The sequence below is a fragment of the Piliocolobus tephrosceles genome, chromosome 9 (genome assembly GCF_002776525.5).
Source record: "Piliocolobus tephrosceles isolate RC106 chromosome 9, ASM277652v3, whole genome shotgun sequence".
NCBI classification, from domain to species: domain Eukaryota; kingdom Metazoa; phylum Chordata; class Mammalia; order Primates; family Cercopithecidae; genus Piliocolobus; species Piliocolobus tephrosceles.
The window spans coordinates 108,899,267-109,041,888 of record NC_045442.1 but is presented as its reverse complement, the minus strand read 5'-3'; the positions used below and the strand labels follow the sequence as shown (position 1 = coordinate 109,041,888).

The 142,622-nt window shown below is 39.4% G+C and overlaps 3 protein-coding genes across 10 annotated transcripts; 2 read left to right on the top strand and 1 right to left on the bottom strand.

The window, feature by feature from the left end:
• The first annotated feature begins 28 nt into the window (after positions 1-28).
• On the top strand, positions 29-9,696 carry BMI1 (BMI1 proto-oncogene, polycomb ring finger). 5 transcript variants are annotated; one of them, XM_023223132.2, is made up of 10 exons: positions 29-118; positions 4,344-4,474; positions 4,803-4,899; positions 5,515-5,570; positions 5,663-5,713; positions 5,871-5,979; positions 6,055-6,100; positions 6,818-6,916; positions 7,269-7,349; positions 7,434-9,472. In XM_023223132.2, exons 2-10 carry the CDS (start codon positions 4,363-4,365, stop codon positions 7,761-7,763), a joined length of 981 nt encoding a protein of 326 aa, XP_023078900.1. In that variant the 5' UTR covers positions 29-118; positions 4,344-4,362; the 3' UTR covers positions 7,764-9,472. The 5 variants fall into 5 exon arrangements, with proteins under 5 accessions (XP_023078900.1, XP_023078897.1, XP_023078898.1 ...); XM_023223129.1 differs by lacking the exon at positions 29-118 and adding an exon at positions 3,491-3,632 and having other exon boundaries at positions 7,434-9,696; XM_023223130.2 differs by lacking the exon at positions 29-118 and adding an exon at positions 3,534-3,638.
• A 13,941-nt stretch (positions 9,697-23,637) lies between these two features.
• Positions 23,638-86,488, top strand: SPAG6 (sperm associated antigen 6). 4 transcript variants are annotated; one of them, XM_023223137.2, is made up of 14 exons: positions 23,663-23,829; positions 23,916-24,011; positions 26,119-26,235; positions 34,396-34,521; positions 35,757-35,868; positions 40,016-40,182; positions 43,638-43,821; positions 62,874-63,079; positions 63,927-64,100; positions 65,265-65,417; positions 67,857-68,048; positions 76,772-76,888; positions 80,605-80,750; positions 85,528-86,488. In XM_023223137.2, the coding sequence occupies exons 4-14, from the start codon at positions 34,396-34,398 to the stop codon at positions 85,595-85,597; spliced, it is 1,647 nt and encodes a 548-aa protein (XP_023078905.1). In that variant the 5' UTR covers positions 23,663-23,829; positions 23,916-24,011; positions 26,119-26,235; the 3' UTR covers positions 85,598-86,488. The 4 variants fall into 4 exon arrangements, with proteins under 4 accessions (XP_023078904.1, XP_023078905.1, XP_023078903.1 ...); XM_023223136.1 differs by lacking the exons at positions 26,119-26,235; positions 34,396-34,521; positions 35,757-35,868 and adding an exon at positions 81,652-81,729 and having other exon boundaries at positions 23,638-24,011; XM_023223135.2 differs by lacking the exons at positions 26,119-26,235; positions 34,396-34,521; positions 35,757-35,868.
• Positions 86,489-104,086: 17,598 nt separating this feature from the next.
• On the bottom strand, positions 104,087-106,585 carry LOC111550031. Its single transcript, XM_023223265.3, has one exon. It carries the CDS (start codon positions 106,391-106,393, stop codon positions 105,947-105,949), a length of 447 nt encoding a protein of 148 aa, XP_023079033.1. The 5' UTR covers positions 106,394-106,585; the 3' UTR covers positions 104,087-105,946.
• Between the last annotated feature and the right edge of the window lie 36,037 nt (positions 106,586-142,622).

Genomic DNA, 142,622 nt, shown 5'->3' with positions numbered 1-142,622 from the left:
TAGTTCCCCGCTACCCCGGGCGCCCCTCCGCACCCTCGCGACGCACATGGCCCCAAAGAGGAGCAGTCGTATTTCCAGCCTCGGCGGCTCTCCCGGCCGCAGCACCCTTTGTTGAGAGGTAGATTTGGATGAAACGGGGACGGGTTCCTGAAATCGGGAGCTGCTTGGGTCAAGTGGCTTCCCTCCTCTCCCGAAGAAAGGGCTCTGGAGGGGCTCCAGCCCCTAGAGAACGCCCCCATTTTATAGGGACGGGTTGCGTGGGAGGCGGCCAACCCGCCAAGGTGGGTGTTAGGCTGGAGAGAGCCCCGACAAAAATGTTATTAACTTAAGTTGGGGGGACACTTGTGTGAGATTGGATGGCTGGTAAGATGGCGGTTCCCAGTTGTTTCCAAGGTCTCCTGCATTTGTGTTTAAAATGCTAAAGTTTTCAAGGTGGTGTGTGTTGGGAGTCTTGGATGAGTGCTCTAAACATCACTTGGGAGGTGCTCCCTGGGAAGTGGGCATTTCAAATTTGGAGCTTTTTGTGGAGTGAAGATGGTGACTGGACGTTAGCCTTGCTGGAGGCTTCCTTTCTCACTACTTCTTTCTCTCCTTTTTCTTTTTTCCCCTTTTGGAGACTGCAACTTTTCTCTCGACTTCTACGTAGAAGGGATGCACTCAGCATCATGACTCCAGTCCACTACCTTTTATAGGTTTTGCTAAATGTCAGCATAGGTCATTTGGCAAAGGGATGCTTTAGAAAGGAGCACTAAAAAGTTGATTGCATATGTTTACGCAGTCACTTGGGCTTGACAGCGATATGGCATGATCTTTTTCCTAGAGATTTACAGTTAATAATTGCAAGTAAACAAGTAGAGAGACTTTGATCATTACCAATTGCAGTAAAAGGATTTAGTGGGCTTAGTGGTCACGGTTCAATATATGAAAGAGAAGCATGTATTAACCCCTTCCCTTAATGTGGGCAAAATTCCGAGCATATTTATCCAAATGCAAGTGTAGGTTGGTGGTGTGTACAACATTATGAGTAGTTCAACGTATATTTTATAGGAACCTTAACTCCCATGTTCTGGAAACACATTATAAGCTCCACGAAAGAGTTGATACTTAAGGATGCAAATTATTGACAGTATATAACAAGTTATGAGACTCTGTATGTTAACATTTGAGTTTTAAGTAGACTGATCAGAAATCCCTGGGGTTGATTTTGTAAACAAAATTATAATTTTTTAGATTTGAGTTAATTCCATACATCTACCCCAGAGTGTAGTCAGAAGTGTTTGAAATAACCTACTTGTGTGAGTCTTACGCCTAGTAAATGTTACAAGTCAGTGTGTGTGCATGTATACACTTAAAGCTTTTGTAAGAAAATTAAGCATTTAACTGTACATAAGTCGATTAATACTCTATCATTAATTTCTTGGATGTATGTTAAGTGTGCAGATAGGCAAATTTCTCCCCAGGAGTCAACCCCAACTTTACCCATGCTTATATTGGGCTGTGAACCCCACCTGGGGCTATGGAGTTCATTTGCATTTCTTAGGTTGCAATAGGCAAGTTGATGGTTAACACAAGAACTTGCTTCTGTTTTCCTTCATTTTGACATTCCTGGTATTAGGCCTCCACCTAAAAACTGACAGCCCCAACTGAGTGTGTTACAATGGCAAGTTTTAACGGTTGAGTATTTTTACCATAATATGTTTGGTGCATTTTTCCTTGCTTAACTGGCACTTTCTGGGTTGGAACCTGGAAGGTTTTCACTTCTGTGGTGGAAGAGATTGTTTCTCAAATCTTATCAAGCACGTCAAACACTTTGGAAGTCTTCCTTAGGTTGCCACTACTTTCAAATGGTATAAAAACATAAAGGACTGACTTTTATATAAGTAATAGTGATATTTATTAGCATTATAAATGGTCACAGGATTGTGGCCAAATTTTTCTGAACTGAGGTAGAGGAATTGTGTGAATTAAGACTTAAGATGAATTTGAAAGACTTTTGGTCAAGTACATGTGACTTAAATGCTCAAAGCAGACCGGTAGATAACCCTCCATTGAGGTTTGATTGTTCTCCTTGTTAATACTTGTGTTTGTGTGGCGCTGGTTTTCTGCAAGGTAGAGGAGAAATAAAGGCAGCTATTTTTATTGGAGCCCCTTCATGAACTTTGTGATCAGTGGTTTTTTAGTGCAGTATGCTTTCATAGGCAAACAGAAGTATTACCTCACTATCTTTCTAGGAAAGATCCTGTGGTTTCAAAAGGAGAATTTTCTTTAAGCACCAAGAAGGCTGTTCTTTAATTTACCAAGTACAGTTTGATTTAAATATTGCTACTCTTTAGGGACATTGCTCTACCTGCAACTCCTCTATGCCGCGCTTAGATTTATGTTAACATGTTGACAGTATTCTCCAAAACAAGTAATCCAAAGATAACTGAGGAGTCACACCAGAAGTTTTCTGGTAGAGGTCGCCAGTTGCCACTGTGGTCACTTTCATAAGAGAGGCTTTGTTTTGTTTTTTCACCATTTTCTTGAGGTTAGCTCTTAATTTCAGCCATTGAGCTGTGTTGATTGGTGTTTCCCTTTACTGCATTAATACACCTTAGGAATTAAAAACGCAGGTACATCTTACTGCAAGTTTCAAAAGGTCCTGGATTTCCATTCAGGGAAGATTTAAGAGTGTACTTCAGTGAGGTCTGAAAGCTTAGTCTTATATCAGGTTCTGAAATGAATGAAGGAGGGCTCGGGTTGAAGTTTATTTTTTAAGAATACTACACGAAGTAATTGACTTCCCTGACTGTCGGCTGGTGTATTGTTGCTGACAGGTCCCCATTGTGACTTTCCTGTAATAGAGATACCTGTTGGGAGTATCATTTCATCGTATGGGGGGTTTTACATTTGTTTTTCTCTTCTGTCGCTGCTCTGGGTTGACAAGCTGTTGATTTAGCGTTGGGAATGGGCTGGTCACATGGTTCTGTACACGTTGTCACTATCGTACTGATTAAAGTACTTTTTCTTGCCCCCAGCATAGTTTGTTCAAATAAAACACTGGGCTTTGCCCCCTCCTCTTCTTGTAAAACAGATTTCAGTTTTCAGCCTTTCCAAAACTTTGTATCGCTCATTTGATCTACATGAGAGCGTCACATTAGAGAAAGAAGTTTTAAAGAGGTTCGGTTCAATAAACATCTCTGCAATTTGAGCCCTGACGGTTTCGGGCTAAGTGCACAGTTGGCAATTCTCAAAAAATCCCTTCGTGAAATTTCTGACTTAGTGATTGCAGACAGGACAGACCGAGGGAGTCGAGATCTGAAACCAGCTCTGCGCACCAAGTCGACGTGGAAAGAGGCTCCCGGAGTGTCCGAAATGGCCGGGAGTGCGGTTTGCATTTTCCTTTCGCGGGCGCTGCCGCAGGTTCCCGGGTCCCCGCCGCCCAGGACTTGGTCCCTAGTCCCCGCTCCCCAGCGCAGTGGCCTCGTGGGGCCGCCCCGCCCCCCCAGCGTCGCCGCACCCACCCCGCCTCCGCGCCGGCCCCGCCCCCGCGGCGCGCCGCCCCTCCCCCGCCCGCCGCCCCGCACGCCCGCCGAGGCTCGGGGCTCGGGCCGGGCTCCGCGCGGAGTTGCAGCGGTGGCCGGATGCCAAGTGTAAGTGTAAGTTGCTATGGAAACCCCGACCGAGGCGAGTTCCGAATCCGGAGCGAGACGGAGCCCGGGGCGCCGCCGGATCCGCCCCTCGCATCCCGGCCCCCGGGCGTCCGCCGCGCTCAGGCCCCGGCCCAGGCCGACTGGAGGTGCTCCTCCTGCGGCCCCGGCACCAGGCTCCGGAAATGCCAGGGATGCAGGGAGGGCAGAATTGTTTTCCCTGCGCGTCGCGTAAAAACGTGCCAGGTTCTGCTTGCTGGAACCGTCTAAAACAACCGGAACCCCGGGATTTTCGCTTGCAGATTCTTGAGGAAGTTTTATAATAAATTTGGAGAGCTGGAACAAGCCCTAGTGGTTGGTAAATATCCGCGGGGATTGTGTGGCGTCTGCAGCAGCCTTGGGGCTGCTGGGCTGGAGGACAAATGGAAGAAAGAGACCCTAATACGCTCAGCTCCCAGCCCCCACTCCAGACCTTTTCTTCTTCCTACAGGATTGATCTCAAAGACCAGAAGTAACGTTAGTTGGATCCTTTTTCATCAGTTTGGTAGAAGTGATTCCGATTTGATGTGTAAATTCCTTCTGTAGAAACGTTGGGACAGCCCAGCTGTACAGTGTTAAATGGGTTTTCTGAATTCAGTGTTTCAGGGTGTGTGATTACTAAATGATCTCCATTCTTGTTCTGTGAATTATGGCTATTATTTCTGTGTCTTGCAGGATTTTTTATCAAGCAGAAATGCATCGAACAACGAGAATCAAGATCACTGAACTAAATCCCCACCTGATGTGTGTGCTTTGTGGAGGGTACTTCATTGATGCCACAACCATAATAGAATGTCTACATTCCTGTAAGTACCGAGCTTTAGTTCTCTTTTGTATCATGTGTATTTTATAGTTCGACCTGAAATTTGAAAACTGTTAATGATTCCTGCAATCTGTGGGAATGTTGGTACAAAGTGAAGTCATTTTCTTCTTTTGCATGTAATGACTTTTTGTTAATATGTATTGTATTACAAGCATGCAGTGTATGTGTTCTCAGGGTATGAATTAGTTTATTTAGTTGGAAATGCTTTTCGGCATTTACCACCTTGTTTCTACTAGTTCTCGGTTTCTGACACCAATGCTTTATCCACTCATTTCTAAACATAAAAAAAACTTTACATGTTCTACTTCTAGTCTGTAAAACGTGTATTGTTCGTTACCTGGAGACCAGCAAGTATTGTCCTATTTGTGATGTCCAAGTTCACAAAACCAGACCACTACTGAATATAAGGTAGGAAACTGTTTAAATTCCTTGTTTGTAGTTGTTATTGAAGTTGTATAATTTACTGAAGGCTACCCTCTTTATTTCTTCACAGAAAATTTACTCTTGAATACATACCTAATATGTGTGTGCTTTGTGGAGGGTAGCCATTTAATTTCTTGCCATGTTAATGATGACCAAGTTTAGACAAAGTTTAGTAGTAGTTAAGTGATTTTAAGATTTTTTTTCCTAACTGTCCTTTAAAAACTGAATTAGTTAACCTTTTTTGCATTGCTTTATGGACTTCATGACAGGCAAGAATAAATATTTAAAAGGGCTTCCAGTCTTTCCTCTTCATTCTCTATTCATATTAGCTTAATTTAGTAACTTGAAAGGCACACTTCTCTTGTTTTAGCAAATGTGAAGAATTTATTAGTGAATATAAAATATTTTTCTACTGATTTAAAAAGTGCTGTATACAGAGAACTTTTATTCTCTCAGTTAATTTTTATCTTATCAATGTAGTTATAGACAGCATCACAATAAAGTAAAATACTATAGCATAAAAAAAGACTGCAGAAACATAAGAACATTTTTAGTTCTTGCCATCTTAATTCATAGTTTTCTATTTTAATTCTTTTTCAGGTCAGATAAAACTCTTCAAGATATTGTATACAAATTAGTTCCAGGGCTTTTCAAAAGTGAGTAACTTGCTTAGAAAATGAATTTAAAGAGATTATTCATTAGTTCTTTGTGTTATGCCAAAGGTTTACATCTTTTTTTCCCCATTCAGATGAAATGAAGAGAAGAAGGGATTTTTATGCAGCTCATCCTTCTGCTGATGGTAAACCTTTTAGGGGAGGGAAGACATTTTATTTGGGGGGAGAGCTTATCTAGGAATTAAAATGTATTGAAATTGACTTAACCACTTCCATCCTCTTATATATAAAATATATGAGGTATCTAATTTTTAAAAATTACATTTCACTATATCATTATAGCTGCCAATGGCTCTAATGAAGATAGAGGAGAGGTTGCAGATGAAGATAAGAGAATTATAACTGATGATGAGATAATAAGCTTATCCATTGAATTCTTTGACCAGAACAGGTAAAATCTTTAGGCAATCTATTTTATGGTAATGTTTCATTAGATTATATCACTAATAAATTTTCTGTTTCTTAGATTGGATCGGAAAGTAAACAAAGACAAAGAGAAATCTAAGGAGGAGGTATGTTTCATGTTACAAAAACATAGAAGAAACATTGTTTGGATTCCAGATTTTATCAGGGATTGTGTTGCCCTTTAGAATATTTGGCTGTTAAATAGAAGAAAATGGTCATGTTTAATGTTTAAGAAAATTAGGCCGGGCGCGGTGGCTCAAGCCTGTAATCCCAGCACTTTGGGAGGCCGAGACGGGCGGATCACGAGGTCAGGAGATCGAGACCATCCTGGCTAACACGGTGAAACCCCGTCTCTACTAAAAATACAAAAAAACTAGCCGGGCGAGGTGGCGGGCCCCTGTAGTCCCAGCTACTCCGGAGGCTGAGCCAGGAGAATGGCATAAACCCGGGAGGTGGAGCTTGCAGTGAGCTGAGATCCGGCCATTGCACTGCAGCCTGGGCAACAGAGCAAGACTCTGTCTCAAAAAAAAAAAAAAAAAAAAAGTCTACATGTGATACTTAATAATTAGAATTTATTTTATGTATGATTGTTAGTCTCACAAAATAAATAGTTCACAGTTAATACTTTGGTATATTTGAAGTTTGCTTATTATATTAGGAATCTGTTCATTTAGTATTTATAATGATAGTAAACTCAAATTAGTTGAGAGGTTGGTCACCTCCAATTGTGTTTGATACTAGTATCTTTTATATTAAAGCAATCAAATTGAAACTTCATATCTGAAAGTAACTGAAAAAAGTTACTTTTCTAAATGTACTTTTAGGTGAATGATAAAAGATATTTACGATGCCCAGCAGCAATGACTGTGATGCACTTAAGAAAGTTTCTCAGAAGTAAAATGGACATACCTAATACTTTCCAGGTACCTACTTTTATATTCTTCTTGCATTTTATATAGATTTTACAGTTTTAATTACATTTTTCACTTTGAATTTTGAACCCAAAAAAGCAACGGGAAAAAATGTTAAGTTAGTGCTAAAGTTGAAATTTATCTTAAAACATTTGGTATGTGTTCTCTTTTATGCTATGAAAACAAATCCCTTAACACTCTCTAGAAATATTTTTTTCCTCATTTGAAGTTTCAGAAGGAGTCTTTCTTTGTTAAAATGTTTGGAGAATATGTTTTTTAAAGCACTTTTGGATTATATTTAAATGACAAAAAATGTAGATTTACCTTTGTTCTTTTGTTACTTAATAAAAATATTTTTCACTAGATTGATGTCATGTATGAGGAGGAACCTTTAAAAGATTATTATACACTAATGGATATTGCCTACATTTATACCTGGAGAAGGGTAAGTAGCATGTCTGTTGTTAGATTATGATGGTAAATTATATTTAAATAATTAAGAGTAATTTTTTTCCTTTTAACTTTGTAGAATGGTCCACTTCCTTTGAAATACAGAGTTCGACCTACTTGTAAAAGAATGAAGATCAGTCATCAGAGAGATGGACTGACAAATGCTGGAGAACTGGAAAGTGACTCTGGGAGTGACAAGGCCAACAGCCCAGCAGGAGGTATTCCCTCCACCTCTTCTTGTTTGCCTAGCCCCAGTACTCCAGTGCAGTCTCCTCATCCACAGTTTCCTCACATTTCCAGTACTATGAATGGAACCAGCAACAGCCCCAGCGGTAACCACCAATCTTCTTTTGCCAATAGACCTCGAAAATCATCAGTAAATGGGTCATCAGCAACTTCTTCTGGTTGATACCTGAGACTGTTAAGGAAAAAAATTTTAAGCCCCTGATTTATATAGATATCTTCATGCCATTACAGCTTTATAGATGCTAATACATGTGACTATCGTCCAATTTGCTTTCTTTTGTAGTGACATTAAATTTGGCTATAAAAGATGGACTACATGTGATACTCCTATGGACGTTAATTGAAAAGAAAGATTGTTGTTACAAAGAATTGGTTTCTTGGAAAGCAGGCAAGACTTTTTCTCTGTGTTAGGAAAGATGGGAAATGGTTTCTGTAACCATTGTTTGGATTTGGAAATACTCTTCAGTGGACATAAGCATTGGGCCATAGTTTGTTAATCTCAACTAACGCTTACATTACATTCTCCTTGATTGTTCTTGTTATTATGCTGTTTTGTGAACCTGTAGAAAACAAGTGCTTTTTATCTTGAAATTCAACCAACGGAAAGAATATGCATAGAATAATGCATTCTATGTAGCCATGTCACTGTGAATAACGATTTCTTGCATATTTAGCCATTTTGATTCCTGTTTGATTTATACTTCTCTGTTGCTACGCAAAACCGATCAAAGAAAAGTGAACTTCAGTTTTACAATCTGTATGCCTAAAAGCGGGTACTACCGTTTATTTTACTGACTTGTTTAAATGATTCGCTTTTGTAAGAATCAGATGGCATTATGCTTGTTGTACAATGCCATATTGGTATATGACATAACAGGAAACAGTATTGTATGATATATTTATAAATGCTATAAAGAAATATTGTGTTTCATGCATTCAGAAATGATTGTTAAAATTCTCCCAACTGGTTCGACCTTTGCAGATACCCATAACCTATGTTTAGCCTTGCTTACCAGCAAAGAATATTTTTAATGTGGATATCTAATTCTAAAGTCTGTTCCATTAGAAGCAATTGGCACATCTTTCTATACTTTTCTTTATATACTTTTCTCCAATAATACATGTTTACTTTAAAAATTGCAGTAAAGAAAAACCTTTAACTTTAGCGTGTTAATTTTCCATTGGCTATGATGGAATTAATATTGTATTTTAAAAATGCATATTGATCACTGTAATTCTAAAACAATTTTTTAAATAAACCAGCAAGTTGCTGAAAGAAGGCTTTTTATCTTAAAGTTATTTTAATATGTGGTATAGCAGTAATTTCAAATTTAAGAGTTGCTTTTACAGTTAACAATGGAATATGCCTTCTCTGCTATGTCTGGAAATAGAAGCTATTTATTATAAGCTTCTACAGGTATTTTTAAATAGAGCAAGCATGTTGAATTTAAAATACGAATAACCCCACCCAACAATTTTCAATTTGTTTTTTGCTTTGGTCGAACTTGGTGTGTGTTCATCACCCATCAGTTATTTGTGAGGGTGTTTATTCTATATGAATATTGTTTCATGTTTGTATGGGAAAATTGTAGCTAAACATTTCATTGTCCCCAGTCTGCAAAAGAAGCACAATTCTATTGCTTTGTCTTGCTTATAGTCATTAAATCATTACTTTTACATATATTACTGTTATTTCTGCTTTCTTTAAAGATATAGTAAAGGATGTTTTATGAAGTCACAAAATACATATATTTTTATTTTGACCTAAATTTGTACAGTCCCATTGTAAGTGTTGTTTCTAATTATAGATGTAAAATGAAATTTCATTTGTAATTGGAAAAAATCCAATAAAAAGGATATTCATTTAGAAAATAGCTAAGATCTTTAATAAAAATTTGATATGAAAAGCACAATGTGCAGAAGTTTTGGAACCCTATAGAGGATTACAACAGGTAAACGTTAAAGAGAATACATTGCTGTCTTATAGTGATGTTGCTAAGAAGTACGTGCTTTGTTGTAAAACTGCTTGAAAGCCCATTGAAAGATGTATCTGTTTATTTACAATCTTTGAAGTAAAAGTTACCAATGTTTGCCAATTTTGGTGAATTTAACTCATTTTCTAGGCTTTAAGTTTTTCATGATGTTTAAAACAAAAGTTAATGGAAGTGTCAAGTGATATTTTTACTTTGGATGATCATTTGTATAAAGAATGAAAAAATATTTTTAAAAGGCTAAAAACTTTAAATGCTAGTGGACTGTCATTTGATTTACATAAAACCAAGTTATAAGATCAACATGGAATTCAAACTTTACATCTCAATCTCTTTATGATGGATTTATTTTTGAAATTGCTTATTAATCAGATACTGCAGTTATGGCTTACTTAGCACCATTTAACCATATGTGAAAATGTTATTTAGTTCAAAAGATTTTTTTCTCCTACTCAATTAGAAAATGGCATAAGCTTAAAAGTACATTTCAGCCAAAATTTTTTCTATGAATGGAAGATGTTTTGTATTCTTAAATAAGCAGCTATTACAGTTTGACAATTAAGATTAAAAACGTTTGCTAGGTTACCATGTTAGAAAATTTCAACCTTATGAAAACCCATATCAAAAGCTGCTAACTTTGTAACTTTTAGTAGCCAAAGCAGGGTACAGGAAAAGTCAGCTTTAAGTTTGACTTTTGCTTCTGAAAATATTCTAGAACACAAAGTTAGTGCTAACAAAATATTTCAGAGAAAATGCCTAAATTGATTTTACAGATTTTTAGCTTAAATGCAAAGAGAAAAATGAGGCTGGTTGCTGTTGTGTAAATAGTGATCTATCTTGCTTTACACATGCATACCACTTTACAAGTACGTTTTGCTTTTAAAATTGCCGGCCGTTAATTGCACTGCATTGAAAAAACAACTGCCCTTCAGTTGTCTTAACCTGCCAACCATATTGCTATTTCCATATCCATACCTGATACTATTTGGACCTCTGGAGGGAAAATGCAACTGGCAGAATAAGCTGCTAGGGACTTTCCTTCATCCTTTCCTCTTTTCTGAATATTTTGAAGGTGCAGTTAATTTGTGAAATCTTGTTACACTCATTGTATGGGCCTATTAAGGTTTTGTTATGAAAACAATAGGAACTTACATACCCATGTGAAATGCGCCTTGCATTGACCAACACGAAAGGAGGACGTTTGGTATTTTAAAATAGTTTATTTTATGGTATCTTTTGAGGGGATAGGATTTACTTTTAGAAACAATCTGCACATGGAATCCAGTCTCTTAAAATCCTGGGGTGAAGCAATTGTTAATTTTTCCATTTCTCTTTGTATTTTAAAGGTTTGATAAATGTTTGAGATCTTTTTCTTCCTAATGCACGAGGAATGATAGTTGGAAATTCTGATTTAATTTAACTTAGTTGGAATGGAGGCTCCATAAGATTTTTAAACTACTTTGGCTGTTTTCCCCACACAGTCTTCATTGCGTTTATCCAAAACAAAAGGGTCTCGATCAAATTATATGAAAAACGCCTAGACACCATTTTAGATCTGTGCTGCGTCTAACAGTATACTAATTAAACCCTTTTCAAAAACCATATATGCCTTTAAGACACTAATGTGGTGCAAAAATCACTGAACCCAGCTCCAACTTAAAGCTCTTGAGATACAGCATTTCACTTGAGGATGTTTCTTCATGTACAAAATGAACACTAACACAGGTAATACTTTGGAAGGTTGCTCTAAAAAAAATTCTGACTCCTCAAAAAAAAAAAAGCCCTTGAGGTAAATTAGCACTACAGAATTCAGAGCGAGGAGACGTCTCCAGTTCTTTACAAGGAATAGAAGGAGATACCCACATATTACAGCCTTGCAGCGAATCAGATTTGGAAATACCCACTGCGAAGACCTTGAGCCAGCCGATCTCCCTGCAAATCTCAAGATCGCCCAGTTTTGATTATGAAAGTCTCCGAAAATGTTTACACAGTTGAGTGTTTCCTGTTTCCGCAGTTAATTTTTTTTTTAACGTTTTTTCTTCTTTTGGTTCTTGAAACGGATTTCCTTTATTTGCACCAGTTTCTTTTTCTTAGTGTGCAATTTCTAGAGGTCTCACATGAAGAACTTCACTATCAACTCTGTCTTCATCAAGTCGACGACATCAGAAGTCATGTCATATTTATTACTGGAAAGGCTCCTCTGTAGGAATCTTGTGAGAAGTGTTCTGGAGAAGTTCAAGTGGAAAACTCATTCGGAAGTCGCTTTAGCCCTCCAAATAAATAGTAAGAGCTTCATAAAAACTTTCAACAAAGGAGTTAAAACTACTCTCATTTTTCAGCCCCTAGCCTTTAACAATGTTCCTTCCGAGACAATTGGAAGTTACTTTCAAAAGTAGCAGGTGTTGTTCCCTACCCTTCAGTAAAATGCTACTTCTTGCTCTAATTGTCGGGTCATCATGGAATGCAAACTTCACCGTGAACGTGATTTCAACGTTGGTGCGGATTTGGAGATCTCCAACTGTCTGTCCTAAATTAGCCAGAACTCAAGTTGAGAGAAGAGGCTGCAGACCCTGGTGATAGGGAAGCGCGTCGGAAAGTGGAATGCCAGGAATGGGATGGTGGCCGAGACGGACACCGAGGTTAGTGCAGGTGGAGAAGTCTGTCCAGGAGCCCAAGGAGCCCAAGCCACAGGTCCGAAGTCCTTAGGAGTGGAAGATCTTTCAACTAAGCCAGAGAGAGGGGCGCACCGCACGGCGTGGACCATAAAGCCCGGGTGAGGGTGATTAGGGTGGGAAACCCCCACGGCATTCCAAAAAAACAGGTTTCTTAGGTTCTAGTGCCCGGTGGAAAGGGCACAGTACACTGGCCTGGAGGAAATTACCTGACTTCTTCTCACAGCGCTGCATCCCTGGTAAGGGGGACCTTTATCAAAAAGACACCTTAAAGAAGCAACCGCCCCTCTCTTTTTCCTTATTTTCTAATTAGCATCTCACAGAGTAGGGGAAAGAGCTACAACCCAGTCCCCTGCTCGGAACTGCGCCACCCCTGTTCGGCCCTGCTGGGCGCGCGAGCCAAGGCCGCGGGGCACCGGGAGGCCATTTTGCGCGTGCGCTGCTCGCCTCGCGCCGCCCTCGGCTCTGCGGACTCGGATCCCGCCAAATTTGAAAGCGAGATTGTCAGGCTCTAAGGGGCTTGAGGGGCGGGGGAACGACGTCGTTCTCCAAAGTTGGACCCCGTGGCGAGCGGCGGCGACAGCGGGGTACGCGCCGCCTCCGGAGGTGCTCCCCCTTCCCGCCGAAGCCCTCCACAGCGGCGGGCCGAGGCACAGCGACGGGTCCCTGTCCCTCGAGCTCAGCGCGGGCAGGAAAACGACCCGCACTCGGGGAGGCAGCGGCTTCGCGGACAGAGCCCACGGGAGCGCGCCCTACCAGGAGCCAGGCCCGATAATCACCTTTCTTTGCCCTCCTCCCTCTTCGAGTCCAATCAATGCCCTTTCTCCTTAAGGAACGAGGTGTCCTTGGAGTTTGGGGTTTTGTTGGATGATTTTAAATAAAATCATTAAGTTATAAAGTGGCCACCCTGAAGGTTCCCGAAAGCGACTTCATTTCTGTGAGTGGAAAGGCCTAGGGGAGAGGGTCCCCCCGCTGGGCTCGTTTAATAGAACGCACTCGAATCCCCTGGGAAAGAGCCTTGACCGGGTGACAGGGCTGAGGAGGGGTGGCTGCGCGGCGGAATCTCAAGATCTGGGCAAAGGCTCTTATCTCAGGACGCGAAGGCGACGCCAAAATGGGTCCCCGGACAAGGCGACCCTGGGAGTGCCGGCTCCCCCGGCCGGGCAGAGGAGCGGGTGGGCCGAGGCTGGGACATCGCCTCCGAAAGCTGCCGGGACGCGGCGGCTTCCTGCAGAGCCAGCGCCTGCCGGATCCCCAGAGCACAGAGGCTTCTCGGATAAGAGAGCTCCCCGTGCGCCCTAAAACCGGGAGAGGAAGGGACGACTTGGGGAAAGGGATTCGGGAATCTGGGGCATCAGCGGAGAAGTGAAAGCGGCCTAAAATGGGCGACGGCGGGCGAGTCCTCTTTATCAGTGCAGCAGGCTGCCGGAGCCGCCATTTGGTGGCGGATCTCGGTAGTTCAGTAGCACGTTGTGCTGAACGTCACAACTGGCTTGTCTACGTGGCATCGTCATTTCTTAACCGCGGTTCTACGAAATGCAAATTTCCCCCTGGCCTTCCTCCTCCGCGGGCGTCGACCCCCCCTCGGCGCTCCGGGTGGACGGCTCCGGGGCGCGGGTCGTCCCTCGGGTGGTGCAGCCGCCGCGGCCCGAGACCCGGGGAGCGCCGGGGGTCCTTTCGGTGAGGCGCCCTCCCCCGGCTTCTGCCCGCGCCAAAGCCTGATGGAGTCCAGCGCAGACCTAAAGGCGCGCTTGGCACCCCGATTTTTCGAGACTGGGACGACTCTGAGCCAGCAGCTTTTCTCTCCCCCGTGGGGAGAATCTCATATCCTTGGGGTGGTGGGTGTGATAGGCATTGTCTTTTGGCCCCGCGTGTCCCTTCCCCGGTCTCCGGCCTCACCCCCTCTCCGAGGTGAGGAGGGGAAACGGCGAGTTCAGGCCTGGCGGGAAGGAACCGACCCGACGAGAGGCGGCTCCGCAGGGAGGGTCGGTTGGGATCCCGCCCCAGCGCCTCCTGCTCTGCCCGGTCCCCCGGGGGACGGGGAATGCCAGGCATTTCTGTTGAGTGGTAGCAGGGCTGGTGTCACCATCTCGGGTGGCTGAGGCTTCGAGGTTTTCATGAAAAGCCCCCGAAGAGTGAGGCGCCCGCCCAGTTGAGAACAAAGGGCCGAGGGGCGAAGGCGAGGCGAGGCCACGCGCGCGGCTCCCTTGGCTCGGCCTGGCTGGGAGTTGGGGGCGCGGGCAGGGCTCACTCCCGGCCTAGAGATGGGAGCCCGCCACCCCGGCCCCGCAGGCGACCGCAGGGATCCGATTCTTGGACCCCGAGCTGCCATGTTGCCTTCGCGAAGGGCGCCAGCCACTTGACGCTTACAAGACAGCGACGCCCCGAACCCTAGAGCCCTTCGGCCCTCGTTGCCGCACAGCTGCGGTCAAGGCCCGGAGGGGCTGTGGGACGCGGGCGGGAGCGAGAGCCCTGGGGTGGGGGGGGGGGGGGGCAAGCTGGCGCGGCCGCGGCGCCGCAGCCGTTTCCCTCGCCGCCTTGGTTCCAGGGGCTGCGGGGCTGCGCGCTCGGCAGAGGCTCGGTTGCCAGTAGCAACCACACGACGGCGATTTGCAGCCAGGGCCGCCGCCGCAGCCGCTGGTACCTCTGCCTCCTCCTACACCTCGGGCTCGAGCATTTGAAACCCTGGGGGTTGCCTTCGGTGACATCTCTCGCCCCCACCTCCGGTCCTCAGCCTCCAAAATCCTCAGCTCTGCTCAAAAGCCAGCGCCCCCGGCTGGGCCCTGCCCCCACCGCAGACAATAGGGGCGGCTGGGAGCGCACAGTGCGGCGCGCGCCGCGAGCAGCGGGCACCTGAGGCCCCTAAATACGGGCGCGTCGCTGAGTCCCAGCCCCAGGTGCTCTCTTCGCGGAGTTGATCAGAAATTCTTTTTCAGTGGCCAATTAGAGAGCTTTTCTTGACATCAGAAATAAGGGTGGTGCCAAAGAAGTCAAACGCCCACTCCCTTTCTAATAACATCGACACAAAGAAGAGCTCATGGTTGCGTCTGCGCTTGGTAACAGTGGCTTTCCTCTGGGTTAGAGCCACAGGCACAAGCACCCGCTGCAATCTTTCTTCTTCGTCTACCATGAATATTTTGCATGAAATCCAGAATGTAACCATTTGCGTTGGCTTAACTGTTGCATCTGGATACTAGTTATTACTAGTGGATGGAACACTTTTTTTTTTTTTTCCATTTCGTTGGATGATCCGCATCAACCCTTGGCAGTGTGGACTGCGTGGTTTGAAACATAAAGAAAACGACTGGCATTAACCCTTGAGGGATCTACTTTTTCTGTGGCTCTAGGACACCAATTTAACATTTTATAACAAGAGAACTCTTGGTAATGTTTTAAGCAGGTTTTATTGAAGAAAAGTCCTTAAAGTATCTAGCTAAGTCTTTTATTTAGCTACTAGGATAACTCGGGAAATATGTGCATTGCCAAGTTTCTTTGCTCTTAATAATTGTCCCGGCTTTGAATAGCCGTTGTTAGCTGAGTGGTCTTAATGGGTTAAAATTTCTTGTAAATCACAAATGTGCTGAAATTTCCAAGTTTAAAGCTCCCTGAGGATAAGCACCTGCCTTATTCATCTTTGTAAGCTTCAGAGTCCTTTGAACATAACAAATATTTGTTGGACTTCCAGGGAATTTCAGAAGTCTCAACAACTCTTATTAGGAAAAAACCCCAGCTTACTGATAACTAGCACAAAGCTTGGATATCTTTAATGAACTCAATGAAAAGCTAAACAATTTCCAAGCTGGTAGCATTATCAGATACTCTCATTAATGAGTATTTTACTTCATTATATTTCAAATACCATATACTGTATGTTAAAATATCTGACAGATGTTTCCAGGATTCTAAGGAGAATGATAAATTGTACATAAGAACTTGAAACTGCTAATTTCTCATCTAGTGTCTGAAAATTTGGTTGAATACCCACAAGTAAGGTGCAATTTTAAAGTGCTTTCATACTTTCTTATAGCACAGACATGGCATTAACTGTCTTTACAGCTGGACAGGAATGCTTAAGGATCTAGCGTTGGATATTGCAAATCTACAAGACCTTGAAATATCCTCTTTAATTTAAATAAGCTTTAAAGCATACTGAAAATAGTATGTCTCAATCACAAGTGATGGTAAACTCAAATTATTGCCTCCTGAAATGACTCTTAGATATATTATTAAAAGAGGTTCACCTTTAAGCTTCACGAAATATCAAGTTCATTAAATAAGACAGTTTACCTAAAAGAAGAAAGCACTGCTTGGTTCCTAGAGGGAGCATAACGACCTGTAGCTTGCCAAACCACCCCCATCACCATCTTAAAAATAGGAAAGCAAGGCTTTAGTGAAAAGTTCCTTTCTACGGTCTTTCAAGAAAGAAAAGCTCCAACAACTTGCTTTGGACCAAGTTAAAGAGATTATCTCCCTTTTTCATTACGACTGTCTTTCAATGAATTGAAGGATAAGATCAAAGTGCATTCATATTCATGTGAATTATCGCTATTGACTTGAATAATGATGGATTTCATTGTTTTATTTAAACTGAAACCAGGAACGCTGCTGCTTTTGAGGCTACACCCCTAAGGCTGTAGAATTTCTTCTCTGAGGACTCAAAAGCCAAGCAATTAGGTCTGACAACCACGTCATTTCCATAATGTACTTCCGTACAGAGGACTTTTTATTGGAATCGGTTACATTTCTATAGAATCTTATTACCACTCAATTTTTGACTTCTTTCCAGCCTTCTCAACAAAACTCCTAAGTTCGGCAAGTACATTTCCAAAAAACTTATGAGTAAATTGTACTGAGAAGATACAGTGATATTTCAGAAGCTTTTATTAATAGCTGTTCATGAATCAGACAAATTAGTGTTATCAGTAATTACCTCAGGAGAGTGTTTTTGTTTTGAACATGATACATTACAGTTTTTCTAGAGTGACTGAAGAACTCAGTTACAGTAAGCTTGGGAAAATGTGTTTACCGGCTGTTTCTTTCTAAATATGCCTCATGACAATTTTCTTAAGACATTTTCATTTGGGTTTTCCTCAAACTGTCCCATCATTTTCTAAGGAGATGGAAGTTACTAGATTCAGTGGAACTCCCCTCACTTTCACCAAGTGATCATTCTGCTCAAATAATTCTTATTGAAATGCTTATCAGTTTGGATAACACTTTTTAGGAAATTCATGACAATAAAGTAAGCTTGTCATTCAATTCTGCAAGCAACCTTTAAAATAGACTTAGGAAACTGCATTTTCCTGAACTTTAATATACACAATTTATATAGCCTCTCTAAACCTAAAAAGAGACTCTAGTGCAACAGAAGTCTATTATCATGGTCTGTAGTGGGTTCTGGGAATATCCTTTCCCAGGAAGAGAACTGATTCAGTTACTTGGTTTCTTTCTTAAACTTTTGCCATACATTTAAGGCATTATACATAGACCACATTTTTAAAAAATTCAATGTTTTTCTATTCAATTGGGCTACAAGAGATCTCTATTTTCATTTACGCATTGTGTGTTTTTAGTATTGCAAGACACTCTTTAAGCCAGGAATTTATTAGTAAATTGTTTCTCTTTGGGAAATGATCATATATATATTGAAATTACTTGCATACGTCCAGCTTTGCTTGTAAATTTACAAGACTGTTACCCTTGACTTATAAGTAAAATAAGCAATTGCATATTATTTCACCAGGGCAAAAAAAAAAAAAAAAAAAAAAAAAAAGCATTCCTTGAATAAAAAGCATTTCTTTATAATTCAATTCCTTAAGACCAGATTTGTCTTAGTTTTGGGAAAATTATTAGTATTTTCTTCATATAGGTAGTTAATCTTTTATATTGTTCATATAGGAACTTTTATTTTTCACTGTAAAAAAATTAGGTAATATTGGAGTAGGAGGTAAAGTAATCCAGCTTTAGCAATATTTAGATGTTTTCTCTGAAATGTCAAAAAGCAAGGGTTCAAACTGTAGTGCAAGCATCTCTGAAAGAATGAGAGATGTAGTGCCGCCGTGTTCTCGAATTTAGCCTACGTTTTAGCGGAGCTTACTCTCCGCTCAGATCATCTCTGGGGGAGAAACGGACAGAGTGGTTAAACTGGAGACACTTTTTTTTTTTCAAAGGTTTCAGAAACCTTGAAAACCATCCCTCGGTACTTTTGCAGTTATTTCCAGGAGTCAGAACATACAGTCCATTATTCTTCAGAGTAACCAATGCACAAGACATTTTGGCTTGGGACTTAATATCGCGAAATGACGTCAAAAAATTAAAAAAAAAAAAAAATCGAGGCTCGCACATGCGCAATGAGGTGCAGCTGCTTTTTATTTTTTGTCTATATCAGCTATTGGTTCCTATCCCCGCCTCTGGGATCCGGCCTCCGCCGCGGGGTCCTAGGGGACGGGCCGGTGTAAGGCGGTGCGGGGTGCTGCACCCCACTCCAGCAAGAGAGAGTCCGAAGCCCTTCCCCACCTTTCCCTGCCAGGGCGCTCTTCTAAGTCCCGGGCGCGGACAGCCGGGGCGAAGTAGGCCGACCGGTGCGGCCGCAGCGAGTTTTCTGGCAGCGCCAGCGCCGCGGGGCCTGGGTTCCTGGGTTCAGGTCTCCGCCAGCTCCGCGCTCGCCCCCGCGAGTTGGCCGCATCGTTCCCCAGCCCGCGGGGCAGCCGCCCCTCCGGGAGGCTCCAGCACGGACCTCCGCCCCGGCCCCCGCGCGGCAGTGCGGCTCCAGCTGGAGGCCCGGCCTGGGAAGCAAAGCGAAAGGACAGAGGCCTCCTTCCTCGCCAGCCGCCCGCCGCGCCTTTCCCAGCCCATGCCGGGAGAATCGGTGCCTGCCCCCTCTACCGCCCGCACCTCGGCCGCCGCGACTGGGTCCGCGCCGGGAGGCCCCGCGGGAGGGAACCCCCCACCCGGCCCGCTAGGCGCTTCCGCACTCGCGCCCTGGGGCCGCGCGCCTCCGCCCCTTCCTCCCGCGACACCCACGAGGCCCCCGCCCGCGCTCCCAGCCCGCTCCCAGCGCCGCCTCCCCGGTTAGAAACTTCGCAGACACAGCGAAGCTGCTCGTTGGAGTTGGAGAAACTTGGGAAGAATGCAAACAGCCAAGGAAGCCGGGAAGGACCACGTTTTTCCCTAGCCCTCGGCCCGACACTCCTGTCCACATTGGACGCGGCTGCCTGCCGCGCCGGGGAGCGCGGACCCGGTGGACACTCCGCTTGGGGACCCGCCGGCATCCGGCTTAGGCTTGCGGCGGGCGGCCAGCCGCGGCGCAATCCTCGCGGGACCCGCGTCTAGGGGATGCGTGGCCCGGACGCGGGCTTGATGGGCTCTCTAGAGTCGTTTCTTATGTGGCACTTTCCGTCTTTGTCTGCTGTGTCTTGCACTGATTGAAGGGTGGAGAGGATAGTACGGACCTTCTGTGACACAAGTCCAACAACGCCAACATTTTAAAGGGGTGGGAGGTATTGAGAGGGAGGGCTGACCGGCACCTGGAGCAGGGCGCTTAGTGTTTTCCAGCTCGTGATGCAGGCTTTGGTCAGTTTTGAATTACTTAACACGCACGAAAGTCTAAATGGAAGATATTTATATCACACATCAAGCTCCAATAATTTGTTTTTATGCATGTCACTACTGCCTTAGAAAACGGCATGCTGCATTTCGGACTTAACATTGAAAGCACCCATTTTTAGTATCAATCACTTTGCACTACATGGTGCCTTTTGGGGAAGCAAAATTATTCGTGTGTGGAATCCCCCTAGTCACGGGTTTCTTTGGAAGTGGAAAAGATTAGTTCCATCTCTTCATCCTCTGAATTACTGGAAAGGAAGACAGGTACAGGTATATATTTAGGAATTTGGGACCAGTTAAACCACTGTCATCTTGACATTGACCTTAACGCTAAAAAGAAAAACTTTAAAATGCAAAGAGTTGACTTTAAAGGTTTGAAAAGCCAAGAATAGGGAGTAAGGCATCAACACAAAACATGCATAGAAATGTTAATCTTCCCTTCCCGGATGCAAGTGTACAAGTCTCTTCTGCTCTGCTGACAAACTTGATGAAATAACTGGATGGTCGGCTCAGACCTAAAATCCTGACATTATTTCCCAAAATAGGCGGGGTGCACCATTTAAGACAGTCATATTTACTTTCATCATTATAGGTAATATTTCTGTTCCACTAACTTGGTTATGGACTAAGTAATGCCTTTATTTTTAATTCCTGTATGTAACTATGGAGTTATTTTAGTTATTTTAAGTTTAGTGTTTGCAAAATGATTAATGTAGTCTCATAACTTCAGTAATTACATGCAATTGCCAGTTGAATGCCTTCTTAAATGCTAACAATGATTTTGGGGAAAATATTTTAGGGGAGGGAAATTTCATAGCTGCACAGAACTCAGCTAATTTTTATTAAAAACAAGAAGCCTTTTATTATTTAAATGATGTTTTAGGTATGCTCACTTCTTCGCCTGCTTTACTATAAGTCCCTCATCTTTGCCCCCAAAACACTAATAGCAGTTAGAGCAATTACAGTCCTTAAAATAGTGTCAGACTGCAGTTCATGCCCATTGAATGAATGCAGGCTGCGGTATATGCTGGTAGAATGAAGTGATGTCTATCTCCTGCTAGACTTCATGTCCTGGAAGAAAGGCACATTCTTTTATTAGCAAGGTGTTTGACACACATTGATAATGAATACATGTTAGGCTTGATGAAGAATATATATAACACTTGATTCAACTCAATGACAGTTTTAAAATGCTGATGTTAATATCTAATTAGCATATATAAATGTTTGTTTAAATTTTAAAATTTAGCTAGGAACTGAAGAAAAAATACATGGATGTTAAAATTAGCAAAGCTTTTAGGCATGTATAGCATATATTCCCATGATAGTGGGATTTTCTGAATTCTCAAAGGAGATATGCAAAGAGAAACAACAGGATTTTAAAACTGGCTTTATTTTGTCATTTTCAGTCTCATTTTCATAAAGGAAGAATTATTTGAAAAAGTGATTTTGAAGTTACATATTATGATGAGCTTTTTACAAAAGTAGCCAAAGGCTTCCAAACAAACCTATCATGGAAACAGTTTTTTGCAAGTTGTTCAGCTAATAGTTCATTCTCAATCAAACGTATATTCTTATGTGCCAGTTGCATTGTATATCTCTAAAGTCAGCTGGTACTTTAAGAACAGTAATCTTCCTGTAATACTTTTTAAAATACCGAAGTATCCCTTTGAATTGTTTTCTTCTTCATTGCTTAACTGTTAGTTTAGAAGTGTGTATGTGTCATGGGACATTCATTTAACTTTAGAAAACAGAATAGTGTTTTGTTTTAGAGTCAGTACATTGAAAAATAGGTCAGAAAATACAGATTGGTTTTCTTGTCAGTAAAAGTAATCTGCCATATTTTATGTTTGAATTACTGATAATTTCACTTATATGCATATTATAAACACTCTGTGTTACATACATTTTTCCATTTAGTTTTTAAGATTTTTTTAAGAAGGAAACTAGAATAAAGAGCAAAGATCTAGCTTCTTTAATATGTCCAATTTCAGATATGAAGTGGGCATCCTATTTTATGTTTTATCAGGAACAATACAATTAAAGGTATTGTTAATAACAGATACTCAGACTCTAAAGCAATTTACATAGCTTTTGAACGTATGTTTTCAAAGAACTTAGTAGCATCCCATACTGTGTTGTGTTTATAGGTTTAGACTTCTCCCTCTATTGAGCTCTTAACACTTTTAAAATAGAAAGCAAAGAGTAAAGCAATTGCTAAAAATGGCAGTTGGCGTAGCTTAAGAGTTTGAATTGTTTGTTTAAGGACTGAAACCAAATATAAAAACTTTTAGTTTTAAGGGGTTTTTTTTTTTCATCATTCAACAAGGAACTGAAAATTACAAGGCTTATTTGCAATCTTAATTATTTACTCAATCTGTTTCCTCCCGTGTCTCTAAATGGGAACACACAACTTTAATTTTAAAGGACATATTCCCATAGGGAAATATAGATATCACTGTAAAACTTATGACTTTGAGTTAAGTAAAAAGATTATGGCCATCACTGGCTTGTGAGCTGCAGAAGCAGAAGACATGTACCTGCTCTTTGCGGGTATTAGGGACCCGACTAAACACACTTGTTCTTCTCTCTGATTGCTGGTCAATTCCCCAACTATTTGGAGCTCCACAAAATATCAGGACTTCATCAAAGAGCTCAGGTCCGGGTGAGATCTCAAAGATTATTATAGAGGACTCATTCCAAATATAGAACCAGCTAAGTTTGCATGCTCCCTTCTGTTGAAGAAGTATCAAGGGGTTTCCTGTCTTGGCACTACTTAGCAGCATCTGTGGCTATGTATCCACTTGACATCTGGTGAAATTGTAGTTTCTGATGGAGGAACATTTAAAGTTGACAACTGTCATTGAAACAACTGGTATATAGTTTTCAGAGACAAGCTAGAAACCAGTGATAGACTAAGTACTTCAATTTTGTTAAAAGACACTGGGTAGAGGGTTCAAGTTATGTAAGATAGGGAAGTCTGGTTTTCCAGGTAAAGGTTCTCTCTCCTTTTCTATTGGAGATGTCATTCATCAACATAACGAAGCCTAAATTTAAAAGACTAAGACAAAATGTTTACAAATCACATAAAAGTGAGGAAACAGCAAAATTAGTAGTCATAAGGAGAAAGCCAGGGAAGACAGGACATTTATCACATCCTTTCCTCATCTGCTTTCTTCATTGAGTCTCTGAGTGCTCTTTAAATGCTTTTGTATTGTGTAATTAAGTGTATGAACATAGTTGTCCTGCTCCTCCAGGAATCTTGAAACCAGGAATGCCAGGTATATAACAGCGGGTTACAAAGGAAAACACGGATTCTTAAATCAGTGTTTTACTGTCAGTGCAGTGTTAAATGTCAATGCATCTTAAGTTTTGCATTAACATTCTTGTGTTGATCGGATTCTACAATGTCACATGTGAGATTTCTCGGGACCGTCGAAGCTCAGACAACTCCAGGGCTGCAGTTTTCTCGTCTGGCCGCACTCGAACCAGGCTCCCTTGGCACGTGGGGCCCTCCCGGCGCTCGGTCTCGACCCACGCCGCAGTCAGGACACCACGCCGATCTGGGGTCGCTTTGTAAGGAGCTCCGACCTCCAGGCGGTGGAGGGACACTCGACGGCGCGCGACGTCCCAGCGGCTCCGCGAGACAGGCGCGCTGAGAGTCCTTGCAGTCCCAGTCCTCGAGCTCGGGGGTCTTCGCGCTGCCGCCCCGCGCAGTGAGCACAGGCACCGCGGCCATGACGTCACGCCCGGGACTGGCCGTTGCCACAAGACGGCCGCGTTCCGGTTCCGGTAGGTTGCCCGGGAGACGCTAATACACAGAGAAGAGGCTCCCGTCGGAGGCCGAGTCGTCGCCACGATTGCCCTCCGGGCTGACTCGCAGGCCGAGCCGCTTCCCCGCAGAGCTCAAGGAGGGGAGACCGTGGCGGGGGCGTCATGAGTCAGAGGCAGGTGCTGCAAGGTAGGGCCGGGGCGGGCAGGCGCCTTGACGGGCTGGCGGCTAGGAGACCCGGTTGCGGCGGGGTCCACCGACTCTCTCTCCCGCAGTGTTTGAGCAATATCAGAAGGCCAGGACCCAGTTCGTGCAGATGGTGGCGGAGCTGGCGACCAGACCCCAAAACATCGAGACGCTGCAGAAAGCGGGTGAGCCCGGAGCCCGAACCCGCGTCGCCCCCTATCACCGGCCTCGCCCCGTGCACTGAGTCCCCGACGCCTCTGCCCCGCTCCCCTGCCCATGGAGCTCTTGGGGAGCCGCAGGGTGGGGACGGGAGTTCGCAAAAGCATCCATTCTTTTCAGCGGGTCTTTGGGGTTCAGGCCGAGAGGGTGAAGCTTCCAGATGGGTGTGGGAGGTACCCGATGTCCCTATTTCCATCTTCATTGCACACAGGCAAGTGTCAGGTTCAAAGTCGAGGCCCTAGGAATTGCCTGGAGGTCATTTTACGTGAATGGGACTCTACCGTAATGAGACCCATTATATCCAAGTGCCATTTTGCGTGTCACCCTGCCTTTGATCACCTTCGACTTCCTCACCGCAAAGCAATTCCAGTGGTTTATACGTGATTTCTCGTCTTGCTTTAGTGAAAAAGGAATGATATGCTTAAATTTTTTCTAAGAAATTCAAAGTAGACAGAGACCAGACTTTGTGCAATCTTTGTGGCTAGTTCATTGTAGTCCTCAGTCCGAACTCTTGCAGATGTGAGAGGGGGAGAGAGGGAGAGATCTTCTTATCTCATAACATAAACTGGTAAGAGAAAGATGGTTCTTCTTCTTCTTCATTTTTTTTTTTGGATGATTCTACCATCATCTGAACTGTAAGGTAGCATTTTATCACTACTGTGTCATGAGAAATCTTCAGTTTATAGGATGTGATCTTTAAAACTAACACATAATTTAAAAAAATTGAGAACATACTGATATTAAGAATACTTAAGGTGTAATGATTACTCTGGGTTTCTTTGAGGGGAATTACTACTGCACCTATGTGATACTTCGTTTTGTCACTAGGATTTTTGATATTCATTCCTTGTGTGTTTTTATTGGGGGGCATGTATTTACAATAAAGTGTATTTTATAATCTAAAAGCATTTTAGTTTGAGATAATTGTAGATTCACAACTGTAAGGGATAATACAGAGTGATCCCGTGTACCCTTTACTCAGTTGCCCACAATGGTAACATTTTTCAAAACTGTAGTGCAATATCACAAGGAGGACATTGACACTGATAAAAATTCATTGATCTTATTTAGGTTTTCTCCTTTTAATTGTTCGTGTGTGTGTGTGTTTTGTCCTATAGAATTTTATTCCATATGTATCCACCACCAGCACAGTCAAGATACAGAACACTTTCATAATCACAAGGATCCTCTCTGTTGCCCTTTTATAGCCACACACACCTCCTGCTGTCCCTAACCCTGGGCAACCACTAATCTGTTCTCCATTTCTAAAATTTTGTCATTTCAGAATTGATAATCCTTTGTTCTATAGTTGTTTTATATGGGTTAATTTTCTGTATTCTGTGTGTATGTGTGTGCACTCGTACTCCTCAAGTTACCCAGAACAATACTGGGCACATAGTATTTCATATACACAGACCAACACAGACTAAGGTATTAGAACATGTTACATTTTAGAAGTGCATTTAAAAGTACATTTTAAAGTGTAAACTTTTAAAGTTTTTTCTCTCAGTCACTCTCAATGACCTTTGTGAATGGACACTTACTACTTAACAAAGATTTACTTTCTGGACAATATGAATAGGGCCAAACTAAAACTTTTAAAATAGGAAAATAATTGATATTATTTTTAAATTTTAATACTGAGATGTTAAAGTATACATTTAAGATACGGAGTATCATGTTTTAGTTAGTAGTGACAGGTTAGCTCCTCCCATAAGAGTGCAATGTAGAGTTCACAATGGAATTTAATCCAAACTGACAGTATAAGTGGCTTAGATATAAGATTCTACACTTATGGTCTGGCTTAGGAAAGACAAATATGAAAGGAATATAACTTTATGTTTTGAAATTCTCTGCACTTCACTAATATCTGGGTAGCATGCTAAAATGTTTCTTTCCCTGAGGAACTTACCTTTAACGTATTTCATGTTATCTAGATTCAATTCAAGCATTCTTTTAGCAATTTTAAACAGAGACATAATGAATATTTCAATGTATTTATTCTTTTGATTAAAAAATAACCTGTAAGCTTTGTTATGAAAACTTTTCTTTCTTTTTTTTTCTTTGAGACAGAGTCTTGCTCTGTTGCCAGGCTGGAGTGCAGTGGCATGATCTGGGCTCACTACAACCTCCACCTCCCAGGTTCAAGCGATTTTCCTGCCTCAGCCTCCTGAGTAGCTGGGACTACAGGTGCACACCGCTACACTCAGCTAATTTTTGTATCTTTAGTAGAGACAGGGTTTCACCATGTTGGCCAGGATGGTCTCGATCTCTTGACCTCGTGATCCACCCGCCTTGGTCTCCCAAAGTGCTGGGATTACAGGCGTGAGCCACCTTGCCCGGCCGGGCCAGTTTTCTTTCTTAATAGTCAATTAACCATTCAAATGATTTTGTTCTTTTAAAAAATTACAATGGATTTAAAACTGCTTTAGAATGAGCCTCAGTATGTATAAATCAATTCTACATTATGATCAACCATTTTTTCAGTCAAATGCCTTCATTTTGGTAGCTTAAGATACCAATGCATTTTACTCCTGACTTTGACATACTGTCTACATATCTAGGAAGATTTTGTTTGTTTTCTCACTTTTCCCTCCAATATGCTAAGTAAATATATATCATGGATCCAAGATAATATAAAAAATATTTTCCATATAGGGATCATGATCAAACCAGTAATTCCCTCATAAAGAATATTTCAAATTATTCTATGTGAAAGGAATATTAAAGGTGAAAATTGTCAGTGGAGTATTTATTTCAAGTCTCTGATCTTTTTTATTGTGTTTTTGATATGCTAATAAGAGAATTTGCCTTATTAAATATGTCCAAAGTAATTGCCAAAGCAGATAAAGTATGTTGCAAGATCTTTTCTTCAGAGTTATTTGGAAAACAGTAAGTTTGATTTCTTTCTTTTTTTGTTTTTTGTTTGTTTGTTTTTGAGACAGGGTTTCACTCTGTTGCCCAGACTGGAGTGCAGTGGCGCTATCACGGCTCAGCGCAACCTCTGCCTCTCAGGCTCAAGCGATTCTCCTGCCTCAGCCTCCCGAGTAGCTGGGATTATGGGTGTGTGCCACCACACCTGGCTAATTTTTGTATTTTTTTTTTTTTTTTTTTTTCAGTAGAGAAGGGGTTTCACCATGTTGGCTAGGCTGGTCTTGAACTCCTGACCTCAAATGACCCACCCGCCTCAGCCTCCCAAAGTGCTGGGATTACAGGCATGAGCCACCATGCCTGGGCAGTAAGTTTGATTTCTAAGCAAAATTATTACTAGAAAGAACTGTGTACAAAGCATCTATAACCTTGAGGTGTTTTTTCTTTTTTTTCTCACTGAGGTTTTATTCCTTCTAAATTAAAAGAACACATATGAACAATTAAAAAGTTTAATGTCTGTTATAAAATTTCTTTATGTACTCTCAAATTCTATATTCGAACCATTACCTCTTGCAGCTATTTAAAAATAAATTTTGATACTTCCCCTGTCTGAATAATTAGTAACACATGACTGTAATAGTAGAGACAATACATTGTTGCTTCTACCAAATGTAAAATTTCAGCAATTGGAGGTGTTTTGTTAGTTATAAAATATAAAAAAACATGTTTTGTGGCTTATTGGAATACCAGGCCACTTTTAGTTCTGTTTAGGAGGTCTTTCGAAATACACTAATAAAAGCTCCAAGAAAATGACTTTTAAACTTAGCTATATAAAATAAACTTTTCCTGAACCAGCTATTTATATAAGTGGGGTAAAGTTTAAAATATTACTCAAAATTTCACATATTACAACCTATAGTAAAACATAGCAAATCAGTAGTTAGGAACATTTTCAGAAGAGTAGGAATAAATAAGTTTGTATAACACTTTACATGTGCACCTGTATGAAGCTAATTTTCAGATTGAGTCAATTTAATGGGTTCAGAATTCAAGAAAATAAGTCAAATATGTTGTTGACATAAAGTAATTTTAGATTACATGTATCTGGAGCAGGATAAAAGCTCCAGATTAACTATCTAGTACCTCTTAATATGCTATGAGAAGGAAAAACCCTGAGTAAGCATTTATCATGTATTTAAGACATACTTTGATATGTACATGTGTTATGATCCTCTTACAAACCTGCTGTTTCAAAGAATATTGAAACAAAAGAAAATTAACAAAGCAACTACAAAAAATTAAACCAATCATGCTATTTAAGTTTGACTTTTTTTTTTTTTTGGTATAAAAGGAGTCTTAGCAGTTGTGAATGTGAACGATAATTAACTCAAAACACTAACTTCTTTTTAAAAGATAGGGATAGAGAGGTTTGTTACATATGCTTACGTGGAAAATATGCCAGGGAACTATACACATTCTGATTTTGTATGCACCAAACAATATGTTCTAAAAACAAAAGCTTAAGTCAGAGTTTTATTCAGTGTTCCAAACCACTGTTCCTACATGGGCATTGATCTGTTTTGTTAGCTAAGCATTGGTACATGGTAGAAAATAATAGAGTCAGGGTTAGGCTCTCATTGTTTCCTTAGGAAAAAAAATGGACAATTAAAAAAAATCCAAACTGTAGATGAGCCTATAAGAAAGATGAGGCTTACAAATAGCAAATTTCGTAGGTTAAATTTTATAGATTAAAGTTTTGATATTTTCAAAAGTTTTTGAAAAGTTATTTAGGTATGCCATAATCCTATTTTACATTTGAATGAGATTTCAGGACCTTTGCACTTCTGCCTGGAATCTTTCCCTATACTTATTTGACTAACTAATTTCTACTCAGTCTTTATGGCTCTGTTTTGGTGCTGATTCCTCAAGGAAATCTTGCCTGAACCCTCACAGTAAATTAAATCTCTCAATTTACGCTACCCTTGCTCCCAGTATTTCTGTTTTCCCCACTAACTCCACTAACCCCATTATGCTATGCATAAATTCCATGCATAGCATAATCAGAATGATTTAGGATGAAGGAAGGAGTAACTGAATGAGGAAGAAAAGTTTTTTGAAGTAGTAATTGTTTTCACATCCACAGGTTGGATAATTGTTCTCTTCACAAAGTGAGTTAGGACCCAAACTGGAACTAGAACTCATTTTTAATACTGCCTCATTCTGTGCTCTTTCTACCTTAACTTGTACGTATTAGTAAACTATTTTATGTGATTCTAGGAATTCCTAATAAACCTCGGTTTTAACTGTTGAAACAAGTGCTGTCTTTAGGTATTTGAGTACCAGTGGCTGTCCAATAACTGGGAAATTTGGTGGCTTTGGAGGTCTCCTTGAGGACTATTGTGGGAGTTTGAGTGGAGGCCAGATGCAGAAGGCTAACTTTAATTGATAAATGCCTGCAGGTTTCAGGGAGTGGGAGTAGTATTTAGTGTTTAAGCTGGCCTCAGATCTCCAGAGGGCCTTTAGGCTTCCTTGGGCTTCTAATTAGAATCTTACCAAACCAGGAGCTCTTTAAATGCACCCAGAGGAAAGTTTGTAATCCACTGGAAGTTGGGAACCAAGGTAGTCCTGCAGAGACTACCTTGGACTGAGACCCTGTCTGCATGAAGTGCAGGCTAGAGGAGAATTTTTCAGAGCCCTGGGCCGTCAGCTGCCTGTGACTCACTGACTGCTCTCCTGGAATACCCAGGGGTAGAATACAGTGAAGTGGGAGGCACTTGGTGTTTGTTGATTGATTGATGTGAGTATATACTTAACATTTCTTGCTTTTTAATCATGCTTTGTGTGAAGTACTTTTTGTTCTTGGGGGCAGAACTTTGGGATTTCTATTGAGTGGTTGTACTGGCCTTAGGAGAAATGCAGGGCTATATCCTCAGAAAAAATTTGGCCTTGTCTTGTAGTGGGTGGAATGGCCTGTGCGAATACAAGTCAGGCCTCCCTAATTTTCCAAGTGAAATCTTGATTTTCCCATATATTCCATGCTTTCTTTCATAAGGATGGCTCAATTTAAAATTTATTGTTTATTCAGTTTGTGTTAAAATTCTTGCTGAAAACAAGTGATATTTGTGTGCGCGCGTGTGTGTGTCTAAATGAAATGATCTCTATTCACTTTTCTAAATATTCTGTGTTCTATACCTGTGTCAAGTTAGAATCACTATTAAAGTATATTCATAGGCTAGATTATATTAGTTTCCCATATAAATGTCTTTGTAGACTTAGTTTAATAATATATCCCCCTTTTTTTAAAAAAAATTGAGGGATTATTTTAAAAAATAGATGCTTAGATTTTCCAGTAGCTGCTATAAATCTGTGAAGACATTGTCTATCTTGTTAAATTTGTAATATGAAGATATAATTGTATATTCAACAAATATTTATTTATTTATTTATTTATTTATTTATTTATGTTTTTGAAACGGAGTTTCACTCTTGTCACCCAGGCTGGAGTGCAATGGTGCGGTCTCTGCTCACTCGCCCGGGTTCAAGTGATTCTCCTGCCTCAGCCTTCCTAGTAGCTTGGATTACAGGCATGTGCCACCACACCCGGCTAATTTTTGTATTTTTAGTAGAGACGGGGTTTCACCAGGATGGTCTTGAACTCCTGACCTCAGGTGATCTGCCCACCTGGGCCTCCCAAAGTGCTGGGATTACAGGTGTGAGCCACCACACCCAGCAACAAAATATTTATTAACTATTACATGATATAGGTATAATATATAATATATAGGTGCTAGATATGAAATCTCAGGAAAAACATGTTCCTGCTTATTTTTATTCACAAAACGTTTTCCTTTTTACTTTTGCTGTCAGGAAACAGTGCTCTGTTCAGAACTCAGTTACAGCAGCTATCTTTAACCTACATTTCTGATAAAATATCAGTTCTTCTCCCCACTACGTAGGGGAGATGGTACTGTGTACGTACCTTTGTGTACATATATTAATATTTTGGAGTAAACTATTTCAAATATTTTAGAGTAGTGAAGTGTGAATAAAATAAAACATTAATTCTATCTAAAGATAGATTTTTCAAACTGATTGCCTTCCATACATTTTCTCTTGACATGTTACCCTTGAAAACTCTTGGAGCAGATAATCCTGTTAGTACTGTCCTGTTTATTCTCTGTGCTGCCCCATTCCTGATTTCAGTCTTCTGCAAACAGATGGATGTAATTAGGTATTTACTGTAAAAGAGAAAACACATTAGTAAAAGAAGACAGGACTAATTCAACATTGGCAGCTTTCTAAAAAGACTTTCAAATTAAAATAGAGTTTTGTCTACACAGTATGGGGTGATTTTAGGTGAGGAAACAGTTTGAATGACCCATTTGAGTTCCTTAAAGCTTTATGAATTTATGTTAATAGTGCTATGCATGTACCTGACTTCTTGTACCTAAAAAGAAAATAACTGTGAGCACAATATTACTGATTTTGCTTTTATTTTAACTAAAATTTACCGGAAAAGAGATAAAATTGCACATTAATTTTCACAGCTGGTTTATTCATTATTCAATTAACATTTATTGAGTGTCCAAGTGCCAGATGGATGTTTAGATGCTGACCCTACAAAAATAGGAGGCATATTCCCTGTGCTGAAGTGGTTTATTTGCTAATGGAGAGACATATAAATAAATTATTGTTTATTCGAAGGGCACCTTACTCAAGATTTGGGAATGAGGGGTATCGTTCAAGGGAGACATCTAGGAGGAGGTATATAATTGCACAGATACTGTGCTGAATTTCCTGGGAGTTAGCCAGGTGAAATGGCATTCAGGTAGAGGGAACATTATGTGTAAAGGCACGAAGACAAGAGAAAAGGTTGTGCTGATGGAAAAGGCCAATGTTTATTTAGTATGACTGGAGCTCAGGATAATAGGGCAAGAAGAGGAGAGTCAGTCGTGGTTGGAGAAGAAACAAGCCTAATTATGAAGGGCCTCATATGAAGTTTAGATTTCTCCTGAAATTGATGGAAAGCCATTGAAGTGTTTTAATTGGGAGAATCATGGGATCCACTTTGTGTTTTAGAAAGGCAATTTTAGCAGTTTTGGAGAGTAGATAGGAGGGGGTTAAATCAGGATCAGGAGAGTGGGTGCTCATTTTTGCTATAGCAGTCATGTTGGATAAGAAATATTAAAGAGGTAACATCTGCAGGACTCGGTGACTTAGGAGTGAGTAGGGGTTGGGGCAGGTAAGGTGAGAGATTACTTCAAGATGACTCCTGGACTTCTGGTTGCTTGGACACATTAGCACCATTCATCTGTAGAGAAAGAATGCAAAGAGCAGAGAGAAATGGTGATTTTACTCTTCAGTGGTTGAAGCGTGTCTGGGATATCCATACATCAGTGACTATGGTGATGTACAGTGCTAGGGCTCAGGAGAGAGATAGCTGGAAAGAAAGATTTGGATATGTGGAACTAACGTGTTCATTTGAAAAGTATATTAAAAGCCCATTTTATATTTCCTCATGTAATTGTAAATATGTTAAGTTCTAGTCATTTTATCTAGAGTATAATGCAAATCCAACTTTACATAGCTTTCATGTTCTAAATCTTACTCAGTTGAGAATCTCACAGACAGACAGTGATGGCTGGGACCTAATCAAGAGACAGCTGGCCAGGCATGGTGGCTCATGCCTGTAATCCCAGCATTTTGGGAGGCCAAGGTGAGTGGATCACCTGAGGTTAGGAGTTCGAGACCAGCCTGGCCAACATGGTAAAACCCCATCTCTACTAAAAATACAAAAATTAGCCAGGTGTGGTTGGCGCCTGTAATCCCAGCTACTTGGGAGGCTGAGGCACCTGGGAGGCGGAGGTTGCAGTGAGTTGAGATCGCGCCACTGCACTCCAGCCTGGGTGACAGAGTAAGACTCCATCTCAAAAAAAAAAAAAAAAAGAAAAGAAAAGAGTCAGACGGTTGCACTGAAAAAATGAATTAAATTTTGGTTTCATATAGTACCAATGGAAGACAGTTATGATTAATGCTAATGGTAGAAATAATATGAATTCAACAGACTATACCCTTTGGTATACATTCCAAACCTGGGTCATAGGCCAGTTTTTCTTGGCAAATGGGCTGTGATAGACAGCAGGGAGGAGAAACGGGAGAGCATAGACTCGAGCCATGAAGAGCATCTACCTCACTGGATTGTAATGAAGGTTACATGGGTTACTATTTGTCAATTTCTTAGAGAGGTACCTGGCACATAGGAAATGCTATATAAGTGTTTGCTACATAAGTGAATGAATTTATGATGTGCTGGTCCCCATCCCATCTTCCTCTCAGCCCTTCCCACTCAAAAATGTTATATCAGGTATGGTAGTCCTTTACTCACAAACAACTGAATCAACACTGAATCACCAAACAAAACTTGGAAGATACTATAGCTAATGAGAATAAATTTCAAAGGAGAAAATAGATTATTCTTGCTCATAATAGTTTCTTGAATTATTTACTATTACAATTGAATTCTATGTAAAAAGGCCATAGTTTTTGTGATTCATTCTGACACTTTAAATAAATTACAGGACTTTTTGTGTGTTATAAGGGATAAGGCCCTAAATCACAATTGACTTTATGTCTGAAGAAGTATTTCAAGAAAACAAGGCAAATAGATATGTGATACTAAAATCTGTGATTTCTTAATCAAATGCAGGAACAATGGCCAGAGGTATATAATCAATAAAGGCTGGAAGAAACCAAATCAACCAATTCAAGAATTCCCCAGGGGCCATTGAACTTTTAATAGTTCTTCATTACAATGGATGGTATTAATTAATGAGTCATTCACTAATAATAAAATCATGTTGATGAAAATATAGTAAATTTAGGGAACTGATTTCTTTAGCTTTTTTATTTATCAAGCACTTGATGGTGTTTATTTTGTTCTAATCTTCCTAGCACCTTAGAAACTTTATCTAATTCTCACAATAACTGTGTGAGTAGTCCTAGAATTTGAGGGAACTGAGGCACAGAGATGTTAAGTAGTCTTGCCAAGGTCCCTCAGCTAAGAAGTGGCAGACTCCAGATTTGAATCTAATTAGTTTTCCTCTAGATTAATGCTTTTAACCACCTTACTCTGTTGTCTGTCAACATGGGCAGTCATGTAAGCTTCCTTCTGTTTGTAAAGCACGAAGTTTCTATTATATTCTTTCTTATTGGACCCCAGAAAGAATGCCTGAGTCAGATGGTAATATTGACAGTGAAAGGTGAATCCTTTACTGTGTAATTGGTTAATTTTGTGCATAAATCACTTGTTGTAAAACTTTAATGAACTGTAGTAGCAGTTTCATAGTAAGTGGTTGCATAGAATGTAGCTTTAGATTAAAATGAAGCATATTGTTGGAATTTGAATGTTTAAAGCTTTGTAAAATTTATAGTAACAAATATTTAACATATTTTATAACTTTATGATTGATTTTTTTTGAGATGGAGTCTCATTCACTCTGTCACCCAGGCTGGAGTGCAGTGGCACTGTCTCTGCCCACTGCAACCTCCACCTCCCCGGTTCAAGTGATTCTCCTGCCTCAGCCTCCCAAAGTGCTGGGATTAAAGGTATGAGCCACAGCACACAGCTGGGTGTGGAGTTTCTGTTAGGGATAATGAAAAAGTTCGGGACATCGATAGTGGTGGTGGTTGCACAACACTGTAAATGTACTCAGTGCCACTTAATTGTACACTTAAAATGGTTTAATTGATAAATTTTGTTATGTATATTTTGCCATGATAAAAAAAATTAACAAAGCAGGTTAGAGGTAACCAGGGCAACAAGATAACTTTACTATGACATAAGTGGACTGAAGGCCCAGTTTGCAGATACTGTTTGTTTTATTTTTCATTTACCTTTTATTTTGAGTTCAGGGGTACACGTGCAGGTTTGTTACATAGGTAAACTTGTTGGGGGCGGTACTTGTTTTTAAAGGAACAAAGTTGCAATGTTAAATGTCTTTGTAAAATAGCAGACTGAGGTAATATGTATATAAATTATATGCTTGAAATATAAGAATGAATGAGGTGTTTTTTGTCATTGGAAAAACTTGACATTTTCTTCCTGATGATTTCTATATGTCACTGGCATGCAAAATAAAATAATTTGCCCTACATTGTGTTATAACAAATTAAATGAAAAAGTTGTGATTGTTTTGAGGGTATTTTATAATCTCCTTCACTAGACTATTAGTTTCTTGACAGTAGATGTCAAGAAACCTTAAGTCATATATTATTCCTATTGCTTGCTGCATGGTTAGCCCTGATACCTGTTTTGAATGAATGACTGTGGACAGGATCAGTGTGGCTATTTGTTTATTTGTTTGTTTTTGAGTGGCTTCTTGTTTTTGTCTTTTTCATAACTGGATTGCAATGTGGGAATTAAAAGCAGTGTTTTCAGGCCAGGTATGGTGGCTCACACCTGTAATCCCAATACTTTGGGAGTCCAGGAGTTCAAGACCAGCCAGGGCAACATGGCAAAACCATGTCTCAAACAAAACAAAACAAAGCAAAACAAAACAAAAACAAAAGTAGTGTTTTCAGTATAGCACTAGAATAAGAAAAATAGACAAGAACTCAAAGCTATAAATTATGTGTATAGGAGCATTGTAAAGATTTATCTTTAAGTTAAATTTCAAAAATATTTTCACATAATTTCATCAGTTTTCATAGAGCAGACAATTGTTTTTATAGATAATTGAGTTTAATATGTGAATTGTTATTTTTAGTATTGAATATAATATTACATAGTATATGTTGAGTCCTTCAGCTGAACCCCAGTGATGTCATTTGCTCCTTACTAGAGGCCTTGTTTATCAGATATTGTGGCAACTATTCAGACTACTTTAATTTGTGAACTGTACATTTCCTTGCATTCACGCACCATGGATTTCTGGCTACCTAATGGACAGGAAGGTAAGAAAAATTTCTTTTTATCTTCCTTCCTTCCTTCCTTCCTTCCTTCCTTTCATTGTCACCATTTTTTTTGCAGTTTCCTTGAATATTTATCTGTATTTTTAAGAGGAACTTGTAGTTAGAATAACAAAGTCTCCATGTTTAATATATGTAAGAGGTAAAAACATGTCTCTTTAGAGGAAGAGAAGCACATGGGGACTGATAATTATGAAACACTAAGAGGCAATTTAAGGACTAGAAATTTGGGGTACTATTTTTGAGAATTTATTTTCTTCTCCAATAAAAATGACCTTATGGAAGGTCATTTATTGAATAAGGTTATTCCAACAGATATTTCAGATGGACACTTTAGCTTTTATTTATATAAATTTGTAGATTAAAAAATTTTTCAGAATTCTCACTGTGCTACTGTCTAAACTAAACAATATAGGAAAATTATAATAGAGCAGAAACATTTCACATATAAGCCTAACTTTGACATTGGATATAGAAATAGAAGGAAGAGAATTATGAGTCATTTTATTGGCCTTATATTAATATTTAATGAGCCAGATGCAATATAAACATGGAGAAAATATATAAAAAAGAGAATTCCAGCCAGGTGTGGGGACTCAGGCCCGTAATCCCAGCACTTTGGGAGGCCAAGGTGGGTATATCACTTGAGCTCAGGAGTTTTGAGACCAGCTTGGCCAACATGGGGAAGCCCCGTCTCTACTAAAAATACAAAAATTGGCTGGGCATGGTGGTGCATGCCTGTAATCTCAGCTACTTAAAAGGCTGAGGCAGAAGAATCACTGGAACCTGGGAGGCAGAGATTGCAGTGGGCCAAGATGGTACCAGCCTGGGTGACAGAGTAAGTGAGACTCCATCTCAAAAGAAAAAACAAATACTCCCTTGGGTATATGGAATTGTTAATACCTTTTTGAGCGGGCAAAATATTTTACTTCTAAATTATAAACTAAAATTTTTTAAAATTGGGAGATTTGTGGTAGATTAAATACTATAACAAACACTTGTAATTAAATATTAGAATGCCAGGTAAATTAATTCATTCTTAAATCCTTAATATGTGTTCACAGTTCTTTAGATTTAATTCAAAATATAATTCAATATGAAAAATTTCAAAAGATGATAAACCACTGCCTTTACATAAAAATATCAAGTGGGCAAATATATATATATATATATATATATATATATCCCCAAAAACAAAATAAAAAGCCCAGAATAATCAGGAAAAAATAACATGAAACTTAATTGTGATTCTTTAAAGCTATTCTAAGCATACTTTTTTTTTTTACCTCATTCATGCATTTATTATGAAACTTTATATGTTAACAAATTTAGATTTTCGTTTTTAGAGTATTGATTTATTTTAATTATAATAGTGCATATTTGTTATAAAAAATATGAAGTAAGGCCAAGCACAGTGGCTCATGCCTGTAATTCCAGCACTGTGGGAGGCCAAGATGGGAGGTTCTCTTGAGCCCAGGAGTTTGAGACCAACTTGGGCAACATAGTAAGACCTCCATCTCTACAAAAAATAAGAAAAATTAGCCAGGTACAGTGCACTCAGTTATTTGTAAGGCTGAGTGGGAGGACTGCTTGAACCTGAGAGGTTGAGGCTGCAGTGAGCCATGATTGCACCACTGCACTACAGCCTAGGCAACACAGCAAAGCTATGATTCAAAAAAAAAAAACCAAAAAACCAAAAAACAAAAAATGAAAACATGTAATGCTCGACGGTAATGACAACACAATGTCAGGCCAAACCCTGTGCCCAATTCAAAAATGGTCACAGGGCTTGGCCTGACATTTCTTCAAAGAAGATGTACAAATGGCCAATGAGCAGATAAGATGCTCAACATTATCAGTGCTATGGAAATGCAAATCAAAATCACAGTGAGACACTACCTCATCCACATTCGGATGACTGTTATTTATTTATTTATTTATTTATTTTTTGAGATGGAGCTTAGCTCTGTCACCCAGGCTGGAGTGCAGTGGCACGATCTCGGCTTACTGCAAGCTCCACCTCCTGGGTTCACGCCATTCTCCTGCCTCAGCCTCTCGAGTAGCTGGGACTGCAGGCGCCCGCCACCATGCCCGCCACCATGCTAATTATTTTTGTATTTTTGGTAGAGACGGGGTTTCACTGTGTTAGCCAGGATGGTCTCGATCTCCTGACCTCGTGATCCGCCCGCCTCGGCCTCCCAAAGTGCTGGGATTACAGGCGTGAGCCATCGCGCCCAGCCTGCTGTTATTTTTTTTTAAATGGAAAGTTACAAGTGCTGGTAAGGATGTAGAGAAATTGGAACCTTGGTACTTTACTGATGGGAATGTAAAGTGGTTGAGCTGCTGGGGAAAACAGTTTGGCAGTTAGTGTTGATGGTCACACATTGTGGATGTACTTAACTCCACTAAACTGTAAACCTAAAAATGGTTAAAATGGTAATTTTTGTTTTATTTGTATTTTACCCAGTAAAAAACCAACAACAACAATGAATGAAGTAATAAAGCAAACTACAAAGAGATGGACAATTGTTTTAAATCCACCTTTCCTGAAATAACCCATGTTAACATTGAGTAGTCATGCTAATACCTTGTTCTGTGCTTTAAACTTTTGTTGTGAGATATTTCAGAAATTATCTCTAGCAAACAGTATAGATAATAATATATAAGCAACACCCATGAACACTGGATTTGTTGAACATGAGCTATGACCCAAGTGTGGGCAGGGGGCTCTGTGTGTCTGCAGTGCTAACCAGCCTTCGTGGTATTCACACCTGCAAAGGTGATAGAAGATGATCTAACCTAGTCAACTTAGGCACAAAACTAATGACTAAGTAAAACCGGAAACTAGGAAAATCCATAGGTCACATCATTAAATGTGTCTGTGATAAGCATCACTGCTCTCTGCTTACGTTATTTGCTAGTACTCTTTTATTTTAGTCTAATCCTAAGTATTACTATAATGGCTTCTCAGCCTTTGGCTAAGATCAAGTGTTTAGATGTTATTGTAAATGTTTTCTTTTTGTTCTATTTCAAATGTTTCTGCATATAATACTATAAAAGAATACTGGTAATATTTGCTTTTGTGTATAACTGGGATACGTTTTTAAAGAAAAGATTTAATGATATCTAATTGACTAGACTGGTGTAAATTAAAGTGTAGAAAGTCAAGGGGTACTTTGTTATAGTTTGAATTCTGTCATTACCTTTCTTGTAATCTTAGACTAAAACAGCATCATTAAAACAGAAATAGCAGTTGACTCTTTTGCAGATTTTACAGTAAGGGAAAGTTAATAGAAAGAGCTGGAATATCCAGTATGATGACCACAATACGAATACTATTGGTATCTCTCTTCCCACCTCCTCAGTTTTCAATATGTGTTATTTAACAATTATCAATGAAAAATGTATGAAGTATATAACCTTGCTTCACCATTCATTAGTTGTGTGACAACCTTTCTCAGCCTCAATTTTCTCATCTGTAAAATAGACATAATAGTAGGGCCTGCTTCATAGTTTTGTTATAAAAGTTAAATGAATTATTATGGAAAAAAGTCCTTAGAACAGTGCTTATATATAATAAGTCCTTGATAAATATAAGCTACTTTTACTTTGTTGCTGTTGTGGTGGTGATGATGATATACCTACTATGCATTCAACCCTTGGATGAATATGATGAGCACTAGTAATACGCTTCCTCATCTCCAAGACATTTATTTGGAGATAATATGCAGGCGAGGCCTTGAAATAAGCCTTGAAAGATAAGATTTGCAAAGTCTGGGGGGAGCCCTATCTTTTTTGTGCTAGACATCATAGCATAGTCTACAACCTTTCTCTGCAGGCCTCATGATAACCCTATCAGGTAATATAGACAGGACTTGCTGAATCAGGGATTGTTACCTAAATCCAAAGCCTTTCTTATTTCCATGCTGTACTGCATGTTTGATAATTATAGCTTGTATTATTCTGTGTCTTGGCCAGTTAGGTACTTCTAAATTTCCATTAGTTTTTAGTGAATAGTTTTGTTTTTACTGATTTTTTCCCTTTATTTTTACTGTCTGCATATATGCCAAATTGTATTTTTGCTTTTTAATTTTAATTTTTCTGATTTCTATTCTTTCATAATTTAACTCAGGTGTAATGTCTTTGCTGAGAACTCTTCTTCTGGATGTGGTCCCAACAATTCAACAGACTGCTGCTTTGGCTCTTGGGAGACTGGCCAATTATAATGATGACCTAGCAGAAGCTGTTGTGAAGTGCGACATTCTTCCACAGCTTGTTTATTCATTGGCAGAACAGAATGTAAGAATTTTAAAAAACTAGTTATATGTTTTTTGTTTTAGATCTTCAAAAATGTGACAGTTTGGATACAGTTGCAAGCCTGTAGGCATCAGAATTATTAGGGGGTTAACACAATCTCCAATTCTCTGAGCTGCATGTAATAGTATTTTTAGGGTATTTTGCTTTGGTGCCGATAACCACCATTTATCTATTATTGATAATATAAGGAGAAAACAGATTTTTTAGGGGATAATTATACATAAAGCAGTATTTCTATATATGGGAGTTTTAAACAATGCTATCGGATCTGTCTTAGGGAAGTATGTAGACTCTAGGCAAATAGTTGATCTCAGTAATCCTTATATGCTGGTGAAACCAAGTTAAAGGAAATAGTGAGAGACAGCCTTGAGGCAAGGGCTAGAGAAGCAACCAAAAAGAGGAAGAGAATAAGTATGTGTAATGGAAGGTTTGAGAAATCTTTTTTTACCAAGTTATAGGCATGTCAACTCTGTTAAGCACTACCTAAAAGTGCCCCATTTTTCCCCCTCCTATCTGGTACCACTTCCTATTTCTATACAGTGCCAGCTATTTGGTTTTCACAGTAGTTAAGGACCACCTGTAGGTAGGTTTTGGACTGTTCATTCTATTCTGTTAGTTTATCGTAACCTAGGGATAGAGCTTTCTTGACATATCTTTGGGATTAAATTCCTATTTGTGTAACAAAAAGACAAGCCAATTGAAAAATGGGCGAAGGAATTGAATAGACATTTCTCCAAAGAATATGTACAAGCTAATGCTCCACAGCATTAGTCATTAAGAAATGCAAATCAAAACCACAATGAGGTATCACTTCATACTTTCTGGGGTGGCCATAATAAAAAATAAAAAGAAAATAACAAGTGTTGGTGAAGACATGGAGAAATTGGAACTTTCATACATTGCTGGTAGGAATGTAAAATGGGGGCAACCATTGTGAAAACACTTTGGCAGGTCTGCAGTCAGTGAAACATTTGTTACCATGTGGCTCAGCAATTCTATTCCTAGTTATATATCCAAAGAATTGAAAACAGATGCTTCAGCAAAGCCTGCACACAAATGTTCATAGCAGCAGCATCCACAATAGCCAAAAGGTGAAAGCAACCTAAATCGATCAACAGATGAATGGGTAAACGAAATGTTGTGTAACCATACGATGGATTATTAGTCACAAAAGGAATAAAGTACTGATAAATGCTACACCACAGATGACCCATAAAAACATTATGCTAAGTGCAAGAAGCCAGACACAAAAGGCCACAGATTGTATGGTTCCATTTATATGAACTATCCAGAATATGCAAATCCATAGAGACAGAAGCAGATTAGTGGTTGCCAGGGGCTGGAAGGAGAAGGGAATGGGAAGTGACTGCTTTATTGGTAAGAAGTTTCTTGTTGGGGTGATGATAATAGTCTAGAACTAGACAGTGGTGATGGTTGCACAACATTGTGAATGCACTAAATGCCACTAAATTGTATACTTTAAAATGGTTAAAATGGTAAATTTTATGTTGTGTGTATTTTGCCAGAATAAAAATAAATCCTAATGGTGCAGAAATTTGCCTTATGTTTATAGATCAGAGAGTCACTTACTAATGCCTGTTATAGCTCTACAGGGAGTCACAGAAATTTTATTTTTCTTGTGGATATTCCTTCTATCATCAAATACTGTTGGACTTTCTTCCTCTTGGACTCTTAGCTCTTTCTTTTGAGAGCAGAGTCTGTATTCTGGTATCCCACGTAGAAGATTTTCAGTAGAAGTTTTCTAAGTTGAATGAATGTTAATTAGTTGTAGAGAGACAAAACACTAGAGCAGAAAAGTGAGGAGGCAGTGAAAACATGAAGCCTTTGCACCAGCTTCTGTCTCCCTCACCTTCCAGCCTTTAAGTCATTTCTCACAGGAGATTTAATCTCCTCTTTATGAGGTACAAAGTCCTGTGGTTTTGCTGTTTTTTTTTTTTTTTTGGCCTTTCTTTTGATGAGGAATGGAAGAGAAGAGTGTTAGGAATTTTGGAGAAGTGAAAATTAGGAGAAAGAGGGAATGAGATCAGAAAGTGTGAGTTATAGGCACTGTAATTAATAGTGACTATTGATACCCATAAATGGTCTGTAAATTTGATAATTCTGCACTATAAAAAGTCAAATTAGCTAAGGTAATAAAAATAAATGTATCACCATTTTTTCCCCACATTTGTAAGAAAATAATCTATGGGAATCTACTTCAAAGCTCTACAGTAATATTTAGAGTAAATTAGTAGAAATTTGGTTACTTATATAATTTAAGAAACTAAAGAAAATATGTCAAATCAAAAACATCAGTACTAACATAGCATGTTTCTTATATTAGCAACATATGCTGATTTTTAAGGTATACTATGTTTAAGATATACTCGATGTGTTTTTTTCTCCTGTAATTTTCATTGTATCAATATTATAGTCTAAGTGAATAGAATGCTTTCAAAACAGGTGCTGTAGTCAACTAGTCACTTTTTAGTAGTCACTGTGAAGAAATAGAAACTTAGAATGTAAAATAGGGGATTAAGTGGGTTTTATTAATAACAGAAAGAGGAGACCATCACTGTGTCATTATGCTAAGCATAAAACCATAGTGAGTGTCACAGCCACATATTTCATATATATTTAATTTTTTTAGCAATGTGAAGAGAAACATGTTAGTCTTGTGTTTTAGTTTCATTTACTCATTTCTTAGTCAGACACAATGTATCTATAGGAAATATAAATACGAAGCAGTATTTAAAATTTACAAAATGGTAAGTAATTTGCTTTTATCTTAAAAAAAAAGCATTTCTAGAGAAAATAACTTATATCCCATTGTTTGGTTGATTTATTTGACAGGAAAAGTTTTAAAATATGTCATGAATGTTTTGCCTTTATGTTTATTTGATGATTGTAAGCACATTTTGGAACATGGTTGTTACTTCAGAATAATTGGGGACACCAGAAAGATTAGTTGAGGTCATGAAAAGCCTACCATGCTTAAAGACTGAGGTCAAGTAAAGGAAATGAATTGGTCAGTTGACAGTGAGCTTAGTTGCACATGCTAACAATCTAAGAGTTCCCAAGGGTCAAACAATGCATTTTGGTATTGTATTGTATAGATACATAAAATCTCATGATTTTATGAATTTGTGGAAAGTATGTTTATAATTTTATACAATTTCCAAATGCACGCTTCAGGATAAAACATTTGAAATACAATGTAAAACCTACCTTGTTTTCAGTTTAGTTACTGAACAGAAGCAATGAGGGCACATCAAATAATCAAAATTATTTTGCAGGATGTTTTTCATCTTTTATATTCAAAAGCTGTTGAGCTTTATTTACATTAATGTTATTTTTATGTTAGTTTTGGTCTATTTTAGATTTTGGTTTTCTAAGTACTCAATTCATTTTGAGTTTTGTCTATTTGACCCTTGTAGCGCTTCTACAAGAAAGCAGCTGCCTTTGTGTTACGAGCGGTTGGTAAACATTCTCCCCAGCTAGCTCAGGCAATAGTTGATTGTGGAGCACTGGATACACTGGTCATATGCTTGGAAGATTTTGACCCTGGAGTCAAGGAGGCTGCAGCCTGGGCACTTAGATATATTGCAAGACATAATGCAGGTAATTTAAAATATGCACGAGTGTATTTTAAAATAGGATTATTACAATTCAGATTTATTAGGTAAATCCAGTTTTGCTTAGTAAACCATAGATGGGGTTTTAATGATGTTTCTGTATGTGATGAGAAGTACATTTTGAATGACGGCCAAGTTGTTTGGAACATATATTCACAAACAAACAGAAAAACCCTATATATTTCAGTCTTTATCTTACAGAAGGGAAATTTGAAGAGGTGGAGAAAAGGAGAGAGGGGTGGCAGGGGATGGGAGAGTGGGCTTGAGTCTCAAAGGCCTTAGTAAATTGGTTCAGTTATTAGGTTGGTGCAAAAGTGGTTTTACCATTAATGGCAAAAACCCCAATTACTTTTGCACCAACCTAATAAAAAATTGTTTTAGTTAGTCACCCTCTTGGGGTCATTTGGTCTTCCTGCCCATTCATGATAGGGAGTTCCAAACCAACCAGGAGACGTATTATGAGTGAATGATGTTGAGGAGATACAGACATAACTTTCTGGAAAATATTGGTATTCAACTCATACTGGGCAGGAAGAAGAGAAGGAGCATGTTCTCCTATGAACTGATAGCTCAGTGGGGTCATCAAGAAGGGACCTGGGCCTCTTGTGAGAGGATTGTGTCGATGCACCCAATTGGTAAAAAGTACATGAGGAACATAATTTTCCCCATCACTTTACAGAAGTTGCTTATGAACAAATAACATAAGACGAAAATACAGTTTTAAAATAAACATATGTAAAAATGATCAACTTTGCTAGTAATCAACAAATTGTATATGAAAACATCAATGAAGATCTTTTTAACCTGTTATATGAGTGGAGGGTGGTGGCAGAAGAGTAAAGCAGCAATATAGCCAGGTGATTAAGAGTACCGTGGCATTAGACAGGGTCTGAGTTTAGTTTAGATACTACCATTTAGTTGCTGTGTGACCTTGGACATGGCTTATAAACTTTCTGAGCCTTAGCTTCCTCATCTGTGGAAGAAGATGACTAATAGTGGTTACACTGGAGATTTGTTGTGAGGATGATGATGTGATACATGTAAAGCACTTAGATCAGTGCTTGGCATATGGAAATACCCAGTAAATGTAACATATTAGTATTAATACTGAAGGTTAGAGTGGACAATATGACGTGTGCACATTGGTGGAGGAACTACAAATTGTATAAACTGGTGGAGAGCAGTTTGACAAAACTATTAAAGTTGTGAAATAGATCATGGCTACCCTAAAGAAGCCTGTTTTGAGAATTCGTTCTAAGGAAAGAATTCCACAGGGTGGAGAAGCTATAGATTCATGAAAATGTTATTATAGCATGATTTGTAAACACCTCAAATATTTGACAGAAATTTAGTGGATAAATTATGGAACTTAATGAAATCTCAGGCAATAAATTTAAAAGGTAATTATGAACCTGCATGGTAACATGGAAAAGTGATTATAATGTTAAAAAAGATATAAAATTGTGTATTACAATTATAATAATGTAAAAATAAGTTTTTATGTGGCTATAATTACAAAAAAATCATGTTTGTTTTCCTAAGGTGGTAAAATTAAGGAATTTTTTCTTCATGTTCCAGATTTTCAGTGTGTGTCTATGTCTAAAATATTAGCTGCTATGTATTGAGTAATTAGTATATGCCTGGCTCTGTGCTGTGTGCTTCAGACTCATTATCTCATTTTGATTGCAGTTACCCTTGGGTAGGTATTACTCTCCCTGTTAAATGGAGAAATAAAGTGGACTTTAGAAAGGATATCCAAAATTATATTAATGGTGGAACTGGAATTTGAGTCTGTCTGACTCCAAAGCCTATGTTAATTACTATACCATACAGCTTCACTAAATACTTCCTGAAACAGTATTGAAGAAAAACTTCAAAACAGAAACAGGAAGAGGCTCTCCTATGGTTATATTTAATTTGGTTCTTAAAATGGTGACATTATTACAGACAAAATAGAAATAAAACAGTATAAAGGCAAGTTGAAAAAGACAACTGTTGTCATGCTTAGAATTATTAAAAATTAAATTACAAATTATTAAATTATTTTCTTAAATCTAGATTTTGATTTTCCAAATATGTTTACCTTGAGACTATTGTTTAGTACATGTTGATTGAGAAAACTACAGCAGGGTTTTAAATCAAAAGCTGGTTATCATGGGAAACTACAAGAGTATATTTAGTAAGTTTTTTTTATGCCAGAGGGACACATTACAGATTGTAACATGAGCTTTGGAAAAGAGCTTTGAGGGACAACTGTATAGATACTCTCTGAAGCAGGTGCCCCATAGATAACATTTCCACCCCTTCATTTTGTTGAGTCTGGGGCAAAATGATTATAGTTCATAAACAGGACCTGTCTTAGGGGTCCCATTCCAAATTCTTGCTATATTCTGGCTCCCACATGGAATTTCCACTGTAATTTCAATATTTCACGGTAGTTAGGGGCCTGGGACCCAGAAGCTCCCAGAAGACATTATTGCATAGATTTCTCAGAAAGAAAGGGAATTGTTACCTAGTAAACAATAAAAGTCATCACTCACATCCATATCAATGAAAATGGAGGATTTACCTCCAAATAACCTGATTTTTTTTTTTTTTTTTTTGAGACAGTGTCTTGCTCTGTCACCCAGGCTGGAGTGCAGTGGTGCGATCTCGGCTTACTGCAACCTCTGTCTCCCAGGTGCAAGGGATTCTCCTGTTTCAGCTTCCTGAGTAGCTGGGATTACAGGGGCGCCCCACCATGCCCGGCTAATTTTTGTATTTTTAGTAGAGACGGGGTTTCACCATGTTGGTCAGGCGGGTCTCGAACTCCTGACCTCATAATCCGCCTGCCTCGGCCTCCTAAAGTGCTGGATTACAGGTATGAGCCACCACATCCAGCTTTTGTTTTGTTTGTTTTTTGAAAATAACCTAATTTCTGTATGATTTCCTAAAAGCAAAATACGTTGAGATTAATGAATATTAGTGGAAAACTGTTTGTTAGACAGTTTAAGAAATATAAACCTTAAATTGAGATGCAAAAGAAATAATGTGTACCTTTAAGGGCAATAGAAGGAAAAAGTTCTGTGTATAGGAAACACAAACTAAAATAATTATAGAGAGAAGCCAATGGGCATTACCTGACTTTTCCTTATTTGAAAAATACAACTTCTAAAACTTATTTCTATGTATAGATTTTGAAGCATTTTACAGACAAACAAAGGGAACTTTGGGCTGACAACCAGAATGGTGGTTTTTTTTTTTTTTTTCCCAACTGTGTACAAATCATATCATTACATTTTATGATTGAATCACCAGTTATTGAATACACATGGGAATGTTTACCTCTGACTGCAGATAAATAAGTGATTTCTTTCTAGTTTTTCCTGCTCCTTACTGACAGCTGAGGTAAAATTCTTCTCAGATTGGCTTTCTCTTTTCTTACTTTTTGTAACCCTTTCCCACTCTGCAGAATTCTCCTTTTGTTTCCTCATTCACACAACTTTTTTTAGTCTATTGTTATAATTGTTCTCTTTTATTATTAGCTATTGTTGTTAATCTCTTACCATGCCCACTTTATAAATTAAACTTTAAAAAGTTTGTATAAATGTAAGGGGCACAAGTGCAGTTTTGTACATAGATATATTGTATAGTTATTCTATTAACATATTTATTTATTTAACCAATATGAAATCTGTCACTGTTTCCAAGGAATAGTCTTGCTTTTGGAAAGGGTGCCTCGAGAGCCTGTGCCAGCTGGAAGCGTGATGGGCAAGGAAGGAGGGATGGTGGGATTCCCCAGCCACTGGGCTTTCTCAGCTGATGGCTCAGCTGCCTCAGGTGGGTGAGGGAGTCTGCTGCAGGAGGTCCCAGGCCTTCCTCCCCTGGTCCCCAGCAGCCTCCCTCAGGCCTTGTGACTGAAGTCCTGCGGCTCTGTGGAGAGTGCTTCCAATGAATGGCCTTCTGTGGAGACAGGGGCCACAATGACAGCACTTGGGACTGAGGTGAGAGCAGCAGCCTGGCTGCAAGTGTGCGGAAGTGTTTTGTGTGAATGGTCTTCCACATTTGGGCTCAAAAATGATTTTTAAGTGTTTATTTTGGGAGCTTTAGCTAAAAAAAAAAAAAAAAAAAGTGTTTCTTTGCGGTAAACTTTAGCTTATCTCAAGCCTGGCAAAGAGGAATACATTTGATTAGACATTCTACAACTTTTAAATTATTGATATGATTGTCATGTAGATGATGAGATTGAAGTAGAGAGGTTAAAGGATTTATTCTGGTCACACAACAGTTTATGCTGGAACTGCTTGGCAACTGCTCAGCACTTTCAGAGATTCTTGCATTTTACACTGTGAGGGAGGAAAGTGTACAAGATCTCATCATTCTTTTTTGGCTCCTTGTAATATCTGAAAGTCTTGCCAGATACCTCTGTTTCTAATCTCTGTTGGCTGCTTTCTACCTGGTTGACTCTTCCTTCTCTTGTGGACCTGATTTCTGTCCAGCTCTGTGGCAGTTGGGAGATGAACTTACTGTGCCAGAGATGTGCAGTGCTTGCAGGGGCTGGCTGATGTGGACATGACGGAAACATTGAGTCGATTGTGTCCTCTTTACTAGACAGATAATGTAAGCAAGGTCTCAAGATGAGCTGGCAGCCCGATTGTTTTCTATCTTATATCAAATGATTAAATGATAAAATGAAAAGTTTAAAATTCAGAATTTTTGTGAATATTCTTCTTATGCCACCCATGTACAAATATCAATAGCTTAAATGTGCGGAACAGGCTTAGGAAGCAGTAATTAATTTAAAAATCTCACCTACTTATTTATGGTGAGAACACAAAATCTAGTCTTAGCAATTTTCAAAGTAATTAACTTTTAAAAAACCCAAATATTCATGACAAATATCAGAGATAACAGCTAAGGACTTTGGTTTTTCTTAGAGGGAGAATGGATGGGGAGAAGGGACTAGAGCCTGGTAATTAAAAATTGTTTTAAAGGCCTGCAGACAGCCATCTTTACTGACGCCTTTAGATTTCGGTTGGTTCTAGTAACATATTTTGCTTCTTTATCTTTCTTTTCATATCTTTTCTTTTTCTATTGTGGGGGTTGAGGAACACAAACATAGAGGCAAATGAGGTATGTGGGATAACATATATTATATATTTCATTAATTTTGATCCTAACACTTATTTTCACAAATATATTTGTATTTTTTTAGGTGCTAGTGAAAAAGGTATAAAGTGAAAATAAATATCCCTCTATGTTCTTTGGGCATAGAGACCAAATGTGCTAAACAAAAGAACATTTTAATTAATTATAACCTTGTTTTACTTGGTAGTTACCTAATTGGTTGGTTATTTTTAGGGTTCAGTTTGTGTGCTGGTAAAAAAGTTGTGATTCTTTTGTATTTTTGTTTCTTGTAATTTTTTTTTTTTTTTTTTTTTTTGAGATGGAGTCTTGCTCTGTCGTCCAGGCTGGAGTGCAGTGGCATGATCTCGGCTCACTGTAAGCTCCACCTCCTGGGTTCACACCATTCTCCTGCCTCAGCCTCCCGAGTAGCTGGGACTACAGGTGTCCGCCACCATGCCTGGCTAATTTTTTGTATTTTCAGTAGAGATGGGGTTTCACCGTTAGCCAGGATGGTCTTGATCTCCTGACCTCATGATCCGCCCGCCTCGGCCTCCCGAAGTGCTGGGATTACAGGCTTGAGCCACTGTGCCCGGCCCCTCTTGTAATATTTTTAGTTGGAAACTCTTGGCTAATATAATCTTCTAATTTTTTTTTAACTTAGAATCTGGAGCAACAAAACGTAATATATAAGCTCAGATTCCTAAGTTACTCATGCCTCTAACTTTTTATATGAGGCTAGCAATCAATTTATTTAACAATGTCATCATCATGGTAATCATCAAAATGTACTTGAGGCATTTATGTCTGTGTTCCCATATCTTTCCAACTGTATAAAGTAAAATAAATTGACTAAGACCTCATGTGTGGGACTTTATAATCTAAGGCAGAAAAATTAATACAGATGAGCATGAAGGTCATGTAGACAAACATTGACACAATGTACAATACTATATTAAAAAGCATATATAATGCATTGGGTGACTATACATTAGAGTAAATGAAAGATGAATTATAACTGGGCACAGTGGCACGTGCCTGTAATCCTAGTACTTTGGGAGGCTGAGGTGGGAGGATCACTTGAGCCCAGGAATTCAAGACCGGTCTGTGAAACACAGTGAAACCCTGTCTGTAAAAATAAAATAAAATAAAAAAAATTCGCCAGATGTTGTGGTGTGCACCTGTGGTCGCCACTATTTGGGAGGCTGAAGTGGGAGGATCACTTGAGCCCAGGATGTTGAGGCTGCAGTGAGCTATGATTGTGCCACTGAACTCCAACCTGGGCAACAGAGCAAGACCCTGTCTCAAAAGAAGAAAAAAAGAAAAAGATGAATTACGAGTTACATTTTTTGTACAATGGCAAAAAGAGGAATCTTTACTTTCTCAAGAACTTTGTTACATCCAGATAACAACTGAACAGTCCTTGGCTTAGAAATACAGGAGGAAGTGATACATGCAGTAGTAAGAGGAAGGAAAGTGCTTTGTCCTACAAAACACCTCCTCTACCTGATAACACCTACAATTCTTGTAGTTTAAATCTTTGTTTTTGGCTTTATGCAAATACCTGTGGGAGAAATGTCAAGTGTATGTGTGCTGAGTGGATAAAGAGAAGGATATTTTGTATACTGGTGGTTTGGAAATAAACCAAGTTTGAACAATGCACCATAACATGTTTCTCTATTGTTTCTTGAACTTATTTGTTTTCCAGTCACTGGCCTGTAAATCTGCCTAATACATTTTTGATATTGGGGAGAGGAACCCACTTTTATTTACATTTGAATTTCTAGAAATACATGAAGCAAAATGTATTTGATTGAAATTTGAGAGTACTCCAATTGAGCATTTTACAAATATCTACAAGAGAGTTTGCTATTAGAAGCTCAGGACTTGGTTAGCATAAGAATTGTACCTTGAGATAAGACATGTTCATCATCTTATTTTCCCATAGATTTTTAAATCCACAGTCTACAGGAAAATAGGAGTTGTATTTTCATCATGTTAGCTGACTGATTTTGCACAGTTAATTTTTGGAGCTTGGTTTGCTCTTATCAGGGTTTTAGATGAATGAACCAGTTTGCTCTAAAAGTGTGGAATAAGTTAATTGCCTCAAAGGATTTTCCTTTTCCTTTTTCTTTTTTTTTTTTTTTTGAGACGGAGTTTTGCTCTTGTTGCCCAGGCTGGAGTGCAATGGCGCCATCTCAGCAACTTCCGCCCCCCTGGGTTCAAGCGATTCGCCTGCTTCAGCCTACCGAGTAGCTGGGATTACAGGCGCCCACCACTACGCCTGGCTAATTTTTGCATTTTTAGTAGAGACGGGTTTTCACCATGTTTTCCAGGCTCGTCTTGAACTCCTGACATTGTGATCTGCCCTCCTCGGCCTCCCAAAGTCCTGGGATTATAGGTGTGAGCCACCATGCCCCGCCACCTCAAAGGATTTTCAAAGATAGGACCTCTAGCGTTTTTGGTGTCACTGTGCTATAACTAGCCATAGATCATTTCTCTAGATCCCCTTTGATCTCACACTACAGTGTTAGCAGTATGGTAGCCTCTATTCACCTGGGACTTTTGCACACTTGAACTGAGGCTAGTGCACATTGAGGAGCTACATTTTTGATTTTATTGCCATTTAATTAATGTAAAATTAAAAAATGATACTCATTTAAAAATTTGTAGGTATAATTGGAGCAACTTGGATATGTGAATCTACCTTTTCAACTGTAAACTTTTTGAAATCTAAATACTTACTGAGCATTTCTGATGAAAATGTAGTGGCTGAATTGAGAAATGCTGTAAGTGCAACATACACCCTAGATTCCAAGGCTTAGTGTGAAAAAATGTAAAATATCTCACTAAAGGTTTAAAACGTTGATTGCATGTTGACATTATATTTCAGATATATTGTGTTAAAGTCTATTAAAATTATTTTCACTTATTTCTTTTTACCTTTAAAGTGTTGCTAATTTCGAGTTTTAAATTACATTATGTGGATAATATTTCTATTGGATAGCACATGAAATTACTGTGTCTGTGCTTTGTAGATATTTGTTAAAAGACAATGTGCTGGTAATCCTGTGGTCTTAAAAAGACGTGTTATATTTGTTTATACATACGTGTATACAAACATACATGTATACAAGTCTGCATACACGTGTGTATTATTGTGGACATGTGTGTATGTGTGTGTATGACTGTAGTAGCCAGCCTCCCAGATCATGTGTCCTGGTTTTCAGACCCTTGTTTAGACTTCTCCTGCATTATACCAGGGCTGGTCTGTGTGACCAGCAGAAGTCATGGTATGTCACTTCCTGAGAGCAGGTTATAAAAGATAAGAGGCCAGGCACAGTGGCTTATGCCTATAGTCCCAGCACTTTGAGAGGCCAAGGTGGGAGGATTGCCTAAGGCTGGGAGTTTGAGACCAGCCTGGGCAACATAGCGAGATCTCATCTCTAAAAAAAAAAATAAAAAAAAATAAAAAAATAAAAAAAAATTAACTGAGTATAGTGGTGTGCAAGCTACTTGGGAGGATAAGGAGGGTCACTTGAGCCCAGGAGTTTCCGGCTGCAGTGAGCTATGATGGTGCCACTGCACTCTGTCCTGAGTGAGATCCTGCCTCTGGATAAAAAAAAGAAAAAAAAAAAAATCAGTGCTTCTGTCTTGGGCACTGTATCTTTCTTGGGCCACTTGCTCTAGGGGAAGCTGGCTACCATGTTATGTGGACACATGGTGAAGAACTGAGGTTTCCAGCAGCCAGCAAGGAACGGAGGCTTCCCAGCAATGATGGGATTGAGCTGGAAGCAGATCCTCCCCAAGGTGGGCCTTCAGGTGACTGCCCCAGCTGACAATTGGACAGCAACTTTGTGATTCTGAGCCACAACCACCTAGCTAAGCTGCTCCTGAGTTCCTGACCCACAGAAACTCTGAAATAATAAGTGATGTTGTTTTAAGCTGCTCAGTTTGGGGTTGTGTGTTACATGACAATAGATAACTAATATGTAATCTGAATGCAAAACAGGTTCATTATACTATATAATAGCAAACAACAAAACCAAACCAAAAATTAATTAAATGTCCTCAAGTGGGAAACTGGTTAAGTAAATGATGGCATATTTGTTCAGTGGGATATTAGGCAATTGTTAAAAATGTTGGGTTAGCTGAATCCTCAGGAATAAAAGTAGCCAGTGGAAACCCATGAGGGTGTGAGAACCACTCAGGGGAGTCACATCAAGCACTGCTGATCAGGGACCACATTTATAAAAACATGACATCAACATATTACCCTCCCAATGTTTTATTTTTATTTCCTCTTTCTGTTTTCTCTCTCCTTTACCTGTTCTGGAGAATCCCATCAGAGTACCTGTGGCCTTTTGCTGTCTAGCCTTCTTTATCAGATTGTGCTCCTTGAAGACAGGGACTTCTTACCTAGCACTGGGCTGGAGCAAAGAGTGAATACCATTGAAGTTTGAATAATAACATATGCATTTTCCATGGTTTTAAAACTGTTTTTCTATTATTTATTTTTAAAATTATTTTTGTATATTAATTAAAAGTTGTTATATATTTACAGGGTACAAGTACAGATCTTTGTTTTTTGTTTTTGTTTTTTTTTTTTTTTGAGACAGAGTCTGACTGTCGCCCAGGCTGGAGTGCAGTGGTGCAATCTCAGCTCACTGCAACCTCCGCCTCCTGGGTTCAAGTGATTCACCCACCTCAGCCTCTTGAGTAGCTGAGATTGCAGGTGCATGCCACCACGCCTGGCTAATTTTTGTATTTTTAGTAGAGATGGGGTTTCACCATGTTGCCCAAGTTAGTCTTGAACTCCTCACCTCAGGTGATCTGCCCACTTCAGCCTCCCTAAATTCTGGGATTACAGGCATGAGGCAGTGCACCTGGTCATGAGTACAGATTTTTTACATGCATACATTGCATAGTGATAAAGTCTGGGCAGGTTTTTTTTTTTTTTTTTTTTTTTTTTTTTTTTAAGCAAAATGCAAAATTACAGGTAGAGTGAAACCACAACTATGGTTGCAAATGCTATATAAAGCGGGTGGAAAACAAATAAAATAACTTCTAGATTCAAAAAGCATTACTTTGTAAAGATGTAATTCCAATTATTTTAGTTATTTTCTACTTTACCAGGACACTCCAGACCCTCTCTGTAGTTTTGAGTTACTCCATTCAGCTTGGTCTCAGCTGTTAAAAGTCTAATGCTAAATTAGTGGTGGGGGTGGGAGCTAAAATGACTTCAAATTTCCTCAGCCTATTGTTGTTCAAGGCTATAACCAAGTCTTTTTTTTTTTTTTTCCTCACTTTCCTTTTGTCTGGTCTCCACTTCTTGACTTTTTCTTACCATGTTTTGAAGCTGCTTTTTACTTGAGTCCTTTGAGAGCCGCCTTCCCTCCCAGCTGATTGTAATTTCTTACTAAAGCCCTGTTAACTCCAGATCAATGACTTGTTTGACTCACTTGACTTTTTAAAGGAGCCAGAATTATTTCGCCTTTAAAGCAAATGTATGTAGTTATGTTAACCCTTAAGCGCTCAAACACTCAACCCATGTGTTAGGGTTAAACTAATTGCTCCAACGACTGGGTGGAGGGAAGCGAGATGGAAATGGTGAGAGTAGGAAAAATGACATTTGTTTGTGTGTGAAAATAAAAATCACTCGAGACTTTTACATAGTAATATGCAAATTCTCCCTTTATGCTTTTCTCACTTCCACCTGCAATTGGAGATGTCAATCTCTCAGCTGAGAATAATAGCTCTAGTGAGTCACTGTTGCCTATGGAGGGATGTTGTCTCGCAGATGTGTCGGTGTAGAACAAAGCTTTTTGTGGTAGTGGCCTCCATGATACCTGCCTCCTCTTATTCACATCCTTGTGTAGTCCCCTCCCCCATTGCACCAATGCACTATAGTAGAGGCAATGCTATGCCACGTCCAGGCTTAGATTATAAAAGACATTTCAGTCTTCTCTTTTGAATCACTCACTTTGGGGGAAGCCTCATCAAGAGCAGCCTATGTAGAGGCCCATAGGGTGCGGAACTGAAGATTCCCTTTAACCCTCCCACGAGTGTGCCTGGACACACATCCTCAATTGACTGCGGCCCCAGTTGACTTCTTGATTGTAGCCTAGTGATAGGTCTTGAGCCTGAACCCGGCAGCTAAGCCACTCCTAGATTCTTGACCTACAGAAACTATGAGATAATAAATGTTTGCTGTTTTAAGCTGCTAAATTTGGTGTGATGTTACATAGCAGTAGATAACTAAACCAGTTGTAAACAGCTGGGTTAGACCAAAACCTAAAGAGATTTTTCTTTTTTTTTTGAGACAGGGTCTTGCTCTGTTGCGTAGGCTGAGTACAGTGGCATGATCACACATCACTGCAGCCTCGACCTCCTGGGCTCAAGCAATCCTCCCACTTCAGCCTCCTGAGTAGCTGAGACTACAGGCGTATGCCACCATGTCCAGCTAATTTTTGATTTTTTTTTTTTGAGACAGGGTCTCTATATGTTTCCCATGCTGGTCTTGAACCTCTGGATGCAAGCAGTCCTCCCACCTTGGCCTCCCAAAGTGCTGGGACTATAGGAGTGAGGCACTGTGCCTGGCCAACAGCTTTCTTTTACTTTGGAAGTGCTATTGCCAGAATCATACTGGAGTTACCAGTAAGTAACCAGCTGTGGTAACTGCAGCAACATATTTGTTATTATAATTTCACCCAATCATGAAAAATTTGGTTGAATGGGATGAGGAATTATTATTAACATAACATTAATATCATATAAGTGGCAGCCAATTTTAAATGTAGGGTTTTGTTTTGTTTTGTTTTGTTTTGAGACAGGGTCTTGCTCTTTTGCCCAGGCTGAAGTGAAGTGATATGATCTTGGCTCACAGAAACTTCTGCCTCCTGGATTCAAGCCTCCCAAATAGCTGGAACTACAGGTGCTTTCCACCACGCCTGGCTAATTTTTGTATTTTTTGTAGAGATGGGTTTTTGCTGTTGCCCAACCTGGTTTTGAACTCCTGGCTTCAAGCAATCTGCCTGCCTCAGGTTCCCAAAGTGATAGGATCCCAAAGTGGCGTGAGTCACTGTACCCAGGCAAAATGTAGGTTTTTTTTTTTTAACCTGCTTTATTTCAAAAAGCTTTTGAAGTGATATAGCTGTATATTTTTATGGCAAAACCCAGCCCATCTTCAAACTGATAAATAGGGCCACCTAACTGCAAATAAATGATTAATTTATAACTTTCTTGTATTTTTTAATGAAACAAAATATAACTTTTGTAGGGCTTAGAAACAGTTAAAAGCAGTGTTTGAAAAAAATTAAAAAGCAATAAAGTTTAAAGAGATTAGAGTTCCAGAGGAGTTTTTTAATTAGTGTGCTGGATACTTATTTTTTTCTTTTTTCTTTTTGGAGAACCTCTTCATTTTGAATTCTTTTTATGAGTCCTCATGATCACTTGTTTGCTCAAATTCTGTCTCACATCTCCATTATGAGCTGAAAAATTATTCGAGTATCATGTTTAGAGTAATCCTTTCTTATGAGTCAACTTTTAGGTTTTTATTAATTTCTCAGAATTCTCTGAATTTTCATATGTAACCACAATAGTGGTTTTTCCTCTGTGACCCCAAACATGACTTCAAAAATTAGAAGTAGAAAGAACATCACCTTTCCATGCCCAGAAAGCCCTGCACAGGCTGTTTTAGAGGGTGTAAGATTTAAGCCTGTGGTTGTAAAATGGGGTGGTTCAGGCTGCAGCAGGCCCACAGAGGGATGTGTTTTATGTGGCCAGCACTATGTTGTCTCACACAGTGTTCTAAAAACAAAACAAAACAAAAAGGCCTGACAACAGTAGGCCTATATCTATATTCCTACATGGCAACATTGGGCTGAAACTCAGAAACTGCTGCCCCTTGTAGATGGTACCTAGACTTTTGCACTTCACTACTGCTCTGCCGCTCCCTGACCTTATTTTTATTTTTATTTTTAAGCATCCTCTGGCTTCATTTATTTATTATAGTTACTTTCCCAGGCCCTGTGGGCATTTGCATTGACCACTTCTGATCTAAACAGACAACTAGCCATGACATAATTGAGAGAGGTTGAAGGCACTGGGGCACTGTTAAAGCAAGATTACTTTTGTCTGATTTACCTAGTAACAACCATACTTATGCTATGCTAAGGGACATTCCTGTCTGCTCTCTTCCCTTCCAGTCAACATGGAGTCATTTCTAATGTTCCACTCACGCAGCTTTAGATTGTACTAATCTTATGAATGTTGTTGATCTTAAAAGTCCTCCTTTTAATTTACGTTCTCTTTTTGTTTTAAACTTAAACCTAAAGTCATACTGAGGTTTTTGATTATTCTAAGTTGAAGATTTTGATCCACTTAAATTGTAACACTTCTCATGCCTGTTACTGACAGATCACTGCAAGCTTAGCTCTTAAGAAAACAAACAAACCAAAAACCCAGATTCCAAGAACAGCACAGAATGAAATTCTTAAGAAAATGCAACTGTGTGAGAAGCAAAGTCTTGTCACCCCAAGTTTTTATATGTTATTACTGATCAAAAAATTGTATGCACATAACCCTCATAAATGTTATTGGAAATAATTATGGAAAAACAGAGAGAGGCAGAGAAGTGTGAAAAGATGACACTTCCCTCTCCCTTGTCACAGTACCACAGAGGAGGCTGCCTCAGTTTCTTCACTCAAAATGAGCTATTCCTCAGCCAAATAAAACTAGTTATTCCTTTATTAAAAACAACTGATCATCAAGTTTGGCGACTGTACATTTTTGTCTACATATATGCAATAAACAACTTTAATTATTATTTGTGAATAATGAAGGTGCTATTGGATAGTTTCCTCTGACAGTTTGCAGTAAAAAAAAAAAAAAAAAAAAAAGGTTTAGTTCAACCATTGTGGAAAACAGTGTGGTGATTCCTCAAGGATCTAGAACTAGAAATACCATTTGACCTAGCCATCCCATTACTGGGGATATATCCAAAGGATTATAAGGCATGCTGCTATAAAAACATATGCACACGTATGTTTATTGCGACACTATTCACAGTAGCAAAGACTTGGAATCAACCCAAATTCCATCAGTGACAGACTGGATTAAGAAAATGTGGCACATATATACCGTGGACTACTATGCAGCCATAAAAAAGGATGAGTTCATGTCCTTTGTAGGGACATGGATACAGCTGGAAACCATCATTCTCAGCAAACTATCGCAAGAACAGAAAACCAAATACCACATGTTCTCACTCATAGGTGGGAATTGAACAATGAGAACACTTGGACACAGGAAGGGGAACATCACACACTGGGTCCTATTGTGGGGAGGGGGGAGGGGGGAGGGATAGCATTAGGAGATACACCTAATGTAAATAACCAGTTAATGGGTGCAGCACACCAACATGGCACGTGTATACATATGTAACAAACCTGCACGTTGTGCACATGTACCCTAGAACGTAATGTATAAAAAATAAAAAAGGTTAAAAGTAAATAACCCCTAATGTTTAAAAAATGTAATATTTTAACTTTAATAAGGGTATGAATTAAGGCAGCAGGGTAAGGGTGAAAAAGTAAATGAATATTATTTCTAGTATATACTATAAATTTTTTCAAGAAGAAGAATTATACACTCTTTTCATATAATTTATTTAAAAAAATAGTGATAGAGGCAGGATGAACTAGCCTGTTGGATGTGTAATATGTATGATGTGTGTTATTTAGGTGTGCCTTATTAAAGAGGACATACATTCTACCATCTTTTAAAATAAGAAACTTTCAACTATATTAAAAAATAAGCTAAACATTTTATATTTGTTTTTTCTTTGTAATAATAATGCTAGTATAGTTAGGCCCAGCAGTAGCTATATGTATGGGTGAGAAACATGCTTATATTTATTTTTTAAAAAATCACATTGAAGAAAATTTGGCAAACAGAGAAAAAATATACCACCCATAGTACTATCAACCCAGTATAAATGCTGTTAGCATGTTGGTATAACATGTAGCCTTTTCTCTTTGCATTTTTAGACATAGTTATAACCACTTTTTAATCTTGTTATGTAACGGTATAGGATATGTCACATGTTATTGTATAATGGAAGATATATTATAAAATTTTTTTGAAGATTTACTTAAAATTTGAAATGAGGCAATGATATTTTCAGGGACTGAAGATAAATTTCTTGGCTCACTGCTTTTTTTGGTCGACGTTTTATGAGCATCTAAGTCAGTACATATCAATCTTTGATTTCATAAGTGTGACAATTGAACATCTAAAAACTTATTTCCATGTTTGAGTTTAAAATGAACTTCATGAGGTTTCTCCCATGGGAAGTGATTTTTAGGTGTGTGAAGTTTTGTATGTGTTTTGGTTGCTGCTGGTTTTTTTCGAGTAGAAAATACAGAAAAAACTGGGCACAGTGGCTCACGCCTGTAATCCCAGCACTTTAGGAGACCGAGGCGGGTGGATCACAAGGTCAGGAGTTCAAGCCCAGCCTGGCCAAGATGGCAAAACCCTGTCTCCAGTAAAAATACAAAAAATTAGCTGGACATGGTGGCAGGTGCCTGTAATCCCAGCTACTGGAGAGGCTGAGGCAGAGAATTGCTTGAACCCAGGAAGTGGAGGGTGCAGTGAGCCAAGATCACACCACTGCATTCCAGCCTGGGCAACAGAGCAAGACTGCGGTGAAAGAAAGAAAGAAAGAGAGAGAGAGAGAGAGGGAGGGAGGAAGGAAGGAAAGGGAGAAAGGGAGGAAGGGAGGGAAGGGAAGGGAGGGAAGGAGGGAGAGAGGGAAGGAAGGAAGGAAGGAAGGAAGGAAGGAAGGAAGGAAATACAGAAAAAAAGAAAAGAGGAGAAGGAAGAAAGGTTGGAAGCACTTCCTGAAATGATACTTTTGTATACATTTTCCCTGAACACTCCACAGACCTGATTCCTGGCTGTGTTCTATACTTGTAGTGGCCTGTTCATGTATTCACTCTGAGCAGGGTTTTCTAGAACAGAACAATGTTTTTATTCCCCTTCCGCAAGATCTAGCCAAGTGTGCAGCACATAGTAAGCACTTAATGAGCACTCAGTGAGTGAAAGAGGAGAGAAAACCATGTACAGACACCAAGCATAAGAGAGGAAGGAATTATATCAGGATGTTTTTAGCTGTAAGTTGTAGAATGTAAACTACAAGTGGCTTAAGCAATAAGGACATTTTTAAAATTCACATGACACTAAGTTTAGAGTAAGGGCAGTTCCAAAGATGGTTTTGGGGCTGAACAGTGTCATGGAGTACCTGGATGCTTTTCATTTTTGTAGTCAGCCATCCTCAGCATATTGGTGATTTCTTCCATTATAGTTGCAAGATGGATGTAGGAGTTCCACATGTTATTTGCAGACATGACCATATCCAACAAAGAAGAGAGGGTATTTTCTTCTGTGTATCTCAGTTTTTACAGAGCTTTCACAGTTGCTTCCAGCTGACTTCTGCTTAGGACTAGGATTTGCTCACAAGCCTGTGCCCTAGCTGACGATGGCTATTGGGTAGACGCCAACAGTGGCTGGCATAGAAACACCAGAGGAAACAATAATGGGAAAAAGAGTAGTGACAGAGGCAGAGTGAAATAGCTCTGTTGAATGTGTAATATGTAGAGTCTACATTATTTAGGCCTATTGTATTCTTACTTGTATATACATTCACTGTCTGATACTTAATATTAACATATGTTTGAAGCTAGGAGAACAATACTTCTAAGTAAAAAGTGTGCTACTCAAGAGCAATAGAACCATATACATTTGGGGATGTAAACTATATGAAATTGCAAGTACAAAATTGCTAGGCCCACTTTAGGTCCTTGGAAACTTCATTACCTTCATGGCAAATCTTTTTCCACTGCCATCCTCAGCCATCCCCACATTTAACATTGCTACTCCGGAGAGAATAGAAAACTTGGGTAACAAGTTAGAAGAACAGAATTTGCTTTTTTATTAACATGTTATTCTAAGGAAGGAAGATATTGCACTCAAGAATTACTCAAGGAGCAAGTCAAATGAATGGGAATTATAAAGGTAGATAATAGATGTTTTTAAAAAGCATGTTGAGTTTTTAATAGTACTTTTAAACAGTTGTAGTTTGCTACATATTCTGTAGTCCTAGAAACTGCATATAAAAGTGAAAATACATCAAAACAAAATATTCAGCCCATTATATATATATTCCAGGTGTTCTTAAATAGGAACATATAAATTATTACTACATGACACCTGTATAATTTGGATTGAGTTGAATTCTTAAGCAGAATGTTAATTATCAGAAAATGAGTATTTTATTTAGAAATTATATGTAATATAACATTTTATATTTTTTCCCCATTTCCTTTGGATGGGTGTGGGGGTGTGGTGTGGGAAGAGAAATAGTGATCACCTATGTCACCTGCTGTCTTCATGGTCTTCAGTCTATTGCAGTAGCATCCCAGAGGCTGTTTCTGAGGAACCTGTTATATTGCTAGATTGATACTGCAGTCTGTTGGCTATTGTCTTCTTTTTTAAAAACAAAGCAAAACAAAACATATTCCTCTCATCTACCTCTCGTTCTTGAGATTACTTAAGAACTTCCCATAGTATACTAGCTTTTACACCAAATTTTAAAAATCAATACCTTTGCCAATGAATGTAGTGTTAATTTGCAGAAGTGTGTCATTGGTGCCGAGTTGAATGAGCCTGTCACTTAATAGCCTTCCATTAATACTTGTTTAATGAAGGAATGAAGGAACTGTTTATACAATATTGGGACTTCTAAGATAATTATGATAATTTAAGGGAAGCAAATACTGGACACTAACCTGTATTTGCTAACATTTTCTTTTAGAAGATGTGATATTACCAATACTTTGAAAAATCAAACACTGTATTATCTTCAAATTAAATACTTTAAATGATACGCTAAATAGAGCTCTTAGCTTGACAGTTAAGACATTTATATATAACTAAAGCACTACACATCTGGGAAAATAAGAACATATTTTTAAAGGAAGAGATTCCAGAAATGGGTGTCTGTGATTCAGTAAGAGGGGCCGTGAATACAATGTGAGTAGTATCTGTAACTGCATGTGGTGCTTTATGCTTCTCAAAAGGCAGGTTTTCCATGATATTATATGGGTCTGCTTGCCTGTCTCCCATTATCTGTAATTTAAAATGTGCTATTTTTGTAAGCTATTATTCTTGGACATACAAGTAAATCAACATGTATATTCAAAAGATGTGTACTTGATTTCTGACAAGAGTAAGATAAATTTATTCTTGTATCTAAACATTAACATTTATATACAAAAGTTTATTGATTAGTAGTAGGTCTCATTTTTGAAAGTATTTTTACATGTACAATGAAAAGGCAGCTTTCTATTTTGTATGAAAGTTTTTAAAAATCTTTTAAAAGTACTACAAGATAAAAGGAATCTAAAAATTGACATTATTGGCACAAGATTCGTGTTAATGTTTACTCATGTAAATAGCACAAAATATTGCCTAATTAGTGTGGTTGGTAAATTTTTGGTGCTTAAATTTTCTCTGTTCTTGTAAACCATGCATAAAATGCTTGTCTATTGAGAAGTGCAGAATTGTCAGAGCTTAAACAGCTGACATCTGCTTACTCTCTTAAAAAAAAAAAAAAAAAGAATAACAAGCCATTTCAGCCTAATCTACCTCAAATGTGTTCATGTAAATGGAGGTCCATCTATTGACCTGTATTCTTTTCAGCTCAGGATTGGTCCGCATGGTTTATGAAACCAGGAAGCCTGATTTGAAATGCAGATGTCGAGAGAGTGAAGTACACCCTCCTCTTTTTTCTTTGCTGTATCTGTCAGGGTGAAAAATGGCTTGCACAAGGGTCAGTCACCCATACTCACTTAATTACTTTTCTTGGACCCACAGAACTGTCACAAGCTGTGGTGGATGCGGGAGCTGTTCCTCTTTTAGTATTCTGTATCCAGGAACCAGAAATTGCTTTGAAAAGGATTGCTGCTTCAGCCCTCAGTGATATTGCAAAGCATTCTCCAGAGTTAGCACAGACAGTAGTGGATGCAGGAGCTGTTGCTTACTTAGCCCAGATGCTCCTGAACCCTGATGCTAAATTGAAGGTATTTCAAAATAAGGTTGAAAAACACATCAGCCTTTTTATAATGTAAGAAAATGGAAATGTGTACACGTGAATATTTTGCATCTAAAAATAATTAGTAAATTATCATTGAAAACAGATATGAATATATTATGTATTTGGTCTCTTAATATGTGAAAATAATACTGTAAAGATTAGATAACAAAAATGTGATTGGGGAAACTATGTACAAGATCAGAAGTAACAACAGTGTTAACATTAATAATTAAAATACAGAATCACATAATGATTAAATCTTTGGTTTTGAAAAGACCTAAAGATTTTTTAACCCTCCACCATAATATTGTTTCTTATGGAAATTGCCATATTTATCTTAGCCTTTTTTATAGCTTTCTAAAATCTGATTTTTAGTTAACAGTCACCAATTATACTTTTATATTCTAATAGTTACATCCTATAATGTTTTAAAATTGTTAATGTTAACTAAGCAATGGAACATTCTTTGAAATGGTATCAGCATCATGTCAAAGATATTGTTCTGCTTGATGATTTTTGTACTAAATGATCACATTTCTCATAAATTAGCAATTTCAGTATTGCATAATTAAGAAATGGTATTCATCCAGAGGTCATGTTATTTAATCATCTGTAATAGAGTTTCAAAATATTGAGAACTAATTTGGAAATTAGGAATTTTTAAAACTTGGATATAAGACTAGAATGTGAATGTCTCAAGACTAAGAAATCTTAGGTTGTTTAGGCATGTACATTTTTTTTCCTTTTATAAAAGAATTTGAATATATATAAAACTGTTTAAATCTGAACTCTGTAGTGGATGCTATATAGTGTTTTGTTTTTTTGCTTCACAGCATCAGATCCTTTCAGCTCTCAGTCAGGTTTCGAAACATTCCGTGGATCTGGCAGAAATGGTTGTTGAAGCAGAGATTTTTCCAGTTGTACTTACCTGTCTGAAGGACAAGGATGAATACGTGAAGAAAAATGCTTCTACTTTAATTAGAGAGATTGCAAAACATACACCCGAGGTGAAAAGAAACTTCAAGACACAATAATATGTAATAGTTTTAGTTTTTAAATAAAACATCAATTTGTTTATAGGGCCTAGGGGGGGTGGCACATGATCTAGATGGGTCGGGATTTCTCGTCTTCTGCACTGCTGATGTTTTGGACTGGGTAGTTCCTTGTTGTGGGGGGCTGGTCCTGCACATTGTAGGACGGATGTTTAGCAGGATCCCTGGCCTCTGCCCACTAGATGCCAAAAGTACCCTTCCCCCACAAGTGGTGACAATAAAAAATGTCTCCATACTTTGCCATATGTTCCTCAGGGAGCAAAATTGCCACCAGTTGAGAACACTGGGTTATATTAGCTGAGTTTGAGCTTGAAATCTGTTTTTAGTCATTTCAAACTTTCCATTTCTAGATTGTGAGGACTATGGAACTTTGCCATCCTTACCATTTTATGTCAGCTGGGAGTAGTGAGAACACTATTATAGCTGCAGGTTGGGAGAAATCACAAAGGTCCCCTGGCCTACTGTTACCACTCCAGTAGCTGCTCTTATGTGGTGATTTTCTGCTCTGAGTTCTAGATGGGAAAGAAAGAGAGAAAGCAAGCCTGTATTGGTTGTGAAGTATCTTTTTTCTGTGTATATTTTGACTAACCAATTTTTATTTCATTAAACTTTAAGTCCTCATTATTTCATCTAAAATCTTTATTTGATTGAGATTTTTCAAAATTAAAATGCACTCAGCTAGTAATCATTACTAGCAAGAGGGAAATAATTAGGTTAGAATATTTCAAGTCTGACATTGTCTTTCAGCATTCAGTGATTAATCTGCTTCATACTCACCCATTGTGATTGGGGGTTTCAGTAGTTAGTTATGAACTAGCCCTAGGCTTAAAGTCTAGGTGAGGAATTTTGACATCCATTATAATTGGGATAAAAGTTGTGCCACTGATGCATGAAAAATTGAACCACAGAATAAAGCTCCTCACAGTGAGTGTACGTGTGCATTTGAACTAGCAGGATTAGTGTACTTGTATATTTCTTTAATAAATATAATAATTTCACTAAAGGATAATTCAATGTCACCAGTTGTTTTTAGGTTCTAAATAGAGCGTGGCAATATTGAACTGTATTTAAAGACCACTGTAGGGTCCTGGTGATCAAACTCTTGTTCCTATCTCTTAGCTTTCACAGCTGGTAGTTAACACAGGAGGGGTTGCTGCCGTGATTGACTGCATTGGGTCCTGCAAAGGGAACACGCGGTTGCCTGGCATCATGATGCTTGGTTACGTAGCAGCTCATTCTGAGAACCTAGCAATGGCGGTCATCATTTCTAAGGTTTGTTCTTGCTTCATTTTTCTCTAGTTGCAGTAAGAAATTCTAAGAGAGAACCACAGATTAATGTTCTCCCACAGAATACAAGATATAACTGACTGGAGCAAAAAAAATTACCTGAAAAAAATTTTGATTGTTTCAATGCTTATTAGCAAGTTTTATTAGCAAGGTTATGGGAAGTTTAAAGTTTTACTCAGTGTTTCTGAGTAAACAGAATATCAACTTTTTTGAGCATTAATATTTAAATATTATCTATATTTAAATATTATTTGTGTCTTGAAGGATTAATTGTACATATCTACAAACATGTAAATCTTACCTTGGTTAGAAACACCTATTTGTAAATGCCATGCCCAATAGTCATTTTCAGTATTCTGGGAGGTCTATATACCCCTCCATTTCCTGCCACCTGAGTGAGAGATGACAATGGCTTGGACATCCCTTTTTATCCACTTTCTCTTCTTCAGCTTTTATGAACTATTTCTCTTCTTAGATTTAGGCAATTCAGAGCACGTGTCAGATAGCAGTGTTTTTGTTTCCTTGCTCTAGGGATTTTGCTTTATCTCAATTCACAACTTTGTAAGAACCCCTCATCTAGTGCAGCCCTGGCACATAGTAGGTGCTTATGAGATGTGTGCTAATGAATAAATATTGATCTCTGGACAAATGCTTCAAAGCCTGTGTGCTTACAGTGTGTGTGGTGATCCTCTGGGGTGTGGGTTTCTTATCAGCATAGAAAACCTGCTGCTGTATGTTAAACAGAAATGTGGATTTTTTTTTTTTTATCCCTTACTAATCCTCAGAATAAAAAGGAGCCTCAGATCTTTATTTTCTACCTATTTCATGATAATTCTTTGTTTTACTCCCTTTTATCCTGCTCTTTTCCTTTTGTTCTTCTATTACCACAGACTGTGATAGTGACTAGAGCAATGGTGGTGCTTTCTGAAGGGTCACGGTAAGGATGTTACCAGGATTTTGATCCTTGGTTCTTTTGTGGATAGTCATGAAGCTTATGCATGGGAAGAATGATGAAAGAAGAAGCAATTGCCATTGCTTCCCATTTGTCTTCCCGAAACTAACCAGGAAGCTCTTCCCTTCTTTGGTTTAAGGTTAATGCTGGCCTTTCCCACCTGGTTTGTTTTTCAGATAGAGATCAAGGTGTTGCTTGCTGAAACTCCAGCAGTTTCAGGCAAGCCACATAGTATGGTAGCACTCTCTCCTTTTCCTATGTGATACTATAAAGACTAGCAATAATATCTTACGTTTAAATAGTAATTTTAAAGCAAATTTTCATTCCTTATCTTATTTGTTATTCATTACAACTGAGGCCAAAAAGTCAGAGCTTTGGGGATGGAGTAGAGGCACTGTCTCCTTTTCCTCCTGCTGCTTCAGTCTTGTTACATCCTGGACATGTGGACTTTCTGGAAAGTTGCTTCATTCTGGAGACAGGTCTGACCTTTAATATTGGCAGACATACATTTTTAGGTGTAGGAAAGAAGCCAGTGAAAAAATATAGCTGATCTCTTCAGGAAATTGGTCTTAATAACCAAATTAAAAAGCGAAGAATAAAAGTATATATGATGATTCTGGCCTTTGCTATGGTAGTACAACCATGTGATCTTTTTTCGTGGTACTAAATTTAAGGTGATTACCATAATCTCAAATTAGCCAGCAAATCACACCTATACAGAATTTGGAATTAGAATTTGATTTTTTAAAATTGTTCCTTGGGTATACAAAATGTAATGTATTTGAGGCTCTTTAGTTAATTCTGTTTTTATTATTTAGATACAATTGAAGCCTAAGATGCAAAATGTAAGCATGTGCTGTGTAACAAAAGTAATCATTGTTGTTTTGACATTCAATCATGTTAAAGTGGAAAGAACTATAATTTAAAATTGACCATAATTGATGAAAAATTATTTATGTACTGTTTCAGGAAAGGTGTTAGTGAATATATTCCATTGACAAGGTACTTAGATAGGAATCTTACTGATTTATTTTATTCTCAGGCTTATTATATCAGGTTTATTATATTTGGTGAAAAGAATTTCTTTGAAGATTCTAAATTAAATTTTTAACAAAGGAAAATAAAGATTTTAAAATTCTAAACATTTTTAGTTTGCCACAGTAAAATCTGGCTTTGCGTATTTCCTAGTCTGTGATATCTGTTGTTTGGTTAAATACCTCTCTATTTGGGGGATAAAAGCTAGTAGAGAAATTCTTGGTTTAGTTGAATCGTTACAGATAATTAAGGTAATTTAGTTCTAGTCATTTTATTGACTTAAGAAATGACAGCCCCTGTGATGTGCTCATTTATTGAACCGTTTAAGAAAAAAAGGATCAAGGCCAAAATGATTTCTTCTCATGTTTGAGAGACATGGAAGACTCTTTAATCCTGCTCTAGATTCATAACACTTGCTCTTTTGATCCACGCTGCAGGGTGTACCCCAGTTGTCAGTCTGCTTGTCAGAAGAACCAGAAGATCATATTAAGGCTGCAGCTGCTTGGGCCTTAGGACAGATTGGAAGACACACTCCTGAACACGCACGGGCTGTTGCAGTCACAAATACTTTGCCAGTTCTGCTTTCTTTGTACATGTCAACAGAAAGTTCTGAGGATCTCCAAGTAAAAGTAAGTGCTTAATTCTGTTTTATGAAGATTTTGGCTCATTTGAAAAGTATGTCATTTAAAATCTCTTTGTTTTCATCATGGACAATATTGTTTTATGAGTCAAGAAATACAAATTTATCAGAATCGACTTCACTCTTCTTTGAAAATGAGTTACCCTGTCTCTAAAAATCAGTGATATATTTTAGAGAAAGTTCTCTATGGGTGCAAAGTTGTTTGTAAAATGAATGGTTATTGCGTTCTACATTCCTTTTGACTTATGAAGTAGAAATTGAAGAATAATAGAATTTTTTAGTTTGAATTTGCAAGAGAGACTTCTAGTTCATTTTACTTTTAAAAGTAGAATCCAAAAGAATTTAAGGTACCTTTCAAATGTATCATATAACTAGTCAGCAGGTATCTTTGAACCCGTAATTTGCCTCTTTAATCCCAAGGCCACCTGACCTTTTAAGTATATGTCTTGTATTTGTTTCTTTAAAAAATTTTCTGTAAGACTTACTAAATTAAATATTTTTAAATCATGCATTTTAAAAGGCAGATTTTCTGAAATATTACTAACTACTAAAATGATTCACAAAACACGAATATGAAGAAGGATGGATTGTTTAATGATTTTAGAATTAAAAAAAAGAAATAAAATGTTTTCCAGCATAGTTCCTATTGGGAAAATATGTACGTTTTTGAAAGCAGCTTGTAAAATTGACTTGGATTGAGGGACGTTCACTGAAAAGACAATAATTTAACAGTAAATTAAATTACATTTACATTTTAATTAAAACAGTAAACTAACAAATAGGAAAAGAATTTGGTGAAACTTTAGATGGCGGGGCCGGGCGCGGTGGCTCAAGCCTGTAATCCCAGCACTTTGGGAGGCCGAGACGGGCGGGATCACGAGGTCAGGAGATCGAGACCATCCTGGCTAACACGGTGAAACCTCGTTTCTACTAAAAATACAAAAACTAGCCGGGCGAGGTGGCGGGCGCCTGTAGTCCCAGCTACTCGGGAGGCTGAGGCAGGAGAATGGCGTAAATCCGGGAGGCGGAGCTTGCAGTGAGCTGAGATCCGGCCACTGCATTCCAGCCCGGGCGACAGAGCGAGACTCTGCCTCAAAAAAAAGAGAAACTTTAGATGGCATAATGAGATGGGAAGTTTACTTGAACTATACACTTAAGGGACTCTGAAAATTATGTATAGCAAATTATCTATTGGACTTGTAAATTTTATAAAAGCAAATTTATGTATATTTGGTCATATTTGCATATTATTTCTCTACTAATTCCTTGAGGGAAATTGGTTTCTAAGATTTAACATTTTTTTCTCAGTTTTTATAAGGCTTTCTAGACCAACAATAATTTAATAGATTTAGAACTTCCTTCCTATGTCTCTCACATGTGTATTCTTTGGCAATGCTTGGTAAAGAGAGAAAGATTGACAATATAAAGTCTTTTCTAGTTTAGCAGATCTCTTTAACTTTCTGGTGAGAAACCAAAACTCTATTCCCAGCTTTGAGTTCTCCAAGCACAGCTGATATACATGTATATGTGTATATAATGTTAGCCTACATATATAGTCCTCTTTTGGCTTCGTATTTCTTTAACCCATTGTCATTATTGTTTTTCTCCTCTTCCTCTCCTTCTCCTCTTCCGTCCTCTCCTGCCACTCTCCTGTGTTTCCTCTTAAGTTTTGGAAATAAAGTAAAGGGATATATGAGCTAGAGCATTAATCATTAATAGTGGACTCAATAGTAATTTCAGCTTGAGAAGCCCTTGCAAATAGTCCCTTAGGTGAGAGTATGTACTTTTTATATACTACTACCTTATATAACTTGCTTTTTAATAAATTATTATGATACTATGTTGTATGCATATCACTGGAGAAAAATAAATTTGAAAACTTCACTTTTTGAAGTAAGGTAAATATCATTTTGTTTAACAAGTGGTATTTTTAGGTTAACTAATAGAAATTAACTTCCTTCTGCCTATATTTAGTACAGTATTACTTTCAGGAAATACACTTAATAGTAAGTTAAAAAGTTACCAATCATTATTCCATCAATAATCTTTTAAAGGCTTCAGGCCCATCCAAATATTTTATTATTGTAGAGATTTGATCATTCTTTTTTCTTTCCCCACAGTCTCTTGAATTCTATCAGCTGTTATTTTAAAGGGTGTAGAATAAACATCCATTCAAGCCTGTTCGATTTGACACCATCTCAGTAGGGAAAAGTGTATCCAAGAGTGTCAAGAACTGTCTAATGGTATTTCTCATTTGTTACTCTATGGCAGCTTTCAAATTATAAGCCCACGTTGAAGTTCATTTTGTCCCAAAGGCATGTCAGCTTCTGTAAGCATTCTCTAATTGGTTTCCATGCAGGAGAACCAATAAGCAGTCTTTTGGAATTTCTCTTATGTTTTCTTTGGAGAAATAACTATTCAGACTCTTTGCTCATTTTAAATTGGGTTACTTATCTTTTTGTTATTGAATTGTAAGAGTTCTTTGTATATTCTGGGTACAAGTTCTTATAAAATGTATGATTTCTCACATTCTATAGATTTTCTTACTATTTGCTCCCATGTTATTCCAAATCTCTTAATAAAAATGGAGAAGAATTTTTTTTCTAATAAGCTTATCTACATGTTTTGAAAATTTTGATTCAAATATACCTTTTTTTTTTTTTTGAGACGGAGTCTGGCTCTGTCACCCAGGCTGGAGTGCAGTGGCACCATCTCGGCTCACTGGAAGCTCCGCCTCCCGGGTTTACGCCATTCTCCTGGCTCAGCCTCTGGAGTAGCTGGGACTACAGGCACCGCCACCACGCCCGGCTAATTTTTTGTATTTTTTTAGTAGAGATGGGGTTTCACCATGTTAGCCAGGATGGTCTCGATCTCCTGACCTCGTGATCCGCCCCTCTCGGCCTCCCAAAGTGCTGGGATTACAGGCTTGAGCCACCGCTCCCGGCCTCAAATATATCTTTATTTGTTTGGATTTAGAGGCATCATATTGAAATTTGGCATTGAATCAGCTCTTTCTAGTTATAAAACTATGTTTAAGATAATTATTTAATTATTGTGTTCCTATGGTAATAGTTGTTCCTCCTTCATTTTTTAGCAGCTTTATTGAGCTATAGTTCACATGCCATACCTTTATCCATTTAAAGTGTACCATTTAATGGTTTTGGGTATATTTACAGAATTGTGAAACCATCACCACTATCTAATTTTGGAATATTTTTATTCCCCACAAAAGAAATGCTACACATTAGCTGTGATTCTGTATCCCCTCTGCCTAGCCCCAGGCAACCATTAATTTACTGTCTCTATGAAATTTTCCTCTTTTGGACATGTCATTTAATGGAGTCATACAACATATATAACCTTTTTAGAGATAGGGTTTCTTTCTGTTGCAGACTGGAGTGCAGTGGCATAATCATAACTTATTGCAGCCTTGAACTCCTGGGCCCAAGTAATCCTCCTGCCTTAGGCCCCCGACTAGCTAAGACTACAAGTATGTACTGCCACATCTGGCTAATTAATTTTTTCTTTTTTGGAGAGACAGGGTCTCACTGTGTTGCCCAGGCTGGTCTTAAACTCCTGGCCTCAAGCAGTCCCTCCCTTGGCCTCCCAAAGCACTGGGATAAGAGGTGTGAGCCACCACACCTAGCCATGTGCCTGGCTTCTTTACTACTTAGTTGAAGTTTCACAGTTCTTCCATGTTGTGGCATATATCAGTATTTTGTTCCTTTCCATTGCCAATACAATATTCTATTGTATTAATATGTCACATTTTGTTTATCCATTTACCAACTGATGGATGTTGGATTATTTCTACTCTTGACTATTATGAATAACACTATTATGAACATTATTGTAACAAGTTTTCATGTGGATGTGTGTTTTCATTTCTCTCGGGTATTTACCCAGGGATGAAATTGCTGGGTCAATGGATAACTCTGTTTAACATCTGGAGAAACTGCCCAACTGTTTTCCAATGTACTACCAGCAAGGTAGTACATCTTTGCCAGCTCTTGTTATTAGCTTTATTTTTGATGGTAGCCATCCTAGTGGGTTTGAATTGGTATCTCATTGTGGTTTTGATTTGCATTTGTCGAATGGCTAATGATGTTGAAAATCTTTTCGTATACTTATTGGCTGCTCATACATCTGTTCTTTAGAGAGATGTCTATTCAGAACCTTTGCTCATTTTAAACTGGGTTATTTATCTTTTTATTATTGAGTTATAAGAGTTCTTTGTATATTCTGGATGCAAGATCTTATCAGATGTATGATTTACAAGTATTTTCTCACATACTATGGGTTGTCTTATTTTCTTGATGATATTGTCTGCAGCACAAAAGTTTTAAATTTTAATTAAATTCAATTGATCGATTTTTGTTGTTGTTGCATGTGCTTTTTGTGTTGTATCTAAGAAGGCTTTGTCTAACCAAATGTCATAAAGATTTACTCCTATGTTCCTCTTCATTTTAATAGCTGTTACTCTTTGGTCCGCAATGCTTTCAGAATAAAAATAACTTTCTGAAAAGATTTTTAAAAAATTTTTAAGCAGTTTTTCAAGATAATTGTATTAGCCTGTTATCACACTGCTATAAATAACTACCTGAGACTGTGTAATTGATGAAGAAAAGAAGTTTAATTGACTCACAGTTCTGTATATTGTAGAGGAAGCATGGCTGGGAGGCTTCATGAAACTTACAATCATGGAAGAAGGCAAAGGGGAAATAAGAATGTCTTCACATCACAGAGCAGGAGAGAGGGAGTGAAGGTGGAGGTGCTACACACTTTTAAACAAGCAGATCTCATGAGAACTCTGATATGGTTTGGCTCTGTGTCCCCACCCAAATCTCATTTTGAATTGTACTCCCATAATTCCCATGTGTTGTGTGAGGGACCCGGTGGGAGATAATTTGAATCATGGGGATGTTTTCCTCCATACTGTTCTTGTGGTAGGGATTAAATCTCATGATATCTGAGGGTTTTATCAGGGGTTTCCACCGTTGCATCTTTCTCATTTTCTCTTGCCGCTGCCATGTAAGAAATGCCTTTTGTCTCCTGCCATGAGACAGGAGGCCTCCCCAGCCATGTGGAACTGTAACTCCAGTTAAACCTCTTTTTCTTCCCCATGTCGTGTATGTCTTTATCAGCTGCATGAAAAAAGACTAATACAAACTCTACCATGAGACAGCACTAGGGGGAGGGTGCTAAAGCATCAGAAGCCACCCCCATGATCCAATCACCACCCACCAGGCCCCACCACTGATAGCAGGCCACACCATTGATAAGGTTTACTCTCTAACACTGGGAGCAAGCCACACCAATAATCCATTAAGGAAAGCAACAATGAGTAATTTTTGGTATTCTTCCACTTTTCAGTGAAAAGCAGTTGAAATTGTGTTGGTTTCCCATAGTATTGTCAATTTTATTTTGTTAATTGCTATTTTTATGCATAGTGTTAAGAGGTAAAAAATAGTGTTGTTATTTACTGTGGTTTTTCCAATAGCCCGAATCAGGGAGGATACAGTCAGTTTTTAGAAATGACAGAAAAATGAATGAATTTAGAACTGTAGATGCTATGCTAGTTAATAAGGAAACCAGGCCCAAACCCTCAGAATGCCCTCAGTAGATAGCTCAGGATTCCTTCTCTGACATCATCATATATTGTGTCTAAGGATAAACATTAACTACTAAATGCAGTGACAATTAGCAAAATGTATAATCTGTTATTCATTAGTCCAAGGTAAGATATTACTTGATTTACTGAGTTAGGTAAATAGAAGAGGTTTTTGTTGTTGTTGTTGTTTTTGTTTTTGAGACAGAGTCTCCCTCTGTCACCCAGGCTGGAGTGCGGTGGTGCAATCTTGGCTCACTGAAACCTCTGCCTCCTGGGTTCACACCATTCTTCTGCCTCAGCCTCCTGAGTAGCTGGGACTACAGGTGCCTGCCACCACGCCCGGCTAATTTTTTGTGTTTTTAGTAGAGACGGGGTTTCACCATGTCATCCAGGATGGTCTCCATCTCCTGACCTCGTGATCCACCCGCCTCGGCCTCCCAAAGTGCTGGGAATAGACGTGAGCCACCGCGCCTGGCTGGGAGAGTTTTTTTGGCCCCATAAAATTTCTGTACAATTCATAGTATGGAGTTGTAAGAGCTATTTTATTTTGCTCACAGCCATAAACAACCAATCATAATGCATATCTTCTAGAAGGTAACGAATTTTAAAACCAACATGTGACATGATCTTGTATGTAGAAAATCCTAAGGAATTCACACACAGAGACACACACACATGCGTGCGCACACACACACAAATTATAGAACTAATAAGAGTTCAACAAAGTCATGGGATACAAGATCAATATACAAAAATCAATTGTATTTTCTTTTTTGAGACAGGGTCTCACTGTGTTGCCCAGGCTGGAGTGCACTGGTGCAATCTCAGCTTACTGCAACCTCCACCTCCCAGGTTCAAGTGATTCTTGTGCCTCAGCCTCCTGAGTAGCTGGGACTATAGGCACCCACCACCATACCAGGCTAATTTTTGTATTTTTAGTAGAGACAGGGTTTCACCATGTTGGCCAGGCTGGTCTCGAACTCCTGACCTCAGGTGATCCACCTCCCTTGGCCTCCCAAATTGCTGGGATTCCAGGCCTCAGCCACTGTGCCCGGCTGAGTTTAAGTCTTTTTAACAACTTTATTGAGATATAATTTACATACCATAAATTCACTCATTTTAGGTACACAATTAAATGATTTTTAGTAAATTTACAGAATTGTGCAACCATCTTCACAATCAAATTTCAGAATATTTTCATCATCCCAGAAGGAAGCCGCATGCCCATTTGTAGTCACTCCCTCTTCCTCCTCTCAATTATACCTGCCAGCTCCAGACAACTATAATCTACTTTCTGTCTTTCTAAATTTGACTTTTCTGGACAATCCATATAAATGAAATTATACAGTATGTGAACTTTTGTGCCTGGTATCTTTCACTAAGGGTAACATTTGTGAGGTTCGTTCATGTCGTTGCATGTGTCAGTACTTCATTCCTTTTCATTGTCAAATAGACATGTAAACAAAGTCTTAAATAACTAGGATTTCTATCATGCTGGATAATACAGCTGATTATGAATTATGATATACATTTCTATCTAGAAGAATGTAATCATAAGCTGATTATATTTCTTCCACATGAAAGATAGTAAAGCTCAGTGAATTTCTAGTGTCATTGGACTCTTTTCTACAGTTCTTGATTGATAACAACACATCAACTTAGAACTACTAGAATAAGGGTGTCTTTATTGTACAGTGTATGTGATTTCTGCTACACTGTTCAAGGACATTTTCACTGATAACAGTGAAGTTAAATTTGTTAGCTTGCTAAGATTACCATGATTTAAGATAGTTCCCAAGTATATTGGGAATTGAGAGTTTAATTCCAACTTACATTATACTACTTGTGGGAAAAAGCTGAGCTGCATATTTTACATTCCTTGTTTTATTTAATCTAATTTGTAAAACAGTGTTTGAGGATAAATGTGTCAAGCAATAAGAGACTGTGCAAGACTGCTTAGCCTGGGTCTCCAGGAAACCTTAAATTCAAGAGATTCTTTACTAATAACAAACCTGTGATAAAGTTTTGCTGAATCGATTCATCAATTATAAAGTTCATGATGTGAAAATCACAATGCTCCTTGACATTTCAAGAGCATTGCAAAATAATAGCAAAACAATATGGTGATCTCAGAAGACCAGGTTGGGTAAGGCCTCAGAGAAAGAATAGGTGAAGAGAAAAGCCATAAGGGAGCACTGAAGCACAAAACCTCAGTCAAGCAGATGTGGAATTCTAGTGGAAAATAGCTGGAGACAAACCCAATTGTGAAGCTTTCCAACTGAAGGGGACAGCCTTTAAGACAAAGAAAATGAACCACAACTAGCCATGGCCTGAGGGCTGGCTGCCATGATGTGCTGCAGCCCCATCAGGGCCCTTCTCCACTTGTGGCAAGGGTCAGCACCACATGATGTCACCTTGAAATACGGAGTGCAGGAGGGGGTAGAAATGGTACATATGGTACGTATTCTTCTGCTTGTGGGTGATACACTCCCTACTGTTGAGAAGATCTTTTCTCTGCAGTTGAGTAGATCCTATCTGTTTTGCTTCTGTGAAGGGGGAAATGTCTACCCAGGAGCTATAGCAGCACCTCTGCAAATGCTCATTGAATAATGCACCCTGTAGCCATTTTGACTGCCTATGTATAAGCCATGAAATCATGGATAATATAGAAAGCCTGATAATGACATTCTTCAAAAAACTAAATTATTTTCTTGTATTTGTTGATAAGTAGAAATGGGATGTATTAGTTATCTCAGTTTCCTGTATACAAATTTTTACTCTAATATAGTATATATTAATTTATAGTCTGTAACTTTGTGCTTTATAATTTTAATTTTCTTCTAGGTATTTTAAGAGCTCAGTAATACACTTTACATTTTAAGGCTGAACACAAAGACAACTTGTAGGATACTCTATGATAAAACCAATCAAAGCAGGAGTTTTGTTTTGTTTTTTTTTGACAATAATTTTAAAAAATGAAACAACTGCAGCTTAGACCAGGAAATTGATTTTATTTTCAAATTCCTGTAATGTGAGATTTGAATTCTTGCCGAGGTTTCATTGATTACTTACTTATATATACATCTGCTTTGTATTTCAAGAGTAAAAAAGCCATAAAGAGTATCCTGCAAAAATGCACTTACTTACCAGCCCTTGAACCATTTCTATATGATGCTCCTCCCAATATTCTGAAGCACGTGGTTGGACAGTTCAGTAAGGTAAGAAATGGCAGCCTCTAAGGGGAGGAAGAAAATCAAAATGATTTGTTAACTTATTTTTATTTTTTCTGTTGGGTCAGTAGCTTTTTCTGTAAGACAGGGTCATGGTTTTACTGCTTAACTCTCACCAATCTGTATGGACAGGAAAGTTACCTTAACAAAATTCACATGTAAATAAAACACTTTCTTCATCCTCACATTTTCCTCAAAGCCTCTACTGTCTTTTTAACTGTTCCCAGAAAGTAAAAATCTCATAATATAGATAATTTATATTGATAAGTGACTTTTAGTAATCTTTCTAGTGTCTTTCATCTCACTCACCTGGGAATACTGCAAAGATCATAAAGAAAAAAGGAAAAAGGTTTCTGAGCCACTGAAACATCTTTCACAAAGTTCATGTGCTTTACTGGAGATTTTCTCAGACAGTCATTTGGAGCATATTGACTTATTTTATGAACAATTTTAACAAATGTAGCTGTCATATTTCTTAGATTGTTGCAGATTAAATGATAGTAAATGGTAGTAAGGTAGAAAGGTCAAGCTGCTAGAAGTGGGCACAGCTAGCAGAGCTGATTACCAATAGCAAAGGATAAAAGAGAATAACTCTATTACCACAGACACTGATAGTCAGGATGGTGACCCTAAGCTGTCAAGAGCTGGCTAAATTATGCTCAGTGAATTTGGCTTAGGAAAATGGGGTCTGTGCAAGTAGTAGCCCATGGTGGTTATGAGCTCAGGTTCTGAACTGGAGTACCTGGAGTTCCCACTTACCAGCTCTATAATTCTTTAACAAAATATTGACCTCTCTAAACCTTAGTTTGGTTACCCATAAAATGTAAATAGAGTACTTATTTCATAGGGTCATTGTAAAGAGTAAATGAGATATTATTGTATGTTAAGCATTTAGCTCAATCCCAGGCACATATTAAACACTCAAAAGAACAAAAACAACCAAAGAGTTGTATTTAAGAAATAAAACGTGCAAGTGGGTCAGGCTAATTTAAAAGATTTTTTTAAAAAAATGAATGGGGGGTGGCAAATTCATTTGAATAGTCAGTTATAATGTTATATAAATGAGAAATTACTATTCATATACTATGTTTCTACAAATAATGAACAAAAACTATGTATTGTTATAACTTTTAAAGTAGTCCCTACAAATAAGTTTGTCTAGTTTTAGGTCTCCATCTGAAAGATAGAATCTGCTAACAGCCTTCAGTTCTCTCAACTCTGTTCATGACCTCCAACAGTTCAACTGGCCCTCAAGTGCCAGAGCCACAGGAAAGTAGAAGTTTCACATTGCTGAAGCCACTCACCCAGGCAGGATACAGTTCTGTGTATCAAACACCTATGTCCTTTCTTCCTCCTTCCAAGAAAATAACCTCCCCCTCTTAGTTATATGGGATGTGGGAGATATAATGGCATGCCCTCTTGACAAACCAACTAAATAACCAAATAATGCAGAGAAAAGACTAAATTACCGCAAGGGAAATTGGTCAATTTCTTTCTTTCTTTTTTTTTTTTTTTTTTTTGTACTTTTGGGTGCTAAGAAAGTGACCAGCTAATTTGGTCATCTAAGAGTGATAAGAGATCAGGACTGAGCAGATCATCTACAGACAGAGTCATCTGTTCTTGAACTGGGTAATTGACATTATTTCTGAAAGTTTCATTTTGTAGTTTAATCTTTTAGGCTAGTGAATGAGATATTCTGGTTTTATTGAAGTAGCTATGAAAGTAAACACTAACCTACATTAAGAGTTCAAAATACGTAAAACCAGTGGGATGTGTGGAAGTTAGCCCCAAGATAAAATAAATACACTACCTGTATCATATACACTTATAAATGTGCCTTCAGGAATATTTTCTTAATCGAAAAGATACCAAAGCACTAAAAAGAGATGATAAAGCAAGGTAGAAGGTGAAAAGGTACTGAAGTAGCTAGGGACAGAGATAGGAAGTAACGAAAATTCTCCAGGCCAAACGAAATATGTAAAACCAATATATTTATGGAATATTACTTTTTTAATAAATACATACTAGTGCAATCTTTTATTGTCTGTTGATTTATGTTATTGTTCTATTAGCAAGATCCTTTTGTGGTTTTAATTATTTATTAAATGCCTACATGTACCCAGCTCTCTGTTCAGCATTGGGGAACAGACAAAAAAGATTAAGTTGTTCTTCAGGGAACTTTATAATGTAGCTGAGGAGAGCAGACAAAACAATTAGAAAACATTTCAATGTACTAGAGTTGGAGATAAACTTTTTTAAAAGAAGGAATGAGTGAATGTAGTCTGAAATGTTCAGATAGGGCTTCAATGGAGGAAGGACAAATGAAAGGAGCTGGTCTCCTTGCAGAAGGAACGAGATGGGAAAAAAGGGTGTTTCTGTCAGAGGGATAGTAGCAGTGACCAAGGAAGAGCGCACCACATTGTGAGCCCACCCCTTCCTAGTCTGGTCAGTCTTTGTTTTTTTTGTCTCTCATAATAAATTTCTTCATTTCCACTGGCTTTTCCCTGTCAACATGCAAACGTGCTCAAGTCTCCTTGATCCTAAGATCAAAACCTGCAACATCTTTAGCCTTTAGTTCTATCCTACCTCGGTCTACTGATTACCTCTGTTTTCTCTTTCTGAAACTTTAAAGTTTGTCTTGACTTCCTTACTTGGGACACTTTCCTCAGCTGCTGATAACCTGGCTTCCTCAACTTCCCCTCCACACACAGCTGCCTTTACTCAAGTCTTCAGCACCTTTCTTCACTGTCAGATCCAGTGATGACTTGTTTTTTAGTTTTCATTGGTTGTTTTAAGAAACCTTCTCTTGGATTTATTGATTCCTTACATTTCTGGTCCTCTGTCTCTCTAACATTTCAGTCTCCTTTCTCTGCCTACACTTTAGTATATTTATTCATTTGTTAAACATTTGTCAAACCTCTGTTAGGTACCAGGCTAGAGGGAAATGAATGAATGAAGTCAAGTATAGTTTCTGCCTTCAGTGACATTGTGACAGACATATAATGCATAATTAAAAATTAAAATTAAAATATTGTATGGTATTTAGGTATTATGTTGTAAGCACACGGATGGTGGTTTGACAGAATGCTGACAGAACAGAAGGACTCAACTCATCCTGGGATAAGGGGATAGGGGCTTCCAGAGAAGGATTCTTAAAGGAGGTGACACGAGCTAAATCTTAAAAGATGACTAAGAGCTAACCAAGCATAACGGGAGAGGTTTGTGGAGTGTGGAAAGCCATTTTAGGAAGAGGTAACAGCATGGGCAAAGGCAAGAGATGGCACAGCATGCATGCTGTGATGTTACTGAAACAATATTTAGGATGGAGAGTAGTGGTGGCTGGAGAGGTATTTAGGAGCTGGGTCCCAGAGGACCCTTTGTGCCTTGTTAAGGAGCTTGCCTTTAAATTCTCAGGGAGCAGAGAGACCTTGAATGGTGTAAGCTTTGTATTTTACATCTGTGAGTGGATCACTGTTGCCTTTGCCCATGTTCATTGCCTTTATTTCATTTCTTTAGCTTAAAATTAACACATTCTAAAAAGAGCACATTTCACTTCAAATCAGCAGCAGATTTGGCTCATTATGTTATAGGTGTATTGGGTATAAATTCTCCTTTACGTTTTCTTACATACATTATTGCTTCTCAATAGTAATAATCTAACTTGGAAAAGAAAAGCTGACATTTTATGTGCTTCACTTTGCAAGGTGCTGCCGCATGATAGCAAAGCTCGACGACTTTTCGTAACAAGTGGTGGCCTTAAAAAAATTCAAGAGATAAAAGCAGAACCTGGTTCTCTCCTTCAAGAATACATCAACAGTATTAACAATTGTTACCCAGAGGAAATAGTGAGGTAGGGAAAATGGACTTTGAAACGTTCAATATTAGAATATAGTTTTTCTGTCTTCAAATCTAGGTTTTATATCCATTGTGTCAAAATGTGGACTTTGAAATACGATGTGAGGCCAATATGTACCTTTATTCCTCTCTTGATCTCTTCCCCCTGCCAAATTAATTAATGATCTGACAGACACACACATTTCCAATTCAAACTGGAATGTCATCGAAGACATTTTTGTGCTAATTTAACACATGCTTTACTAAAGAGTACCCAAATATAGAGTTCAAAGTAACCAGTTTTTAAATTGTGAATACCTGATTATAAAAGGCCTATAGATTCTGATTTTCATAGTTAACTGCATATTAAACAGATGTTGAGTAACAAAAAAAAGTTACTATCTAAATGCAAAAAAACCCCAAAATAATGTTTATGATATACAGGTTCTTCAGAGTAATATAGCAAGATGCTATTTTCAAGATTAATAAAAAGATTCATTTTTAAATGAAGTTGATTTGCAGAGCATTCAGCCTAAGCCTCAGTCCTTGTAAACCTAAAGGAGAACTATTCCACTAAACTCAAAATAAATAAAAGCAAAGCTACCAAAAAAAGATAGAATGATTTAAACAACTGAATCTTTAAAAATGCCCCCAAGGCATGCAGGATAAAGACATATTTATCTATGTTTTCTCATCCTACATTTATTTCTTATTTTCTTTGATTAATGTTGGAAAATATAAATTCTAATTTTTAAAACTTACATGCTGTAACATATACTTACGTAAGTTGCAACATGTCTGTTAATTCTTCCTATTTAATATCAATAGTGTTTAATACATATGGTAACATTAATTTTAAAAGCACAAAAGCAATTTTAAGATTAACATTTGTTTTCTATCCACATATTTTTACCTAGTAAATTCTTTCCAGAGTTGCAAGTTTGTGCACTTTTAGGAAGTTTATGAGAACTCCTTGACCAAAAGAGTTCCAATAAGTCAGTTTTGAAATATTAATATATATGATACATTAAAGCAGTGATATATCATAACATGTATAATTTGTCTACATATACAAATTTATTTTTATTTATTTTTTTGAGATGGAGTTTCGCTCTGTCTCCAAACCGGAGTGCAGTAGCATGATCTTGGCTCACTGAGATCTCCGCCTCCTGGGTTCAAGCTATTCTTCTGCCTCAGCCTCCCAAGTAGCTGGGACTACAGGTGTGCACCACCACTCCCAGCTAATTTTTTGTAGTTTTAGTAGAGACAGGGTTTCACTATGTTGGCCAGGATGGTCTAGCTCTCTTGACCTTGTGATCCACCCACCTTGGTCTCCCAAAGTGCTGGGATTATAGGTGTGAGCCACCATACCATACCTGGCCACAAATGTGTATTTTAAAAGTTTGTGTAACGTAAAATGTGTAAAACCATTAAATGAAGGAAATATTAAAATCTTTTATGAAGAAAATAAAATTAATTTTTATACATGGAATATATGTCCCTTCAGGAAGAATGGTATTTTATATAAGTTTAAGGTAACTTTCAATGCAATTTTGTCACGAACAAAGTTATAGAAAGATACGGAAAAAAAAAAACAAAAAAAACTAAAGTGTCCCCAGAATGAATGACCTATTAGAATCAACCAATGGTAAGGTGCTTTGTTGAAGAGAAGTCTTTTTCCCACATTTTTGAAGGCATATTTTAATTGAGCACCAGGAAAAACAGCCAACTCCATCACATTAGAAATTAATCTAGTGCCTTGTCGGAATACTATTGTAAATTTTTAACTGCTCCAATTCTGTGGGCTGAGATTTTATTTTTAAAATTGGCTAATTATCATAAAGAATTTTGGTTACCTAACTAATATTTTCAAATTTCTGATATATATATATTTTACCCACACAGGGCAAGTAGGAAAACCTCAGTTATGTCTTAAAACATTAGGTTCTATAAAATGGTATTTTATAGACATCTTGGAAATGTTGTCCTTCTATGAAAATAGACAAATATAATCTCAAAATAGTTTTATTTTTACAATTACATAATTCTCAAGAATCACTTGGTGACAACTATTTTAGAATTAATTATCCTTTGTAAGACAGTTTATCAACTGGTACATTCATCTGTTACTAACCTAAACATTTGTTTCATATTACCTTCTGATTTAGTAATCTTTAAATTTTTTTAATAAAGAAAGGTAGGTAAATGAGAGGAAAGGGGTCTGGACTAGACATTAGAGACCTAAGTTCTGGGCCTGGCTCACTCCACAGCCATAAGGTGTTTTTGAACTCATTTTTCTTCAAAATTTCTGCCTCAGCTGGGGTGGGGAAGCAGCTTTGGGGCAACATCTAATTTCGGGGGGGAGACATGGACACAGTCTGCCATTCAGCATATTTCTGGTATCATAACAATATAATAATAACCCCAATTCTCTGTGGGTCTAGGATAAGGTCAATTTGCTTACATTCTTAAAGGCCATTTAGAGGTAAGTTGGGATAGCCGTGTTTGCTGGCCAGAGGGAAGGAATTTCCTGGTCTTATCTAGAGGCTCATTTTCTTTCCAAAGGAGTAAGCTAAGAGCTCAGGCTTAGGTGTCAAATAGACCTTAATTCCTCTCTCAGTTATAACTACTTACTATAAATAACTATTACCTTGAAGATAATAGTTAACCCTTTTAGCCACAGTTTCCGCATCTGTACAAGGTGATTAAAGATAATTACCTATTTCATATAGTTAGAATTAAAGAGAAAATGCTAAGCCAAAGGGCTACATGTGGCTACTGAGGACTAGAAAAATGGCTAATATGTCTATTAAACTGAATTTTTAATACTGAATTTAAAATTTAAAAACCGACACTTGATTCAGTTATTGGAAAACTTTTAGATATGTTTGGAACAACTTGTGAGTCTATTTTTTCAACTGCAAATTTTATATAATCCAAATACAGACATACTAGCCTTTTTTTTTTTTTAAATTAATTTATATTTTTGAGATGGAGTTTCACTCTTGTTGCCCAGACTAGAGTGCAATGGCGCGATCTCGGCTCACTGCAACTGCCACCTCCAGGGTTCAAGCAATTCTCCTGCCTCAGCTTCCCGAGTAGCTGGGATTACAGGCATGCACCACCATTCCCAGCTAATTTTGTATTTTTAGCACAGACAGGGTTTCGCCATGTTGGTCAGGCTGGTCTCGAACTCCTGACCTCAGGTGTTCCACCCTCCTCAGCCTCCCAAAGTGCTGGGACTACAGGTGTGAGCCACTGCGCCCGGCCCATACTAGCCATTTTTCTAGTCCTCAGTAGCTGGTGGCTCCCATTCAGTCTACATGTAGTTGGTGTCTCCCACATTTAACATGGTAATAACAATTATTATTAATCTAATATCAATGATAACATCATTATATCAATACTAAGAATACTATATTATGAAATATGTAAAATATTAATGTATTAGTATGGTAAATATTTATCACATTAAAATATAAAATTAATATTTAAATTAAAATGTTAAAATTTTAAAGATATTTAAAAATCTACCTCTCAAATTCATATTATCTGGTGTCTGATACATTTGAAGGCCTAGGAAGGTAAAGTCTGCTTTAAAATTTTTGACTAAGAGAAGAAACAGTTGTGAATTTCTCAGTGTAAGAATACTTCGAAGAAACCCACTGTTGAAAGACAATTTTTTCAAAAGTAAGAGACTGTTAGAGGAGAAACATTCTTTCAGGTAGCTTTTTGGGTGTGTACATAAGTATCTGTTTATGTATGCCTATAAGCACACTACTAAGAAAATACAGCTGTATTTTTTTTTTGGTCCACCTTAACTTGATAAATTGTGGAAGGAATTTTAGTGTAATATAAATTATGAGTTTTTAGGTCAAGCATCTGGGCATAGATAAAGATAACTAACAAAAGGCAAAGCAAGTCTCTAATATTAGGTTTTATCTGGAGAAAATGCCTTCAGAAGCTTAATCATTTTGAGTGATTTGAGAATTTTTGAATTATACTTTATAAATTTTTAAAAATTATTCTAGAATGCCTGCTTAATTTTATTTGACATTCATTTATCTGCATGTAAATTATTTCCATGACATATTAAGCATCTCACAATTGATTGATCCACATATTTAATACTTTATACTAAATCTTGTATAAAATGTTCAATTTATGAATGTAAATGTATAGTACTATAGATGCCCAAGAACTATTAATAGTAAAAATGATTAATTTCATAGGTTTGTGTGATACAAGTATTTGTAAATAGTTTTTTTGAAATTATATTTTATTAAATAGTTTTTCAATATGAATTATACTCCCAGAAATTTTTGTTTTCCTAGGTGACCAGATCTGATTAAAACCCATGCTGAGAATGATCTCTAAGGCAGTTAGAATGCAGAAGTTGATTAGTAACAATAGACTATGTAGTCTAACCTATGAAAAAAGTCTATTAGCTATGATCCTTAAAGCAACATTAGCCACTTGATATGATTAAAATGAAGTCTCTGTAATAAAATATTGTCACTGGATTGAAGATTCTTGTTTGGAAAATGTTCCCATTTGCCCTTACATTTATATCCCTTAAATGTTTTGCTACTTCTCTAGCACAGTTTTATGAATTTGTATTCTCTTCCTGGATAGCCTCTAACTTTATGCACAAAGCGTTTCTGGAGCATTATTCAGAGTGTATTTGAGATTTCCCTCACAGGATTATTTCAGATCAATCCCCTATACTGCATCTTATGTGCCTGCTGTGTTGATCATTTCACAAGTGTTTAATGGAGTATTTTCTTTTTCAGGTATTATTCCCCTGGATATTCAGATACACTTCTGCAGAGGGTGGACAGCTATCAACCACTGAATAACTAAGCAAAGTTATATTTTGATACTCAAATTCACAGCAGAGTAGTTATGAGTAACAGTAATTACATCTTTCTAAATATTTGAACTAAGTATATTCTAGATTTATTTAATGGGAAATACCTTTAGATAATATTTTCTAAATTTATGTAATACTTTAAACATTAGTAACTTGAATATATGAAGAACTATTCATGGTCATTCGCATGCATAGGACTTGCTCTAAAAGTAGATTTTAAAAACACGTTAAAGGGTTTTAAGGCATTTATTACATGCAGACACCTCCCATGAGATATAGATAAGAGATGGCATTCAAAAACCCTAGATTATTCTAGCTAATTCATCATAGACATAGGCAAGGAAAGCTGGCCTTGCTAACTATATAGTAGGATACAGAAGAGAAATATTTGAAAGAGAAAACTGATGACATATACAGGGCACTTGAAGGAGACTCTGATGCTAGTTACATAAGTGTATTAACTTAAGACACAGACTGTGTGGGTAACCTGTTAGGTTTTGCCAAGTTTAGGAAGAATTTACTCCTCTTTACCACAAGTTTTCCAAAATCCCTTCCCCACCCTATCTAAAGTGTTCCTTACCTTTCATGGGGCCAGTGAGGGTAGAATTCAGAATAAAGAGTTATACTCCTGCATACATGCTCTCCTTCTCATTGAAAGGTTTCTTAGTCTAGCTCTGCTCATGAATAAACAAAGAAGCAGGCATGTAAAATTGATCCTTGTCCTAGCTTCACTTTTCCAAGTTTCAAAAATCATATTTTCAGATATTTAAGGAATAATTTGAAGATAATACCATCAGGCTCGGACTTCAACATGCATTTTCACTTAGGAAGCGGTAAACGGGTGAAAGAGGGTTTCAATAAAATTTTAAATAAAAACAGCATTACAATTGTCCTTTTCATTTTTCCTATCCAGTGTGTTACTGACCTTGGGGAATATGTGATTGAATTTATGGGTCTTGATTAGTTGCTGTGTGTGTGTCTTTTGCTTTAAAGGGATATTACTTCTGCTGCTGTCTCCTGGAGGAGGTGAGTGGTAACCCCCACAGCCCTTAGGCCACGGTATTTCCAGTCTGACTCTGTTTTCAGGTTTCCTTCTTGGACTCTCTCTCTCTTTTTTTTTATTTTTATTTTTTTTATTTTTCATGCAAAAGGAGCTACCCATTTGTTTTTTGTATTTTCTGGATTCATCTCTGTCATCATTATTTCATAACAGTGCATAACTTTGTTGCATCTTTTAAAACTTCATAATACACAAGAATACCCCATTTCGTTTTGCCTTATATCTGGCTAAGATTGTTGGTGATTTCGTTTTTTTTAATACTTCCTTGGGCCTATTTTGTTTCCTTGCAGCACTTTCTTTGACCTGTTGAATAGGAAAGTGTAATTTGTATTTCCAGTTTTATAGCTTTCCTTTCTTTCCTTCATGCCTACACAGTTTGTCTTATTAATCTTTTAATTGGAGAAAATAAAAGTAGTTTTTATCTTTCTTCATTAGGGCTATTCTTAGATGTGTTGGTAATGACAGAAATTAGTTTATCTGGGTAAAAACCACCTCAGATATTGTTGTAATGTCAAATTTCCTAGTTGAAGTTTTTTACTTCATAGATAATTTCATACTTATCAAATAGTACTAAACGAATAAGTAATAAAATACTTAATAGTGTTCAGATGGGTGTTATAATCTGACCATATGCATTGTGGAAAATTTATGCTATGGAATGTTTCTTGACATAAAACACTAAACAGAATGAAGCTTTACTTTTTGAAAAGTATGTTGTGAGATTTAAAAAATATATATAAAAACAAAATCTTGTTCATTTGTCATAGGGCAAAAATAATGCCTGTTATTAATGATATCCACTGATATTTTTCACCCCCATGTGAATTTTGTCAATTTCAATTCCCTGTGCAAACAAACGCCTGTCCCATTGCTCCCTACCCACCCCCAACCCCAGGAGTTTATTTAAAATTTCCCTGTTCTTAGGAATTCTCAACTTATATGAACAACTATTTTTAGGACTTCAGTTCAGGAATAGAATTACTTGGACCTTATTATTATAGATTCAGTCCTTTCATGTGTTGTGGAAATAGGTAAAATCAGTGGTACCTGAAAAGAGATGTTGAAAACATAGGTTCTAGTCTCTCTCTGTTAAGTATTATAGTAAGGGTGATAATAGTTGCTCAGCTTACTCATAAGAAGCTTTTGAAAATAATCTGCAGTGGTGAACATAACAATGTTATAAACAAATCCATTTTATACAAACTCGACGTGATTAATGGAAAACCCGATAGCCAATGGCAGATTACATATTTTAGCCAGCAATTGTGCAGTATTCCCCAGGTCCCACACAATCTTACATAAGTGTAGTTCAAGCCAGATGATTTGTGATTTTAAAAAAACCCCTACATTTCCTGCCCTCATGGAGTTTTCCAATATAAACACATTTGCCCAGACAGAGGCAGTGAAATAGGCACAAGACACTGAACACAAAACAGGCATATTTAATGTAGTATGGAAAAACAAATGACAACCCCATATTTGCAGGATATTGACCTGTTTTTCTAACCCCTTCCTCTCAAAGAAAACCCTATTCCTTAAAGAAAGGATGAAAGGTTTGCTTGTTTCTAAACTTGATTTGAGGTCCTGCTTAACATAAACCCTGACCTTAAATTCCTGGGTGAGGCCCATCTCCCATCCCAGATGTCAAGTTTAGAAACTAACCTTGAAAGAATGAAGAATTTTTCTGTTGTGTTTTCAAATAGCCAATTCTTTGATTAAGATAGGTGCTACCAAATGTTGAGGTTTATGTACACTGTGGCTTATTCTGCCACAGAATTCACTGTTTAAAAAATGATTTGTAGCTCTTCTGCTTCTTTCAGGAGATTAAAAGGATCAAATGGCTGTCCTATAATTATTACATTTACCAGTTGTTTAAGATACTTTTGACTTTTAAAATTAGATTTGTTCATGCTCTTATTTTTCTAGTAACATAAATACTCATGTTGTTTTGTTTTTACAAGGCCTTGGTAGGCCATATAATTAGATGCATATTCAGTGATATTACTTTAAAGAATGGTGGGTTTTATTGTTTTGTAGATATCAATAAGTTAATATGTTTTAAAAAATTAGGCAGTATATGAATGGATAAAGAAGCAAAAATATGACTCCACATCTCACAACCCAAAACAGAATTGTCATTAACAAGGTGAGATAATTCCAAATAGCTCTCCAAACCTTTGTACAGCTAGAAAAATTCTGGAAAAATGTATTCATGCTACACATGTTATTTTTAAATTAAAACCAAAAGTTACCACAGTTTGCTTGTTTCATGGAAGATAAGAGTTTTCACTGTGTTTTTAATTTTAGTGGGTTTAGGAAAAAAATATTTCCTTGGAGATTAAGTTAGAGTTTAATACAAAATATTTATAAATGGGCTTCTTTTATTCATGATTGCTACATTTTATAAAGTAGATTTAAACTGAATGCTGGATAAAGAACATTATACCAATATATATCATTATTGCAAAGTGATTTGGTATAGATATTTATACATTAAATAAAGCCTGTAAATTTCCTCAAATATATAGAATTTGTGGTAATACAGTCTTGCTAATTTTTTTTTTTTTTTTTTTTTTGAGGTGGAAGTCTCGCTCTGTTACCCAGGCTGGAGTGCAGTGGTGTGATCTCGGCTCACTGCAAGCTCCACCTCCCCGGTTCACGCCATTCTCCTGCCTCAGCCTCATGAGTAGCTGGGACTACAGGCGCCCGCCACTACACCTGGCTAATTTTTTGTATTTTTAGTAGAGACAGGGTTTCACCGTGTTAGCCAGGATGGTCTCGATCTCCTGACCTCGTGATCCGCCCGCCTCGGCCTCCCAAAGTGCTGGGATTACAGGCATGAGTCACAGTGCCCGGCCCACTCTTGCTAAAATTTATGCATTACTGATAGTAAATGTTTACCCAAAGTATTTTTGGATATAAAGAAGTCCAACTCTATGAACTCTTGTAACCGATATTGAGTGTTCTGTTTTTTATATTTCTGTTTGCATGTATAGTTTAAGTCATACAAACAATACAAGTGAGTAAAGTGCCAAAGGGAATGTCAACGTTTTCCCATATTTTTCTTCACTAACTGAAGATGACCTTTTACTTAGATGAGTGAAATGTGCCCTGTTCTCAGTCCCCAGTGTCATCCAGCACTGTGATGAGCACACAGGAGAACTAGCAGCAGGTTGGACTGAGAGTAAGGGCCTCTAGGCCCCTGGTTGACCTTAGGTCACACTCGCTCTGACCACAGCAAGTCTCCCCAAATCTCTAGGCCTTAGGAGACCCGTATAAGAATCTCAAAACTACTACCCCAGTCAGTGGCCTTGGCAATTTGCTAATAGCACCCACTTCATCAGATTCTGAGGATTAAGTGAGGATGAGCGAGCAGAAGGCGTGGCATGTAGTAAATGCTGCCACTATTACTCTATATATCTTTGTACAAATATAAAAGGTGCCCAGTCCTCAAGATAGTTTATTTCCATCTGGCAGAAATTATTGTAATAGTCTTATTTTGTTAGAGCAACACACTTTACTGCCATCTGCTGGAAAATTCTCTATAAATATGCAAATCCATGATGTCTAATATGTGAACTGTGCCCCCTTAGAAGTGCTGGTGCCCTTGTGAAGTACACAACCTGTGTGACCGTGCACATTAGTGCTTGATAAATCATATTTGCTACTCTTCTTTTCACTTGTGTAATGGATTTTGAAGGGAGTTTCAGATAAACAATGCTACTGGATGAAGAAATTTATTTAAAAAAATCAAAGAGTCAAATTAATATCAATAAAAAGAATCAGCATTTTGTTGCAAAACCTGGAAACATTTGTGCCCACTACTTCCCTCACTTCCCCCTTCCCCCACAGAAAAGTGTGCTCTACAATAAAACCTGCAATCTAAGTTAGCAGAGATGCTAGGTAAGCCATTATTCTTGCATTTATAAACACTGTATGCGAGACCAAATTTGGAGCCACATTGTATATATGCAAAACCAATGCACATTTTGGAATAACCCAGATGGCCTTTTCATCTTGACTTTAAAAATTGAATAAAAAATATTATATTAATAATGTATCATCACTGCAAGATGGCAGATCTCCAGAAAGCAACACTTCTGGGCTTCATTTTCTTCATCTCAGAACCTGGGCTGGGATGTAACAGGTGTCCCTTTCTTTTAGCCAGACAGTCCTTAATGAAGGGATGTTATAGTACCATTTTGCACACAAAAGGAAATATTTGGCTCATTTTCATAGATAGCTGTACAGTCATGGAGAAGACTGACCAAAGTTGGATAAAAGAGAGTTTATTGATAATGGGAGCAGTCTCCCAGGACACAGGATTTATCACTCTGGCAAGGGTGATAAGATGACTCTTGGAGGCTCAGAGAAAGCAACAGCCCATGGTAAGTGAAGTGGAAATGCCATAATTGCCAGGGCCAACTGGAAGAGGTGTCAAGTGACTCAGAGAGGTGGGCATGCTGGAGTTCATAGCCTATGTGGGGATGTAAAACCCACCAGCTGACTGCGTTCTTAAGTGAAGGCAGGGAGGACATACCATTTACCAAAGTGATAAGAAATGCATTGTTAAGAGGGTTACTGAGAATCTTAGTGGAGGCACTCTTCTGTATGCCAGGGTTGACTGGAGGAGACACTGCTATAGAACTGGGCTCCTTAATAGAAATAAGGATGATAGGATCCCGAAATAACAGAGGCCAAGTAGCAAGACTTAACTGTCAGAAGCAAGCTGTGCACAGTTTTTGCAATGAGTGGCAAGACTGATGTGGCACCCAAGGCCCAATCTACAGAGAGCTGTGAAAATGCTTAATAGAATTTCCTAGAAACAAGATAAATGGGCAGTCAACAAGCATCAATTTATAAAATAAAAAATATGAGGCTGAGGGCAGCTGTCAAGGTAAAAAGTCAGTCACTAGCTCAGTCTCCAAACCTGAGTCAGATCTCAGATCTGGGACCCATTCTCTGAAGGAGAGGATGATCCTTATGCCAACAGAACCTAAAGCACCTGAGCAAGTATATTTAGTAATTATTTCCCCAGCACTTCAGAATATTGTTCCAACCCTTTTACCAGATGATAGAGCTCTGTGGCAGGTCTAGACAGCAGTACAAGAAGCCCTGCTATATCCCTCAACAGACCCCGTATTAGAGGAATCTGTGGTAGGAAAGAATGCTCGAGATAGTTGCTGGTAACCAATCTCAATAAGAGAATCACAGCATAGACCCCCTAGGATGCTGGAGAAGGCCATATTATCTGTAGTAAACAACAATATACGATTCTAAAGTTCTTGGCTGGTTTACCAAGCCAAGGTGGCTCACACCTGTAATCCCAGCACTTTGGGAGGCTGAAGCCGGAGAATCGCTTGAGCCCAGGAGTTCAAGACCAGCTTGAGCAACATAGAGAGACTTCATCTCTACAAAAAATACAAAAATAGTTGAGTGTAGTGGTATGTGTCTGTAGTCCTAGCTACTTGGGAGGCTGAGGTGGGAGGATCACTTGGGCCCCGGAGGCCAAGGATGCAGTGAGCCATGATCACCCCACTGCATTCTAGTCTGGACATCAGAGAGAGACCCTATCTCAAAAAAATAAATAAAGGAAATTCTTGCAGACCCCTGAGCCCTGATTGAAATGAAGCACCTGACCATGAGACATCAAGTAACTATGCAGCCTGAGATATTCATCATGAGCTGGCTCTGTCAGACCCACCAAGTTATAAAGTTGAGTGGGCCTGGCAGCAATTTATCACAAAATGGAAGTGGTAGATACAGGATTGGGCATGAGCTGGGTCAGAGGACACAAGTAAGTTGTACCAGTTGATGGCCCAGACCTACATGTCATCCACTCCTATTGCACTGGTGTTTATAACTACAGTGTTCACGACTATTTCAGCTCACAACTATGGCTGCATGGAGGTGTCCCTTGTGGCCAGCTGATGGAGGAGGAAAAGGGCTGACCTTCATTCATAGCTGGCTGGCTCTGCATAAGAGTGCAAGCCAAAAATGGATGCTGCTGCACTACAACCCTACTTAGGGTGATCTTGAAAGAGGGTGGTGAGGGAGAAATCCTTCCAATGGGCAAAGTTCCACTGGATGCACTTGGTCATCCACTTTATGTGAAAAGAAGAGTGGTTCAAGGTAAAGAATATGCACAGACTCATGGACAGTGGGGGATGGGGTGGTTGTTTGGTCAGGGCTTAGAAGCAGAAGGACTGATATGGATATAAGTTGTGAAGAACTTTGTGTCATACGTTAATGCACATCAAAGCAGCCACTACCAAAAGGCACTAAACATTCATATCTCAGCCATGTGTGCAGCAGCCTCTCTCGTTGGCTACTGTAGTGCTGGCACAATGGGCACATAAATGGAGTGAGTAGCCATGGTGGCAGGGATGGTGGCTATGAATAGATCCAACAGTATGGACTTCCATTCACCAAACCTGATCCAGCTACTGCCACTGTTGCTGCCAAATGTCTAACCGGTCAATAACAGAAACCCCAATGTAGTATCCCTCGAAGAGACCAACCAGACATTTGGAGGTAAGTTGACTTCAACTTCTTCCACCCTGCAAAGGGCAGGAATTCATCTTGATTGGGATTATTGTATATTCTGGCATGAATTTGCCTTTCCTATCCATAGGACCTCAGCCAGTACCACTACCCAACGACTTAAGAATGCTTGATCCACTGGTATTAGATTCCATATGATACTGCCTTGGATCAGAGTCTACTGGTACTATCACACATATTGCATCATTCCTGAGCCACTGCTTTGACAGAATAGTGGACTGTCCTCTTAAAGACATAACTGAGGCTCCAGCTTGGAGAAGATACCCCCACAAGGTTGAGATACCACCCTAAATCAATGCCATTATATGGTGCTATGTCCCCAATAGGTAGAATACATAGGTCTAGAAACTATAGGAAGAAGGAGGAAGTAGGCATGGCTCTGCTTACTGTCATTCCTAGTGGTACATTTGGGGAATTTGTGCTTCCTGTCCCCAAAACTTTAGATTCTGTGGGTCAAGTGGTCTTGGCTTTCACTGGGGTAATACTTTACCAGTGGACACAAAGTCCCATTGTACTTCACACTACAGCTGCCACCCAGTCACTTTAGTCTCCTTATGCCAAGAGACCAGTGAAGAAAGAGTCACTAAACTAGCAAGACCATTGACCCTGATCATCAGGAGGAGGTAGAACTTTGTCACAGAACACAGAGAAGGAAGAATGTTTGGCACACAGGTGATATGATGGGATGTTTCCTGATGCTCTCATGCCTAGTTTTAACAGTAAATAGACAAGAACAGAAGCTACGGCTGGGATAGACATGGGGACCAGGGACTCAGAATCTTGGAGACAAGGGTCTGGGTCACCCCATCAGACAATCTGCCTAGACCAGCATGGCTGCTGGCAATGGCTGAGGCAATTCTAGAATGAGGACAGGGTAGAGAAGAGGGTGAAATGTCAGTTAACCTCAGGCTTGAGATCTATTGCAGCTGCAGTGACTATAATTTGCTGATTAACCTTATAAGTTTCCCAGTAATAAAGGCCAATGAGAATCCTGGAATTGCCGAGTACTGGGTGGATGAACTTACCCCAAGCGGCAAGTGGATCTGAGCAGCACAAAGGGTGGCCCACAATACTCTAGCACTCCACCCATGTCTCGTTTTTAGGACCAAGGGCCAACAAACCCGTCCTCCAACTGCTGTGATTTTTGGTCATATGTTTTATATCCTTACCCACAAATATGAACTGAATTAAATCCTCAACCCACAACCAGAATGGTCTTAATAATTTGCTAAATCTTAAAATTGACACCTTAATTTGAGCACCCCCACCCCAAATTTGAGAACACATAGGCAACTGGTTCAAACTGGAATCCAACCAAACCAGAATATCAAATTTTCTCAGATGTGAATCCAAACCAGAAGTTCAGATGCTTAGTATATACAGGCCGGGTAGACTCTCTGTGGCCTTAGCAGTCCTTGCTAATTAGAAGCTCCTGTATTACCTTTGGGAGCTCAGCTAGCAAGCATCTTTCCAACTGCGCTCCCAAATGAAGGTAAGGTAAATGGCTAGAATTTTTAAAAATTAACTTATGCTCAGTTATCTATTTGGTTCAGAGGAGAAAGAAACATCACTGATGTTTAAAAAGGTAATTCCATATGCACCACCATCATACCCTCCAAGTCACATGGTAAAAAAAAAATGATGCCTGGCTGTGGTTAATTGTGAAGCCATCTCAGTTCTCATCTGATGTAGCCTAATGAAGGCTCTGAATACCAAGAGTGAAATCTTAACCTTAACAAATGACCTTGCCTCACAGTTCAGGCACAATTTTTAGGTTTCTCATCCAAGGAGGGGGGGATTTAAAAATCAGTATTCATATGAAAAATTATTATTGGAAGCCTTTGAGTGTTGCTCACACAAGAGATGCAGGTCTATGTTTATGCACCATGAGGGTGGGAACGATGCTTGATTCATCTTTGTATCCAGCACAACACTTAGCATAGTTGCCTAGTGTGCAGCAGGAGATCAAGAAATAGTTATTGAATAAATGAATGAGGCTTCAAAGTTCCACAAGCCATCCTAGTTACTGGCAACCCTTGAGGGGAATTTCGCCAAGACATTTTAAAAGTGTAGCTTGCCCAAGTAAGAAAAGGCTGTTTTCAAGATCTACTCTGTCAGGACCGCTGCCACTTTGTTTTCATTGGGTGTGGGAATCTGGCTTTACCATCCTCCACACCCGCTCAACTCAGGTTAACGGTGTCTGAAGTAGTTCTTCTTAGAACTTTAAAATGGTAGCAAAAAGACCAGTTTAGAAGGAATGAACCACATTGTAGGATGATTTTCTGAGTTTATTTAACAGCTTGTGCATGTGTGTGTGTGTGTGTGTATGTGAGTGCAAGTGTATATGTGCCAATCAGATTCTCCCAGGAACTTTAGATTTGCAGAGAGACAGTGGTTGGGAGTTGGTAGCTACATCATTAATGGCAGCCAACCCTTTGGAGGAACTAGCAGATTTCAGCCTCTGAGGTCCTGGGAACTGCCCTGGGCCACTTCTCCCTGAGGGAGGTTAAGTTGTTCAACTCTTCCTTGTAAGACTCTTCCTTCCAGTAAATTTATACTTTTACCTATATTCTTTCCAACTGTTTTTTGTTATCTGCAAATGGAAGAAAGGCATTTTGGAGGAAACCAGTGAATCTGAGCTGGGCTCTGGAAGAATGGTGGGGTGGAGGAAGGAGAGCTGAGTGGAGAGGTCAGGGGAAGGCTCTTAAGGCAGTCAATCACCTTTCTGCCCTGAGTCAGCTATGGACAAGAGGCTGCCAAGCAGAGAGTTGACTCAGCAGAAGACTGCAAGGGGCCACCCTGAGTGAGGCTGGTTTTTAAATATTCATTTCAAAAGCAATTGAATGCTCTCTTTCCCCTCTCCTGTGCTTAGGTATGACTTCTACAGTTCTTGTTCCAACCACTTGAACTCTTTTGTGTCTCCTGCCTCTGCTATCTTCCAAGGCACCAACTAATGTCCAACGAGGCCACAGGGTCTTCTCTTTGATTCCAGGATATTTCTGTGAATTATTAGCCTTTTTATTGAACCTAAGGAAGGAATTCAAATGGTGATTTAATTCGTGCCTTTCTCCCCTCCTGCCCCTTCCCAAGTATCCCACTGTGGGAATTTTGGAGACAAACCCTGCCTCTGATTCAAGCCATGCATGTAAATGAATTTATTGGATGCCACTGAGAAGGCTACATTAGGAAAGGGAAGAGAGTTGTGAATTTAAGAAAAACTACAACAAATCTATGTGGGAGGAGGGAAGGAGAAAAGGAGGAATTTGGACCATTCATTTGCAGCATGTCTTACTGACAGTTAAATACAGTGGTTTGTTCTGTTTTCTGCCACTCGAGGGTTATTTAATTAAATTCATGACCTAGGATGCTAACCAGCCCCACATCTAAAATAATTGCTTCTCTGTTGGTGAGATGTAAAGCCGGGATTGATTTTCCCCTGGCCGATAGCTCTCCTTTCTGACTCATGAATGTCATCTCCACTCCCTGCCCCACGTAATTTGATCTCTGTATTTGATCCCTATTTAGTAGTACACTTCGCCAAACAGATGTCTGAGTAATTAAAATCCCACATGGGCACGCTTGTCAGTGAGTTACATCTATTTAATAGTCAGCTTAGAAACTTTTCACCCTTCGGCTTTTCCGCCATCCTGGTGTCATATGTCAGTAGCCTTTAGCAGGATTTAACTATTAGAGTTCAAACCTGTTTGAACTCTAAAATGTAGTTTTAGCATTGCAGTTTGTTTTCCTGCATTCATAGAGACTCTCTTTTCGTTTTCTGACTGCATTTTCTTCACAAGTCCCTGATCTCGTTCTCCTTCAACTCACCTGAATTTTCTCTATGGTTTTACACCAGCATTCAAATTCTCATTGGATGAGTCATCCTATATTTCATTCATGCCAACACTGGCAATTAAAAAAAAAATCAGAACAATGTTGTTATAACCATGGATTAAGAGTGCCTTTTACTTTTTACCCTGGAGGCATAGCCAAAATATTTCAGTCTGAACAATCCTCCGATTTTTTAAAAAAACTATTTGAGATCAAATACTGAAAACCTGTTTGGTTGCTACAGGTCACTGAAGGATTTTGACGGAACGGAATTATAGAAGGAAAGAATATGTACAAGGAAGGTCAAGAAGGGCTGATTACAGGGAATTTGTTCACTTTTGAGAAAGGATTTATATAGACACTTATTTAGAAAACGTTGAATTGAATATGAATACTACAAAACAATGTTCTTATGATAAATCCTATGCTACTAAGTAACATTTCATAAAACTTGAGGAGAATGCTATAACTTACTGTAGATAAGATAATTTCCCTTACAGTTGATGATGCATATTGATTTTAAATTCCAAAGAACTAAACATTGTGAACTAAGTATAGAATATATATGCATCTGTTCTGATACCCATCAAACTGGACTTAAACAAAATCAGATAAATGACTAGGTAATAAGTCATAGCAAAAGGATTCTTTATTTTCCTACTTTTAAACAGATGGAGTGCTAATGCATTTAGCATGAATCATTTTATAAAAGTAAGTTTCTCAGAACATGCATGTTTCTTGTGAAGTTCCTTTGTACTCACAGTATTTCAGAATAAAAAATAATGTGATCGAAAAAACAAGCAACAAGTTCAGAGGTTAACGGATGTTGTTTTAGTTCTATGTGAACAAATTTTAAAAGTATTTGTACAAACTTTATTACCATGATTGTATTTAAAAGCTAGGTGAAAATCCTATTGTTCAGTGGGAACTTCATCTTAGTGGTTTGTACACAACTTCCGGTCTTGTTATCTAAACTAACAAAGGTCATGTAAATAAACAGACATAAATTAACAGCATGATTCTTAGATAAACAGTGACATGGACTAGGAGTTAGAATTTCAGGAGGTAGATGGCTTCTAAATAATGGAAATGCTATGGGTGTGATTTCTCTCAATGTTTATTATCTAGTATCATTATACCCCTTGCTGGCTCATGAACTGGTATGCTTTTCATTCTTGCTGTGCTCAAGATAACCTTCCCCTGCCTGTTCCCCAGCTCCCTTCCCTTTCATGCAGCTTGTGTTTAATCTATATAAAGTTTAAGGCACTTTTTTTTTCTGCGATTCAAGCTTTTTAAGCCTTGTTTTCTGTCCAGTCATTCCCTATCGCACGTCTATCCATGCCCTGCTGTCTGTCTCTTTCAGACATTTTTTTTTAAAGGTGATTAATTCCAATAACCCATTTCTAGCTTCCCATTGTCTTAGTGTAAATTGGGGAGAATATTTCCTGACCTCAACATGAAGAAGTTGTGAAAGTCAAATGAGCTCTTGTGTATGAAAGGGCTTTGTACATAAGCTACTGGCTTCACGTAGCCAAGGAGCTTCCGCTCCAGCCCCAGTTACCTGCCTGTTTCAAATACAGCTTGTACCATTTGCTAGCCGTGTGAACTTCAGCAAGCTATGTAACTTTTCTGTGGAACTTCAGTTTCATAAAGTGGAAAATGGGGATCATAAATGTACTTAAATCCTGGGGTTGTTTGGTGATGGTTACATGAGATGATTCATAAATATTATGAAGTCAGAACATGATTAGAACAGTTTCAGTTTTAAGCCCCCAGTAAGTGCTAGTACAAGTGCAGGGATCAGACGGTGTTTCCCTCTTGATACCGGTGTACTTCTTCACAGGCTCATCTCTCTCTAGCCCAAGGCGAAAGCTAGGCTATATCCCTTGGGCGTGGTCTGTCACAACTAAGGATAAGGGTGGGTGTAGGGATCCTGGCTGAGCACATGTCTTTTGAGGATTGCCAGGTGCTTTTAACAGCTGTCTCTCTTTCTCTAAATAGTGTTCACTTAGCTTGGATTATCCTTTAATGACTTTATTTCGAATGACTTGTTTATGTCAATTTTTTCAATTTGCCACCTATTTATGCTTAAAGCCACAAAAATACATGCTTCCTAATCTGGAAAATGGGAATAGTAAGATTATCTACCGCTGGGTTTGTCATGAGATCAATTGAACCTCTTCCAAACGATATAAGGAAGTATAATATTCTAGGAAGCTTTTGAAAAATAAACTGGAGAAAATAGCATTTCCAAATGTTACCTTGAACACAGGAAATGAGGTGAGAAGAAACAAAACATACAATAAAAACCTAATATTCTAAAACTTCAGTAAGTTAGTGATTCTTCCAAATGAACTCTCCTCTCAGAGTGGTTCTCTGAATTTAAGCTCAGTGATGCTGTTGTTGCCCAAAATGTTTTGGGATTTCTTCTTTCAGAAGGGTTGTTAAGGACCTGGATGTAAACACTAACTCCTCCACTTTACGATAGTCATGACAAATATCTTCCTACTTCACAACTTCTTATTTGATATTGTTATAATTTTTGGTATACAGATGTTTTAAATAATTATTTCAGATAAATCTGTGAGTTCTTCCATTGTTTTGTGGTTCTTTTCCATCCAAAAATCAATTAGCTGTCCATTTAGATTTTTTTTTTTAAGTTCTTTTATAGTTCAGTTTTTCACACTTATCTCTTTATCTGGAATGTATTTCAGGAGACTGCATGAAGTGAACATTTAATCTGATTTTTTTCCCCAAATGGTTGGCCAGTTTTCCTAGTGTCAGTTATGGAATAATCCATGTCTTCCCCATTAGTGACGCTTCATTTATTGGAATATTGAGTTTTCTTTCAGGGCTATCTGTTCTGAAATATTTATTTGTCAATCTTTCTTCAGTAGTTCAATATTATTGTAATTATTATGGCTTTATAATACGTATTAATATGTGGCAGAGTAAATCTCATGTTATTATTCTTCCTTTTTGAAGTATTCTGGCTACTCTGCTTTTTCCTCCAGATGGAAATACATTTTTTCAACGTCTAAAAATGTCCCGTTGGAATTTTAGTTACAATTGCAAATTAAGGGATAGATATCTTTGTCTAGGAGCATAACATATTTCTCAATCTATTCAAATCTTTTTGATTTCACTTTTTCTCTTTTTTCTTTGTATAAATCCCTTTCAGTTCTTGCCAATATTATTTATATGTGAATAGAATCTTTTTAAGAAATATATTTGTTCCCAGGTTTCAACATCCCAAAAAAGTTATATTTCCCAATAGGTTATTGCTAGATCAGTAGAAAGTTATTGATTTTAATAATTATTTTATAAGAGATTTTCAATCAAGTTTCTTAAGTTTTCTAGGCAAAAAGTATCTGCAAATAAAGGCAATCTGTCTACTGCTTTGCAATATTTTACTTAGTATTTCTGTTTGTCTTATTACAGAGTGACTTCACATAATTTTAAATAATAGTGGTGAAAGCAGGCATATTTATACCTGCTTTTAATGAAAATGCCTGTCTGTCATTGAGTATGGAAATTTAAAAATACACACAAAAGTAAATGAAAGTCTAATGTGCCTCTCACCTAGCCTCAACAATTATCAACATTTTTGCACATACTTTTAGTGGTATTATAAATTAATCCAGTCTTTCGAATATTAATTTGGAAGTATCTATCCAAATATTGATCTGCAATTCCATTGCTAGGCATTAATCCAACAAGTACACCTGCATCGATAGGCAAAGACATTCAAGGATGCACTAACTATATGTAATTGCAAAAAACGAGAAAATAGTCTAAATGGTCCCTAATAGGTGAGTGAAAAATATGGTTCATTCATATAACTGTACTCAACCACTATGAAAAATTTTGGTAGGTCTGTATGTGCTGATGTAGGAAGATGTACAAGGTACTTTATGAAATTAAAAAATAAGAAGCAGGCCAGCTGCAGTGGCTCACTGTAATCCCAGCATTTTGGGAGGCCAAGGCAGGTGGATCACCTGAGGTCAGGAGTTCAAGACCAGCCTGGCCAACATGGCAAAACCCCGTCTCTATTGAAAATACAAAAATTAGCTGGGCATGGTGGTGTGCACCTGTAATCCCAGCTACTCAGGAGGCCTTTGGAGAGAAGGTGTAAACTTAATTTGACTGTCTTACCAGTAGCATTATTATTTTTATAAAATTTTATTAAAAAATATGATATTGGCTATCAGTTTAACATTTACTAAAAGTTTTTTAGAAATACAGTTGCAATTGGGAATAGGTGCTAGATTTTTATCACTTATCGAGACAATAAGGTTTTTATTCTTATATAACCTAAATGTATTTTTATATAAACTATTTTCCTAGTATTGAAATATCCTGGTATTTCTAGGATAAGATCTACCTGATTGTTTAAAATGACTGACTTTACTGAATATAATTTGCTAGGTTCTTTTTGGTATTTTGGGGTGAATTCTGGCATCGAGTTTCTTATGTGAACTTTAATTTTTTGAGTGTCCTTTCTTTATCTTCTTTTTTTTTTGAGATAGGGTCTTGCTCTGTTACCCAGGCTGGAGTTCAGTGACGAGATCACGGCTCACTGCAGTCTTGGCCGGTCGAGCTCAAATGATCCTCCTGCTTCATCTTTCCGAGTAGCTGGGACTGCAGGAGCCTACCACGAGGCCCAGATAATTTTTTACTTTTTGTATAGATGGGGTCTCTTGGAACTCCTGGCCTCAAGCCATCTTCCCCCCTTAGTTTCCCAAAGTACTGGGATTACAGGTGTGAGCCGTCATGTTTGGCATATACCATTTTTGATAGGTTTTATAATAAAAAAGGGTTTCACTCACAAAAAAAATTAAATTTTAGTGTCTTTACTCATTTAGAAAGGGGATTTTATGTCTTTCAAAATTTGCAAGAATTTGCCTAAAGCCTCTCTCAGTCTTTAGGCCTTTTAAAATTTATCCCCTAGCTTTGATCCACTTACTTTTTCTACTCCTAGATTCAATTTGAGTGATTTATGGTTTTCCAGAAAAAAATATTTAGCACATAGCTAATTTCATATAAAGTCTCTTTGGCAGGTCAGGAGATCGGGACCATCCTGGCTAACACGGTTGAACCCCGTCTCTACTAAAAAATACAAAAAATTAGCCGGGCGTGGTGGCGGGCACCTGTAGTCCCAGCTACTTGGGAGGCTGAGGCAGGAGAATGGCGTGAACCCAGGAGGCGGAGCTTGTAGCGAACCGAGATCATGCCACTGCACTCCAGCCTGGGTGACAGAGTGAGACTCCATCTCAAAAAAAAAAAAAAAAAGGTCTCTGTATCTGTTGTATCTCCGTTTTCCTTTATATTTTCTTTTCTTTTTTTTTTTTTTTAATAGATTCATCAGCGATTTCTCCATTTCCTTGATCTTTTTCCAAAGAATTACCTTTGGAATTGATCAAAAACATTGTTTTCTAATCATTAATTTCTGCTCCAAACTTTCCCCAATCCTCCATTTCTTGGAGTTTAATTTTTTAAAAAGCATTAATCAGTTCACTTATTTTTGCTCTTTCTAGTTCAATTTTTCCCTGTCAAATGATGTTACTAAACTCAGTGTGGTTTCAAATGACTTGGGTATGTTTTCTAAAAATCTGCTCTCAGAGGAGGAAGATTTGCTATCACTGATGATGTCATTTAAAAGAATGTGACTCAGACTCTTGTGGCAAATTTCCAAAGAATTCTAAAAATGTTTGAGTAATGGGAACGCAATTGTAGCAAGCTTATGACCTACTCTGAAGGAGCCAATTTGTAAAACCTGCACGTTTGCTGAACATTATCTACCCTTATATATTTGGAAATAATCAAGTGCTAGGATTTAAAGAGGAGCTTTCACTTTTGTTTATTGGGATGCCTTCTGATACTGCACGTCTGTAAACCAAGATATTCTTAATATTTTTCTTTTTGTGAAAATGTATTTAAACACATCATATATACAGCCTGGCTTCATTTTTGCTCCCAATAGAAATTAACCTCAGATGAAACATTTTTCAAACAAATATTAAAAATTGTTCACATGCTAGAATGACCAGGTTTTCCTTGCAAAAACCAATTCAGTAGCTTGATGATGTGGATGAAGGCAGAATGTTATTAAAAATAATTAAGTGCTCTGATAGGCCACAATTATAAGCAATAAAAATAATCTCTAATAAAATGTATCGTGCCAATAGAAACGTAGATTTCAGGTGTGACCTTTGCCAACGTATGCAGCAGAACTTATTAGAGCCACGTATTTGTAGATTATGTAACAGTCTTTAAGTGGTCAGGAAGGGGAGGATTTTGTGGTCAGAAAAGTAGAACTGTCCTATTTAACATATGACCCTGGCCAGTCCCATCTCAAATTACTGTTGATCAAGTTACAGATGGTTGGGAAGCCCAGATGGAAGGGAAGCCTAGAATAAGCCCTGACAAAATTGCAATAAACAGTAGGCCACAAAGCCAGTGGCCGTTATCATTAAACACTTACTGAAGTATTTAATATAGAAAATAATGCAAAGAAAAATTGTTTCGCAAAGCACTATGAACCAGAAATCACTTAAAAAGGCTTTAACATATCCTCCCCTGATGTCTTTAGGAAAGCTAGAACATGACTAAAAACATAAGTAGACCCCCAGACTTTATGATCTTTGATCGTGATTTGAAAGCATTTTGTTTTGCACTTGCATGCATCCCAGGCTTAAGTTTCCAAATTTTTAAAGCATTTAAGTGCCTAATGATCTAGGAATTTACTCTTGAGAATAAACACCACTAGGAACCAATAAATGGAAGCCCAAACTTTTATTATTTCTAGCAACTTCAAATAGGGGCACACGTATAAAAATTTATATATTCAGCATTGGTCTCAATTGGTTGCCGTTTACAGAAGCACTTTAATGGGACAGTAAACCAGACCCCAAACAGGGGAAAAAAAATCCTAATTTTGCGTTATTGTGGTTGCAAAATTTTCAGAAAAGCACAGATCTAAAGCCCAAAACCTGCTAAATGATTCACATGAAGGTAGAGCCTGAGGCCAAGTTTAAGTGCTAAGATTTTACTAGGAGGTACAATTCCAGGGTTTTAAAGGTGAAAGGAAAGGCGAAGGCAGGCAAATACAAGGTGGTACATTACTGAGCTGAAAACAACTTCACATGCAAGGACAGCTTCCAGACAAATCATGTAGAACCAGCATGCCTTGGGACTGTGTGGATGGCAGGGAGAGGAGTTTCTATGCTGGCTACTTCATCCTTTCTGTGCCCTTTGGGGAAAGTATGCCTCACAGGGCTCTAACTCTCCCAGTCTTCTGTGGGCAGCACCTGACCCCTCCAGGTAACTGCTAGGGAAGAGCACTCTGTTCCTTCAAATTTCTCACCTGAGTCTGAGAGCATCCTATCATCAGAGCCTCTGTGTCAGGGAGGCAGTGCTGAAGCATGACCCTCATCTGGGGGAGGCTGTCGGGAGATGGCACTGGAGGCCAGGCCTCTACCCTAAGCAAGAGTTGCAGGCCGGCGTAGAGGTGGACGGTGGGACAGAGTAAATCCGGGGAGGCACATCAACCGGGTCCGGTAGAGCATAGCTTTTTGGACCTAAGCAATTCCTGCTGCTGGTGTTCACTGCTTCTCAATTCAGAAACAGCACGGATTTAGCTCTCAGATTTTGTAAACTGTGATTTTCTCCCTTATTCCGCAACGATCACCTAGCCACGACCTTCTTTAACTCTTCCCCCCACCCTCCAACTTTTGAGGAAATGACTTTTCTTATAATTTGAATGTTAATAAACTGTACCCATTTAGAAACTACAGTTTGATGATCTTGGGCAACTGTATACGTCATGTTGACGCCACTCCTATCAAGATATGAAATTGTCCCACCACAGCCCCAAAGTTCCCCCCCCCCCCGCTCCTGTGCATTCCATTTTGTCCAGTTCCACTCCTTTACCAGGCAACCGCTTTGCATCGCTACCGTTGCTTCTTCTAGAATGTCCTATAAATGGAATCAGGCCGACCATAGCTATTTTGGGTTCTTCCCCCCACCCCCCCACAGCATCGTGTTTTTCAGCTCCACCCACGTGGTTCTGGGTATTAATCCTATGGTAGGACTAGCTAGACGCTGAAGAACTCATTATGCGCCGTTAGGTAATTTTAATCCGCATCATCTCATTTCTATTGTCACAATAGAAGAAACTGAGCCGCGCCCGGCGTGTGGGCGTGGGAGGGAGCACCCGGGCGGAAGGCCGACTTCCGTCCGTCAGTCGGCCTGGACCTGCTAGCACCCGCTGTCAAGCCTGAGGGGACAGACGCGACCTGGCGTCAAAGCGAGGCACCGACTCAGGCAGACGCACAGCCCAGGACGCAGGCGCGTCGAAGGCTCCACGCCCAAGCCCTGGCAGAGGGTTCGGCTGGCGCGAGGCTGAAGGCCCAAGAGGCCGGGGCCGCTACACTCTCGCCACCGGGACGGCCTCCAGGTCTCCTTGCCCCACCAGAGAGGCCCGCGGCGGCTACTCCGAGGCGCAGGGGTAAGGCCGCAGCGGGCAGCGAGGGACCAAATGCAGGGAACACGCGACGCGGACCAACGGGAGCCACCGCGGCGTCTCTTGAGGCGCAGTTCTATAAAAGCGCACTGAGCCGCATCACGCTGCGCGTTTCCTTCCGCGCGGGGCCGGCGCTACTTCCCTCCCGACCAGGCCGCCGGGCCCGGAGTTGCTGAGACGTCGGCAAGGCAGCAACGGGCCGCAGCCGCTTTTCGCCTGCTTCCTCCGCTCGCTCTAGAGGGCACAGCGAGGCGCGGGGCTCAGCATGCCGCTTCCCCGCGACGGAGGTGGCCGGCGCGCTCCTGCCTGCTGTAAAGGACCGAGCAGGAAGAGCAGTCTCTGGTTTCTGTGGCATCTGGAGACTTAGTTTCCCGGCGCGAGGGAAACAAAGGTGCTGGCGTGGAGCGGCCTTCCCGCCGCTATTGTCTGGCTGCCTGTCAGGGAGCAGCCGCTTTCGCTTTCTTCTGCCGAACGGAACGTGGTGACTCGGGGGCCGCGGAGCGCCTTCGAGGCAGCTTTGTCTGCGGAAAGGGAGCGCGGCGGGCGGCCTGTCGGAATGGTCACTGCTCGTTTTTCGCGGGAGGCGCGCCAGGGACCGCGGGGCGATTTCTCCGCCTTAGCGAAAGAAAGGAGAAGCCGGGATTTGTGGCCGCTCCGTCTTCGTTGCGATTTGAGCCCTGGCGTCGGCGGGAGGGGACCAGTGCTGTCCGCGCGCACCCCCTCCGTCGCCGTCAGGGTCGTGCTCCTTAGGTTTCCTGCGGTTTTTCTGCTGCTTATGAGACAGTGTCTGGGACCAAGTTCTCCCAACATGGTCTTCTCCTCTCGCAAATAATCGTTTTATGATGTTTGTTCTGCTGAATCCACCGGGCGCCTCAGACACGGGCCCTGACGGCACCACCGGCCTGAGGGAGGCGTGGAGAGAGGGGAGGAAGGCGGGAGGGCTGTGGGGCTGCAAGCTGGTTTGGGGATCCCATAATCTTAGAATTTTATTGCAGAGCCAGTGGAAGCGCCTGGTCAGAGAAGCGGGAGGCAACTGAGCCTAAGAAAGGAGCTTGGAGTCAGCAGTGAAGCTCTATTGTTTATTTTAGTTTTATTTTCATAGATTCAGGAGGTAGAAGTGCAGCTTTGTTACTTCCAGGTATTGCAGAGCGGTGAAGTCTGGGCTTTCAGTGCTGCCCCCACCCAAATAGTGTCCTTTGGACCCATTAGGTCATTTCTCATCCCTCAGAGTGACTGCTATTTAAAAGGCATCTATTGTTAGAGCAGGCAAGCTGCAAGGGCAAAAAACGAAACAAAAAACAAAACAGGGTTGGGGGGAAGCATAGAGTTTTTTTTTTTTTTTTGACAGCGGCGTAGTAAAGTTTGGATTTAGAGCTTTTTGTTACTGCCCATCTCCCATACTCCTGTTTTATTTCTCTTTGTAGCATTTATAACCTCCTGGTATGATAACGCATTTTACACGTTTATTGGCTTCTCTGCCCACTTGATTTTTATCTCCTTTTGGAGAGCAGGAAATTTTTTGTTCCCTGGAGCCTAGCATGGTACCTAGCAGTGTACGGGGGGCTTTGTAAATATTTGCTGAATCAGTGGATAAAAAAGAAACAGGGCACATTATCTAAGGTTATTGTGAGACAAGCATAAAACCAAAAGGCGAATGATGCAAGGCGAAGTTACCTCTTTGAACCTGCTCTTTGTATTTTGGAGCAGTAATACAAGCAGTAATAGCTAAGAAGGAGTCACGCCAGCATTCCATTTTCCAAATAAGAAAGTGAAACAAGTGAGCTCTCACTTCTGGGATGCTTTCCACTTCATTAGAGGGATTGGTTCTCTGAGGTCAACCCATCAAAAATTTATGAATAAAGTGGAAGCCATTTATTACTGTTCCTCTGTTACCCTCAGACATATTCTCATTTCCAGCAGCAGGGAGTTAGGGTGGCATGCCTCGTGAGCAAAACATGGGGCTTGGGGACATTCAGAACACCTACAAGAAGGTGGTGTACACAGTGCTTGGAGACATATCTGGGGAGTGTTTCAGATGAAAATTGGCCATATCCTCCTCTGTTTCAAAAATGGCCCCACAGGTTGCACATTTGTAAGTGGTGGATTTGTTTTGAGGGAAGTGAGAGGGAGGAGTACACTTTGTTTTGGAGTGAAGAGGATCAGAGTAGCCAGCTCCTCTGAGAAACTACCCCAGTCTCAATCTCCATTCCTTTGGAACTTTTCGTTAGGAAAAGGCCACATCTTGGCTGGGAAAATTTATAACACCTGTTACAGTACAGTTGGAAAGCTCTAAATAAAAAACAAGTTAAAATTTTCGTTTATTCCTCAGTCACCCAGCAATTACAGCATCCTGGTACACAAAACTGGAGGTATCCTTGGAGGTCATTTATTTATTCAACAAGTACGCTGTATTTATTGAGCATTTTTCATGTGCTAGGCATTTTTCATGTGCTAGGCATTGTTCTAGATGCTGTAGATACAGCAGTGAACAAAACACAAAAATCCCCTCTTTCATATTGTTCCACTCCCAGGGCCCTTTCATCCTCTCAATATGTTGTTTTTCTTATTTTAACATTTGCCACAACCACCTTCTTTGCTAGTTGGTTCCCTTTCTTCACCAATTTTTTAAAAACTCATTTCTTCAGTCCCTCAACTCATCTGAGATACGAACATATCAAAAATATATGATGAATACAATTTAAAAGTCAGATCCTTTTTTAAAAAAAACTTTTAACCAGAACGAATCCACTTCTAAAATTTTCTTTTTTATGCCTGTAATATTTAAAAAGCCTAAAAATGATCTTGCTGGTTTTCTTCAGTTGACTGTTGTGTAAGTGAAAATTACTTCCCAAATTCTACTACTAGCTATTATAATCAAATCAGCTTTCACTCTTCCATGAGAATATTTCCTTCACAAGACTTTGGTTGACCATAACCAATTTTATAGTAATATACAACAAAAAATGTGGAGAATAGCAAAATTAAACACATTTTTTTGAAAAATAGAGGTGTTCTTTTCCAGGATTTTTTTAAAAGAGTAAATAATGTTAGCTTGGAGGCTTGGAATGTAAATGTATGATGGGATTCTAGTGCACAGCACAGCCCCATAAGGAATATTCAAGCCTAATTTATCTTAGTTGTATTATCTCTCTCTTCCACTGGTTTTCTCTAAACTTATTTCCTGTCATTCAGTCTAAAATGCTCACTGCCTCAAATGTTCCCTGAAGACTATGGCTTAACTATAATTCTTCCCCTTCCACATTTCACATTTAAATGTGTTTTATTTCAGACTTGCTTAAACATTCTTGTGAACTATCCCTACTTCCCTGCTTATCCTCTTCAGCCTAAACTGAGGAAGCATGCTGAGCTCCTCACTTCTTTCCCCCAGGTTGCTCAAGCCTAGGAATCAGAGCCAGATTACCTAAAATGCTAGTGATTCTCAATGCTGGCAGACATACTAGAATCACTTAGGAGACTTTAAAAATACTGATTTCCTGGCCTACGCCTGACCAAATAAATTAGCATCTATGGCATTGGAGTCCTAACACTGATATTTTTATAAAGTTTCCCAGGATATTCTAATGAACAGCCAGTTTGACAAACTGCAGCAGGCAGCCCAGGTATCTCCTCGGCAGTGATTCTCAAACTTCAGTGTTTCAGCATCGCCTGAAAGGCTTGTTAAAACACAGATTGCTAGACCCTACCCGCTGAGTTATTGATTCAGTAGATTTAGGGTAGATCCCCCATATTAGCATTTCAAACAAGTTCACAGGTGATGCTGATGCTGGGATCATTTTTTGAGATCCTTTGTTCTCTCACCAACAGAAACAAAGACATGCAAGAAAAAAAATGAGAGAAAAAAATTAGAAAGATTTTATTTGATATTTCAAACAAAGCTTTGAAGCAGTTTAAAGGTGCAAATTAGAAATGAGCTTCTTTGCCTTTATTTGATGGTTTAGTGTGATTTTTAAATTTAAAATTGTATTTGGGAAAAGAGGACTACCATAATTCTTTTATGTTAGGGGTAGTTTCTAGAAGTCTTAGGCCCTCTGCATTTTTTTTCATATAAACCTCACCTTTCACCCTTCCATGAGAATGTTTCACCCAGATTTTGCCTGACCATAACGAGTCTTACAGTAGCCCACAACAAAACATTTGTGGAGAATAGCAACATAAAACACACACACACACACACACACATGAGTGAGAGTGGAAGAGAGAGATCTCACTTCCAGCAAAAACGCGTAAGGCAGAAATAGTGTTTATCTTGTTTTCCTGGTGATAGGCAAACCTTATCTTGCATGTTCAAGCCTGTGACAGAGAACTTGACACATGAAGGGCATGCAAATATCATTGCAGAAAACTTGTCCGAGTTATGGAAATAAAGAGTACTTTGCTTTTGACTAATTTTCCCATCTGTTTTTGTAGTTTATGCTCTCTCTACCAGCTCATGAGATTTCATGAAGAAAGTCAGGTGCAGGAAGCTTTCAAACTTGCCTAGAACCTTACAGCTCATTAGGTATAAAATGAGAGTTCTTGGCTCCCAAACTCTTTATTCTTTTCTCTAGAACATGCTGGAATTCAAATGCCAGTACACTGGATCTGAAAGGAAGAGAGAAAAGATTTTATACTCTTCAACCCTGTAAAGTGAAATGGAAGAAAAACACGCTGCAGTTTTCAAGTTCATGAAACAGTTACAAGAATTTAGATGCAATTTATGACACCTGAGGGAGGAACAATAGGAAAAGGAAAGAAAGAGAAGTAGAAAAGATTTCAGGGAAAACACCTGTATAGTTAGCTAATAGTCCTAGGGCCAGAAAGAGATTATGTTGGACCTTAAGGAAGACAGGGCAGAAGACTCATCATTTTCGTTTTGGTTCTTACGAGCCACCCCAAAATTTAGTGGCTTAAAACAAGAGCACTTTATTTGCTGACAATTATTTGGGTTAGGAATTCAGGTGGGGGTCAGGGAGGATGGCTTTTTTTGTGTGTGTTCCATGTGGTCTTGATTAGGGGTATTTCAAGGGGCTGGAGGATCCAAGTTTGGCCTAATCCACAAGTCTGGACCTTGGTTCTCCTCCATGTGCCTCCCTCTCACTCCACATGGTCTTGAGTAATTCAGTAGTCTAGCTCAGGCATTTTTACATGGCAGTGGTTTACCAAGGGGTAGAAGGAATCACACAGTATTACTTTCATTGTATTCTGTTGGTCAGAGCAAGTCAGAGGGCCATTCTGGATTCAAAGAACTGGAAAATTGATGGGTGGATGGTACAGGCACATTACGAAAGGAATGTGGTTAGGCTGAGTAAAAGAAGCCAGACACAAAAGAGCACATATATTATACTGTTTATATGAAATTCTAGATAAGGCAAACTATAGTGACAGCAGATCACTGGTGGCCTGAGGCTAGAGGATGGGGATTGCCAGCAAAAGGGTATGAGGGAGCTTTTTGGCATGATAGAAGCGTTTTGTACCTTGATTGTGGCAGTATATATACAAGTGTATACATTTGTCAAAATGTATGCATTTTATTGTAGTTATTTAGGTAAAGTATACCTTTAAAAAAAAGGTACGAAATAGGAGGTAGGAAGGATTGTCATGACCGCCATCAGAAGTGATCTAGTACACATAAAAAGTTAGATCTGAAGGGACCTTAAATGATCCTGTGGTCCAATGTCTTCATTATACAGATAAGGAAAGTGAGACTCAAAAAGCGGACCTTGGCAAAGGATACTCTGCTAGTTTGTGATAAAAGCAGGATTGGAATCCAGATTCCTGACCACAGTCTTCCTGTCACTCCTTCCACAGCCTCAACAGGATCAAGGAAAAGGATGCCCTGGCCTGTGTCCCACTGAAACACATAGAATTTCCAGGGGTCAGTACAAACAGTCAAGAACAGAGATTTCTGTGCTCTGTTCCTAGTTCTGAGAGACTATGGACACATTCCTGTAACTATTCCATGAGTCAGTGTCTACAATAAAGGTGAATGGAACAGTGTTTAGAAATAGAATAGAAAACCATGGAAAAAAAAGAGCACCTATGCCACACATCTGTGGCCGGCAGTGCCATCTTGGATGTCCTAGGAGGGTATTGATGGGAAAAGACAAGGAGGGCTCTGGAACAATTGAAATGTTATTATTTACTTAGATTTTACTAAATTAATAAACCCACCTTTCAGGCTTGTAAGGTGAGAATTATTGCTAGCTTTTGTAGTGTGCTCTATAGAGTAAGATAGAGTTGAAATAATAAATAGTATAGCAACCCATAGTAAAATGCAAATATTAGTATTTAGGGAATTTGAAAAAGTGAATACAGTTTACTCTCTTTTTAGTGTACTTTCTTCACTCAGAAAAAATGACTTTGAACCTTGTCCAAAGTCTCAGACATTTATCAGATGTATTTAATTCCTTTGGATGCCAAAGATGCTTTTGAAAAAATGTCTACAACAGATGTTAAAATGCTGTCAGCTGAATGATTTGCTGCTGGGACATCAGAGAGTAATACCCTGCTGATCTGTGGCAATTACCTAGAGACCAATGGACTTGAACTTTGGATGGAATCTGAACTTTTTTCTAACACAAAGTCATATTTGAAAAATGAATGATTCAGCAGGGAAAGTTTTTTTCAAGAGAACATTGCTCTGATACATTTCTGAAGATTGGGTTTTTCTTCATTTTCGTTTTGGTTGTTGTTACTTCCTCATTTTTCTAATACCTGTATCTTAAAAATGATTATATAATAAGCATTTTATTAAATGAGGGCTGGGACACTAATTTGCATCTTAGAGTTGTGGCTTTTGTCTCATAGTTGCAGGCTAGGAGAGTCTGCTCCTTCACAAAGATGAAATGCAGTTGCAGAATAATAACTCTACTACCAAGTGGAAAGTGGTGCAGTTATGGAAATAATTCAAGCCTAGAATATCTACTCTTGTTTGGATAACCCCAGCTGGCTACCGTTAGCTTTGGTACCGAACGGATTCCCCTTGCTGTAAGTTGGGTTAAAGAGGGAAAAACAATGTGAAATGTAAAGAAATCAGTTTAGGGCTCTCTTAGAGTTTAACCTCAGCAATCCTACAAAATTTAGCTTAGTCTGGGCCCAAATATTTCAATTAAAGACCTTAAAAAAAGCGATATTTCCACTCTCGGGGCTGCCATTTTTTGAAATATCTGAACTACCCAACATATGATATTATTCATTACCCATGCAGACTTTCTACTTAGGTAAATGCACATTTTGCCAGTTTTTTTTTTTTTTTTCAATCAACATTGGCAATCACGTACAGGTCACCAGTACTACCTTAGGGCCTCAGGAGCCCAGCATGAAATGAGACTCACGACAGAGACGAACCAAAATTTCTAGATCTTCCACATCCCTGCCGGGCTGGCTCCCACTTCCCACCATCACTGCTGTTCCTGTGGGACTAACGGTTTTAGTCACCTCCTATTTACCACATTGGTGAGGAAGGGATTCTCACGCTAAGGTTATGCTGTTGGCCAGACACACAGCACCTGACACTGGACACTTGGGATTGACAGCAGCTTATTAGTCACATATACTCATAGCCAGGGGGAGAGGGATACGGCACACAGGAGCAAATGAAGGTTGTCTTCGGGAACTGAATGAATAAGCAGGGGCTTGAGAGGCAGGCTTTGTGATAACAAGAGGGTGGGATGCCCCCTGCTTCCTATAGGATGATGTGATTGGCTTGTTTCAATTCCATGGGCTGGCAGGGAACTGAAACCCAATGCTCAGGGATAAGCAGGAACAGCACTTGATGAGGAGGGTAGATTGGCTAGGGGACCTTATCTGCAGAAACAGAGAGGGAAGAAGGCTTTCAATTAGGCCATTTGAGGCCGGCCCTCTTGGTTTTCCCCAGATGACAAGTAATACTGCTCCTTACTTTTAGGTCTGACACCACAATAGCAAAGTCAGGACATTATTTCTAGACCACCATCTACTATGCCCTCTTATAACTGGGAGGAAAAAAAAGAGATGGAGTGTGGCAAAGGATGCAGGCCAAACGCTTTTAGTAAATACTTTCAATTTGTCAAAAAAACAAATGTTTACAGAATATCTTGATGTGCCATCACTAGAGTAGGCACAGGGACTTAGAGAGGAGTGGACCACAATCTTATTTGGAAGGAGTCACATGGAGGAGATGGGGAGGGCACAAGTAGATGATTATAATACAGAGTGATGGATGTGGGAATTGGGATTTGCACATGTGCAGTGAGAGCGCAGTGATGGGAGCATTTATCCAGCAAGGCGAAAGGTCACAGGGATAAGGGACAGTGGGCCCTGAGCTGGCCTCAAAGGATGAGTAGGAGTTTGCCAACTGGAGAAGGAGAGAAATGGGAGCATCATCTCAGGAAGCAACCAGTAGTTGGGAGCATTGTTCCAGAAGGGCTGTTCCAGGAGCTTTCTTCTCCTCTCACTGCCCCCACCCCTACCACCCTGCATTTCCCTTTGGTCCTTCTTTTTCCCCCAGGCATCTTCTCATATTTGCAGAATCAGATTCTTTCCTCATATTGTTCAGGGTCATTGCTGTTGGGGATGGAGGTGATGGGAGCAGGAGCAGGGAAAATGAGAGAAGTGTGCCGAGGGGGCTGAGGAAATAACAAGAATGAACTTTACTCACCTGACCATCTTACCAAAGGCTGCCTTTGAGTGCATGTGTAAAACTTGCCAGTCACTGGATATACCAAAGACCCCAGTTCTGGAACAGGCCAGCTGGGCTCTGTCCAAAGCTCTGTTATGGAGTGCTCAGATTCCCTGACCACTCATCTGCTGTCATTCTCTGCTGCTCTTGGAATCCTCTCCATACACTGCTCTTCCTCCCCTTGGACGAGACGATCAACTCTTTCTAAAAGACTTAAACTTCTCTAGAGACTAAGGAGGCAGGAACCAAAGAGTTTAAGCTCTTTTCATCCAGTTCAGGGGCACTGCTGTCAATGTTTCTACTTAGATCAGTGAGCTGTATTTATTTTCTTACATGATTTTCTGCCTTCACATGTGCTGATCCCTTGGACTGGAAATTGCCTGCACTTCCTCTCTTCCTCTCTCCCTATGTTCTCATCTGGAAAACTCCTACCCATTATTTTTCAAAGCCTAATTCAAAATCACTTCTTCAGTGAAGGCTCCCTTAACTCCCTCAGGCAAGCTAGTTGCTACCTCTCAGGGCTCTTTTAGCAGCTATTTTAAACTTCAAACACATTGATTATAATTCTGTTTGCATGCATTTCCTTCACTCATCTAAGCTTCTAAGGCATTTTTGTTTTTATAGCAACGCACAGTAACAGACACATAGTAGGTATTCAGTAAAAGTTGAATGAATGAAAGGAGATAAAAGCCAAAGAAAAACCCTTTAAAAATCTTACATATATATAAAACTTCCAACTATCAGTTTGCAGAAAATAGACTGCAGAGAAAGATGTTAAACACCACCCCAAAATGCAATCAGCAAAACCCGACGAGGGGAAATTCTTTAGGACAAACAACCCAGTTTTCTGAAAAATAAATTACAAAGAGGGAAAAAAGAGAGATGGAAGATGGCCTCTAATTAAAAAGAGACTTAGAAGACATAACAATCAATTGCAAAGCATGTACTTTATTTGGATCTGATATTTAAGAAATTAAATTATGACATGAGACAATGAGAAATTTAAACATTGACTGGATATTTGATAACATGAAGGACTATTTGTTATTTTAAGCATGATGATGATGTTATACTTATTTTGACAGGAGAGTAGCCATTGTATTTCAGTGTTAAGTAATGAAATGTTTACAGGTGAAATGATACAATATCTAGAATTTGCTTCAAAATAATAAGGGAGGGAGGAAATGGACAACAGTGTGAATGAGGCAAGGTTGGCCTTGGGATTGGTGGTGGTTGCAGCTGAAGTGATGGGCATACAAAGAGTCACTATATAAATATTGTTATGTGTGCTTGAAATTTTTCTTGTGTTGTTTAAAAACAAAAAATAATCATTTTCTGATAGTATTTTAATAACAGAGTTAAAATGATTACTCCTCACCAGAATGTGAAAAAGTTTTTAAGTTTAACGTATGGTTATCTGCAATTTTTAAAATGTATTTATATATGTGCTAAAATATTCCCCAAAGGGACATCATTTAGAAAAAAACGAGTAAATCCAATTAGGAATATCTGTTTTTCAAAGTGATATCTATATAATAATGTATCAATTAGCAAGCTACTTTATTTTATTATTATTACTGATTGCAGGCAGTTCTTAGGTGCAAAGCAAATTTGGAAAAATGGTTTCTAAGCACCATCACCAACAATGTCAGCAATAAGTAGATTTTGAAGTTTGTTCACTTCCACAAAGTCCAAAGTTCTGTAAGTTAAACAGTGGGTTTCCAAGGGTGCTTATCTGTGTGGTTAAACACGGTATGGTGATACTGACATGGGCAGTGCTTTTGGGGGAAAAAAAAAAAGCTTCGTTAAATCACTTTACACAACATGGGTTACTTAGAATATTAAATGTTTTATCATTTGTATCTTCAATTTAACATTACTTTTTTTTTATGATAAATATCTTCCCAAACCTAAAGATTGTGTGTCAAAACTTGTTTTTCTTTTTTAGACTTGCCCAGTAGAGTCTGAGGATGTGGGCTCAGTACCCTGCCTCCCCTGCCCCCAAGAGTATGGATGTTCTGAGTCCCTTGGTCCTTGTAACTGATGGTTGTCATTAAATGTGTGTTTAGTTGAAATAGTAATGTCATATGTAAATGTTTTAAGTTTTTAGATTAATTAAAAATATTTCTTAGTTCTAAATATATCTGAGTTTTTCAGGTGTATGTGTACGTGTGTGTTGCTGTATAACTGGGAAGCAGGGGTAGAAGATTAAGACCCAACCTTTATTGAATGGCTACTCTGTCAGCTAATGTGCTAAGTGCTTTTCAGGTGTTGCTTCATTTAACCCTCCTGACACACAGTCACGAATAATTTTACTATTTCCAATTTGTATGAAATGTTAAAGAAGGGCTCAGAGAAAATAAGACACTTGACCAAGGTCACACAGCTTGTAAGCAGGGGGAGCAGGGAGTTGGATGCCTATTACCCTGGTTTATACTGTTTCCCCCCTTGTACTCTGATTAATCATTTTCTCCTCAAGACTGTGAACACCTCACTCCTCCCCCCGCTTTTTTTTTATTAGAAAAAAAGAGATGGGGTCTTGCTTTGTTATTCAGGCTGGATGGAGTGCAGTGGCACTAGCACAGCTCACTGCTGCCTCAAATTCCTAGGCTCAAGCAATCCTCCCACCTCAGCCTCCCAAGTAGCTGGTACTATAGGTGTGTGCCACCACACCCAGCTAATTTTTAAAAATTTTTTTGGTCAGGCATGGTGGCTCACGCCTGTAATCCTAGCACTTTGGGAGGCCGAGGCGGTCGGATCACAAGGTCAGGAGATCAAGATCATCCTGGCTAACACGGTGAAACCCCGTCTCTACTAAAAATAGAAAAATTAGCTGGGTGTGATGGTGGGCGCCTGTAGTCCTAGCTACTTGGGAGGCTGAGTCAGGAGAATGGCGTGAACCCGGGAGGCAGAGCTTGCAGTGGGCCGAGATCGCGCCACTGCACTCCAGCCTGGATGACAGAGCGAGACGCCATCTCAAAAAAAAAAAAAATTTTTTTTATTTTGTAGAGAGATTGGGTTTTGCCATTCTAGTCCAGGCTGGTCTTGAACTCCTGGGCTCAAGAGATCTTTCTGCCTCTCAGCCTTCCCAAGTGCTGTGATCACAGATGCGAGCCTGTGTGAACCCTTAAAGAGCAGCCTTCCATTAATCTTTGGGGATTTCACAACTCCTTAACTAAAATGAATATTTAATAAATATCTGTTAGAAAATCTCAGCAAATCATTCAAGTGTCAGCTCAGGACAGGAGTTGAAAGCTCTTTCTTTGCCAGCATATTTTAAACTCACCTTTGGGACTGACCATATGTAATTATTGAATAACCATTTAAGAAAAATGTTTGAGAACACATTTGCAGGCTTCAAACTACATAAAGAAACGGGAGAAAAGGAATGATGCCAAACACTGGGGTCAAGGTTAAAAAAAATGAGATTTAAATTTGGAAACTGATAAATTAACCAGAAAAGTTTATGTATTCGGGGTTTTACTATGTGGTCTTGCTGCAGAACAAGTGGAGAAACTAACAACCCATGGAAGAAAATTCGTATAATACTGGGATCAAGTCAAAACACCTGATGGTTTTAGAGGACAGAATTTTCAGAGAGAAAAACACAACCAGATGACTCTCTGCACCCCTTTCCCAGGTCATGGGTGCCTGCCTGATTCCTATAGCAATGAAGGAACGTTTTCCTGATGTGACCATATTCATGGTGTCAGTGCAATCGCAGCAGAGATGACGCTCCCCACTCAAGCTGCCATGTGACTTGACAGGTGAGACGTTAAGTAATAGCTAATAATATTATCTGCCATTTGTTGCATGCCCAATATATGCCAGGGGCACTAATAAGTATTTTACATAAGTTATCTAATCCTTCCAGAACCAAATGAAGAAACTGAGGCTTAGAGAAGTTGGGATTTTGCAGCTAAAAGATCTTTCTCTTGGACTCTAAAGCCCAGGCATGTTCTGGCAGGGATTATGGTAGCTGAGGGTGACTAGTAGTGTTAGGAAGGTGAATTTTTGTTTAACAATCCCCAATGACAAAAGTTTGTAAGCATTTAGACTGTTTCTGAGGAGCCATGCTCTAGAAATATCTAGAGACAACTAAGAAGGTGACAGGCCAAGGAGTTGGAGGATTGCTGACCCAAGACCCCCAAGGACCTCTTTAGCAGAAACTCAGCATTTAGAAGCCAGGGTAAAAAGCCAAAGGTAAACTAACTTTAAGATGTCTGAATTTTCAATAAAGGAAACACTGCCAGGGAGGTATTGAGTAGGTGAGATCATTGGGAATTTGGCCTGTTGTTTCTGGCACCTGCTTCTGTGTGTCCGGACTTTGTAGCACCTCCTGCCCTCAGTTCCTCCCTATTCTAGTTTGACATGCTCAGCCTGGCTTCCAGAGTCACCCCTCCAAAGCATTGAGGTTATTGTAAGCTCTTTGAGGGCAGCGGCTTGGTTACTGACAAGATTCCAGTATGGGAGCTGCTCAGTAAATATCTATGAACTGTTCCAGGGGTCACCAAGTTCCTGTTGTCAAGAGAGAACCCTGGGCAAGAACCAGGGCCATGTTCCTTCCTGGTATTCTTTTCCCCACTGCCTAAGGAGCTCAGCCATGAAACGTGGAAAAGCTATGGAGACAGTAACTCTGTGATCATGACAGTCAGGTCCTTTTCTCACTTTTATTGCAGCCTGAAAGACTGTCCTGTCCTGAGGACAGGCTTAGCATTTTCCGGTATCATGATATATAATGTCTATTTTTTATTTTCTTAAAATGTTCGGTGGGAGAGTGTCTACAGTGAAAAATGTATATAATATCAAAGGTTGTTGAGGATGTGGAGCAACTGGAATGACTACACTCAGCTGATAGGAGGGAAAAGTAGTACAACCACTTTGGAAAACTGGGAGAATCTGCTAAAGCTGAACATGTATATACCCCAAGACCCAGCAATTCCACTCCCAGGTGTATAGCCAATGGAGAGATGTACACATGTACTAGAATGTTCATAGCAACACTATTCATATTAACCTCAAACTGGAAACAATAAGTTCATCTATAGTAGAATGAATAAATTGTGGCATATTTATACGTGGGATAGTACACAGTAATGACATGAAAAAACTACAACTACATGCAATAATATACATGGATCTTACAATGCTGTGCAAAGAATCCAGACACAATAGAGTTCATAGTGTATGATTCTACTTACATAAAATCAAGATGTTTATATTAAAGTATAAAAAACAATTTTTGAAGGTAAACTCATCTATGGTGTTAGAAATCAGGATCATAATTATGTGGGAGCAGTGACTAGGTATTATAGGATTCTGGGGTGCTGGTAATGCTCTGCTTTTTGATAAAGTTATTCATTACATGGATTTGTCACTTTGTGAAAATTCATCAAGCTGTGTACTTATGATTGGTTCACTTTTCTATATGTGTGTTCTACTTCAATACAATTTACAAAAAATATACAGTGAGGTCTTTGGAACCTATCTGTTAAAAGAGGTCTTTAAAATCATGAGTTGCAGGCCAGACACAGTGGCTCATGCCTGTAATCCCAGTACTTTGGGAGGCCAAGGCAGGCAGATCACTTGAGCCCAGGAATTCAAGACCAGCCTGGGCAACATGGTGAATCTCCATCTCTACGAAAAAACACAAAAATTTGGCCAGGCATGATAGCACATACCTGTAGTCCCAGCTAATCAGGAGGCTGAGGTGAGAGAATCATCTGAGCCCAGGAGGTTGAGGCTGCAGTGAGGCATGTTCGCATGACTGTACTCCAGCCTGGGCAACAGAGTAAGACCCTGTGTCAAAAAGTAAAAAATCAAAATAAATAAAAATAAAAATCACGAGTTGACTTCTACATCATTTCTTTACCAGTAGAAATAAAGTAAATTCTGAAATCTTGTAGCATACAAACATGCCTTATGTGTTATTAAATACAACTAGTCTCAACATTTTTTTTTTAAATGATAGTTGTCTATTTAGAAAGAAGCCCATTTGCTAGCATCTTTATAAGTGTTTAGTGAGAAGTATGTGAGTTTGTTTCATTTAGCCTGAAACTAATTGTATAGTGTGTCTGCTTCCTTAGAACAAAATTGGTTGCCACTTTGTTAAGCAATAGTAAATAGGTCAATTTCTGAAGGCCAGTAACGGATCATTTATAATTCATCAGATTGCTAATAAAATAAAATTGGGGGTCTCAGTTGGGCTGCAGTAACAGAATACCATAGACTGGGTGACTTACAAACAGTAGAAATTGACTTCTCACAGTTCTGGAGGCTGGACCTGCACGATCAGGGTGCCAGCATGGTTGGGTTCTGGTGAAAGCCTCTTCCAGGTTGCAGGTGGCCATTTTCTTATCATATTTTTACATGGTACAGAGCAGAGAGCGCTCTCCTGTCCCTTTTATGAAGGCACTAATCCCATTCATAAGGACTCTACCCTCATGACCTCATTTCTCCTAAGAGTCCCACCACCTAATATCATCACCTTGGGGGTTAGGATTTCAACATATGAATGTGGGGTTGGGGACACAGGCATTTAGTTCATAACAACGGGGAATCAAAAAATTTCTGGCATCACAGTGAAGTTATAATACAAAAGTCCTTAAAACCACGAGTAAACTGATATCAAAAGTGTTCCCCACCTTAGAGGGCCTAGGAATCTACATTCATCCCAATGTAAGGTGTGTCACAGAGGCTCAAAGGGGGCTGTGCTATAATGCAAAGGGGGGATCGACAATGCTTTAAATTCAGACTCTGTTGGTAGTGCTTGCATGCTTATAATCAATAAGGATGTAAGTATTAAGTGAACAATAGCCAAATGCTATGGTAATTTAAAAGACACAGATAACCAGTTGGGCCTGGTGGCTACTACTTATAATCCCAGCACTTTGGCAGGCCAAGGTGGGAGGCTCACTTCAGCCTATGGGTTTGAGGCCAGCCTGGGCAATATGGCAAGACCCCATCTTTCCAAAAAATAAAAACAAAAATAATAAAGTATGTTTAAAAAACACAGATATCTCTCAAATATAACCCACTAAAATACTCCTCCTTCCCCACCAAGTTGAAGGGTAAATCTGCTTTCAGGAGCTGATTTATTTCTTTCCACCTCTCCTAGGATATTTTGTTGAGTGGAGAAGTCAACTTAAAACTCAAGGCCCCAAGCCAACTTTCCAGAAATGATTCCCCATTTAGCCCAGTGTTTCAACAAGAACCCTCAGCATGTTCCTTCTTCCACAGGGTCCTCATGTAATAGTCCTGGCAGTAGTAGTGGTACTAATTATAACAACTAAATTCGTATAACACCTTCTATGGATTAGGAACTGTTTTAGTGTTTTCTATATATATACAAAACCATTTAATCCTCCCAACAACCCAGTAAGGCAAATATTAAACTACCATCCACATTATCCCATTTTATAGAGAAAACTGAGGCCCAGAGAGGTGATGGGATTTGTCCGAGGCTATACAGCTGGTAGGGGAAGGAGTCAGCCTTTAGGGTAATGATTCTTGACTTGGCTTGCACTTTGGTATTTTTGTTTGTTTGTTTTTGAGACAGGGTCTCCCTTTGTCACCCAGACTGGAGTGCAGTGGTGCAATCATGGCTCACAGCAGCTTCAACCTGCTGGGTTCAAGTGATTCTCCTATCTTAGCCTCCCAAGTAGCTGGGACCACAGGCACACACCACCATGCCTGGCTACTTTAAAAAATTTTTTTGTGGCCAGGCGTCGTGGCTCACGCCTGTAATCCAAGCACTTTGGGAGGCCGAGGTGGGTGGATCACAAGGTCAGGAGATCGAGACCATCCTGGCCCACATGGTGAAACCCCGTCTCTACTAAAAATACAAAAAATTAGCCAGCTGTGGTGGCGGGCATCTGTAGTCCCAGCTACTCGGGAGGCTGAAGCCGAAGAATGGCGTGAACCCAAGAGGCAGAGCTTGCAGTGAGCCAAGATCGCGCCACTGCACTCCAGCCTGGGTGACAGAGCGAGACTCCGTCTCAAAAAGAGAAAAAAATTTTTTTGTGTGTAAAGACGGGGTCTTATTATGTTGCCCAGGTTGGTCTCAAACTCCTGGGCTCAAGCAATCCTCCCACCTTGGCTTCCCAAAGTGTTGGGATTACAGGGGTGAGCCACTGTGCCCAGCAGATTGCACTTTGAATGCCTGCGTCTCACCCACTAATCACCCAACCCCCATTCCAGATTCTAATTTAATTGACCAGGGATTTTTAAATGCTCCTTGGGTCATTCTAGTAAGCTGCCAGAGTGGGGGCCTCTGGTCTGGGGCTTGGCTTTGTAGCATCCTACTATGCAGCCAGCCCATGAGAAGCGATTGAACAGAAGCTACACCTGGGTTCTTATGACTTTTTCCTCATTGGGAACAACTGGTTAAAGGAACAGTCAATGGCAGGAGAGGTTTTGTGGATAAAATAATGACAGCTGGATAGATATTTAGCCACATGGTCTTAGGCCAGTGACTCAGCTTCTTCATCTGCAAAACAAAGGATTTGAAATAAGAAATGACCTCTTGGTTCCTTCCAGTGCTATAAGTCTATGAAATCAATATATGAAACCATCCAGGAGTGGATGATCCAAGGAAATTGTCTAATCTGAGGACCAGTGTCCTTCAGCCAACCTTCTCATTCATTGGTGTGTGCTCAAAGAATGCACATCAGTTTTATTTTTGGCCTAAGCAGAACATAAATAGGAAGGAAGAAATCATGTGTGTACATGTGAAAATCATTCAAAAGATAAATTAAATGATTTGGAGGGATTATCTGCGGTTTGGGATTACCCACATCATTGCCCCCTCCAATAGCGTTGATAATTGAAAGATGCCTGTAGGCTGATTGCTGACAGCTGAAGGATCCATGTTGCCAAGGAACCTATGGCTGAGTGCCAAGGAATGACCTGATTAATTATCCTTTTCTTTGTGCCATCCCGGCTCTTCATACCCTTCCCTCACTAGAGTGGTGTCCAGTTTTAGGAGCACGGAAGAAAACAGTTAAGTCACCAAAAGTGAACAGTTCCTATTTCTTGAGGCAGAAAATACACTGGAGACCTTTTCATCCCCTCTCAGGTCCTGTGCTGGCTGCTCTGCGTGGTGACTAAACCTCAGACTATAATGAAATCAAAGATAGTCTGTCTAGTCACACTGGCTTTCCACGTGGAGGGTTTTGGCAAAATGTTCTCTCTTCTTCAATCGGATGCATATGGAGGTTGTAATGTGCAAGACTTCCAGCATGAGAAGCGCAGGCTACTACCGTCAAGAGGCTAAACCTTATTCCCAGTGGCTTTATACTGACTGGGCTTAAACTAGTCATTATCCTCAGCACTTCACTTTGACTATGGAGTGTCATATAGAATTCTTTTTTTTTTTTTTTTTTTTTTTTAATCATGAACCAGCATGCTAGGTGAGAAGTATCTTTATTTCAGGGGAATTTGGGAAAAAGTTTGCACAGATTCTGTGCACTGGTTACATAGCTAAAACCAGGTTACATAACTGTTTAAATTTGATATAAGCCATCTATCTGTACATCCTTAAGCAGTGTAGACAAGCTGGCCCCAGAGCCTAGCCCCAGATGTTTCAAGCTTTAAACAGCACATTGCAAATTCCAAATTAGCACTCCCATCCTTATCTTGACCAATAGTCTGTACTCGACTTATAGATAAGCATAAAGCTTTCTCAGTTCAGCTGTAAGATAATCTTGTCTTATACATACTATAATACAAAATATGAAGGAATGATTCTTCCTTCCTGAATTCATTCTAATTCACAGTTTATTTCACAGCCATGTAGAATTCTGAGTCTTTTCTAAAACTAGTCTTTAAATTATTGCCTTTTACAGGGGTATTCAATAGCTATTGAACTGATGGCAATAGACTGCTTATTTTTGTCATTTTTTAAAAAAATTTTTAGAGACAGGGTGTTGTTCTGTCACCCAGGCTGGAGTGCAGTGGTACAATCATAGATTACTGCAGCCTTGAACTCCTGGGCTCAAGGAATCCACCTGCTTCAGCCTCCTGTGTAGCTAGAACTACAGGTATGCACCACCGTCCTCAGCCCCGGTGTTTTACTGAATGTGCCGGCCAGGGGCCAGCTCTACAGTCTTCTGCTGGGGCTTCCCAATGCTGGCCCTCCATGAGTGGCTTCTGGAAACAACCCCCAGAAAGAGGGATGGTTCTACTCATACCAGAACCTTTTTTTGTCATCTTTGCATCTTATAGAGGCAGGCAGACCTCAGGTGTCTGCTCCATCAGAGGCCTGACCTCGCCTCAGTGGCTGTGATTATTGCCCAGAGAACCAGCCAGATTTTACGTAAATTTCAAACAAATCTTTTAAGATTAGGGTCCTATCCTGGAGGCAGCTGGAGGGAGAAAAAAATCCTTCTTAGAACTTGGCCTTTGAAGTGAATTCCTTCAGCAATCTTGCTCTGAGCTTTTCCTGAATACAGTTGTAAATTGATTTGGGGTTTGTCCTGATGGGCTAAAAAACATAGCTTTCCTGTGTTGATTGGCTCAGTGAAGCCACTATTTTAAAACCACCCGGAGTTCCTTGAAAAGCCACCCTCCATGAGATCATTACAGATACATCCTGAGCTCAATAAAAAAGAAGTTTAGCCTGTGTTTCTATTGGTAGACTAGGAGGGTTTGCGGATACTTGGACACTGGTTTGGGCATAGATTTGTGCTTAAGTCATATAAACAGATTAGTCTGGTATCTAAGCCATATAGATACTGGATTTCACCCTCTATCCATGTCTATAGGTATACTTTATTAGCTTGTTAATGCCTTTCTTTCAAAGAAAAATTTATTTAGCCTTTAGAGAACACAGTGATTTTAAAAAATGTAGCTTTATTAAAGAACTTTAGCCTAATCTAAAATGGTTTCACTGGTCTGCACATGCCACAGGTTTACTGGGATGTAAAATACCAAATTCTTTTTATGTGTTTACTAAATTACTTTATCTTTTGCCCTAATAATACTTGTCGCAAAATATGGAGACATACTCAATTTTACTAGTCATTGAAGGAATATAAACTGAAACTAGAAGATAATGATTTTTTCACCCATCAAATAGTCAAGGAAATGAATATTGTCACTTCTGGCTGGTGTGACATCTAGGAACATATCTTGACACAGAATTATTCTTATATAGGAAGAAGGGTATTATGTACAAAGTCACCTGCATTACTCTATAATAATCAAAATTATTCAACAAAGTCTAAATATCTGATTATAAGGGAATGGCGGAATGACTTACCATTTTGTAACTAACAGTGGCTCTCACGAACACATTGAAAAGGTTTCTGATATACAGCTAGGAGAAGAGCAGGACATGACACAGGGTACAGACTACAACAGCAACTATAGCGGTTTTTCAAATGTGCGTATAAAATATGTTTCTGGTGACAGCCCCACTCCCTCCTTCAGTGGCTGCTCAGTGCCTTAAGACGTCTGAGGTAATTCCCGCTGGGACCCCTCCATGTTTGCACTGCTCTGCTTCTATCAGGCCACCCTGCTCTCCAGTGCATCCTGCCTCTGGTCTTTGAACTGCTGGTTTCCTGCCCTGATGATGCTTCTCTCCTCCTCATCCTCCTCATCTCAGGTTTTTTTATTTTTTGAAGAGAGGGTCTGGCTCTGTCACCCAGGCTGGAGTGCAGTGGCACAATCACAGCTCACTGCAACCTTGAACTCCTGGGATCAAACGATACACCCCCACCACAGCCTCCTGAATAGCTGGGGCTACAGGAGCATGCCACCATGCCCAGCAATTTTTTTGGTTTTCGTAGAGACAGGGCCTTGCTATGTTACCCAGGCCGATCTCAAAATCCTGGGCTCAAGCTATCCTCCTGCCTCAGCCTCCCAAAGTGCTGGGATTATAGGTGTGAGCCACCACGCCCAGAAAACAACAAATTTCATTGTATCTTTATTTTTTTTTTCTATGATTACTCTGAAAACACTGTTTGATGAGCCTTAGAAATTGATACCACTTTAAAACTACAGAAGAGTGGGTAGTCTGGAGAGACTTTTTCACAACTGGGCCAAGGTGATGACTGTTTTCAATTTTGTGCTCTTAGGCCTCATTAGTCTCATTCTGAGGATGCTTTATTCTTCCCTGAATTGATTGTATTAATAAATAAAGCATGTGGAGGGAGGAATCTCTCCTAAAAGAGGAGCTCACTCATCCTTGAAAGTATATAGGATTTTTTTTAAGTGTCTGCCTGGGGAAAATGCTGTGGCAGTATTAATAGACAACAGCATTTTAATTATGAATCTAATATATTTGTATCACAAAACCTGGCAATTTCAATGATAAAGTACTGTGATTACACAAAGCATTTTTAGAAATAATAAACCTCTGCTGAATATGCTTACAGACTGCATTAAGATTCCATTTCATCTCTCCTTAGTAATATCAAATCATATGGGTAGGTTGGCTGTTTTAAAATGTATTAAATGTAAATTGATTTTGTATTGTCAGAAATAATATTTAGAGACATTCTGCAGTCTCTGTCACGACCCTTGCCTGATTCCTGCTTCATTTGTTTCTAATCCTAGAAGATTTATACAGCTTTTAAATTTTCACTATGTGTTCTCCTGCCTGCCTGGTAGACACTTGCTGTACTTCGCTTGCCACCAATCTTGGACTTGTCTAATGGGAGCCAGGATCCAGTCTGGGGACAAACACTGAGCACCAAGTTTGGGCAAAGCTTTGGCGAGGGGAATGATCCCAAATGTAGGCTCAGGAGGCAGCTGCATCACTTCCAAGTTTTTCTCACAAGGTTGCTGGCTCTGCTAATACCAGGGCCAGCAAACTCTCATCTAAGCCACAAACATAACATTAGTGTGCCACGCAATGTGAGTTAAGATTTGTCAAATACACCTTTATTTCTTATTTGGCTGGATCATAAAGCACTCATTGCAAAGGTCCCTGGAGCCTGCAGCAAGGGACCTGGGTTGCTGTAACTCTGGTTTGTTCATGAAGTACATTAGTGAGCATAATAAAGTGATTACATGCCTCCTACGGGTTTTTGTCTTGTAGAGTATGTGAAATCTGCCCCAGATAAATATATATATTTTAAAATGAAAGCACATGAAATGTTAGAGGAGAATGCAAGACCTTAAATGATCAACTATGTGGCACAGAAAACACTTGTAAAGAAGGATGGGGGAGGCCAGGCACAGTGGCTCACGCCTATAATCCCAGCACTTTGGGAGGCTGAGGTGGGAGAATCACTTGAGTCAGGAGTTCGAGACCAGACTGGGCAACATACTGAGACCCTGTCTCTACAAAAAGTTTTAAAAATTAGCTGAGTATGGTGGTGCATGCCTATAGTCCCAGCTACTCAGGAGGCTGAAGTGAGAGGATCGCTTGAGCCCAGGCATTGGAGGCTGCAGTGAGCTGTCATTGCACCACTATATTTCAGCTGGGCGACAGAGCAAGATCCTGTCTGAAAAAGTTGGTTTTTTTTTTTTTTTTTTTTTTTTTTTAGGTTTCAGTATGAACAGACTAACCCTGTTTAAAGAGGGATGAGGAATGAGGATCTTCATCTGCCACCCGCAGGGCTCCGGGGAAGGACAGGATTCCAATGCATTTGTTGTAACTGGCTGGGCACAGGAAAGTTGGACTTATAGGCAACAGTACCGCAGGGTGGTCCTGTGTAGGAAGGGCTGGGGAAAGAGCCAGGGAATATTCCTCCTTGTGTCTCTGCCCTCTACAAACTAGGTGGTCAAAAATCTCAAAAGTTTTGGGTGATGCTGCTCTTGGAAAGCAACAGCATATTTTACCCGTGAAAACAAGTGCTCACCCCAGTGCCTGCAGCCTAAAAGAGACCAGACTTTTGGGCTTCAGGAATATCAGGCATTCAACCCTAAAGGTGAAACTGTGCCCAAAGGGTTAAAGAAGTTGGTAACAGGAATTCTTGAGCTTGTCTTACAGGATGGCACATAAGGAAGTAGCTTGTAACAGTCCCCTCCACTTACAACAAAACTGACCAACTGGGGCAGTTGCAGTGGCTCAGGCCTTTAATCCCAGCACTTTGGGAAGCCAAGGCAGGAGGATTGCTTGAGCCCAGAAGTTTGAGACAAGCCTGGGCAACATAGCAAGACCTCGTCTCTACAAAAACAAACATGAAAAGCCAGGCATGGTGGCACATGCTTGTAGTCCCAAGTATTTGGGAGACTGATGTGGGAAGATTACTTGAGCCCAGAAATTCAAGACTGCAGTGAGCGGTGATCTCACCACGGCGCTCCAGACTCTAGCTTGGGTGACAGAACAAGAACTTGTCTCAAACAAAGAAGCCCAACAATAAAAAACAAAACCAAAAAAAATGGGCCAAACTGGCTGAAACTAATTGCAACCAATATGGCTGGCTATGGTCTATGCAGAATGGTCTTACTTCGCCAGATGTGTGACCTTTTTGATATCACAGTCTGAATTCATACCATATGGTTCATACCAATTTCCCCCAAATTTGCACATACAGCCACAAAGAAGCACGAAGAGACAACCGCACTCACTTAAGGGACTTTGCAAACTTCCCCTCCCCTTCCTCCAATCATTCACCAACCCCAAAACCCCTCCCCCAGAATTTCTTCTTTCCATGCACTGCTTTGAGACCAGTACAAGGAGATGGATTTCAGCCCATCTCCTGTCTCCTTGCACAGCCACCTTGCAAAAAACCTTTCTCTCTACAAAAATCTGGTGCTTCGGTGTTTGGCTTTTCCTTGTGCATGGGCAAATGGACTCAGTGCAATTAGGTTACAAGGGCTCATAATATCCTCATATTCCTGTGTATCCTGTTTTGCTACCTTTGGTTTGATTTTCATGAAAATTCGTACTGGTAAAATGGAATTGACTAGAGCAGAGGCATCCAGCCTTTTGCCACCAAGAACTCTTTATTATTCCTAATCCCCATCAAGAGAAAAAGGAAGTTATGACTAATTGGTTTACCACTTTTGTTAGACACTCAGCGCATCTAACCAGCAGGACCAACAAGTGCTGCCCCAAAAAGCTGATGTACTTCTAGCCACACGCCAAGGCTCATGGCATTTTAATAAGACACGGCAACCTTTACAGCAGGACCAGCTCTGATTGTTGTTAGACTTTCTGAAATACTTAAAATCGTCTGAGGGTTCCTTTCACTGTCAATGAAGACTCTTGGCCAGCCAGGCACGTGTGCTGTTGGGCAGAACAGAATCTGGGAGGAAGAACGGCTGGAGCTGGCTGATGTTGAGGCGGTGGGTCAGACAGCAGCGTTGGGCCCAGGACTTTATACACTTCCTATAAGAAGCACTAGAGCTGGAAAATGGGAACTCCTGCAGTGCTGAGCCGATCTGTTTCCAGGAGTCGGGAGAGTTGTTGAAGAGATGGAATGGGAACCGTTAACCTAGCTAGGAGCTCCAGGGACACAAAGGTCAAGATAAAACAAAACAAAATACAACCCTTCCCCCAAACCACAATGATGTATCTCTTAAAAGCTATCCCAAAAGCTTAAAGCACACACACACACGCACATACACACACACACATGGGGAGAAAATATAATCAAGTGTTGCCTTCAGACCGTGGGTGACAGATACATATTTATTTAAAGAGGGGAAAGACTGTTTCAACAGGGGAAGTCAGCCCTACTGAGAAGGTGTTATGTGCCAGGCATTGTGTAGGTGCTTTATAGGGTTGAAGGTTCTTTTAAAAGTGTGGTGCTTGTCACTCACGATATTCTCTTGCCTTGTCCCAGGGGACTCATAGCTAAATCCCAACATGAAGGGGACAGTGGTAGGAACAGCAGTAACATAACATTGACTACAACAAAGACAACAATAACAATGTTTACCGAGTGCTTTACAAAGATCAGGCGCTGTGGCAAGCGTTTTACACGGATCAATTAGTTAAGTCCTGGGGATATCCCTAGTCCAGAGGTACTATTATGATCATCCCCATTTTATAGCTGGAAAAACTGAGGCTCAATGACTGGCCCTAGGTCACACAGCTAAAGAAAAGAGTATCTAAAATCTAAATCCCAAGTCTGTCTGACTTCAGATCACTTGCTTATAATAGAGTAGACTGTCTTCCATTAAATAGGAGGGAATAAAAACTAAGAGCTACTTCCTTAACATTTCCATGTAACACAGGAGTCAAAAACAGCACTCTTGGTGGCCATGAAGACAGAGGCATTATTATTATTATTTTTTTTAGAGACAGGGTCTCACTCTGTCACCCAGGCTGGAGCGCGGTAGTGCAATCATATCTCACTGTAGCCTCCAACTCCAGCTCAAGTGATCCTCCTGCCTCAACCTCCACAGTACTTGGGACTACAGGCACACGTCACCATTCCAAACTAATTATTATTATTATTTTTGAGATGGAGTCTCGCTCTGTGGCCCAGGCTGGAGTGCAGTGGCTCAATCTCGGCTCACTGCAACCTCTGCCTCCTGGGTTCAAGCAATTCTACTCTTCAGCCTCAGAGTAGCTGGAACGACATGCACTTGCCATTATGCCCAACTGATTTTTGTATTTTTCGTATAGACGGGGTTTTGCCATAATGGCCAGGTTGCTCTCAAACACCTGACCTCAAGTGATTCGCCCACCTCAGCCTCCCAAAGTGTTGGGATTACAGGCGTGAGCCACCATTCCTGGTTGAGACATCCTATATACAGAGCCTTAGTAAACCCTGAGTGACTGAGGCAGGCCCTGCAGCTCCTTGCTCCCTCTACTCCATGGCCATACATGACACCTTGCTGTGAGATGGGCAGAAAAGAAGGAAAATTACACAATGGCATGAGACCAAGAGAGACAACTTCCACTCTTCACATCAGCCAAACACTGCCCCTGAAGTCCTGGAAGTGTTTGGGAGGAATCTGGGAATCTGAAAGAGAAAGGTTTGGGAGCTACTGCCAGTGAGTCTTCATACTGTGTACTGAGAAATATGAAATCGTGATTATTGATGGGATGCTACTTCTACTCCCAAATGAGTGGGCTGGGAAATACTGGTTACATTTACAGTGAATGAATAGTTGTCTGTTTGGCTGAGGGGTCTTGTATCTTTTCCACATTACCGTAGGTATTTTCTGAGTTGGAGTTCAAGGTTCTTTTCTGCAAAGACTTCGCTTGCTTCTTCGTAAAGAATTTTGCAAAGTGTTGCATGAATGCCAACTTTTTATCTGTTTTTTATGATGATGGCAAATATTACTAAGGGATAGGATCTTCTTCTTAAAGCTTTTTAATTCCTGGGGCCTCTTTCCTTAACAAATCCTTGGTATCTGTACTTTTCCTAGAAATGAGAAAGATGCTCCTCTGCATTTTTCTTTTTTTCTTTGAGACAGGGTCTTGCTTTATCCCCCAGGTTGGAGTGCAGTGGCACAATCACAGTTCACTGCAGCCTTCAACTCCTAGGCTGAAGTGATCCTCCTTCCTCAATCTCCAGAGTAGCTGGAACTAGAACTACAGGTGCATGCCACCACACCAGGCTAATTTTTTATTTTTTGTAGAGATTGGGGTCTTGCTCTGTTGCCCAGGCTGGTCTTGAACTCCTGTCCTCAAGTTATCCTCCCCACTTCGCCTCCCAAAGTCTTGGGATTACAGGCATGAGCCACTGCACCTGTACTCCGCTGCCATTTTGAAAGTTCATTGATTATGTTCACAGTCTGTTAGTTCCTTTGTCTAATACTGAGACGTCTTAGTTTTAGTGGGTTTGAGCCCCATCTAGGCCATTTGGCTGCTCTGCCATCAGGCAGATTGCTTTATGACCTGAAGTGATTGTTATAGACTACCAAAGTGATCAGAAGGAGGCCACAAGACAGATGGGGTTTCGCAGGCTCTCACTGCATCACCCTGTTCTAGACCTTACAGTGGCTCCCCATGGCTCTGGATCCACCTGAGATTCCATTCCACACTCTCACTCCTCTTCCCACCACTGCCCCACAGGCTCCTTGCTGTGTGCTGCAATTCATGCCTCAGTCCCATCTGCTCTGGGGCCTCCACCCTGTGGGAGCTCAAGAGGAGAAATGTGCTTCACTTCCCAGAGACAGCATCCTATGGAAACTAAACGAAGACATGCTCCAGCACTTGACAACTAACACACTGTTTACGGCCTGAGCAGCATCAAGCATTCCGAAAACCAAAACTGGGACTTTGTATTACTTTGTTTTCGAGAGTAGAGTGAGAGAGACATGGCAACCCTTACAGCAGGCTCAGCTCTGATTGTTTACCTTTGTCAGCAATTCTCCCTGAAGTAATAAAAACAAGCAAGCAAACAAACAAATAAACAACAACCCAGGGAACAGAAGCAGCCTCGTGAAAAATGGCCTATTCAGAAGCACTGAGATATATGAAAATACAAGCCAGAACAGACTTCCTGTCACTTTAAAATGTTTTGAATCCCAGATGCCAAGCAGGATGCTAGGGGCTTCTTGTAGCTGGCCACAAGTGTCAGGAAAACATAAAAACAAACAAACAAAACCCCCTACATGTTGATTCAGTTGAAATAAACATTTCATTACTCTCATAATAAAGACAAGTTCTTGACTGAGTGCATGAAATTCCAGGTAGTCAGATTTCTGGATTGTACTGTGCAGGAAATTTCCAGAAACACTTAATAATAGTGTGCATGATAAAGTATTGAATTTGATTGGCTAGAGGGAGATGGAAGGAGAAAGCCAGCACTGTGAGATCGCCTGATAGGTGCTATTAGGGTATTGGATAAATGATCGGACCCACAGACTAGCCCACAATATACTAGGTGCTTATTGTCAACATCCAGAAGCCTACAAATGAACCACTTGTTGAAAACATGAGGAGACAGTCTCTATGGACATGCCAGAAAAATAAATCTCAGGTTAATTTGTGGAATTAAAAATCAAAAGATAAGAAAGAGAGAGGGGGAGAAGAAAGAAGAGAGAGAGAGAAAGAGAAAGAGAGAGGCAGAAAGAGATGGAGAGAGAAAGGGAGGGAGGGAGGAAGGAGGAAAGGAAAAGGGGGGAGAATAAATGACACAGTGGCTTTGTAATTTTCCTCCCCGTTCACACGAGTAGCAAATCATCCCTGCATTCTTCAAGCCATTTCCTCATATTTTATCTTGTTTTATTCTTACCACAACCTTGAGGGAACCCTTTTAAAAATTTTTTCGTATTATTTTAGTTTTTTTAGAGACAGGGTCTCACTCTGTTGCCCACGCTGAGTGCAGCGGCATGATCATAGCTCACTGCAGCCTCAAACTCCTGGGCTCAAGCAATCCTCCCACCTCAGCCTCCTGAGCAGCTGGGACTACAGGTGCACACCACCATGCCCAGCTAATGTTTTAAAAATGTTTTATAGAAATGAGGTCCTGCTGTGTTGCTCAGACCGGTCTGAAACTCCTGGGCTCAAGAGATCCTTCCACCCTGGCCTCCCAAAATGCTGGGATTACAGGCATGAGCCATTGTGCCTGGCCTTATATAACTGAACACACAGAGGTTAAATTACTTGCCCAGGATAATACAGCAAACAGTCAAGGGGTGGGCACCCCATCTAATCTCTCCAGTGAGCAAAGCCAGGATGGCCTGTTTGTTCTGTGCTGTGAAATTAACCCTAATGTCTCTTGCTTGGGCTCCCTCTGCCCTCATGCTGCCACTGGAGCCAACATATGGAATGATTTAGAGACTTTCTCTCTGAAGGCAGGGGATGCACTTAATGATACCCCGAGATCCCCTGCCAAAGAATGGTTTTCTTGTAATTCTAAAGATACATAGGGGGCCTCTATGGAAACAGAGTCCCATATGCAGGAAGTGGGGACTGGGCCCCATTTCTTGTCATTGATCAGTTGCATATGTCAGGAAAGGGCATGAAAGGCAAGAAACAGATGTTTCCTGATGGGGCGCCTTCCTGATAAGGGGATATCCTTGCTTGTCCACCAGCAGCCCTACCTGCGCTGTAAAGTCCCAGCCAACAGTCAGCAGAACCCCTAACTTAGGTGGCTTCCCCCACCAGTCTGCCCCAGGGACTCCTTGTCCTCTATTCTTCCTGGCTCAAAACTGTGGAAGCCTATACCCCTCAGCCCCTATGGTAGGCAGGGGAGGGAGGCTCATTTAGGGAATGGGGGCTGGCAGGGGTCTTTGGGATGGGTTTCTCTTTCTGACATGAAGATCATTTCCTGGAAAAGGAAAACACAACAAAAAAAATCTGCTGCCATTTTGACTCTACAGCCACTTAATGTGGTGAAGAGTTGCCGTAGCAACATGATTTCTGCCTCAGCTTGACAGAAATTCATGCTTGCTTGGTTTGAAAAGAAAAATTGGACATTCAATCTGCACCAGAGAATTTACACATAAGAGCAGATAGTAGCTATACAGTCTGCCTTTATTATTATTTTTTAACTTTTTAGTATGCATTTCGAGTACATACAAAAGTAGAGAGAATAGTATAACAATGCTCCTTGTACTTATCACCGGGTTCCCGCAGTGATCAGCATACGGTCAAGCTTGGTTCATTGATCTATTCGCTCATTCCCCAGCCCCCACCCACTGTATTAGTTTTAAACAAATCCTGGATATCATATCATTTCACCCACAAATACTTCAGTATGAATCTCTAACAGATGCGGACTCTATTTTTTAACAAATGATTCTCACACAAATAATAAATGAAAGAGAATGAAGGAAGATTTCAGAATACGATTTCTGCCTTTCTTCCCAAACATTTTTAAAACTGCATCTATTCACTTTTTAAAAATATCTTGCTGGGTACAGTGGCTTGAGCCTATAATCCCAGCACTTTGGGAGGTGGAGGTGGGAGGATCGCTTGAGGCCAGGAGTTCAAGACCAGCCTGGGCAACATAGTGAGACCCCCATCTATACAAAAAAAAAAAAAAAAAAATTAAAAATTAGCTAGACCTGGTGGCTGCACCACTGGTCCCAGCTACTGAAGTAGGAAAACCATTTGAGTCTGGGAGATTGAGGCTGCAGTGAGCTGTGATTGCACCACTGCACTCCAGCCTGGGTGACAGAGGGAGACCGTGTCTCAAAATAAAAAACAAAACAAAAATCTCTACTTTATCTCTACTTTAGACACTATGCTTTGGCTTAAAATATATAGCATTATGCAGCAGGCAAAGTTCCAAGTTTATATGGATTATCTCATTTAATCCCTACAACAGTCCTAATATTATCCCATTTTACAGATGAGGAAAATAAGGCCTGGGGAGATTAGTAACTTGACCAATATCAAACACTTCAGTTATGTAAATAAGCAAACACATTGTTTTTAGTTCCTAATCAGGCCTAATCTTACCATTGAAAGGCCTGCATATTTAGGTTACGACTTGAAACTCATCAGTGGTGCATGCTTTCTGGTGCTTTGCATTTTTGTACCCACTCTTCAGACGTGACATTAACATCTTATTGAGCAGATCCCTGTCAGAAGCCACTGTGTGGTTTAAGGATTATTCTCAAAATGACCACCCATCTTAATCCTCTCAAAGTCTATTTTCAACCATTGCATATATTCTATTAAACCCTAAGAAGTCTCCTTCAGTGGAAACTTGGGAGGTTTGATCCCTGGGAAGTGGTTCTGGGAGGTAGATGCCATGTTAGATGATGTCACTCAACCACTTTCTGGCTGTGTGACAAGGTAGAATAGCTAGCTGTCCCCGTCAGAACCTCGCCACATTATTTTGCAGTCATTTACTTACTGGTTTGTTTCCTTAGAGGCTCCTTAAGGCCAGGAGCCAAATTGCCATTTGTTGGTTTGGCTGTTTGTTCTTTTTCTGTATCTGAGCATTGACACTGGTACACAGTTAAGTACTCAGTAAATATGCTTTTCCAGATACAGTTCTCTGAGTTCTTTTCATTTTTCTTTCAAACTGAACAAACAATGACGTATCTGGCCATGACTAAAATACAGAATAGATCAAAGCAGCCACTTAATTCAGGGAAAGTTAACATTTCTTAATTGAGGGAAAAGCTATCCTTTTCTGATTGATTTTCTACTATGTCTGCCCATACTGACATTGTTCAATGTGCAATTTCCCAATGACTTTATTGTATTTCTATTTTTATTTTTTGAGACAGAGTCTCACTCTGTCACCGAGGCTGGTTTGCAGTGATCTCAGTCACTGCAATCTCCACTTCACGGATTCAAGCAATTCTTGTGCCTCAGTCACCTGAGTAGCTGAGATTACAGGTGCGTGCCACCACGCCTGGCTAGTTTTTGTATTTTTAGTAGAAATGAGGTTTCACTATGTTGGCCAGGCTGGTCTCCAACTCCTGACCTCAAGTGATCCACCTGCTTCAGCCTCCCAAAGTGCTGGGATTACAGATGTGAGCCATGGAGGCCAGCCCAACCAATGACTTTATAGAAATAGTCTTTGGAGTTTGACTTGGAACAAGTTAGTGCTGTATTATCTGAAGTTTAATATTTAATGTTTTCATAGTTAAGACTCTTAAGTTGAATTCTCATTACTAATAGTAATTTTAGTTTTGTAACAGGCGAATGCACACAATAAGAACTTCAAGGAACAATTAAAGTCAATATTAAGAGTGTTCAAGTACTTCCAAGTCGTTCCAAAATATTTTCCTCACACTTAATAGTACCATGAAAAAGGACATCTGATTCTCATAGGCTGTTTGGAATTTAAATAGTTGTCCCATTTCCCCCTGCTTGCATTTACCAGGTCATATGCCAGGTTTGGGCTCAGAAGATATCATTACTGCACGTAATAGGCTAATAACAAAATCAGACTTATACATTGACTTGACAGTCGTCCTTATTTGAGCTTGTACTTCTTTATTTTTAAGTTTTTAATTATTTTTAGAGATGGGGATCTTGCTCTGTTGCCTGGGCTGGTCTTAACTCCTAGCCTCAAGTGATCCTCCCACCTTGGCCTCCCAAAGTTTTGGGATTACAGGCATGAGCCACCACACCTGGTCAGCCCTGCAGCTTGTTCTTTTTACCATATTTTATTCCACGTGACAGCAAATACTCAAAGTATCTCATACTATGTGTGTTGGGATTATATTGAAAATTATTTCTCTAAAAATGTGAGTGTGTATTCTATATAGTTGAAACTATATTTCCTGGGAAATAGAAATAATTCTAGGTAGGTAAGTACTGTGTAAAAAAAAGAAAATCAGAACTCTGGTAATTTTCTCCGCTCTTTTTGCTTATTATAAAAACAAAGGACAAATTTTTTAAAAACCACAGGAAACAATTTATCATTTGACATATATGTCACCCATCACCTATTTTCTGCACTTCTGTCAAGAAAGAGTCTAAAAATGGTATTTTTGATACTGAAAGGTGTGTGTGTTGGTAGAACTCAGAAGTAAGGTGTTTGAAATTGCAATTCAGCTAAATAACTTCTTTGCCACCATTAAGAAACTGCTTATTTTGGCACGGCTCACTTTAACCTACCAAAAATGAGGCAATGTATGAGTCTTCCCCATGAGATTGTTGAGGATTGTTGAAGATATGACATTGCAATGTTAAATGATTAGGAAATACAAACACTTGTCTAGGCAGCATTGACTGAGCATTCAACAAATATTTATTTGATAAATATTTACTCTTCTGCCTAAAAAATAATCATGGGTGTTATTCCAGGTTCTTGGACCCTTTGCTTTCTAGCCCCAGGGTTAGATGAGGTCATTCACCCTAGAGCTCTTTTTTAATTCAAGGAAAATAATCAGGCAACTGGAACGTTAAGTGTACTAAGAGCAAAAGAAAGGTCTGGTACTGCAGAAGTCACAATGAAGAATTCTGGAGTGAGCAGGAGGGGAAGCATCTCTGCTGCCCACTCACAGTCCCTGGGTGATATATTGGTGCCTAAGAGCTTGAGAACAAAATGCTCCGTTCCTCCTGGGATCCCTACATCCCTGTGGTGCTCTCCTGAGCCCGGCCCATGCTGGGAGGCTCTGGCTCTCCATGGAGACTGCACATGAGAGTGTTGGTCTTACACTGTGCACAACCTCTCGCAGGCGTTTGCCCCCAGATCTTTTTTCTGCTGGGTTGGGGGCCAGATATTGGCCAATTGCCATTATTGCTAGGCGCAAACTTTCTATTAAGTTAAATATGACCCCTTGTCAGAAGCAAAATTGAAAATTGTGATTTCAGGCCAGGCACAGTGGCTCACGCCTATAATCCCAGCACTTTGAGAGGCCGAGGCAGGAGAATTGCTTGAGATCAGGAATTCAGCCTGGGCAACATGGTGAAACCTTGTCTGTAAGAAAATGAGCTGGGCATGGTGACATGCGTCTATAGTCCCAGCAACCCAGGAGGTTGAGGTGGGAGGACTGGTTGAGCTCAGAAGGCTGAGGGTCCAGTGAGTCATGATCTCACCACTGTATCCCAGCCTGGGTGACAGAGTAAGACCTTGTCTCAAAAACAAACAAACATAAACAAAAACACAAAGAAAGAAAAAAAGAATATTGTGCTTCCTTTTGAAGCTGAGTTTTAGCATGCCAGGGTCAGAGCAAAGAAGCATCTTCACTTGTGTTTAATGGAAGTACCTGATGCTTGCGTAAGTTGTTGACACAAAAGCCAGCCTCCCTCATCCAGTCTGCTGGAGGTCACCCTGCAGCCCTCTTTCAGGAATGTTTGGAGAGTTGACAGAAGAGTCAACCAAACCTAAATTCAGAAAATGTTACATTCATTAGAGAGGAAAGAGCTTTTCCTTGTCGCTGCCATTATAGCTCAGGAGAGGCACAGAGTGAGGTGTCAAATTTACCTAAGAAATGATACTCAAAACTTTACATTTGTTTTTATCAATTTAAAAATTATAGCCCTTGACATAAATAAGGCCATTTCTTCTGGTATCATTCATTTTAAGTGCAGGCATAATTCTTATACAATAGCAAATCCTGGAGTGACTTGTTGGAAGAACCAGACTTTTGAAATAAATAATTTAAAAGATAACAACTCTCTGTAAATAACACTTGGCACTAAGATAGTTAAGTGGGTTATCAGCACTAAATAAATATACTGAGACTTACTATGTTGCAGGTACTGTGCTAAGGATATTACATGGATGACTGCCTTAGTCTATTCAGGCTGCTATAACAAAGTATCTTAGACCTGGTAACTTGTAAGCAACAGAAATGTATTGCTCATGGTTCTGCAGTCTGGGAAGTCCAAGACCAAGTCATAGATCCAGCATCTCATGAGGGCTCAATTTCTGCTTCCTCGCTGGTGCCTTCTTGCTGCATCTTCACATGGCAGAAGAGACAAACAAGCTCTCACCTACTTTATAAGGGCGTTAATCCCATTCATGAGGGTTCTGCTCCACCTCTTAATACTGTTGCATTGGGGATTAGGTTTCAACATATAAATTTTGGAGGGACATGGACATTCCCACCACAGTAATTGCCTAATTCAATCTTCATTACATGTAAGGTAAGGACTATCGCTGTGTCCAGTTTCTAGAGGAGAAAACTGAGGCTTGGAGGTATGTGCTTGCCCAAGGTCACAGAGCAAGCAAGAGATAGAGCCTGGCAGGGCTCACATTACCCTGGCTACTCTTACACCTGTGCTCTTGTCTGCCATGCCACACTGTCTGTCTAAGCTACAGGAGTACTTTCTCCTTCAACACTCATGCCAATCAGGCTCTGTGATACGGTAAGAGTGATTTTTTGTTCATATGAATTAGAGCTTTATATTTGGACATTCGTATTCCCTGAAGAATAAGCAAATGAATTGGTTAGAGTGAAACACATTTATAATAATCAATTTTCACAAATCTTAAAACTCCTTGAGAAATTTTATATGGGTTAAACACTTTAATCCTATATGAGGGAACTAACTATAATTCTGTACATACTTTATTTTAAGATTGAAATATGTGTCAAATTTGGCTCTAAAGTGACTTTCTATAGAGTGAATGCTATTTTTTCTTTGAGATTTTTCCACTGGCTAAAGCCATAAGTCTATTTTTCACGGGAAATTATCCTGACCTAAAGGTATTAGGATGAGGAAAGTGATCATACCCTAGAAAAGCTTGTAGCAGACTTTAAGTTTCTAGGTCAAGTATCTCCCCTTCACCCTATTTTATTTTTCTTTTGTTTTTGTTTGTTTTTTTGTTTTTCAGATAATGTCTCACTCTGTTGCCCAGGCTAGAGTACAGTGATGTGATCATGGCTCACTGCTGCCTCAACTGCTTGGGCTCAAACAATGCTCCTACCTCAGCCTCCCAAGTGGCTGGGACTATGGGTGTGCACCACCACACTTGGCTAATTTTTATTTTAATTCTTTTTAAAAAAATGTTTGTACAGATATGGTCTCCCTATGTTGCCCAGGCTGATCTTGAACTTCTGGGATCAAGCAATCCTCCCACCTTGGTCTCCCAAAGTGCTAGGTTTATAGGCATTAGCCACTGTGCCCGCCCCCCATTTTCCTATTATTTTGTCTTCTCTCTTCCCAGCTACAGGGATTTCTCTAAAGAGATAGGCTGGCTTCACGTGCAATTCTTGGTGCTCTCTTTGGGATAAGTATCTATTGTACCTTCTAGAGCTGGTAATTGCAATGTGACCACCATGGACACCCATTAGCATGCCTGCTCCACCCCTTCTTTGGGTACATTGCCCCTCTGGTCCCCCAAACAGAGACCTGGGGCTTTCCTTCACATTCTCCTCTCCCTTCTTCCCCACATCCAAATGGTGACCAGGATTTGCCTTTACCCCGGAACCTCCTCTCCATGCACAGCCCATTCTCGGCTCAGGTTCTCCTTATTTCTCACCTGGATTAATGCTATGGTTTTTCTTCAACATCTATGCTTGGCCTCTTTTGTGGAAGGCTTTTCTTGTCCACCTGCACCCCTCAGTCTCGGCAGGATGCCCTATATTTTTGCACTGCATCTTATCCCATGTACACTGATTACATATTTAATTTTGTCTCTTTCTCCAATTCACCATAAGCTTCTTGAGGATGAGGACTGTGTTTTATCCTTGAATGGTCAGCTCTGAACAATGCCCGACACATCACTGATACTCATTGTCTGTTGAGTAAATGGAGGATGATTTGCAGGTGGTGCTGTGTTCCGTGTTCTTGGGGGAATCTTGTCCTGAGGGATCTGAGTGTGAATACACAGCTTCTCCATCTGTGGCTTTGGGTAAGTCCCAGTTGTTATTTTGTTTGCATCTCTTTTGCAAAAATGGATGAGAACACAGCAAAATCAATGATATTTAGCACAATGTTATGAATATTACAGGTCAGAAATAAACTTTTTTTTTTCTGAGACAGGGTCTCTTTCTGTTGCCCAGGCTGGAATGCAGTGGCGTGATCATGGCTCACTGTAGCCTTGAACTTCTGGGTTCAAGCAATCCTCCCACCTCAGCCTCCTGAGTAGCTGAGACTACAGATGTGCGCCACCACACCTGGCTAGTCTTTGTATTTTTTTTTTTTTTTTTTTTTGGAGAGATGAGATTTCTTCATGTTGCCCAGTCTGGTTTCGAACTCATAGGCCCAAGCAATCCTCCTGCCTCAGCCTCCCAAAGTACTGTAGAAATACACTTTTTAAATTAAAACAGGCAGGTTAAATAGGGCTCAAACCTAAGGATTTAGTTTTTAGGCTCTGTGATGTAGAAAAACATCTGTTTTTTCGATATTACCAAAACCTCAGCGTATTATATAGTATAATACCTGGTTATAGCAGGTATTTAAAAGCAGTAAATAATAAAAACAATGATAATAAGAGCTATCATTTGAGTGCTTCCCATATGCTATGTACTTCCTATTCCGAATATGATGTGAATATTTCATTTAGTCCTCACAACAGTTTTATGAAGTTAGTATTATTATTATCTCTAACATTTGAGAGCAACGGGACCCAGAAGACTTCAGTGACATGGTTAAGAACATCCGCAAGTCAGTAATGGCACCAGATATGGACCTGGTTGTCTAATTTCAGAGCCCACTATGCCAAAATCTGTGCACATGTGACTACATCTATGTCATCCTCTACTCAGCTAACTCTCAGCCGGTGAGAGACAGCTGCTGAAATCTGATTTGTAGCAGGCAGAGAAAAACCAGGATTTTGTTTCTGACATCCTTTCTGATAGTCATAGTTAGCTTACTCAAATTCAGGCAAGTAATTGAAATAATCACACATGCTCAGGTGTGTTTAACATTATGTCTTTTCTTAGCTATAACTGAAGGTAGACTTCACTCAAAGGCATTACTCCTCAACATCCTTCTCAAAATTATCGTTCTGGAAGATATTTGCTCATATTACTTTATTTGTATAGGAGTTGAGGTTTTTTAAAGAATGGATGCAAAATACATTCACTCTAGTGCTAAAATATATGGATTTTTGAATCTTTTCTTGTCATGGCAAAAGAATGAAAACCATCTGCCTACAGCCACCCACACCTTTGGAACAGTTTTTTACCCTAGTTGGCTTGGTTTTACTTGTGGAT

Coding starts and splice junctions, on each gene's coding strand:
- BMI1 (XM_023223129.1), top strand. CDS start 4,363: ATGCATCGAACAACGAGAATCAAGATCACTGAACTAAATCCCCACCTG. Junction 5,571..5,662: donor AGTTCCAGGGCTTTTCAAAA/GTGAGTAACTTG, acceptor TTCCCCATTCAG/ATGAAATGAAGAGAAGAAGG. Junction 6,101..6,817: donor AAGAGAAATCTAAGGAGGAG/GTATGTTTCATG, acceptor ATGTACTTTTAG/GTGAATGATAAAAGATATTT.
- LOC111550031 (XM_023223265.3), bottom strand. CDS start 106,393: ATGTTGGGAGAACTTGGTCCCAGACACTGTCTCATAAGCAGCAGAAAA.
- SPAG6 (XM_023223137.2), top strand. CDS start 34,396: ATGGAGTCTCATTCACTCTGTCACCCAGGCTGGAGTGCAGTGGCACTG. Junction 63,080..63,926: donor ACCCTGATGCTAAATTGAAG/GTATTTCAAAAT, acceptor TTTGCTTCACAG/CATCAGATCCTTTCAGCTCT. Junction 64,101..65,264: donor TTGCAAAACATACACCCGAG/GTGAAAAGAAAC, acceptor CCTATCTCTTAG/CTTTCACAGCTGGTAGTTAA.